This window comes from Spinacia oleracea, chromosome 4, assembly GCF_020520425.1.
Source record: "Spinacia oleracea cultivar Varoflay chromosome 4, BTI_SOV_V1, whole genome shotgun sequence".
Taxonomy (NCBI): domain Eukaryota; kingdom Viridiplantae; phylum Streptophyta; class Magnoliopsida; order Caryophyllales; family Amaranthaceae; genus Spinacia; species Spinacia oleracea.
Genome location: NC_079490.1, coordinates 169,095,675 through 169,219,482, shown reverse-complemented (window position 1 = coordinate 169,219,482; position 123,808 = coordinate 169,095,675). Strand labels below are relative to the sequence as shown.

Genomic DNA, 123,808 nt, shown 5'->3' with positions numbered 1-123,808 from the left:
AAGTGTAATAAATTGGATAGTACGTAGTAATACATATTGAAAATAATGAAGAATCAACAAATTCGTTATGAGAATATATAATAAGTAAATTGGATAATATATACTACATATTCTTTCAATCATAATATTGCATAGTAAATACATAACTTTTGGCATATTTTTTTGCGACCAATAAAAATGAAAGTATCAAATTAAAGGACCTTATTTTTTATTTGTGCTTAATTAAAAATACAAACGACCAAATAGAAACTTAAGGTGCGTTTGGAAAACAGAGCATACTACGAGCACTAAAAAATAAAAATGTACAATATTTTACATGTGAATTATATAAGGGACCTATTTATGATATAAATATCTCTATTCTATAAGGGAACTCCGGAGTCATTTTCGTAAATGGTCTTTTGGTGTCCCTTATAAATTAGCCTAAAATACCATCCGTAATTGCATCATAAAAATGAGTTGATTAAAAAGATGATTGTATTATGACATTGAATTTAAATAATTTTAAAATTAATTATTTAATTCGAATCACAAATTAAAAAAGACTAACGCAAATCATGGATTGGTTTATGAAATCTCTTAAAAGACACAAAAAAAAATTAGTTAATCAAATTTTAATAATACTTATGAATTATATTAACAATAATCGTAAAATAAAATAAAAAGATATTAAAGAAAATTAGTTAGTAAAAAAGACAAAAAGAAAAAAAGATATTAAAGAAAATCAGATTTAATCACATCATAAAAAAGACAAAAAGAAAAAAAGAAAGTCACAATAAAACACTTAATCACAACCAAATATAATCTTTATTAATCACATATTCCGTAGTTTATTTTTCCTTTCACGTATTTTATTGTGCCATATATTTATGTTGTCACAAATAAATCATATTTTAATTAAATTTTTTAAACAAAATTCAGTGAAATAAACAACTCCGTAATAAAAATACGTCCCGAATTATTTTAATATCTAATTTTTCTGTAGAGAAACTTTGCGAATAATTTTTTTCTACACAACACAATTTTGTTTTTCTATATATCTTGCACGCATCGCGTGCATATATGACTAGTAGTACATGATGAGATTTTCAAAACAATTTTTGTGGTCCCAAATAAGGATATTATGAGAAGTATTTGATGTTCAAATAAGGAAACATGACTATAATTATGGGACGCCCGATTTGGAATACAAGACTATAATTTTGGGACAGATGGAGTATAATTTACCACACATGGTTTATACGGGTTCTAATTTAAGCTTAAAACATTATTACAAATATAACAATGATGAAATTATATGAAATTTAAAATACAACATAAGTATTAACCTAGACTCGAATTATATATTCATAAGTTCTAAACTTATATCAACTTATATTACTCATGCTTCAGTTTTAAATATAATCCCTAAAAAAAGACTTCAATCTTTTTTATAAAAAAAAATGTTTCAATTTTAACTCATAAAAATTTAGATAAATCACTTAACTCTTATGTTTCTTAAATTAACTTAATTTTAAACATAATTTATATTCAATTTTCCCGAAAAAAAGTGAAAATAAATTAAAAATAACGAGGTTTAATTTGTAGTTTACGTACGTAGTATAATCCATGCTTAATTGACCACTTTGAACTAATTGTGTTTTATACAAATTCAAAATTTTACTACGTCGTAACAAAATATTACTAGATCAAAATCAAGAAGTAGTAGTTCATTAAAAATATTTCTTATTATAATATTATTTACGAGTAATTAATAATACTCCGTTAACAAATTTGATTTCATCCGTGCGTTGCACGGGTTCTAAGCTGGCTATTTATATATTTAAGTTGTTTCCCCGTATTTTACAATTTTGAAATTTTTTCGTATCTCCGATTTCCCGTATCCGTTTACGTGCAACCTAGCCTATAATTATCTTGATTATAATTCAGAACCCATGAAACATAGAAGACAACTGCGCAAAAACATCTCATTTCTTTTAAGTTTTTGTTATGATTGAGTACAAAAAAAGAGTAACAATCCAATTACCTGAATTACTATAAATTTTGCACGATTGAGATTTATGTTCGGTTACCATGTTCGGGATATCTTTCCATCATAACAGGCCGAAAAAAGTTTCCGTGAAATTCTTCTTCGATATTCAACCTGCCATAAACTACCGCAGTTCTATTTTATCTAACTAGCACCATTGTCACAGAAATCGAATGCTTCAGTAAAACATAATAATATGTACTACCTCCGTTCCTAAATGATCTTTACGGTTACTATTTGCACGGTAATTAAGGAATTTTGGTGAACATGTGATGGTGGGGTAACAAATGGAAAATGAGTGGCTATAAATTGTCCAACAATGTGAGTGGGTGAAAACTAATATTAAAGTATTGTGAGTGGGTAAGTTATGGTGGGCCAAATAAGAGTAAAAATGGAATAAAGTAGAAGTGTAAAGAACTTTCAGGAACGGACTAAAACGGAAAGCGTAAAGAACTTTTAGGAACGGAGGTAGTAGGAAGTTTGAATTTGAGTTTTATTTTTGGGGTTTTAGGTAATAATTTATATTAAGTCAAAATTTTTATACCGCAATTTAATATACTAATTTAGTTTAGTTTTGTTCTTTTTTTTTATTCAAAGGAGAGGGGAGAACCCCTGAACTAAAACAAAAAGTAACAAATTCATGTTTTTTGCTTAATTTTAGTTGTTATTTTATTTTTTAATTATTATTATTAACATTATTATTATTCCCATTATTATTATTATTATTATTATTATTTTTATTAATTCTAAAAATTGATTCGTAAGTAGTTGTGTAACACCCTAATAATTCCTTGCTTTTTATAAAACATTTTCCAACTTAAAACAAAGGAATTACCAAGATATTACCGCCACCGTGATAACGGTTAAGGCTACTTACCAGAATTACGCAGCGGAATTAACTAACTTTCAAAACACATTAAATAAATAGTTAATGGTCATTAAAACAAGTTGGAACCGTTGAGGCCCAAATTCAAAGTATTAAACCATTTGAAAATCCATTAACCGTAGATAGTATTAGTCATGACTATAAATAAAAATAGAGTTTATAAAATACCGAAGAATAAAGCTCTCAACTCGAATCCCATGATAACTTCTTCCGCAAGTTATCTCTACAAACCTGCTTTATTAAAAATCTACTCCCCAACAACGCAATTGCAATTGATGGATCATCATAGGGTCATTAAGGCAAAGGCCATGACCAGAAGACATGAAGCACGAGGTCAGCAAAAGCTGAGTACGAACAAGCTAGAATAACATTCTATCCTAACATGCTTCACTCGACAGATTAAATAATCCACATGCAAAAGCCATATAATAAACGAATAGACAAACAAACATGGAGACAAGACTCGACACTTGATACGACTCTTGACTCACATATTAATAAAAAGTAGCTTCGAACGGGTAAAGTAAAGTATCCTCAAAAGGAAAGAAAGGGTGATGGGAGCCAACCATACACCAAAATAAGTCGGGCTACTACCGACAGTCGGGCCATACCGACATGAATTCCAATGCACAACGGCATAAAAGAGAATGAAACAACGTCTTTTATCATTCTAGGAGTACAAGTTTTCCAGCAAGACTCCCCCCATTGTTCATACTCAAGGTATATACGTTCCAAGAGTTTTGAAGCTCTTTTGGGTTACGCTTTACGTTAATTAGTATATTATGTTCAAGGCGACTCAAGACTCTACACAAGACACAACATACAAACAATTCAACAATTAAACAATTCAACAATGACACTTCATTATTTTACTTCGTTAGGACTTGTGATCAAACATAGACTCAAGTGAAATTACTCCCATGGTTCCTTCTCAAAAACACTGTTTGAAATAATCCGACATTGCCTATTAACAAGCGGGGTGTGCCCTTAGCACGAATTGTCCTTAATTCAATTCACATAGACTCTCTAACATATTCTACCCCTTTGGTAGAATATATATTGCTCACTGGCAATATTCGACTGGCTCAATAATTATGCTAGACATCCTGTACTATAGCATAACAATAATAACACTTGCATGCGCACTACTCATACATGCAAACCAACTTGAACAACATGCTTGACATAATTCAACGATTATAAAAGTCCATACATGATAGTTCAATAGAATCTATAAAGCATAATTCAATTCATAACATGCTCGTTCACATAGATTCAACAATAATAATAACATGCTCGTTCTCAACAATAAACATGAATTCATAATAACATATTCATTCCCAATCATCAAACATGAATTCATAATAACATATAAGTTCACATGATTCGCATTCAATTCACTTCACAAAGTCCTCAAGGGATGGGTGGTCACCCTAGTCTTGTACGTACCTGGAATACCTAAGTACGGGGCCACTGTGCGAATCACGACTCACTAGAAATCAACTCCTATAAACAAAGTAAGAGAACTAAATTATTATCCATGTTTACTAAATTTCCAGAACTATTTAAGATTCTAAAACTCTTAGTTTAATTAAAAATCAATCGTTAATCGTTAATTTAATAGTCTCAAATAGTCAACTCAAGTCCTAACATAAAAACATTGACTTTTTAGCTTTTAAACCATTAAGAACAAACTTTTTAAAGCTTATAAACAATCTGAAAATTTAAGTTGATTCCCATAATTTAAATTGTCATTAAATTATGTGAATCAATTGCTTAATTAATTTGAAATCAAGACCCTAACAATAGTTTACTCCAAAAACATGTTTTGACTTCAAAAATCAACACTTTATAAACTCATTATATCTGAAAATTATAAACTCAATCATCAAAACCAATCTCTTTAATTAAAACACAATACTAACCCAATACGATGTTCATAACCGTTTTAATTAATTTAAACAACCCAAATATTTAAACTAATCACAACAATTAAATCAATTTAAAACTGAAAATTAATATTTTTGAAAATAAAATTTGATTGTCCTAATTAACAACACACACACACACACAACAATTAATTGTGTTCTGTGTGTGTGCGTCGAACAAACAACGCAACAACAACGACAACACACGCACGCACCGCAGGCAGTGCGCACGAGCACGCGACAAAGATAGAGAGGGACAAGGGCGCTGGGCGCGCGACACAGCAACGAGCGGGCACGAGGCTCCGCGCTGCGTGGCTGCTGGGCGGGACGAGGCACACGCGACACACAGCAGCAGCGAGGGCGCTGCGCTGCGGGGCGAGGCAAGGAGAGAGGGGCAGCAAGGGCTTGCGCGCACGGGGCTAGGCACGAGTGCGTTGGGCTGCATGCAAGGCTGGTCGGATGAGAGGAGAGGAGAGGGTGCCGCAAGGAGAGAGAGGGAGTGTTAAAATTTTTGTGAGGGTTTAATGAGAGGGTCTATTTATAGTTTTTCTCTCCCATGTGGGCTAGGTTATGGTAGTTTGAGTTGGCTTATTTTCGGGATCAATTCATTAAACTCCTTGCAAGCTTTGTTGGGTTTGATCATGGAAAATCAACTGTGCTTTAATTAAATTAAATTCGTTTTCGAAATACGACCCAACAAATTCCGATTAAATAAATTCGTTGAATCTATTTAATAAAATTGCGTTTTCGTAATAATTAATATTTAAATTAATTAAAAATAAAAAGCATTTAATTCTCATTAAATGGAATTAATTTTAAAAAATACTTTATAAATACCACGAAATGCTTTATAAATATAATAAACTATATTTATAAGTATAGAAAAATACGAGGTATTACAAGTTGTTAGTCTTCTATGACACTAATGCCCGACATAATACTGTTCATGCTAAAATAACTTTTGACGTTCACCTAAGCTAGTTTTCGAAAACCACTTTTATAGGAATCATTCCCAGTCTAGACTAAATTATGTCCAAGTAAAATTCGTAATCCTAAAAATAGATGTCTTATACATTGGACCAATTCCGCTGCTTGGTGCCGAACTAAAGGTCAAAGATTAACGCGTCTCGAGTCTTCCACCCTAATTACATAAGTAGTAACTCCCGTCTCCACTTGTCAGTCTCCTTTTTCAGGATCCCTAATCTTCCATCCCCAGCCCCCAAAGATCTCTAAGTACAACTCAAGCCAATGGCTATCACCGTGAAACGACTCTCCACAGAAAATCAATCCCTAGCAGTTGCACAAAAATACATTTGCTATAGCTCTTTATGGCCACTTTCCGTGATCAGCGCAGCCGAATCCAGACCAGAGATTTTCCATGACTATAACATGTTGAACGATGAGTACCCACACCAGCACGCCTTTAGGCTACTGTTCGGGTTCAAAAAGAAGCCAACAAAGGGAGAAGCTGCAATAATGACCCTAGTGAAGGAAATAATGCCCTTGGTCCAAGTATGCATTCTATGTTAAGTCTAATAAATGCGGTTCAGTATTAATTAACAAGTTAATAATTCAGTGAGATCAAGTGAGCTGAATGCCTAGCTAGAGGCCGCTTCAGTTCAAGTGGAATTAATGATATTAATCCACAGCTTACTCTTGACTGAACCCGTAGGGTCACACAAATAGTACGTAAACGGATCAAGTATTTAATGGCATTAGATACTTCATCTATGGATATTCGGAATCGACGGATCTTGGTTTCAGTGGGAGCTGAGATCGTCACAGGCAAGAAATGAATACTCCGGAAACGATGATATTGCCGGAAACGGAAATATGGATCGTATCGGAAATATAAATATTATCCAAGTCGTAGATGTTTCCGGAAACGGAAACATGGTACGTATCGGAAAATATTATCGGAAATGGAAATATTGCCAGAATCGGAAATATTGCCGGAAACGGAAATATTGTCAGAATCGGAAATATTATCGGAATCGGAAAATAATTCCGGAAACGGAAATATTAAATATTTGTTCGAAACGGAAATTGATTCCGGAATCGGAAATATTAAATATTGTTCGTATCGGAAATGAATTCCGGAATCGGGAATTTAATCGGAAGCGTATCGTACGAATTAGCATCGGACGAGGCCCGCTAGACGAAGGCCCAGCACGAAGCCAGGCCGTCGCCCAGCGAGCCAACGCACACCAGCGCACGCCAAGCCTCGACCAGGCCCAGCGCAAGGCCAGGCCCAGCCAAGGCCTTGGGCGCGCGCGCGCGGAGCGCAGCAATGGGCCGAGCGCTGTGCGCCTAGCGTGGGCCGCAAGGCTTGCGCGGGTGTACGGTGCTCGTGCATTGCTTGTGCGGGAATCCTGAAGCAATCAGGATTCGAAGTGTGATTAAATCCTAAAACTATTAGATAATGATTATTTAATTAGAGTCCTAGTAGGGTTATAATTAAATAAATTAGTATCCTAATAGGATTCCAAAACCCTTTCCATAACTCTATAAATACGTGCCTAGGGTCACATATTTTAACAGATTATTCAAGTATTCAAAGTGAGTTTTTGAGAGAAAATTCAGACACATTTCTTACCTAAGAGTGCCGAAAATCTTTAGTACCTTAAGGGCGATTCTAGTTGGTCAATCTTAAGGCGGATCCGGACGTGCTGTGGACTATCTACGGAGGGACGACACTTGGAGTCCTAAAGACTTGTTCTTGTTCGGTTCGGGCGCAGCTAGGGAAGACACGCAACAAAGAGTATGCATCTAAACTATGCTATATGATTATGTGTAAATAATATGTATTCCTGGCTAAATGGTTTTTCCGCATGATTTATGAATTGTCATATGTATCATAACCTAACACCTAGCTCTGCAAGACGAAGAATTTGATCCCATTAAAATAATTGCTCCATCCCTTGCACCAACAAAACAAGTTGAGTGTGGCTGGCGTTAAACCTTCAAATGGACTAACGCCCAAGGAATAAAATTCAAGGTGTCTGTTGGAGAAGGCCCAGTGTTCGACGAGTCTAAGTCCGAGTCTGAATCCGATAGTGATGAATCTGTAGACACCCTTAAGTCTAGCATAGATCCAAAAACTTCCACCCCGGAGGACCTTTAATTTTAATGTAATGCTTAATGATTCTAATGAACACAATTTCTGAGTATATGCCATCTAAAATTCTGAATAGCCAAACTAAATGCCTTGCAAATAATGAATACGAAGATGAATATGATGAATTTATCAAAGCCGTAAACGAACAAAAATATAAAATCCGGTAGTTGAGAACACTGAATCAATAAAGATTGGAACTAAGGAAGATCCAAACTCATAAGGATCGGCTTAACCTTAACTCCCACTGAAAAATCCGTTCTAATTCCACGCCCAGGGGATTCACGGGTGTCTTTGCATGGTCCTACAGAGAAATGTCCGGAATAGATCGGAAAATTGCCGAGCATAGGATACCACTGGATCCTAAAATGGTGCTGGTAAAACAAAAGCTACGACGGCTTAAGCCTGAAATAACCCTAAAAATCAAAGAGGAAGTCACAAAACAGCTGGACGCAAGATTCATTAAGGTATCCAATTATCCAGATTGGGTAGCTAATGTTGTCCAAGTGGCCAAAAAAGGCGGGCGAGTGCGAATGTGTGTAGATTTTCGAGATCTCAACAAAGCCAACCCATGGGATAACTTCCCGCTACCACATATTGACATATTGGTAGACAACACATCGGAGCATGCGCTTCTCTCCTTTATGGATGGGCACGCATGCTATAACCAAATCCTTATGGCTGAAGAGGATATGGAAAAAAAAATACTTTCATCACCCCATGGGACACATATTGTTACACCGTCATGTCGTTCGGTCTAAAGAACACATGAACCACATGCATATCAAAGGACCGCCACTACTTTATTGCAAGATATGATGCATAAGGAAATCAAAGTCTATGTGGATGACATGATAGTCAAATCTAAAGATCCGCAAGGTGTAGACACCTAATTCGTGTCTCCCCTTAGGGTCGATGATGAAACCATTAGCCTAGTTGTAACATCTAATAATTCCTTGCTTTTATAAAATCGTTTTCCAACTTAAAATAAAAGAATTACCAAAGTATTACCTCCACCGTGATAAAGACTAAGGATAGTACTAGAATTATGCAGCAGAAATAACTAACTTTTTAATACAATAAATAATAGTTAATAGCCTCCATACAAGTTGGAACCATAACGGCCCAAACCAAAATATTTTAAATCAAAATCCATTAACTAACTTGAAAACATTATAGTCTAGAATAAATAAAATAAATAGAGTTTAAAAAATGCAAATGAAAATAAACTCGCTCAACCTATCCCATTGCTAGAAAACTTCACTTGAAAGTCTATCTGTTATTAATAATCTACTCCCCAACAATGCAATTGCAAATGATGGATCATCATAGGGTCATTAAGGCAAAGGCCATGACCAAAACACAAAGCACGTAATCAGGGAAAGCTAAGTACAACAAGCTAGAATGAAATCATAAACGAGCATGCTTCATTCCAAAAATAATACGAAGTAATAATTAAAACCACATGCAAAAAGCAACTAATAAATATTTAATCATAACGAACATACTCGACTCAAGACACGACTCTTGACTCATAGATTAATTAGAATAAACATCGAACGGTCCTAGAAAATAAATGTTCATTGGACGGGTACGTGATGGGAGCCCACCAAACACCAAAAGAAATATCCATTACGGAAGAAAGTAACCATGTCAGGCCATACCGACGAAATTTCAACACATAAAAAGAATGAAACAACGTCTTCTATCACTCGTAGGAGTACTTCCCCTTGGCACGATACTCCCTCCATAGTTCATACTCAAGGTATATACATTCCAAGAGTTTTGAAGCTTATTCGGATTGCATTTGAAAGCCGACTCGAGACACAACCAAATAAGACATTTAATAAACATACAATCATGTAATGCTTCTTTTAGAATCATTAGAACTTTGATCAATTCAAGACTCGAATGAAATTACTCCAAGGTTTCCTCTCAACATAATTTTGAGTCCCCGACATGCTTGTTAATATGCGGGTTGTGCACTAGCCACGAAAGTTTCCTAATTCAATTCACCTTGACTCTTTAATGTATACCCTACATATGCGGTGGTTTGCATGAGCATACCCTCCATATGTGGTTTACTAAATATGACTCAAAAGTATACCCTACCAATGTGGTGTCTTACAAGAGCATACCCTCCATATGTGGTCAATGAAATGGTGCAACTAGGCACAATAGACTTGGCTCATAAAATGCTAGACATTACGTACAATAGCATAAATCATTCCTTGCATGCGAATAAACCAACATGCATAAAACATATTTGGACAACATGCTTATTATTTAAATTCAACAAACAAAACCAATCATAAAAAGCTTGCTCACATACTCAAACATGAATCCAATAATCCAAATAAACATGAATCACAACATATAATCATAACATGTATTCACGTGAATTAAGTTGGTCGTCCTAGACTTGTACGTACCTTGAATATCTAAGTAAATGGGCCATTGCGTGATTCAATCATATAAGTTAGAAATCTCCTCCTATCATTAAATAAATGAAACTTAATTATTATCCATGTTCATTAAATTTCCAGCAACTTTATTTAGTTTTAAATCACTTGAATTAATTAGAAAATAATCGTTAATAATAAAAATAATGATTCCAATAAATTGTTTAAAGCCCTAGCATGAAATCTAATTAATTTCATGCTTAAAACCATTAAAATCAACACTTTAAACTTAAAACGAATCTAAAAATTATTATTGATTACCATAATTAAAATTGTCATCGAATTATGCTAATCAATTAGTCATAAGAGTTTGAACAAAACCCCGATCCTAATTCAACATTTAAAACTCATAAAAATTGAAGCTTTAATTATATTTAAAATCTGAAAATTCCTACTACTTCAAAAATAATCATCATCAATAATCTAATCATCAAAATCCTCAACTTTGGTGTTCATAACCAATCCCAAGTGCAATTTAAAACATAATTCAATACTAATATTCATAAAAATCCATAACTTAAATCTTAACCTAAATAGAATAGATTAGGAAGAAGAGGAATTATATCGGGGCGACCTATAGTACGATGCAATCACGGTGGTTGATGTGACCGGGCGCAAAAAGGGAAAACAAGAGACGGAGGGTGCATAGCATCATTGTTGTGTGTACTGCTGTTGTGGTGCGCGGCTTGCGCGGGAGTGTAGGCGGGGCAGTAGTGAGCAGAGAAAGAGTCGGGTGCACGAGACGAGGCAGTAGAGTGAGCAATAAGGGCACTGTTGTGCGCAGGCGCGGGTACTGCGGGTTGTGGACCGAAGGGAGGAAAGAGTGTGGCGTGAGGGGAAAGAAAAGAGGAGAGAGAGTAAGTTTGAGGGTTTGTAAAATTAAAGAAGTGGGGATTTAATGAGTTGTACAGGTTTCGTATCCTAGGGGGGCTAGGATTAGGAGTAGTATAGTTGGGCTTGAATTAGAAAGGGTTGTTGAATTATTTGTTTGCGCTCATAATAAGAATTGGGCTAGACTTAGAATAATTCAAACTGTTTTTGATTTTCAAAACCCAATTAAATTCCCAACTAAAAATTAAATTCATTTTATCCCTAATTATTATTTTTAATTAACAAAATACATTTAAATAAATATTTAAATGCGGCTAAAATGCCTCTTTGCCTTTTTCGAGCTGCTTTTCTATTAAAACCCCATTTGTTCTGAAAAAAAGGAGGGGGAAAAAATCATAATCAAGCTTAAGGTCGTAATGCCAAAACCATTCCTCAACACATAAATCCTCTCCAAAATTCAATATTTCTATAAACTTACAATTTCTAATATTCAAGCAATTGGAAAAACACCTTGGAAGTATCAACCTAGCATATCTAGGTAATTCGAGTCCCTAAAATCTCATTATTACAAATTTTTATGCACTAATTTTCAATATTATTCTTTTTCACAGGCACTAAAGAGTTTAAAGACGACTCCATTTCCTGACTGATGAGATTGAACTCAAGGATGAGAAGTCCTAAGGTTGATCCCGAGCCCGAGGCTCTGAAAGAGTTTTCAAATAATCCAATGATGTTTAGTGAGTTCATAACTCATACAAACTAGGTTTTTTACAAAAAGGAGTAACCTTTAAGGGCTTTCATGGTTGAATCCCCCTTAAATGGTCTTCCATACTACATTTCCAAGTTCTAAGTTTCAATCTTTATGTTTTATTTTCAAAAAACATGATTAGTAAGTTGAGGCTTTCATTCTTGAAAGTGTTTCTTACAACAATCATCTTTCAAATCTTCAAAATATTTAACTTTATACAAGTTCAAGGATGTTTGGAAAAGTGCAAACCCTTTTCCAAACTAGAACACATGAACCATCAAAGTCTCATGTTCAATATTCAATGATGTTAAAGTGGGAACAATTTCCCTTAAACTAGAATCAGTTTCAAGTAATGGATCTTATTAAATATGAGACTTTTAACATAAAAGTTCTAATCTTTAAGAGTGTAGCCTCCTAATTTCAATATTCATGTTCTAAATTCAAGTTCAAGTTCAATATTCAATCTTTATTTGAATATTCAAGTACAAAATTGATGGTTTTTAATGAGCAAACTAATTTCAAAGTTAGATTCTTTCCAAGTAATTGAATCCATGAGGGGCCAAGTCATACTGAATTGAACAAGTGTCTCTCGTTTGGATTTCCAACGCCGTTCATACAAGTTTTATTATTGCAAGTTCTATTCTTTATGCTTTATTGCTTACTTGATTGCTTATTTCAATATTGCACATCTCAATTCCGCACTCATACTATTCGTTCTATTTTTCACGCCTAGTCCTTCTATGCGATTTGGTTTATACCTAGTCCTTTTTCTAGATGGTTATAATCTTTACAATTACGCACCTATATTTTCTATTGTGATGCTTGCTCTATTTGTTATTGCTTTCATCACCCACCATGCTAAATCAACAATCTACAAGTTCTAATCACACTTAACATAGATAATTTTGTACAACCGGACTAGGTTCCCTATATTGGACTTAAAGCAAAGTGATCACATACAAAGTAGCAATTTCGATGTTCTAAAAATGCATGCTCGCCGCCCTAAACTTAGTGCCATGATTAGGATTATGCACGAAAATGATCATTGTCTTGTTTGAAAAAAATTGTCAAATCAACTCAAATAAGTGTCTCGTTCCCTTATCCGAGTCTTATTGTGGTTTCAAGTCCTAGCCTTATGCCGAGTCATTTAGGTTTTTCCAAACCGGACCCGTAAACTTGTTTGGTGGCGACTCCGTCGAAATTCCAAAATTCCTAAGCCGTAGGGGTATTTTGTGCATTTTATATGTTTTGAATTTCGATTTTCAATGTTCAAATTCGATTAACGTCACTAGTGTGACCCTAGAACTTAGATCCCCTTTACGGGGTGGGATTGCAAAAATTAAGTCAAATCTAGTGGTCACACTCTTTGATAAATCGGACCAAGTTTGGGTTTTTGGTGAGTCCTAAATGGGATTCATCAAATGCTTAAAACTTACATTCGAAGTCCAACATATGAATCTTATACCCTTTTAAAAGCAAGGAGTATGAAGTTACTATTCACAGAATAGTGCAAATACGGTATTGCCCTCAGTTTTCTTCACAAATTTTTTTGGCATTATTCTTACAGACAGTGTAAAATCGATTTTGCCCTCAACATCTCTTTCCCCTCTTTGCTTCCCGTCTTTTCTTTTCTGAGTTCTTTCTTTACCTTCCATTTTAAAGAAGCCCTGGATCTCTCTCTCTCTATGGTCTCCTCTGCCCCCTTCCCAGTTTGATTTCCTTCCATCAAATCTTTGAATTTCATCAAGGCTCCGTTTGGTAAGGCGTAAAACGTTTTCATTGTAAATAATTTTCCATGGAAAACAATTTTCAAGGGAAAACACAATTCCAAACTAGTTTTCCTTTGTTTGGTAACTTAAAGGAAAATGGGGGGAAGATGGTGAAGATTGAGGGGAAGAAAGGAGAGGGAGGTAAGGAGGAAAGAAGGAAAAGTGGTTTCCTCCCTTTCAAATGGAAAATGGTTTTTCATCTTTGAAAGAGTAATGGAAAAGTGTTTTTCATCCCTTACCCAACCAAACAACGTAAAATGATTAAAAAGGGGAAAATCGTTTTCCATGAAAATGTTTTACGACCTAACAAAGGGAGCCCAAATCTCTGATCTTCTTCAAGAAATAAATTTTTGCCCTCACTTTTGATTGCGCCATCCAGTCTTCCTCAGCTCGTTCTCCTTCTATCTAGACGTTTTCGCTCTCCTTACTTTTAGGTTTCTTCGTGATTTCCTCTCCCCTTCCAGCAGCCTCTGCTCTTTAGGTAAGTTCTTCAATTCTTCATTTTTATTGTTTGTGTTTCTCCTCTATGTCTTCAACATCAATAACTCTCCCTAACTATTATATTCGTGTTGTCGATTTTTGCAGTCTTCACCTTCCTCGGGTTCGAATGAGGTGAATTTTATTATTGCCCATCTCAATCTGAACTTAGGGTTTGATTCTGATTTTTTTTGTTTTGGAAATTGTAAGGTGTCCTGGAAAGATGGGGAAGTCGAGATTTCGCATTTTCGAAGGTTCAGATTGATCCTACTGGTGCCGGGGATAGTTTGTTAGGTGGGTTTGTTGATGGTCTTTCTCTTGGATTAGTTGTTCCTGATGCTGCATTGTTGGGCAACTTTTTGGGTTTTTCACAGTTTCCCAATTAGGATTGCCTAAGTTTGATTCCAAGTTATTCCAGGTTTGTAATCTAACCCTGTATGATGATAAATTTGTCCCTCAATAATATGCAATGTTCGATTAGAATGTACAAAGTGAGACACAAGTTGAAGCCTTTTTCTCTAATGTCTAATGATTTGAAGTTTGTAGCTTTGCAATTTCGTATAAATTCACAGTAAGCTATGGCACATCTGGGCTATATCTTTATTGATTATTACAAAACCATGCACGCATATCTGTTTTTGTTGTTAATTAGCTGGAGGAAATTTATTCACAGCAGCTATGGTACATCTGTTTTTGTTGTTTATTAACTGGAGGAAATCTGGGACTTGCAGGTATCCAAGTCATGCACGCATATGGTTGGATCCTATAAAGTCTCACTTGATATATCAGAAAAGGGATTACTTTGATGGAGGTATGGAAGAAAGGCATGGTTTTGTTGATGATACTAAGAACTCCTATGGTGTAGATATGAGTATTCTCACAGAGTCCTTTACTGAGGAGCAGAAGAAATATTACCTACAGGTCAGTGGTCATTTCTTTCACTTAATTGCAATATAACAATGATAAAAATACTATGACGTTTTCCTTTTTGAGATTTGTTTCTCTTCTACTCTGTTTGGAATTATTTTTTTCTAATCATAAATCTGTTAACAATTTCGTGTATGGGTTCAGCATCTCATTTTATAGATCTGTTGGCTAATTTACACCTTTCTAAAAGTGTATGTTCAGGAAATTGAACTTCATTAAATTTATAATGAGGGTTTTCTGTATTTTACCCTGACAAGTACTTTTTTGGCATCTGTCAATGTGTGCATATCTTGTTTTTTTGTGACAGGTATATGTGCTTGTATGTTGTTTATGCCAAAATTCGTATGGAGACGACTTTCGGCTAGGATCGACACTAACTAAGCAAAGAATTAATAACACAAATAAAGGAGACACGACACCGAGAAGTGTTGACGCGGAAAACCCAGGAATAAGGTAAAAAACCGCGGATAGCTATGAGGCTATCAATCCACTAAGTATTCTATATGATTGTTTATGCTCTTCTTTTCTGAGAATTGATATTGAAAATCTAAAGTACAATGATGAACGCTAAAGACAGTTGATAGCTTAAGAGTTTAAGTGCTTGAGTGAATGTGTCTTCTTCACGCCGTTCTTTATGCTTTTATATGCCAAACGCTAACGGTTCTATTGGTTGGGAAGATCTCTGGAAGATAGGGATTCCTCCTTGGCCGTTGCTCACGTCTTCAACAAACTCCCTAATCTTCGGTCAAAGCTTGGACCTCTTCCCATCTTATGACGGCGTGGCCCATGTTGGGCTTCTGGGCTTGGAACTTGACCTATCTCCTCTTGTCGCCAGAGCCTTGTCGCTGGTCTTACGTCGCCCAGGCTTTGTCGCCTGTTGCTTCACTCGACAGGCTCACTTGACACGACGCCACCTGCGACACGATGATACCTGGATGGCACGACAATATCAGACGTCAAAGCAGTTATGTCGTTAGTCCAATAAAGTGGGATAACAGTTTGCCCCCAATTGTGAGTTTGCGGAGTGCATACAAAGCAAAAGAAACAATTCAAAATTCAAAAAGTAAACCGTCTACAACCGTCCAGTTCGTGGGACGGAACCGTTCCGATTCTCGAAGTAATAAATGCCAATTTTTCGCGACATGAAATAAAGTGTCTTAGAATTTTTCGAAGGAAGTTTCCAGATCTGAAAACAAGAGAGAGAAAAGGAAGGGAGGAATTGCTTTCGTTGCTTCGATTTAGCCATACCCAGGTAAAATTTCGATCATTTCCTTCGATTTTCTTGTAGATTTTAGTAGAGCGATGGCAAAAACTAGGCCGACCGTGGTTAAGGATAAGGAAGATGTTGGGGTTAGTCGGGCCAAGTCACTCAACCTGATCTACTCTACTGTTGAGGATCCAGCGGCTTTTATAACTCTCGCCGGTCTGCCGCCGTCGGCTGAAGTGAGGATTCCTGGTCAAGAGGATGAGGCCAAGGATTGCCCGGAGGGTTATGTGGTCATGTATGAGTACCCTTTTATTCTGGGGTTTTTGTTTCCTTTTACACCCTTGGCTAGATGTTTTGTTGAGGTGTTCAATTTAAGCCCTGGCCAATTGATGCCCCAGATCTGGCGTATTTTTACTGTAGTGCATAGGGTTACTTCGGGTTGGCGAACACCGTTTGACTTGGCTGATCTGATGCATGTTTATGATTTATCCTTGAAGGAGTGTTGTCGGTATACTTTGGTGACGAAGAAAAAGAAGAAGAATTTGTGTGTCGGGTTAGCTGTAAATGATAGGGGTTGGCAAAGTCGTTTTGTTTATGTGAATAAGGCGTCTCTGGGAGAAGTAGGAAACTTCTTAGTGGAAGGGTGGACGACGGAAGGTACTTTATGTTTCTGTACTTTTGATTTATGATGTTTTACTGAACGTTGTCTTACTTGGCTTTGTCTTGCAGTTGTTGATACGTCGTTAGCTGGTTTGAACTCTGACTCTCACGATAAGTGTTTGAGGTTTCTGGGTTGTTCTGTCGTGGAGAGATCGTTCAGCCGTGACGGAGGTCGTTTGGGAAGTCAAGAGGGGAGTCAAGTTGGTGACGTTGACGAGGAGGAGGCTGAAGACGAGACGATTTGCTTAGTTCGTCGTCGACGGAGGTTGGACTTACTCGAGGAAGTCGTTGCGAATTCGTCGTCTGCATCAGAGGAAGAGTTTGAGATGGCTAACACATCAGGTATTTTTGGTTTGGTTTCTTATATGCTTGGTTTATCTGCGGGGTGTGTTTTTGATGGTTTCTCGCTTTGTTTGTTGAAGAGAATACGCTGTCGTCTAAGCCAGTGTCGAGGATGTCACAGAGCGAGATGATGGAACGAGCTAGGAAGCGGTTGAGGTCGAACAGTAACGCTGGTGGGCAGGGTGGTCAGGCGATGCCTCTCGTGCCTCGTTATTCTAAGATAGGTGCGTCGCCTGAGACGCCCGTTGTTATAGGGGGTGAAGGTTTTCATCCTCTATCGTCGTCGTCGCCGCCGAGGCCGTTTCAGGTGTCGTCGACTGCTGTTGCTGCGACTAGGCCCCCTGCTGCGTCGGCCAAGAAGCGTCCTGCTGACAAAAGCTCCGTCGAGGATACTGTTGTCACTCTGCCCCCGAACTTCTTGGGCGACGGTGAAGATGCCGTTGTTTGGCCGCATGCAGACCGATTGATATTGCCCTCGACGTATCAGCGTTATCATGAGGTCGTACCTCTTTCTGTCGCGTCGGACGCTGCTGAACTAAGCCTGCGGGTAAGTGTATTTATGTTATTTTATTCAGTTCATAGTATTTGTAAGCGCGTCGTGTGTCGCTTTCGTGACATGTTTTTCTTTACAGGCGTCACAGGCTGCTTTGGCCGTGCGTAGGCAGTGCTCCTTATTGTGCGACGAGCTTATCTCCTCGAAGAACCAAGTGGCTATGGCGAAGAAGGCGGCGACTTCTTGGGAAGGTAAGTGGATGGCTTCTGAGAAGAAGTTGGTCGATCTTGCTGCGGCGGTTAAGTCGAAAGACGAACAATTAAAGGGCAAGGACGACCAGATTGCTGACGCGTCGAAGGAGTTGGAAAGGGTAAAGGGGGAGTTGGCGTCGACCGTGGAAGAAATGCAAGGGTTAAGGATTTTATACGACGCTTTGCAGGAGGAGTTTAAGGATTGCGAGGCTTTGGCTGTGTGGAGGACGAGGGCGCAGATGATGTTCTCGTGTTTGAAGGGGGAGGTTAGCCTCTGGCCATGCCAAAAAGAGGTGGATGACTACCTTGCTAATGGTGGTACCCTTGAAGAGTTGTCGGTGCCGGTGGTGGACGCGGATGAGTTGGCGATGGAAGCCGACACTGCTGGTACTAACGGAGCTGATGTCGATGTCGCCCCTCTGGTCGAAGACGTTTCTTCCGTTGATCGAGAGGGTGAAGCGTCCATGGAGCAAGGCGAGGGAGATGTTCCCGTTGTCGCCCCTCCCGAGGTGGATTTGGCAGACGCGACGGTCAATGTTGACATGCCCCCGATATCGGATCAAGTTGTCTCGACCCCTCTTCCAGACGAACATATGTAATGGCTAGTTGATGTTTTATGTAATAGTTAGTGGTATGGATATTTTATTTTTCGTTGTTGCATTTTGGATGTTTTTACTCGTCGTCGATGGCGGCGGCGAGGTGTTTGGATATTTTGTGTGTTTGTGTTTTCGCTTGATGATGTGAAAGTCGTGGCCTTTGGGGTCGCGCGTTGTGTGGTGTTTGTGATAAATTTGTTTTTCTTTTCCTTAGTCGTTTGTTTCTTATGGTTACCCCGTCGTGCAGTAGATGCTTTGCAACCAAGTGGAACTGTCAAGTAATAAGTATCGGATCGACTGATGTGTAAAATCATACCTGCGCTGTTTTTTCGCTGTTTCTCGCGCTCTCGTCCTGCGTCGTACGTCGTTGTTTCTGGCTATCATTCGTCGTGTGTCTTGTACTCTGCAAAAGAAAACATGGGTCGCTAGGAGGATTGGCCGTTGGGGATGCCAACGGCCCTCCGATGCTTAAGTCAGTAATGGTTTTTAAACGGAAATAAAACGATAAAGAAAAATAAAGACGACGATACGATGTCTGATAGAATTGGTTACGACGAGATTTCAAAAATGGTAAAGTTTAAGATGTGTTGCGTTCCAGCTTCGGGGGACCGATTTGCCATCTTTGGTAATGAGTCTATATGCCCCCTTTCCGGCGATTTTGTCGATCAAGTACGGTCCCTCCCAAGCTGGTGCCAATTTACCTGCGTTTAATTCTTTCGTGTTTTGGAATACTTTGCGCAGTACCCAATCTCCTTCTTTAAACATCTTCACTTTGACATTTTTGTTGAAGCATTTTGCCACGATCTGTTGTTGTGACGCCATTCTTATCAACGCTGCTTCCCTGAGATCTTCTGTGTTGTCGAGGTTTTCGCTGAGTTCTACGTCGTTTTGCTCCGGCGTCATGAGTCCATATCGTGCACTGGGCAACGTCACTTCAGGGGGAAGTACTGCTTCGCACCCGTAAACGAGTGAGAAGGGAGTCTGTCCTGTTGCCGTCCTAGGCGTCGTCCTGTTGGCCCATAGGATGGATGGTAGTTCTTCTGCCCATCGCCCCTTCTTGTCGTCCAACCGCTTCTTCAGCGACGCGATGATCGTTTTGTTGCTGGATTCCGCCTGTCCGTTTGCTTGGGGGTATCTGGGCGTCGATGTTTTTAGCTCGATGTTCCATGTTTTGCAGAAAGCTCTTGTTTTGTCGCTGATGAATTGTGATCCGTTGTCGCAGATGATTTCTGACGGTATTCCGAACCTGCATATTATGTTAGTCCATATGAACGAGCATACCTCTTTGTCCCTTACTTGTTGGAATGCACCTGCTTCTATCCACTTGGAAAAATAATCTGTTAGGGCTAACATGAAGACCTTTTGTCCTGGGGCGACGGGCAATTTGCCGACGATGTCCATCCCCCATTTCATGAAAGGCCACGGAGTTAGGGTTGGGTGCAAAAATTCGGATGGTTTATGTGTCATACCTGCGTGTCGTTGGCACTTGTCGCACTTGGATACGTACCTCATGGCGTCCTTAAGCATTGCTGGCCAATAGTATCCATTTCTTTTGATTCTGGTTGATAAGCTTCGTCCTCCTTCGTGTCCTCCGCATTCTCCTTCGTGGTATTGTTTCAATAGTATTTCCCATTCGATTTCTTCGGCACATCGCATCAACATTCCGTTCGCTGATCGCTTAAATAGTACGTCCTGCAAAATAACATATCGTGAAGCTTTGAAAAGTATCTTTCTGGCGTCTAGTTTGTCGTCGGGTAGAGTTTCGTGCTTTAGGTAGTCGAAGATGGGTTTGGTCCAGCTGTCTGTGTTTGAGGTTGATAGGACGAGGCTGGCGTCTTGTGGTATGTCTTTTTCGACGGCGGGCGACAGTAGGTGTACTAGAGGTATGGTCGAGAATGGTGATTTTCTGAGTGCGGATCCTAGGTTGGCAAGGGCGTCGGCTTGCGTGTTTAGGTCTCTTGGGACTTGTTTGATGGAAAAGGGTTTGAATTTGGAAGTTAACTCTTTTGCTTTCTCGAGGTACAAGGTCATTTTTAAGTCTTTAGCTTCGTAGTCGCCGTTAATCTGGTTGACGATTAGTTGTGAGTCGCTGAAGATGTTGAGTCCGCTTGCCCCTAATTCCATAGCTAATGTCATTCCGGCGATTAGTGCCTCGTATTCTGCTTCGTTGTTAGTTGCCTTGAAGTCGCAGCAGATTGCCTGTGCTATCATGTCCCCTTGTGGTGACTTCAGTACGACGCCTAAACCTGCACCACGAAAGTTAGATGAGCCGTCGACGAAGAGTGTCCATATTTCTTCTATGTTGTTGATGAGTTTGACTTCGTCGTCTGCTATTCTCTCTAAGTCGGGGCTGAAGTCTGCCACAAAATCTGCTAGAGCCTGCGACTTTACAGCCGTCCTTGGTTGATACTTGATGTCGAACCTTCCTAGTGCCATTGTCCACTTCTCCATTCGACCTGTCAGTTCTGGCCTACGCATCACAGACTTGATTGGATAGTTAGTCATCACCACTATTTGGTGAGTTTCAAAATAATGCCTTAGTTTTTTGGCTGCGGTAACGAGTGCTAAAACGAGTTTTTCGAGGGAGGAATACCTGGTCTCTGCTTCCAGTAGTGACTTACTGATGTAATAGATGGGTAGTTGTTGTGCTTCGTCTTCTCGAGCTAGGACCGCGCTGACGGCCGTCGAGCTAACGGCTAAATAGAGTTGTAAGACTTCTCCTTCTTTTGGCTTGGATAGGAGGGGTGGCGACATCATGTATTTTTTGAGGTTTTGCAAGGCTGCTTCGTGGTCGTCGGACCAGTTAAACCCCATGTTTTTGCGCAAGACGTCGTAAAATAATCGACACTTGTCCGACGACCGTGATATAAAACGGTTTAGTGCCGCCACTCTTCCTGTCAAGCGCTGTACCTCTTTTATGTTCCTGGGGGATTGAATGTTGATGATCGCTCGTACTTGGTCGGGGCTGGCCTCGATTCCTCGTTGGGTGACGATGTAACCTAAGAATTTTCCTGCGGACACTCCGAAAGAACATTTAGTCGGGTTAAGTTTCATACCGTACTTTTTTAGTATGTCGAAGGATTGTCGTAAGTGTTCCACGTGATCGTCAGCCTTCCTCGATTTCACCAGCATGTCGTCAATGTATACTTCCATTGTGTCTCCGAGTTGGTCTTTAAACATCTTGTTGACTAATCTTTGGTATGTCGCACCTGCATTTTTAAGACCAAAAGGCATGACTTTATAACAATAAATTCCTCTATCTGTTACAAAAGATGTTTTTTCCTGGTCGTCTGGGTGCATAAGGATTTGGTTGTATCCTGAGTAGGCGTCCATGAATGTGAGTAGCTCGTGTCCGGCTGTGGCGTCGACCAGGGCGTCGATGTGCGGCAGAGGGAATGGGTCCTTGGGGCAAGCTTTGTTGATATCTGTGAAGTCGATGCAGACTCTCCATTTTCCGTTTTTTTTACTGACGACGACGACGTTTGCTAACCAGTCTGGATATTTGACCTCTCTGATCTTCCCTGAATCTATCAAGTTTTGTACTTCTTCGTCTATGATTTTATTCCTTTCGGGAGCGAACTTACGTCGTTTCTGTTTTACCGGTCTGAAGCTGGGGTCGACGTTGAGCTTGTGGGTGATCACGTCTGGGCTGATTCCCGTCATGTCCTCGTGTGACCAAGCGAAACAGTCTGAGTTTTCTCTTAGGAACGACACTATCTGACTTTTGATGTTGTCAGGCAGTGAGGCTCCGATCCTTACGACTTGGTCTGGCTTTGTCTGGTCTAGTACTATCTCGTCGATTTGTTGGTCGTCGGGGTCGTCCGATGTCGACCCTGGCTGTAATTGCTAGATGGGTGACTTGGATGGCTTCAGTGCTGTCTCATAACATTTCTTCGCATCTCTTTGCTGCCCTTTGATTTCCATGACCCCCCACTTGGTTGGGAACTTGATTGATTGGTGATATGTTGAGGGCACTGCCTTCATTTTGTGGATCCATGGTCGTCCTAGGATGACGTTGTATGCTGATGGACAATCGACGACGTTGAACTTGGTCATCATGTTGACGCCTTCTGCGTATGTAGGCAGCGATATCTCTCCTACCGTCCGTAGTGCTTCTCCACTGAACCCTACCAGAACTGTTGATCTCCTTACAATGTTTTTCTCTTCTAATCCCATTTCTTGTAGTGCTTCCAAGAACAGTACGTTGGCTGAGCTTCCGTTGTCGACCAGTATCCTTTTGATCAATGCGTTCCCTATTGGGAGCGATATTACCAACCCGTCGTGGTGCTCCCGCTGTGTATCTACAGAATCTGAGTCGTCGAAAGTGATAGCCATTGCGGTTAGGGACCTGTGTAGTGCGACCTCGTCTTCGGTTTGTCCCTCTTCTACGGTCTCAGATTCTCCCCTGTTAATTTTTTTAGCTGCAGAAGAGGTTAGTCCACAAATATCTGAACCACCGGAAATAACATTTACCACTTTATTGAACGGTGGTGGGTCTGGTCGCTCGCTGCTTGTCGTTGGGCCGGGCAGGGTGGTTTGCTCTTTGGAAAATGTTTCTTTTCCCTTGTCGCTCAACAGTTCTTTTAGATGCCCCCGTTTCAGGAGGTACGCGACTTCCTTTTTGAGGGATATGCACTCCTCGGTTGTGTGTCCGTTGTCGCGGTGGAAGTCGCACCATTTGCTCATGTCCTTCATGGAGTCCGGTCTGTTGTCGTTCTTCCGGGGCCATCTGACTGTTCCACCTACATTTTGAAGGGCGTTCACCACACCTCCAATGTCGACGTTGAAGCCGTAGTCGGAGATGTTAGGGTGTTCGACCCGCTCGTTCCTGTAAACATTGTTAGTATCATAATACTGATTGACATTTTGTACCTGGTTTTGCCGAACATATGGTTGGTGTCGCCAATTGTTGTTCCTCGGGGTGTACGATCTTCTGTCGCTGCTGCCCCCTATCGATCGTTGAGATGCTGTTCGGATAACCTCGTCGTCTTCGATTCGCATCTGGGCGGTGGCCCTTGATCGCACCTCTTCGAAAGTTGCACAGGGGTATTTGGTTATTTCCCGGTATAGCTCCGAATTGGGGATGAGGCCTCTCTTGAATGCCTCAATAGCGGTCCTGACATCACAATTTTTTATACCAATTTTTTCACAATTAAAACGGTTAAAATAATCGCGTACCGACTCGGTTGGCCCTTGAACCAACCGATAGAGATCACTGGTTTGCTTTTCTAACTGGCGACTGCTGGCAAATTGTTGGTAGAAGGCGTTGATGAGATCGGATAGACAGGAGATGGATCTGGGGGGGACGTTCGTGAGCCATTCCAAAGCTGCTCCATCAAGGGTGCCGCCGAAAGATTTGCACATAACAGGTTCCACTAGGTCGTGCGGAATCCCGATCTGCCACATGCGCTGCTTGTAGAAGTTGACGTGCCTATAGGGGTCGGACGTCCCGTCGTACAGGGTGGTCCAGATTGGGAGCCGGAGTGTATGCGGAACTGTCACTCTAGCGATCGCTTCGCAGAACGGCGACGCTGCATACCCGTCGGTCGGCTCGGTCTCCACCGGTGTAGGTGCCCCGGGGAACCTGGTCATTAACTTCATCAGGCGGGAATAGTGTTTCGTCATGCGTGCATCCATCTTGTTCAGGCGTTGGGTCACCGGATCGGGAGCTTCTTTGTCTTCTTCCTCACGGGTCTCCTCCTCATCGTCGGTCACATCTTCAAAGTCATCGGGCATCTCGAACGTTAGCTTTTTCGGCTTCCCACCTTTGTAGCGGGACTGGTGCTTGTTGCTCTTCACAGATTCGAGCTCTTTCTGGAGGGTTTCATTGGATGCCCTCTCTTGGGCTAGCTCGGCTTGGGCTTTCTCGTAAGCCGCTTTCATCTCTGCGATCGTCATCTCTCCAGTAGCCATGGTGAAAGGGGTGCTTTTGTGTAAAACCTAGTTAATGTCCCCACAGACGGCGCCAAACTGTTTATGCCAAAATTCGTATGGAGACGACTTTCGGCTAGGATCGACACTAACTAAGCAAAGAATTAATAACACAAATAAAGGAGACACGACACCGAGAAGTGTTGACGCGGAAAACCCAGGAATAAGGTAAAAAACCGCGGATAGCTATGAGGCTATCAATCCACTAAGTATTCTATATGATTGTTTATGCTCTTCTTTTCTGAGAATTGATATTGAAAATCTAAAGTACAATGATGAACGCTAAAGACAGTTGATAGCTTAAGAGTTTAAGTGCTTGAGTGAATGTGTCTTCTTCACGCCGTTCTTTATGCTTTTATATGCCAAACGCTAACGGTTCTATTGGTTGGGAAGATCTCTGGAAGATAGGGATTCCTCCTTGGCCGTTGCTCACGTCTTCAACAAACTCCCTAATCTTCGGTCAAAGCTTGGACCTCTTCCCATCTTATGACGGCGTGGCCCATGTTGGGCTTCTGGGCTTGGAACTTGACCTATCTCCTCTTGTCGCCAGAGCCTTGTCGCTGGTCTTACGTCGCCCAGGCTTTGTCGCCTGTTGCTTCACTCGACAGGCTCACTTGACACGACGCCACCTGCGACACGATGATACCTGGATGGCACGACAATATCAGACGTCAAAGCAGTTATGTCGTTAGTCCAATAAAGTGGGATAACATATGTTTGCTTGAAAGCTTTCTCTCCTTTATTATGGATTCATGTCAAGTTTTTTGTGTTTGTTAGGACTACAAAGTTGTTTTCTGTATGGGTTTGTGTGTGTGGGCCTGTGGGGGGTGGGGGAGAGGAGGGAGGCACAATCTTGGGTTCTTTTCAATTTTTTTGCAACTTTCCAAAGAAGTATGATGTGAATAAAAGAGAACATAGGAAGTACAATACACACCGTTATGTTTTGTTTAGCTTTTATTAAATATTTTATTGAAGTCACAGTTATGATTTCAGACTTCATTGTGGAACAACCTTCGTCCTGAACAAGTCATCGGACAGTTGCCATCATCAAGGAGATGGATTGTTTAACTGCTACGGTTGATGATATTCTTGTCATTAAAACTCAATTTTTCTCATCAATCTTGGAGGAGGATACAAGGTCTCTGGGTTTGGAGACTGGTTTGATGTTCATTTCCGAGTAAGTTGAACTTTTTGATGTCCATAGCGTGCTTAATATTTTGTAAGAATTTCCTTGATTATTTATGTACTGTATATTTATTATGCTGGTACCTCAGGGAAGAAGTGAAAGTCCAGCTAAATGTGAGATTGAGCTGTCAACAGCCCCCAGTGTGGAAAATGGCACGTATTGGGGTCAGCAAGTAAGTAGAGCAACACATTAAATTACAGCATGTTGGAACTTTGTTTATACTTGTATTATTAGAACTTAGAATAGACTGGCATATTTTTTACTCAGGCAGTGGTTAATCCTTGATAATAATCTTCATCTTCATGTCCTTTATAGCAAGAAATGGCTTTGATGTGTTATTCTTGATGTCAAAGTGATGCTTATATATATGTAAGGCTACTGCGATGACCTTCAGGAAGTAGAAAACTTTAGCAGCAGTTGAATATCATTCTCGACTTCCAGATATTTTGGTTAAGTTTTTGTTTGAAATTAGGATAGATGTACTTTAAGGGGTCTTGCATTGAATTATATTGTGTGTGATCCTCCTTAATCCCCATATTCTGAAATAAATGCCAACTTGTTACTTCAAATGTTGTGATTCGCAGCGTAGTAAATCACAAATGTTAAAATAGGCAAATATTTTATGATGGGGTTAATCAGGGACCATGTGGATGAAATCCTATCATGGATTGCCTAATATAGTTGCCTCTCATGGTATGCTTGATACTGATTACTGAATGATGCCATTACCAGTTGGCTAGTATTGTGATATTTTTTTGGGTCAATCTCAGGTCTTCCTCTTAATTTCTCCTATTCGGAGCAGTAAAGGAGATAATATGAATATTTCTTTTGTGATGAACCGTTCTAAAGAGAATCATCGACTGTTAGAAGCTGAGTTTGGGTGTCAGTTCAAACTGGCGTCTGGCCAACTGATGAGTGACATTTATGTCACTCCTAGGGGTAATTTTTAGGTATTTTTCTAGCTTATTTTATTATATATTTATCTAATTTATTTTATTTTATATTTTGTAGCTTAATTAGCGTAATTAGTGATTTTTCTTTGTTTTTAGGCCTTAATTTCGTAATTTGTTTGTTTTCCTTGTCTTTATAATTTTATAGTTTAATTATTTTAGTTTTCGTTATTAATTTTCTATTTTTACTTCCATTTCCATTTTTTTTATTTTTTTATTTTTTTTTTTATTATTATTATTATTATTATTATTATTATTATTATTATTATTATTATTATTATTATTTATTTATTTATTATATTTTTCTACTTCTTGTTTCTTTCCTATTTTCCTATTTTATTTGTATAGGTACATATTGTTCGGGAATCGGAATACAAACTTAAAGGCCGGTCAAGAAAAGTCACCGGCTCAAAGAACAACAAACTACAACAAGCCTTCCACCTTATCCTACACGTACCACATCCCTTATCCTCCACCACACCATCTCAACAAGATCAGCGACCAACAACAGCAAGGCAACTCTGCCTTTTCGCCAACACCCTCACCCATGGCTGCCACCACCTCGAGCCAACCAACAACAACCATCCTCGCAACAACAACAACAACAAGCAACAACAACATCAGAAAAGCAGAGTAAAACAGAGCAAAATGGTGCGCCCGCATCAATTTCCCGCCCCCGCACCTTCACGGAAATCACCTGTAAAAAAGCTACTAATTGTTGTCAAAATTGACAATGTAGAGAGGTGCGCCCGCACAACAAAACGGTGCGCTGGCACGGGTTGGTGTACGGAATTAATGAATAGCTCGTGATTGCACGTGATGGTGGTGGTACTAAGCCGTTTGATTCGCCGCCGTACAACTGAATTAGAAGGGCCACGATTTGATCGAGTGTTGAACGATGGATGATGCGATTTTGATGAAGGTTGAGGTGCGAATCTGATCGGTGCGATTGAATTGGATGATGATGGCCGTCGACGGAGATGAATAGCTGATGATTGATGATGATGGAGGATGATGATGAACGGGATGAAAAGAAGCTGCGAAGCAAACGAAGAGGGGGTCTGAATGTCTGATTGTTTTCGTGGGCCTAAGGGAGGAAGGGCTGTTTCAATTTGGGTCTTTATTCCTCATCTTTTCTTTTTCTTTTTTTTCTTTTAATTAGTTTAATTTGTTTTTATTTCATTTTGTACTTATTTTTCCTCTTTTATTTTGCTTAGTATAAATAGAAATTTTCAAGCAACCTCATACCATGTACATACTTAGTTTTAGTTCCTCCTTTTCTAGGGTTTGAGAGAGGGTTAGCCTCAATAATTAGTTTAAGGAGAGAAAATTAGGAAAATCGATTATGAAATTGGGGATTTTGATAATCAAGGGTGACAATTTGGTTTGAAGATTCAACCAACAATCAATGAGAATTTCTTAATCTCTCTCCTCTTTTAATACTTCATTTATTGTTTCATTTATTGCTTTTGTTAGCTTAATTGTTTTGTTTAGTTTAATGATTCATGTTTAAATTAGTTGTTGTTCTTGTTTAGTACAATGTTATTAGGTGTTAAAGTCTTTAAATTTATTGTTTTTATGTTGATGGAGTAGTTTAGTGGTTAGGGTTAGGGGTGAAGCTTGGGAATGAATTAGGGATTTTCAAGAGAATTTATGTTGATGTTGTGATTAAATTTTGATTTGATGATTAAGATCTCCATGTCTAGTTAGATTAGTAGTTGCGAATGCTAACTCTCTTTAGTTGATTGGAATGCTTCATGTTAGTTTGGCAAGAAATTGTGAATTAGTATGAGCATGTGGATAAACTAGTTCTAATTGTTAGTCACTTAGTCTAGGGGTCATGCGAAAGCTCTCACTCGGATTAAGCAACTTAATGCATTCTATCTGAGAGGTGGTGAATGCAATATTTCCGGTTTTCCCCTAATTGTCATGTCCTTACAACATCTAGGTGTTTGAACCTTGGTCTTTCCCTAATAAACCCAAGTCGAACCCCAATTCCCCTAGCTCTTTCCCTATTGTTTAACTTGTTAATTAGTGTAGAATTGTTAGTTTCTATTATCAAATTCACATTCCTATTCTAAGCTAGCTTGACTTTGTTAGACTCATTCTCACCGTTTTCTTGGGACGATCCCGAACTTGCCGCTATAATTAATATAGTTGGTTAGTTAGGTGTTCTTATAAATTTTGTTTGATTAAGTGGCTTTCGTATAACGACGCGAAAATCGCTTGTCACCAACCGCTCCAGCCATTCAGGAAGAAATTCTTCATAGAGTGAGGAAGAGAGATAATGAAGCATTCTTCTCTGGAGTCTTACTGCAAGAATATTCTGGTATGGTTTTCTCAGCATTGCAGCTTTTCTTTATTCAGAAAAATTAAGCTGTATTTTGTTTTTCATAATCTTTTCTTTATTTCCCCACAGCTGCTATGACTCAGAAGACATAAAGCAGAAGTCTGGTACGCTGTTGAAACTTATCAGGATATGGTCAAGTCTATTTGGATGTTGTGACCCTTGTTTAAAGCCTGAGAGGTGTGGTTACCCTTTAAACTCTCAAGATTTTTTGCTGGTTTAATTGTCGTATATACAAATGTCTACCAATTTCTATGTTAACCTGAATGACTACAAGGATCTTACTTTGGTCGGCAAATGTTTGAGTTCATCTGTACTGACTGAAACAGAGCTCATGGCGAGGCAAATATAATTTTGACGTTGAATGATGTAATACGTAATAGTAGAAAATAGTGGTGAAATGACAAATATTTATTGATGTTCCAGTAATTTTGCATTTGTTTTCCTTCTTGGTTGATTTTTTTTTTCCTTCAGAACTTTTGCGATTCCTAGGGGCATCATTATAAACACTTGTTGTTTGGATTTCTTAGTGAAGGTGAGAGTGTAGCTTCTCGTGTCCTTTATAATTTAGGTGTCGATGAAAAAGATATTCGCAAACAGGTTACAAAGGTTAATTTATTTTAATTTTATCTATGATTGATTAATTTGTGTGAAGGGTTTCCATTAGCTTTATGTTCATATGAGTGATATTTTCCATGTTGTAAATATGTTCTAAGCATGGTGGGTGACAAAAAGGAGACCAACCATCACATTGGTGGAACATAGGAGACCGTATGCTGACATTGGAAGAATATGGCACAAATTTGACGAAGGAGGAGAAAGAGGTATGCACAACTCTTGTAGACCTTTCTCTTCTTTTCTTTGGAGGCTAAGAAAATGTTTTTGAGCACTTATTGATGTCTAATAGAAACTGGAGAATGATATTATTATGTATGTCTGTCGTATGTACATTGATCTTTTAGCTGAATGTCTTCCATATATGCCTTAACCAAGACTGGTAAGAATTATGATAATTTAGCTGCCTAAAGTCTTATTTGATACAATGTCTGGGGTGTTTTACATAAATCTATGTTTTTGTTCTCGTATGGTAGTTCTAAGATGATTTACTTGTCATGTGTTTGCCTTATATTTGCTTCTCATCCTATCTTGTTCTAGACCAGCATTTACTTTTGAGATACTGTTAGATTCTGCACGAATGTTCCCTTTTCGGGAAATTTCTTTGACTTAACTGCCAACTGGTTTGTTTTTGTTACTCTTTTAAAGAGGCACATGTATTTAGGACTTGGCTAAATTAAAGGTGTGAATGATATATTGAAAGATCAATTGATGGTTTTACTCTTCACTTTTGTGATACTTGCATATCTAGTGTCAGGTGTATTAGGTTTAAAAGACACTACACTGTTGGCATCATAGAAAATGACACTTTTTACTGTAACGCCAATCTCATTTGGTTTGTTCATTTTACTTCTTCTTCTAGAATATTGACCCCGCAACTGGTCCTTGTCTAACGGGGCTATTCCTTCTTAGGAACCTTGAACTCAGTAACGTTTCATTTCTTCAAAATCAATATTACACTTTTTTATGTTGGTTGCAAGAGCAACCTAGGTAATCTTAATGTTCTCTCACAGATTCAATAGCTTGTTTCATTAAATTGGGCCTGCTTCGAGTTGAAGAGAAACATATGTTTTTAGGAGCTCCTTTGCTCAAGTCTTAACTTTATTGCTCAAAGAGTTTTCCATTAGGCTAGGTGTTGAGAAGTTTCTTTTATTTTTTAATTTAAGGAGAGGATGGATAAGTCTGATTGATGCATTACATCTTTTTATTGTTTGATAATAGGATGTTCCTTAGTTTTGTGAAGCGACTTAGAATCATGAGGACTTCTGAGGCTAATGGACTTGGTAAGCTGATGCATTTTCAAGTTTACAGTAGAACATCTATTTTTTAATTTAGTGTCACTAAAATCATTTCTTAAAATCTCTACATTCAGCTCCGAGATCAGAAGAGAGAAGTGCAAAGCAAAGAGGCAGGCCTATAAAGTCTATTTCTTCGTCGTGTTTTATTTACAGAGAAAAAAAAGGCTAAAGCTACACGCGATAGTGAAGAAGTTGAAGGAACTCACTCTAAGAAGAAGAAGGGGTGTGTCTTGTGATCTGAAAAGAGGAACCGGAATATTATGTTGTTCAAAACTTCACATCCTCTATAGTAACTTCCAATGCTGCCACAAATTTCGGTTATATTTTGTGCTGCCCTCCCTTTTGTATGTGTTTTGGTAACTATTTCCATATGTACTAATTATGCTTGGGATTCGCATTGTATTTTGGCAATTATTTTTCTGTACCTTGGGGGACCGTGTGCGCTAGCGTACGGGCCAACAACTAGTAATACAAAATACGAGAAATACAAGAAATACAAAAAAAAAAAACCTACAATGGGGGGAGTACAAGACCATGGGGCAGTTAATTGTAATTGGCGATACAAGATGTATTGCTTCTTTTATGAGCAGGGAATTCCGTCATAGAGTTGACACAAGGTTACTATTACGAGTATTTCTTTTTGTATTTGGTGGGCTCTCAACATTCGTCCACTGGACATTTCTTTTTCAATAATATGTTCGATGCTTATTCTGATTAATCCATAATTCAGGAGTCATGTCTCGAGTCGAGTCGAGTCTTTATGATTAAATGTTTATTAGTTGGCTTTTGCATGTGATTTCAATTATCGTTTTTGGAACTAAGCATGTTAGTTGTAGGATTTGCTTTAGCTTGTAGTACTCAGCTTTTGCTGATTACGTGCTGTGTGTCTTTTGGTCATGAGTTTTGCCATAATGACCCTATGATGATCCATCAATGGCACTTGCGTTGTTAGGGAGTAGAATTTTAATAAGTAGGTTTCATAGAGGTAATTTGCAAGCCAAGTTATCTTTTAGGATGGGAATGTTGAGAGAGCTTTTTACTTGCATTGTTTTAAACTCTACTTTTTATTTAGTCTCGACTATTACTATTATTTCTATTATTGGTTAATGAATTTGTTTTAATTTGGATTTTGGTTTGGGCATATACGGTTCCATCTTGTAGTAGAGGCCATTAACTATTATTTAACTATATTTTAAAAGTTAGTTATTTTCGCTGCGTAATTCTGGTACTAGCCTTAACCGTTATCACGGTGGCAAGTAATACTTTAGTAATTCCTGTATTTAAGTTGGAAAATGATTTTATAAAAGTAAGGAATTATTAGGGTGTTACAGGTACGAGCACGAAAAAATCACAGTCCGACACGAGCACGAAGTCGTGGGACGGACCTGTCCCACATTTTTTTGGAAAAGGCACAACACGACTAAAATTAGGCTTAGATACGACAGCCCGTGGGCCTGGGCATGTTTTGAACTCTTCGGCCCGCCCGATACAGAGTGTTCCTGGGTTGTGATTGACCCGTTTAGGCCCACGACCTCTGGGCCCAACCCGACCCGGTCCACGCCAATCTTTACTTAAAACCCTAACAACAAAAGCTTGTTGTTGTAATTGTATATTGTATCCATAGTCGTAATAAATCTGCTTACCACTTCCCCTACCCTGGTGTTGCTATTCTCGGTAATTACCTACAATTGATTTTTCTGTTGATTTTATTTGTAATTTTCTAAATTTTTAAATATATTCTGATTCTGGGTTGTCTTTTTATCTTTGTTTTGGTGTTGTCAAATTCGTATTATGATATGTTATGATTTTTCTGATACGATGGTTTTCAAAATTTTGAATACATCCTGTTGGATTTGCTTTAGTGTTTTCCATGAGAAATTCTAGTTGAAATTCGTATAATTCGATTCCATTTTTCTGACAATCGCCGCTCTATCTATCCTTTTCCCGCCCTGCCTCAAGGACGGGCCTGATTATCAGTTCATAATTAGAGAAACCTTGAAATTTCTGTTTGATAATATCTATTAATTTGCATTCTTTTTGTCCATAATTTGTTTTGTCCATAATTTGTTTGATTGAGTTTGGTTGAATGAGAATTTGCCCTTTTGACAACATATTTGGTAAATTTAATCACATTGGTTTAGCTTGATATTATGGGGGCAGGTCTTAATTTTATTATTAATCAGATATGTCGGAAGTTAAATTAATAGTATCCTCCAATTACTTATTGTTCTATAGTAGGAATCGCTTTTCTTCAGGATGCATATGTATGCACTGGTAGATAGGCTCACCAGTTTACCTGATGAATTGATAATTCGGATCCTTTCTTTGCTGCCCACCAAGGATGCTGGTGTTACGTCCGTCTTGTCTAGGAAATTGAGGCGTCTTTTCCCTTGGATTACTAGCCTAAACTTTGATGTTTCACCTATATCTCTTTGTTTGAAACAACCTTATGCAATCGAAAGCTACCCCAGTTTTATCAACTTTGTCGATACTGTGTTGCAAAGATACAAGTCTAAGTATCTCACCAGATTTAAACTTCATGTTTGCAAAGTGGTCTTGTTCTGCTGCAAGAATGGGTATAATCAAGGTTGTCTCCCTGACTTGAAATTCGCGCATCTTAATGCGTGGATCACTTATCCATTAACCCTTTGTGGCGGCCTTAGAGAGCTTGACCTCTGCATTCTGGTGAGGGAACCAGGTGATGCTCAGTTACCCCCAGCTATTTTCACATGTGAAACGTTGGAGGTGTTGAAGCTTAATGTCAACCTCGGTCTTGATCAAGTTTCTACTATGCCATCTTATCGTCTTCCAAACTTAAAACTAGTCATCTTGTCTGTTTCTCTGATTTCTAATGATGGAATTCTGCCAAGGCTAATTGCAAGCTGCCCTTTACTTGAAGACCTCACATTTGACTGCTTTACGTACCATGTCTACAACATAGTTATCACGTCGACTTCCCTTCGAAGATTGTATGTAAGAATGCACAGACTTGGGGAAATTGAATCAGATGGCAGGTTTTTTGTGCAAATTCATACTCCTAACTTGGAGTACTTTAAATACCGTGATGATTTAGCAATGTGTTACTCTATCCCAATAATGCATTCTCTTGTTGAAGCTTCTGTAGCTTTTTATGGATGCTTAGAGAATGACAATGAAATTACAGTTGAATTTGCTTTTGAGCAAATGCTTGGCTTCATCAGATCCTTGTCTTATGTTCAACATTTATCATTGTTCGACACTATAATGCAGCTCATGAAGGTATGTCTCAATCTCTAATTTTGTTCAAATGTTTATATTTACTTTGTGAAATTATGAAGTTTATTGGTTAGCCTTTGGTTGAAGGACATCGCCTCTGAGGATGAAACAGTCATAAAGGATCAACTGCCCGTGTTTCCTAATCTGAAACATCTAGTGCTGGGTTGTGGTAGTTGCAATCACTTCTGGCATAACTTGCTGTTGCCCTTCCTCAACAGTTCGCCTGCCTTAGAAACACTTGTTTTTGCAGAGGTTATTGCGTGGTTTTCGTGGCATTTTACATACTCTGTACATGGAATGAATTACCTTTTTTTTATTTGTTGTTGTTTACTTTGCAGGGACTCATTGATAATTATGATGATAAATACTGTGAATTTGGAAGAAAGCAACTGGAGTTGGAACGAGAATTTTTCAGAACAGCTCGTGAAATTCCTTTATGTTGCAGGTATCATCTCAAAAGAATAGTGATAAAGCGATACTATGGGGAAGAACGTGAAAGACGACTGATCCAGTTTTTCTTGAGACATGCATTAGTTTTGGAGGAATTGGTCATATACCCAGTCAGTGAGGTTTCATTTTCAGATCGGATGTTGGTCCAGAACACATTGAATAATTTACCAAAAGCCTCAGTCACCTGTTTGATTCAAGTATTATGATCACTATTTCACCATTGCAGTCCACAAGTTATCATCTATTTATTGGCACCTACAAGAAACATTAGAGATAATTTTATGAGTTTGTCCTAATTTGTTGAATTTTGGTTTAATAATTATTGATAAATGCTTTTCGGGAAGGTGCCTTCTATGTTTTTCCCATGCATGATCTTATTTATTAGGTTTCGCGGCATCTTTCTTACCCTTCCAAAGAAAAGCTCTGAAGCTAATTAAGGTTGCTTGCAGAACTTCCTTTGGACTGTGTCTCAGGTGTGTTTTATAGAGCTTCCTCTTAAAAGTTAAAAGTACATATTATGAATTTTTCAACCAGAAAAAGATGTCTGATTGGTTGGAATATGATTTCTTGGCTATTATTTCTTGTAAGCTAGCATGTCTTACACTTGAGTTTATACTTTTGTGATTAATACACAGTTTGGTTGTCTTCTGAATATGAACATTCTTTCTAGAAGTTGAACAACTTCAACTTGTTTTAGGTTGTGGTCAATGAAGATTCTTTTGGGTATATATTGTTATGCTGCATCACCAAATATGGCTTTTACAAGTATGATTTGTATATTATGTTGCTTGTAACTTGTAAGCAGTGTGAAAATGGTTTTGAAACTTTTGACAACTAATTGACATTGCAACATCTTGAAACAGGAGAAGCTCTCTACTTTAAAACATTAAAAAATCTCCGGAGGTAGCCATGAAAATCCAGAAACAGAGAAAAGCTCTGAGAAAAGCAAATACTGCTGATAAATGTACACTTGATAAATGTAAATACTACTGTATTCAGCTCCGAGAAAAGCAAGGTCAACAAATAAACATGACTTAGTTTTTTTTGGTTAAAAATAGCTACTCTTTTTCACAATTTAATTAATTAAGCCCCTACTAATTATAAAGTTTAAATTACTACTCCATTAATTATAAAAGGCAATATAAAAGGCAAAGGTAGTGTTTAAGACTTTAAGTTGATAATTAATCTCTTATAATTACGATAAATTATTAAAAAAAAATGGTGGAGATATTAGTTAATTACGGAATTTATTATCGTTTTGTTTTTTAAGTTTTCAATTTATGCATCATTTGCGTTAGTTTTCAAACTATGATCATGGATAATTGTCTCTATAAATTTGGTAGATCTCAATCTATCGTTTCGGCTTTTAAGTTTTCAATTACGCCTTTTGTTGCTATAGATCTTTCATACCATTTTCTTAACTATTCAATTAGTTATTTTTTACGAAGTCCTTGAAATAGGTATTAAGAAATTGGTTAAGATGCTTTCAAAAGAAGAAGAAAAAAAAGAGGTGATCTTTTTAAGATAGTAAATATTAATTTCTCAATATCGACCTACATGCATTCTAAAAATTCACGCACACATCGCATGCATAAAATACTAGTAATATACAGGGTAAAATCTAATGCACTATTTTATATTTACTTTCTAATTTTATAGAAATCTCGTGCTAATGCACTGATCATGCTAGTATGCAATTATTTTTGAATATGCTACACAATAATCCAACATTTGGAAAGAAGATGAATACATCAGACCACCTCCAAGTTATGCTTCCTCTTTGCACGGTTCACACCGAAGAACTTCTCTACCGGCATTAAAATTATAGATGCACATTGCATACAAAGTTACAAACAAATAAGCATTTTGCTATGTGATTTCATGGCTTTCTTTAACTAATTTAATTTAAGATAATTTGCTTTACTCACGAGAAAGAATGGAATTGTCAGATAATAATTCACATTGGCGAATTTTCCAAATGAAAAGACTGTGCAATATCAATCACATTTTGACACAGATATTCAATTGAAATAAACAAATTTCTTATTGGCAAATATTTATAAAGATCTCTTATTTTTTGCATTTATAAGACTTAACCTATTGTGTTTGTGATCCCCATAGTTTGTTGTTATTTCTTTACTTAGAAATTTAGATTATTAATAAAATATGAGGTTGTCATAATAACTTTCCTCTTTAGTTAACTCAAAAGGCAGTTTTATGTCATTGAAAATTATAGCCGATTATAATCAAAAGAATTTGTAAAGCACTTAAACACGAGCAAGAGGAATAGAGCCGAGAGAGATCATATTGTCAAAAAAACTTCGTCACTTCATATCAATACCTAACAAAGACATGTATGGATCGAATATGTTCATTTTATCCAACAATATGTTGGATTTTCCGATATTCAACTACATAATTACACTATAAAAATTATTCATATAATTCAACTTAAATTTTTCTACCTTCAACGCGGTTAAACAACACTAGTTTACCAAACGCCTCAGTCACCTGTTCGATTCAAGTATTATGAACACCAATTCACCATTACCGTTCACAAGTTATCATTTATTTACCAGGGCCTTAAAAAAAATATACGGAGTACTGCAAAATTTATGAGTTTGTCCTAATTTGTTTGAGTTTTGGTTTAATAATTATTGATAAATGCTAGAATTAGTATTTGTGTTATCTAAGAATTATAAATTTATAATATTTCTGTTAGCTATAGAATTATAAAACTTAATTAGTTGGTTACTATTACTGGGATTCCTAGTCCTTGCAGAATTAACAAATATATTGTACTCCCCCGTCTCTTCTTATTCTTTACGTTTTTCTTTTTGGGTGTCCTAAAATGTTCTTTACATTTCCTTTTATATCCAATGATTATTTTAACCAATTAAATTAATTGAGTCATTTAATCTCTCACAATTTTCCATTGGAACACTACATTAAATAATCATTAAAACGCGTGTAAAATACTAAATGTAAATAACAAAAAGAGACGGATGGAGTAATGTATACTATATATAATATTGATATAATCAGGGCAAATAAGAATCACATCAATACAAATCTTAGACACTTTATTACTCCTCAATCCTCATAGTCGACGTCAAGAAAAACGAGAAATTCTAAGTAAAAAAAAGGATTTTTTGTCATTTAACACCTTAAAAAAAACTAGTTTTTGTAATTTAACACCTTACTTATTTTTTATTGTTTTTAAACACTTTAAAAAACAAAAAATTTTAGAAATCAACACCACTTGACAATTTTTGTTAGAAAAAACATTAGTTTTTAACTATGCTAAAGTTACCAAGGCCTGATATGGTGGTAAACAACTCCTTCTACCATCAAATTATGCTTTGGAAGTTATAGCATGATTAAAAATCAACGTTTTTTTCTTATGAAAATCGTTAAGCGGTGTTGATTTATAAATTTTTAGATTTTTAAGGTGTTTAAATATAATAAAAAATAAGTAAGGTGTTTAATTACAAAAACTAATTTTGTTAAGGTGTTAAATGACAAAAAATAATCCTAAAAAAAATCTAAACCTAATCCGGTTCTCTGAGAGTGCAAAGTTTTCTTGAACAGCATTTCTCTGTTATTAATCCCAGAGTGCTCTTCTTTCTCTCTCTTCAAATTTCGGTTCAAACACGACGAATTCCAATTTCTAGGGTTTCTAATCACATTCTGCAAACATGGTGTTAGCACAATTAGGGGGGAGCATATCCCGTGCTCTCCAGCAGATGAGCAATGCCACAATCATCGATGAGAAAGTTCTCAATGAATGCCTCAATGAGATCACTCGCGCCCTTTTGCAATCCGATGTTCAATTCAAGCTTGTCAGAGATATGACCACCAATATTAAGAAGATTGTAAATCTTGATGATCTTGCTGCGGGTCATAACAAGCGTAGGATCATTCAACAGGTACTGTTGCTTTGCGTTTCCGATTGTCGAATTTGAGATTTTTATTGTTCAATTGGTGTTTGAGGACTGTTACTGAGTTTGAGACAGTAGTGTAAATCAGAATTGTTTGGATTTTAATAGGTTTGCATGAATTGATTTTTGTTTGTGGAAATTGGCTATTGTGATAATATCTAAGATTCGTTTTATTCTTGAAAAAGGACACATCTTGCAGGTTGTTTGATTCTAAATGTTGATTTAGTTAGAAAATGAATCTATTGTGCTGACATGATTCAAGTGAGTTGTGAGCTAGTTACTCGCTGGGTTGCGATTTTTGAAGCTATATGTGTGGATATAAAGGCTTGCTGTATTAGTGAGAGTATTAGTGAGAGGCAGGAACAAAATATTGCAATATGGGGGAAACACTTTGAAACGGGGGAGAGATAGAGGGTTTTAGTACTGGAGACGAAGTTAGACTTATTTGTGAGTTGCAAGTTAGGTTTCTTGCAAATTCGCAATTTGTGAAAGAATGTATGTGGATTTGAAGGTTTGTTGTAGTAGTGAGAGATATAATCAAACAATTTTTTGATGGTGTTACGCTTTGAACTGAGTGATGGAGACAGTATTGGACAAGTTGTTATAGCACATCACACATGTTGATATAGTAAATAAGTGCATTGTCTAAAAGGATGATCAATGCTTAGTTGAAGGAACTTGTAATGTAGTTAGGTAGATTTTTCTTCTTGCTTAGACCATCGAAATAGTGTTTACTGTATGCTTTCTTAAACCAACACAATGATTTGCAACTTTGCAAGTGGTCTTTTTGTATTTCATTTTGGTTTGAAGTGAAATCATTTGGTGTTTTACTAAGTAGATACTGTGATTTAGGCTGTATTTAATGAGCTCTGCAAAATTTTGGATCCCGGGAAGCCAGCTTATGCTCCAAAGAAAGGAAAACCAAGTATCGTCATGTTTGTTGGTCTACAAGGTATGTCACATTGAGGTGTAATGCGTTCTAAACTTAATTGTTGGAGTACTGTGATTTTGTTCTTCTTTCTCAAAGGAGGTTCTTGCGCAAACTTGACCCTGGTTTTCCATGTATAATTATGCTGCATGCTTAAATATTCAGGGTCCGGGAAGACAACTACCTGTACAAAGTACGCGTATTATCATCAGAAAAAAGGTTGGAAACCAGCTCTGGTTTGTGCTGATACTTTTAGAGCTGGTGCTTTTGATCAGTTGAAGCAAAATGCTACCAAAGCTAAGATTCCCTTCTATGGAAGGTACTCTACTGTTTGGCCACGATCATTTCCTTGTACTGCTGTTTATTATTTAATTTATTTTGATGTATTTGGAGCATTTTAAATACCCCAGTTGTTTATATGCTTCTGAAGTTTACTTTAGAACATTAGTCCCTCAGTAAACTTCTCCTTAGATACCTTGAATTGGCTATTATGACGGCGAACTGGTGGAAAGAGAAGTAGATATGTAATTGACAGGTGTCACCACGCAGGGGTGGGTAGGTGAAGAATGAGGAAGAGAGATTTTTCTTCTTTGGATGAAGAGGAGAGTAAGGCTTGGTTGGTGGTGCTCATGATGGTCGTGAAGCCCGATGAGGTAAGTTTGGATGAGTATGAAATATAATGTAGGGAAGTGGGACATTGAGTTTGGTAAGTATAAATTGAACTGCAAACTCAGAGGAATTACTTGGAGTGTGGTAAAGGGTTAACATGCTTAATTTTTGATACTGAGACTAAATGCATGAAGATGGTAGGTCTCCACTGGGATTTTTGAAACTCGGTTGAAATCAACCCTGTATGTTTTCTACTTGACATGTCAAGTTCAGTAACTAACTTCATTAATTGTCCTTACTTCTAGCTGATCCACTTTGTCCTTACCGGGCATCCATCTTTGCTGCCAATCATATTTTAAAGTAGGTTCTATTTTCCTACTTTTTGCTTCATATTGGTTGGAGGATCATATATCTCTTTTTGGGAGTGGGGGCTGAATAGAGTAATGCTCAATGATGCAGTTGTGTGGCTTACCTGGAGACAAGTGGGATGAAGAAGCTAGAATAAGTTACTTATTATGAGCACACAAATCCCCTTCCCTAAAAGAACAAAAAAAGGAAAAGAAAATGAAAACCGAAGCAAGAAAAAGGGACATTTTCTTTGAAATCTGAGAATGCAAGTGATGTCTTATGTCTGGCAATCAAGTGATTTTACCCAGTGGTTAATCTATCGTTTTTTTGGTACTCCTAATCTTGATCAGCAGGAATGTAAGAAGTGAATTTGTGAATGTCATTGGTTTGAATCAATTGGCTGGTTATATATCTGCAATCTTGTTGAATTTCTATTACTGAATGAAAAACATTTGAACAAGGGTTCTGTACAATTAGCTGAGAGGTGCAGAAAGGGTTAGGGAGAGAATAGGAAGGAAGAGAGAAGGATAACTAGGGTAGTAGTACTATGGGAAAATGCTGTCTAGTGCTTAGACTTTCTTTCTCTTGAACTTGCATCTCTGTTTCTACAACATGTGTGATGATATTTTTGTAAAGTTGATCAAACATCAAATAGTACATTTTAAAGGGAGAACTTGCATCTCTGTTCCTACAACATGTGTGTTGATATTTTCATAAAGTTGATCAAACATCAAATAGTACATTTTAAAGGGAGAAAACATGAACCTATGTCTCAACATTTTTTGAAACAGACAGATGCCTTTGAGTTAAATTCCATTTGGTTCAGTCTTAGTTTTAAAAAGCACGCTTTTTTGCGCTTAAAGCTCGGAAGCTCAGAAGCTCACAACAAAACGCTTTTGCCAGCCGAACCCTAGCGACATACAAGAAGTGCGCGCTTCCTAGCGCTTCGGTGCTTTTGCGCTTCCTAGCGCTTTTGCGCTTCCTGTAGTCTGGGCACATAAGACCCTTCTTTTTTATAAAAAATAAAGTCACGTGACTCTAATCTTCTTTTTTAAAGTATCACGTTATTTCTTTTTTTTAAAAAGCGAATATTTGGGAAGTTTTTGAAAACCCTAGTGCAATTTTCTCCCGTAGCCGGATTTCTCTAGCCTTCTCACTGGATTTCTCCCCGTCGGATTCTGAATATTTCTTTCATCGTTTTGATTTCTCTTTTTTTTTCATCTTTTCTTTCCATATTTTCTCCATATTTTCTGAACTTTTGAAAATTTATTATTTCTTTCCGGGTGCACTTCGCCTACGAAAAGCGTGCGCTTTCGCTTTGCGCTTAAGCTCCAGAGCCCTTTTGCGCTTTAGTGCGCTTCGCGCTTTTTAAAACCAAGGGTTCAGTATTTGCTCATACAAGTGTACTTCTTCATGAGGGGTTGAGGACTTGGTGTGTTCATATGTTTTTTGTACCGTGATCATGGAGATTTATTTCTGAAGAAGAAGCAATTGTGTTATGTAGTTTTCTTGAAATGATAGTTAGTTTTATCAGTGGAGACTATCGACTGTATGTATGTTAATGATAGCCTGCTATATTAACAGTTACATGGAGTCAGATCCAGTGAAAATTGCTGTTGAAGGTGTGGAAAGATTCAAAAAGGAATCCTGTGATCTCATTATTGTTGATACTAGTGGACGCCACAAACAAGAGGCTGCTCTCTTTGAAGAAATGCGCCAAGTTGCTGAGGCAACGGTAAATCTTTCTAACTTCATAGATTCTTCCATTGTGTTTATCACTGTATACCCCTTCTTCTATGAGTGAAGGACATGGAGACATGCAGTTGTTGAACCTTGTTCTATTTTTTTTTTCTTTTTTGCAGAAACCAGATCTGGTCATATTTGTCATGGATAGTAGCATCGGTCAAGCTGCATTTGATCAAGCTCAAGCTTTCAAGCAAAGTGTTGCTGTTGGTGCCGTGATTATTACTAAAATGGATGGTCATGCAAAGGGAGGTGGTGCTCTTAGTGCGTAAGTATAATGGAATTTACAAGTTGATTACTTAATTTTTTAATCACTATCCCCCCCACCCCCTCCCTCCCCTCCCCTCTTCCCCCCGACAAATGGATCCACCTGTACTATAGTTTGCAAACAATCTTGGGTATCGGAGAACGTTACAGCATTTAAGTAGTGTGAATTTTAGAACTCTTTTCTTCTGTATCCTGCTGGATTATTTAGCTAGTTAAAGTTAGTTGTAAGATCATGAATGACTTCAGCTAATGCGTAAGCTTTCATTCCTCTTTGCTTCTACACGCTGTAAATAATTTCTTTGCTCGAAACAAGTGTTCCGCAAAATTCATAGCATTTTGTCATTGAGGTCATAGTGGTGCTTTAGTTTGCCTTTCTTATTTTGAAGTCCTTATGTATGGTTTTGATTTCTGATATGTTGTTGCCCAAGTGTTTTGTGAAATTTAATAAACTTCAATTGCCGTGCAGTGTGGCTGCAACCAAGAGTCCTGTGATATTCATCGGAACAGGAGAGCACATGGATGAGTTTGAGATTTTTGATGTCAAGCCGTTTGTTAGCCGCCTTTTGGGTATATACTTGCTCGTACTTCTCACCTTTTTCTTCTTCTTTTGTATATTCTTCTGCCAGTTGGGCTATACATCTCTGACATCCTGAATTATGACGTCGTCTCTCTCTTTCATTAGGTATGGGTGACTGGTCAGGGTTCATGGATAAGATTCATGAAGTGGTTCCCATGGATCAGCAGCCTGAACTATTGCAGAAGTTATCTGAGGGGAATTTTACTCTCAGAATCATGTACGAGCAGTTTCAGCATATCATGAAGATGGGTCCTATTAGTCAGGTATGGTGTCTCTCTTTAACCTGAAAAGGAAACTCCAGGATTAGCTTGATTACCCCAATAATTTTAAAATATTTGGCAAAGGAGAAAGGTTGTGTTAATTTGAACATGTTTCAAGCTGTAACTAATATGTTTTTCACGGTAGGTTTTCTCAATGCTTCCTGGGTTCGGTGCTGAGCTGATGCCCCAAGGTCAAGAAAAGGAGAGCCAGGCAAAGATCAAGCGCTATATGACCATGATGGATTCAATGACAAATGATGGTAAGTTGTGGATACCTTGGATGTTTTCTATTTGGGGTAAACACACAATGCATTTAAACTATTTACTATTAGCTGAAATGTGGTTTTTGGTGCAACAAGAGGCATAATTGGGCAATAACAGGTTTCAATTGAAATGAGTGGGAGTCCTTCTATAAAAAAGCCATGATAGAAAAACATAGACATCTATTCTTTACTGAATCTTAGGTGTCATATTTGGATGAATAGTTGGTGCATAAACATATTTTGTTGTGACTAGTGATTTGCGGCAACCATTTTCAAAATATTAAGTGAAACCCATGCTATTAACGGAAGCAATTTTATGGTTTTTTATGCCTAGTTTAGTGACGGGGAGGATGACTTCTAGTGTTGCATTTTTTATCAAACTATACACGTGTTTTCCTCTAGGTAATGTCTGCCCTATATATCTGGCCAACTTTTGGGGTACTCATTTCACGTATTAGCTAATGAATCAAATTTGAGGCTCTAAATGTCAGAAAGAAAATACTTTGTTTTGGTCTTGGTTAGTCCTTCAACTCTGTTTTGATTTGATCATTACGCTGCAGAGTTGGATAGTTCAAACCCAAAACTTATGACTGATTCCCGAATTATGCGGATTGCTCGTGGAGCGGGTCGTCAAGTTAGGGAAGTGATGGACATGTTGGAGGAATACAAACGCCTTGCAAAGATCTGGAGCAAGATGAAGGGACTTAAGATTCCAAAGAAGGGAGAAATGAGCGCCTTGTCACGTAACATGAATGCACAACATATGAGCAAGGTTCTTCCTCCACAGATGTTGAAGCAGATAGGGGGTATGGGTGGTTTGCAAACCCTAATGAAACAAATGGGAAATATGGGTAATATGGGTTCTGCTAAAGATATGATGGGTATGTTTGGTGGGGGAGACAAGTAAAACTTGTTGTTCGGGATTACGGTCTACTCTAATTACCATCTGCTGGCATAGCATGAGTTATTTTGCTATATTTCTGGAGTTAAACATGCCTTTCCAGCTATTTCTTGCCAGAATTCATCTGGATCCATATTGAAGATGCATATTGTGTGAGTTCTTGGTCTCAGAAAAGTACAGTAATAGTTTTGTATTATTGGTTTGCTTTACCAGTAAACTAACAGTTATTTTAGCTATCTCAAGCTGTTAATACACTATAAAGTTGTAAGCAGTTCATATCTTTGTGTAATTTGTGTAGTTTTACTAATTTCATTAAATTTAATGGCAATCTCAGTTCACATTTGCACCAGTTTATCATTTCAAGCTCCAATGTTTTACTACGGAGTACTTCATTAGAGCAACTTCAACGATGAGCTACAAGGTGTTGTGGCTAAGTTTGCCACATCAAATTTCTAGCTATAATGGATTTAAGCTATAAATTTTCACATTAGTGGGCTACAATACATCGTAGCTCCCTATAATATTTAATTTAAATAATTTATTTATTTGAAATACCTGTCCAAAATAGATACAAGGTTTTAACAATTGCTTATGTAACTGTTGTACCAATGGTGGGCTATCTGCTCACATGTTTATCTACTGTTTGCTAAAGAAAGCTGAAAGCTGTCATTTCTGTGTGGATTTATTATTGAACTTCCCGTACAATTAATCTAGAAGACATCTGAGAGATCACATTCTATGGAGTTTGGATTTAGAAAGAACTAGATTTCCAACACAAAGGCGCTTCAAAGCAATGAATACATACACCCTAGGCCATATGGCTCATATTGGTCAGTAAGTGACTGGAAGGAGTGGTCAATACTGGTCATTACAGATGACATGAACAAATATCCTCTCAAAAGTGTAAACAGTATAAGAGTGAGAAAATTGAGCCTATCTGTCAAATGAAAAGCTCAATCTTTTATTTTCATGGTACATATTCCCATTCAAGGGCATTAAAGATCAAATACTTAAACATAAGGTCATCATTCAAATGATGAAGTGTTGCATTCATAACATATCTGTACATTATTAACTCAGAAGTTAGAACATTCACAAGAACTTTCCCAAGACAGTTTGCTTTGAGGACACCTCTTTACTTTCATCTTGCTTATTAGACAGGTCGAGTGTCTTAAGAGCGCAACGGATCAGAGAATTTATTTGTTTCCTTCTTGTGGCATTGTCAATAAAGAGCTCTGTAACCATCTTTCGCAGCTCGTCCACTGTTGTTGTATTGTCAGACATTTCTGCTGAATATTCAACATCTTGAGCAAGCAGCTGAGCCTGTCATGTCATGTCATAATTATGATTTGTATTAAATGGAAAGCACAAGATCACACACTAGCACAGAACAAGAGATTATACAATAGCAGATTCTGTATTATTGGTCTGAGTAAGATCATGAAATAAAGTTCATTTCCAATAAATTTGATTGTTTTTATGAACCAAGTCTTTTGATCACCCAGTTAGATCTGAACTGTTGGGGCTTCAGTTTACTTAGATGGAACATTATACTCAAATAACTATAAGTGAAGTTCAGCACAAAAAGCTCCTTTTTTTGGCACATTGAAGAACCGCTGTTTCCTTGGACATTGTTCCCTAGAAATTAAAGACAAATTCATCTTTTGTCAAAAAAAAAAACCATTTGAGCAACATATCAGAAAAAGGAATGAACATGGATGACAACTTGTAAGGAGCACCATTTCCGCAATGAATTTCTTCCTAGTTCATCCATGATCAACAAAACAACAAGTCATTACTGAAAATTTCCAGCTTTGTATCACAACGAGATACTTCGTAATACATTTGCTGAATAATCCTCTATTATTTTTCTTACATCTTGCATTACTCACCCCACCAATCAAGGTTCAAGAATTGACAAAAAAAACAGAGTTTGGAATTGCCATGAAATCTCTGAAATTGCTTGTTTTAACATTTGTGCTGCCGTGTCGGTTCCTCTCCTAGTTTTAATTACCCAAAAACAGTCTAGTCCCAAATTTATTTTTTTATAAAATCTCTCTTCCCACTGCCCGAGTAATCCTATATTCAGTAAATCCAAAGAACAGCATCCTGCCCTGTACATCAGCAACGGTTCCCTGGAGGAGGGGTGTTACTGATCACACGGAAATAAATCAAACAAGAAAAAGCAATATACAAGAAAGTACCTCAGCTAGAAGAAGTCCAATTCGATTATCAGACATAGTAAGTTGATCGATAGCATCTGATGGTGAAGTATCCAGCACTAATTTATCTTCCTCTTCAACCAGGAAGTTCACACTGGATTCTTCAAGCCGTTTTTGAAGAATTGAACATTCATGCAACAACTTCTCATTAACAGAATTAGCATATTCCCTTCTTTGTTTCTCATTTTGGAGATCTCTCTGGTATCAGTTGGTACGAGAAGTAAGTTAGAACAGAGACCACACACAAAAATAATTACATATTTATACCAAAAAATGAATAGTTTGCATGACTTGCTTGCACATGTTAGTTAATAGATTCCTGATGAAGAACTAGGAGTCATGGTTGTATTTAGTGGCGGAGCCAGGAAATCGTCATTGGGGGGGCTAACCAATTAAAATAAAAATTTCTATACAATGGTTTTGGCACGTTATATAAATAAGCAAGGACTAAGCATAGTGCTTTGATGTTTTCATAGTAACAATATACTTTTTTACTCGAATGATGTCAAATACGGTTATCAGCAAAATATTTTTAAAATTTTAAAGAGAAAAGAAACAAAAACAAAGAAGTATGGAAGGAATACAAGAAGAAAAACAATGCTTAAGTAAAATAAGGGAGTTGCAGTAGCTGAGATTCGAACCCGGGAGGATATGCGCTACATTTCGCCTCCCCCCCTAGCTCCGCCTGTGGTTGTATTTTTTCAGTTCACATATTATGTCTTTAGCTCGTCTAAGAAAGAAAATGGATGAAAAATCTGGAGATCATAAAAGTAAAAAAGTTGGGCAAACAATTCAAATTGAAGATGATCTGATTCATATCTTTTCACAGCTAGAGTAAGAAGTCACCAAGTTAGCAATGTCGCCAAAGTACTTAGTTGTCTAAAATAAAAAAGAATATTAGGCTCTTTTGGGATGAAAATTTACCTCCAGATCTAGCTTTTCTTTCATTGAGTTGCTAAGTTCCTGCTTCAAATTTGATTGTGAACTTCGAAGAGACTTAACCTCTTTGACAAGAACTTTCAAATCTGTTTTTGATTTTGTTTCAGACTCTTCATGATGTTTCTGTGAGCTCTCAAGTTGACCCCTAGACACATCTAATTCCTGTCTCAGCATTTCGTTCTCCTGGATAACAGCTAAATTTTCGGAAGCCACCCACATCTTTTCATCCTGAAACATCACTGTGGGGTATAATTAAAAGAACCTAAAACCAGTTATTCTAGGTTGCACACAGAATTTATTAAAATAGGTGCACGACTTTAAACCTGTTCAGCCTTTAATTTCATTTCCATTTCTAGACACTTCTTCCGAAGTTCCTCCATATCCCATTGCACTTGAGTATACCTCTCCTTTTCAGTGGAAAAAGCTTGTTGAAGGTTGTCTTTTGTATTCTCTTTAGTAGTTTCCAGATCCACTTCCAAATCGGTGAGCTGAGAAGAAAATACCAGAAGAAAGTTATAGTAAGACTCATATTTTTTTATTTATAAAAACAGTGCTTAGCATAAAATGGCAGGTCCAAGGGATTAAGTAATGAAACTAAAATAAAGGAAGAACTGACTGCAATTTAAACAGGCATAATACAATTTTTTTTAGGTAACTAAAACATGAAACTTAGACAAAGCAATCATTCAATCCTAAAGGCAAGCTACTTAGCAGGATGTCCATTCTATACCAGAGTGTAAAACTAAACCCTCTAATATTCTCCTCTCTCAGTGTGCTTTGCACATGACCACATGGAGAGGAGAATGATAAAACATATAAAATCAAGGGCGAAAAAACTGGATACGGAGGGGGCCCAATTGTATACACATATTAAACCAAAAGATTATGAAAGTACTGCTCTACGCTCATTCATCATGTCACTATGTCATCTATAACAAAATCCACACAATTTATAAAAAAACAGAAATGTAGACAGAAATGTTTATAAATAATTATAACAACAAATAAATAAGGAAGAGAATGAGAGATGAAATTTGCGTTACGTACTTAAAATCTAAGCTGTGGAGCAATAGATTGGGGAAAGAAAATAGATTTTAGTTTAAGCAAAAGATAAAACCAAGAAAGGGGAAAATATTTACTGTAAAAAAAATGAACTCATAGAAACTAGGCTTGTATCGGACGCTAAATATTGTATACCCCGTATCACTTTTCCCATGAATCTGATGTTCCGTAGCAATGAAGTAAACTAAAATCTGCAACAACTACTGTTTGTACAGTCGTTCTTTTGGGTTACTTTTTCCACACCAAGAGGGAAAGAGGGATCACACTAAATACCAAACATTAAAAATCAGACTTCTATAACCAGTTTTAGAGGTTCAGTTGGGCCTTTGAGGGGGCCATGGACTACTTACTACTTACGGCCCAACTAAGCCTCACAGCCTCACCCCTGTTTAAAGTACTTAAACTACACTAGGGTATAGGATCACAAATTGTCATGAACTTGGGGTCTAACACCATCAACTCTAAAGAAGAATCCACCAAGTTGAATGATGAAAGTCCAATTATACAAGGCACACACATAACAAAAGATGGGACTACCCAGTGAACAAGGAAACAAGAGGGGGAAATGTAAAAGATAAAAAAATGGTCATACATTCATAGCCACTCCACCTTAAAGGTTGGACTGATTGAAAGATTTTGAAACGAGATAAAAATCTACTGTCAACAACCCTTAAAGACAAGCCACTGAGTTTAAGATAAAAGATCACCTTATCACTAATATCATCAAAAGGAACTAAGAAGTTATAATAGAGCACCTCTTACTCTCCTAGAAAAGAGAAACCGAATCACCATCTCCAACAAAGACCCATGTACTAACCAAAAAGGGAATTTTCCAAAGAATAACATAAAAAACGAAAAGAAATACTCTCTTCTTTTTCATTTTTGAAAAATAGGAACTTCATTTTTGTTCAAAAACCTATCTTCCTCTTGCAAGTTTCCATCCTAATAAGGAGGAGTCTATTATGGACCACAGTACTAGCTAGCTGAACACTCTACAATATTAAAGTATCATAAATCTTTTATAATAAACTGCAATCAGACTAATACGAGAGTGTCTTTTTTTTTTGGTAGCTAAGCAAGCATTATATTCCAACCATATATATAACTCAATACAACTTAAGAGCCACTTTGCAGGAAGGTACCGGTCCAAAATAAAAGCTCATACACTGATAGAGTATTTCTTTTTTTATAGCAGTTCAGTGATAGAGTGTCTTTAGATAAGCAAAACAAGTTCTAAGAGTATCATATAATCCACCGGTTTCTAAGAGCTCTAATGAGTCCCTAGAGAAATTGTTAACAGAAGACAGAACACAGACAGGGCCTATCAATAATGTTCATCCTTTGAATCCTATACAAAGAAGCAAAGGGTGGTCCCATCGGATATCAAACCATCCTATTTAAAACATTCTTATGTCCAAAATAATGACGATATCCCTTCAGAGAACCAAAAGAAAGAAGAGAAACACCTTTAAAAAAAATAAACCCAAAATCAACTCATAAATAAACAAATAGCCAGCGTTCTAAGTACAGATGCATTTACACTACTCAGAGGAAACAGTTAGTTTCGCTGATCGTGAAACATAGTGCCATTTTGGTACATTAACCAGAAATTGTCTCTTTGAAGGCACTAACAGTCCGATTTCATCTTGAACAGCATGCCAGCTTCGTAATCACACATAAGACATTTTCCAAACAACATCTTGAGTACATGGGTGAAAACAATGAGGCATAGTTATTATTAAAAAAAAAAGGTAACATAAATAAACGGCTCAGTTGTATCAGGTAGAAGAAAAGATGAAAAGAATTATCCTGCCAATTGGAGATAGGGAAACTCAAACATAAACAAGGAGATAGTCAGGAAATCAACAGTAAAGTAGTAAACCATGTAGGACTCAAGCCAAAGGTAGAACATGGAAAGGAAGGCAAAGAGTAGAATATGAAACCCAGCCCTTTCTTCTAGTACAAACTAATGTAGGAAGCTAAATTTCAATGTAATTGGGACAACAGCCACCATAATCAAAATTATCAAAAAAAAAAAAGGGATGCGGATGTGGACAACTACTACCAAGTACCACCATCAAGTAAGCTCTAGGTGAAGTTGGGCTTTGTATGCAGCAGTGTTAAGATAATAAACCAGAAAAGTATGGATTCAGAAAGATACCTTTGTTGTAAGGTATTGTCTTACTGCGAGCTCTTGATTTAGTCTAGCAACAAGGTCCTCCATATCTGCTTTTGCGGTTGCCAGCCTTCTCTGCATGGTAAGTAGAACCCTACTGAATTTATGGCGTTGATCTGATGGAAGAGCCACCAATAAACTGCTAGTAGACTGTAGATCCTCATCTGTCGGACTTTCAGCTTCCACAGAAAAGTTGAGTCCACCTTTGTCATGAACTCTAAATTTTCCCCAGTTTAAAATTTCACTGGGTTTTGAAGAGCTTACTTCACTTCCAGTAATATTCATAAAATTGCCCATCAACTTGTTATCTTCTCCATCTGATAGAATCTTCTTTCCATCCTCATCATGAGATGTAAAGGCACCTTCATAAGATTTATCCTTCTTCCTACCACTATTGGCCTTATAATACTTAATGCCTTCACCAATGGTTTCTGTTCCACCGGTAAATTCGATATCTGATGCAGAACTTACCCCACTAGCCCCAGATACAGCACGACCTCCATGCTCAGGTGTTCCAATGTCCGATTTTTCACACCCAGCGCTATCACCATAATCTGATGCGACAGATGAAACATCACCAATCACAGGGATCTTAGAACTTGACTGACACTCAGCAAATGAAGAGACTCCATTCCCAGATGAATCATTGAATGCTGATTTTAAAAAAAACGTATAAATCAAATCACCTCATTCAATTCAAAAGGTTCTCAGATAGAAAAGTTTAGATAGTCTCAACTCCTGAGCTTCCAAAAAATTTCACTAATAAATAATTCAAGATGAAACAGCCAAAGAAACTAAGATTTATTAGGAAAACACCTACAAGACCTGGCAGCAGCTTCTAACTCCAGAAAGATTGCCACAGGTGCACTTCTTGACACAACAATGCTTGATAATAAGGTATCCATCCAAACTTCCAAAGAAGTTCTTCTCTGTGTGAAAGAGAAAGTTGCAAATTAGTACTGCATCGTCTATACTATTGCCATGGAAGTTTGAAGAAATTACAAAAAAGTCTGAAATCCCACAATAAGTATATCATTGGAAGAGAGAAGACCATATAGGTCTAGGAATTAAGAGTAACCACTGAAACAGAACTTGACAACATTTTAGTTAGCCACCACCACCACCATAGAGAGAGATTCCATCAAGTTTCAAAAAAAAAATTATACCAACCTGAAACCTAAGTAAGTAAGGAAGGGAGGGAGGGAGGGAGGGAGGGAGGGAGGGAGAGGTAGTACAAGTTGGCTGGTGGAAACTAAGGTTGTGGTTCTTCCAAAAAGAAAATGAGACTACTCTAACCAAACAAAATTCTTTTTCTTGATTTCTTTCCTCCCAGAACCTTTTGTTGACTCCTAATCGTTTCTGTGAGCCCAACCAAGCAGCCCCGAAAAGTTAATTTACCGTTTTAACTGGTTTTTTGGATTCAGAATTACAACATTGGGTTTGTCAGTACAAAAGCACTAGTGGCAGTACTGGAGTATGTTAAGACTTTGCAACTTGTAGAATGCAATGCACCACGTAGCACTCTACCAAGCCATATTGCCCTCTTCCCTCTTAATACTTTTGAAATGGATAAACAGGCTCAACCAACTGCTAAAGGTGTTCATCATACGAGACAACTCGGGCCAGCTGCTCGAGCATGAGTTTGTCAAAACACAGCTCTGAGTGAGCTTGACTTGAGTTCGAGCACAGCTTAATATATTTCCTAATCGAGCTTAGAAAATCGCAACTCTACTGAATAAGCTCGCCGGAACTCGGTTGCATTATAAAAACCGTCTTATACATAACTTCTACCTGCCCTGTAACCTATGAATATACACAGCATGCTAACTCTTTGTGAATAATACTATTCAGAACATGTTCCCTCACAGGTCAATGCTACAACAACTGAAGCACGAATAAATCTACACATATCCTCAAGCATACTCTTCATTCCTTTTCCATTTCATATATCATTTTTTAATTGATGACTACCGTCTTCAATGATCGGAGCATCTGATATGTGCTATCCACAAAAACAAAGGTAGCCGATACGTGCTTGTATACTTTGATTGTGTACTTATCAGATTAGAAGTTTCAGTAAAAAGGACAACATATTCAAACGCCGTCAAGAAATGTCATTCTAAGTTCAGACTCCAAAAGAACCCAATTTCAAGATCAACCATATGAAGAAGTGAGACAAAGGAAAACTTGTTTAGTTCGCCCTATGAAACAGCGAAGCCAGACAGCAATCTGCATTAGACTATTAAATCCTGATGCTTGCACTGTAACTCCTTGGGCACAAAATGACAAATACAACTAAACATCTGACATCAAGACTTCCAGCCTTACTAAACGTCTACACCATAGAGAGTTAAGACAATGGTTTCCAGATAAGGATGTAGACTAGCAGAGTGGATAAAGTCCAAAGTTTAGTAAAATCCAGTTCAAAGTAAATAGACTGGACTAGACTCAGAATAATTCAGACTAGATTTGGAGTTGATATTTTGGACTGACTTTGAACACAACCTCAGGAGTCAAAATTCCATAATAAAAATTTCTAACACAAAATTTAGACTTCATGGATAATTTGAAAAGATTTTTACCGCAAAACTTTAGGGATGTGCAAGCTTTGAATTTCCAATAATAAGATTTAGCACTCTCCAGCTCTCCTGTCTTCTCTATTGTCAAAATAAAAGCCCGATGAAAGTGACAATGAATCAACTCAAATCCTAAACTTAAATCCCTAAATATGTGGGCCCTTTGTCTTTATTCAGTATGTCTCCCTCACAAGTCTCAATTATCTATCTTCTCTATCCATGTTTCACCCTCCCTCAAATCTTATATTTCTTTCTCTTTCTCGATAAAGAGGTTCTCTCCCCCCCCCCCCCCCAAGTTCTGTCTTCGTTTGCCACTAGCGCATGCACTAATATTTGCACTTCTTTTTACGTTTGAGAATATTTTCTAATGTCTATGATATAATGTAATTTTGTACATTTGTTAGAAATTCTGCAATAGATTCTCGAAAATTTAATTTTTAAAATGGGTTTTGTTCTCAAAAAGACAAAATAACAAAGTGGACTTGAAATTCAGATAGGACCATAACGGGTTTGGACCAATGCACAATTGTAGTATTATACAGACAAAGTGGACTAGATGTGTGAATTTCAACTCAGATATTGTACTTCAAATTTTTCTGGATTGGATTTGGACTTGGCAAAGCCCAATCCAATCCATTTAATTCACACACCTAGTCCACAAAGTCCAAATCCAATCCATCTAATTCACACACCTAGTCCACAATTGGAAACAGACATAAGGGATAGGTCTATAATGAAGGTCATTCCTCTACTAGAAGAAGAAAGCAGTCAGTAACATAACTATTCTTTTAAGAACCATCAGTTAACAAACGACTTTATATAAATTCCGGTCAATATTGAGAGTCCAGACTCCAGAGGCAGGGTTTACATAGAGAATCAGATCTCAATTATGCATATTTGTCTTTTACTCTCTTCCTCTTTTACTAGGTGTACCTTGGGTGACACAAACAGGGGCATGACATCAATCTCTGTCATCAGGAATCGGGGGGAAAGAAAAGTAACTTGTCAAAGATCCAAGATATTGTGTATTGTGTTGGATCACCAGAAACCTAGATTACTGTTAAAGACAATCAGAACCAGATACAGGCACTACTGGCAGAGACAATTAAACACGATGCAGACAGAGTCTAACCCAGTACAATACAAAAGTAAGACTTTTCATGTTAGATCTTCCAACAAGATTCGTCTGGAATTGAAAAATTAGTTTGGCCAGCGTATTTGATGGTGAACAACTTTATTTTACATAGATGATAGATACAGCAAAAGCATTTCAAAATCCAACAGAAGTTACTCTTTACCTCCTCAATCAAACTCCTGTTTTGTGCACCCATAAGCCTCCTCGGAGGAGGAGGAGGCAGAATTTTCTTGGGAAATAGCTTTTGGACCTGCAAAAATAGGAGCAATATTGATTAGTGCAAGCAGCCAAACAGTAGCAATAAATTTCCTGTAACAGGAAATGACAAAAATTTCTGTATAAACTCCGTCGAAGAAAACAGCTAGACCAATCCAGTTACAGGGTATACAGGAAAAAGACGAAAAGGCACCCTAATAAAATTATGTGGGCTAACCTCTGAAAACAGCTTCAAGAAATCACTAAATCTGCGTAATATTCCACGGGTGGTTGTGATTGCTTCTGGTGTCTGTATGCCAACTTGGACCCTGTAATACTGCCGCTTATGATAGTTAGACAGAAGCCACAAAGGCCAAAGTACCACCACACGCACCATATAAGGACTATGCAAGTAACTCAAAAAAAGTAGTGGGGGTTGGCTGCATAAGCTGGAAACACCAAATTAAAATTGTGGTTATTTTATTCACTACAGTCAGAAACTGAACAATGCACAAGGAGTCAAGGAAAGTACATGTATGAAATATATGATTAAGTTAAATCATGAAGAAAAGGAGACATGATGTCACTTCAATTAGTCCAACCTTCCTATGAAGATATTTATGAGTAGAATAAGAAGTAAACAACCAAGACTTTATGACAAAAACATGTACTGCAAGTGTACAACACATCTGATGATTTCAGCTTATCCCAGCGCAAACCAAAAGATTGCAAATGCAACCCTCTTCTCAAATGAAGAAAACAATGAAATAGACACACTGTATTGGAAGATGAAACAAAGATTTAATAGTAAACTTTTTCATAGACCTAGCTATGTTTTAAAGCTATCATCTTGACCAGGATGGATTTCATGCGACTATAACATGAAATAGAGATCACATACAAATGCGATAGTACGAATACTGCCTGTTTATTTCTCATTAGGTTCTAAGTAACAAATAAAGTTTAAACATATGCAATATATACCACAACGGGACCAGAGCCTCTTGAATTGGATAGGGTAGTCCAAGAAGGAATAGTGACACAGTATCTCCATCCAGTATGTGGATCATGAGGCCAAACAGTGTGACGCCCATCCTGCAGACAAATCGATTATTGTGAATCTCGTTAAGCCAATAATCTATAGAATATTTTCCGCATGAGACTAGCCATACATAAATTATTCAATGATTATTGTATAAGATCATGGCTCATGTATCATATGAATCAGGCAAGGGGACCACACCTATGTGCTATGTGTTACATAACAAGGTAGATGGTAACATACCTTGAAAGAAAAGGGTCTAAAAGAACTATTTTGTTCGATTAACTTTCCTTCTCCTTTAACAAGAAACAGGAGTTCTTCTATCGTTTACTAGATATCAAAATAGTCAATTGAGTCAAAAGACGGTCCATTTCATGATATCTTCAATTTTTTGTTTTCTCCAGTCAAGACAGTTTGCTTGAGTTCTCATTATTAATGAAAATAACTGCCCATAGAGAGAAGCCGCCTTAACTCAAGATTGCTAATCAAATATTTCGTTAGTTCCTTGAACATTCTATGGGGATTAATTCCTTTATTTTTCTGTTTCGTAGCTGCTCTTTACATTCTCATTCAAACTACAAGCTACTGCAAAGTGTTTTTTTAATTTATTATGTAGCTTCATCAATACCAAAATATTGTAGATCAATTCATCGTATTCCTTCATCTATTAGCTGCAACAAATCAGTCTCCCCTCCCCTCTTTCGTGCCCTTCTAGCACATTCCTATCATCTACGAAACAATCGGTACTGCAAAACAAGTGCCACCCTTTAGTTCATCAAGTCCTCTACCTCGCCCGACAAACATCATACAATCTGACCACATAGAAATCTCATAAAACCAAATTCATCCAAGTCATCCCCACATTTTGCCTCATACTTGAATTTTTTTTAGTGAAATTCCATAGTCCTCCCCTCACTCAGAATTCATGATCTTAACATAGCCATTATAAATTTATAATTGTACTATTGCGGAGTATAAATAAAATTCACAGGAAACTATATTACCGACATCAAATTGACTAAAATTTAGCAATCATCAAACAATAATAATAATAAATAATAAATAATCAAACACCCAAAACCCAGAAATCAGAAACCCACCAAATTGCAGTAACAAACTTACAAAACCCCAATTAATCGATCATACATTCCAATCAAAAAATACGAAAAATAAAATAAAAATTGGGGACACAAAAAGGAAGATAAATTATACCCATTTTTGAGGAGGTGGACTCCAATCCATGCCCAAAGGCAAAGGGGAAGTACCATCATGACGAAAGGTGGATTGAACTTGGACAATTGGTGAAGAAGCTTCATAATCACGGGTGAATCTTTCATAAGTAAGATTATCATTGATTCCGAAATCCAAGAGTGTAAAATCCATTCCATAAGCGTTCATAATCTATGCAACTATTTCTCTTTTTTCTCCCTCCTAAATTTTAAGAAGTGAAGGGTGGCTGCCATTTCTGATTTGCATAGCATTTGTTTCCGGCAGCTCGAGCTTCTAACAATCCCGTCCCTATTTGTTTGTTCCTCGTTTTAAACGTTGCCTTATCTCCGTTCTAAATCATCGACATCGCGTGACTTTTGCACTATTTATATATGGCAATTTTTTTTAAAAAATAAATAAATTATAGGCCAGATATGCGAGAAACTTATATAAATTTTATTGTAAAATCACCTCTTTATTTTATTATATTTTATGAAAGACAACCAAAGGAAGTTTTCCGGCATTGACTAATATTTTTCCGTCATTGACTCAAGTGAGTAACCCGTGTGGCTTCATTTTACATGTTAACTTGTAAAAACGAGGATGTTTAGTAGAAACGAAACAACTTTGCTTAAACACAACACAATATATCAAAATCGAGCACTACTAATAAACATCACTTTAACAATGTGTTTTGCGGGAAAGGTAGCAAAATGAAGCCACGCGTGCGCTCACGTGCAAGTCAATGGCCGAAAAAACTCAGTCAATGCCGGAAACTTCTCTTAGGTTGTCTTTTGCAAAAAAAATTACATTAAAGTGTGATTTCACAAAAAATTATATAAGGTCCTTTCTCGCAAAATTTGGGTTATCAAAGGTCATTTTTGATAAATTTGCCTTTGTATATTTACTTCTTACATCAAACAAAAATTTACGAATTTACCTAAATATTTTAAAGGCAAATTTGCAAAAAATGACCTTTTCTAACTCAAATTTTGCGAGAAAGGACCTTATATAATTATTTTTGTGAAATTACACCTTAATGTAATTTTTTTTGCGAAAAAGGACCTAAGGGAAGACTGAGCTTTTCCAGCCATTGATTGAGCTTTTCCGACCATTGAATTGCTCGTGAGCAACACGTGTGACTTAACTTGGCTAAAGACACTGATTTCCCCGAGTCTTGAATTTTTAAACTTGATTTTATTTCGATTTTTTTTTCAACTTTAGATTTTAAAGCTTAGAATTTTGGAGGAAAATTTGGTGTGGTTAGCAAAATAAAGCCACACGTGCTTCTCACATGCAAGTCAATGGCCGGAAAAGCTCAGTCAATGCGGGAATTTTGCTTTTGGTTGTCTTTCGCAAAAAAAATTACATTAAGGAGTGATTTCACCAAAAAAAAAATTATATAAGGTCCTTTCTCGCAAAAAAAATTACATTAAGGTGTGATTTCACAAAATAAATTATATAAGGTTAATTCTCGCAAAATTTGGGTTATAAAAGGTCCTTTTTAGTTAATTTGCCTATTTTAAATTTCCATAATAATTGAAAGTTGTCATATATCGAGCTACGTAAGTTCTCCTAACACTTTATAAAATATTTAATGCACGGGTCAAATTGCTAGTTTTTTTTTAAAAAAACAAATGAATAATAAATGTGAAAGTCTTTGTGGAACGAAGGAAGAACATAATTTTCAACAATCAACTCTTCATTTATTTTGAGGCAAAAGGCCAACGAAAATAAGCAAGATTCACAAAAACACTAGCAAAAGTTAAGTAAGATTAGTTCAGCTAAAATAAGTTCAATTCAATCTTATTTTTTCTATATCTCCATTAATTCCACCCAGTTTTTCTAATTTGTACACTTTAGTTTTACTCCCTTCGTCTCTTTTTGTTCTTTACGTTTGGTATTGTGCACGCGTTTTAACGACTAATTAATGTGCATTTAGATTACTCTATATTTTTTTATTTAAACAAGACAAATTACATTTATTTATAATGTTTTCACTTCTATCAAAATTCTGATATTGGAAAAATGAGAAGAAAAAATTAAATGACTCAATGAATTTAATTGGTTAAAATAATTATTTAATATAAATTTTGATCAAATATTAAAGCATTTGTGTGATACTATAAAAGGAAATGTAAAAAACATGGATACCCAAAAGAAAAATATAAAGAACAAAAAGAGACAGAGGGAGTATGTGATAGGGATGTCAATGGGGCAAGGCGGATGCGGATGTTTGTCCCTTCGTCCCTATCCCCATCCCCGCGGGTATGAACTGAAATCCATCCCCGCCCCAACGGGTATGAACTGAAATCCATCCCCGCCCCACCACCCAACTGGGTATCCATCCCCATCTTACCCAGGCCCCATACCCGCCTATTTTTTTTTATTTAGCAAACATTTTCCATATATACGGAGTAATGAAAGTTAACTTTAGAAAAAAAATTCCTTAGGACTAAAGTAACATATATAATCGGAAAAAATACCCGGCATAACAAAAAAAATCCAAACAAAAAACATAAAAGTCTCACATAAATTCATATTATCGCCTAAACATGCAAATAAATCCAAACTCACCCCATCACCCATGGTGGGTATGAAGTGGGGCGAGTGGGGATGGGGCGGGGCGGGGCGGGGCTGGGCTGGCGGGAATGGGGCGGGTTCAACACAAAATCCACACCCGCTCCATTACCCATGGCGGGTACGATCTTTATACCCATCCCCGCCCCATCACCCGCCAAGAAAAAGGTGGGTCCCAATCTCGAAACATAGTGAGACTGTGAGAGTCTGAGATCTTTGAAATATCAACGGTGAAGATGCAGCCAATAAGGTGGGCTAATATCAAACTCTACAACACTATAAATATACACTATAAAATAAATTGGACCCCCAAATTGTCAAAAGCAAAAGCCCTGAAAAAGCTCTGGTTTTGTTTGCCGTTCGGTCCAATTTAGGGTTTATCGACGCTCAAGCCCATTAACTTCTCCTCCCTCCAAACCCCTGCTTCTCTACTCTGCAATTTTCCCTTAAACCCTAATAAAACTCGGAACAATCCTTTGATTTACACTGTAAGTTTCTCTTAATTTTTCATCTTTATCAATGTTTATTTATGTTCAATCGTTGATTTCATGTTATAGTGTTGTTGTTTTTTGAATTTTATTGCGAATTTGAATGATAATTTTCTGGGTTATTTTAAGTTGATGATGAAGTTTTCTGGGTTTTTGTGTTTGTACTATGATGATTTTGTTTGTTTCTTTAATTTAAAGTTTTCAGTTTTCAACTGGGTATTGTAATTCTTGTTGGAGTGATTGTTGCCCTTTCGTTATTGTTGAATTTGTGGATAAGTTGGGTTTGAAAGTTGGGAACTTCAGTGATAATGTTAGTTGAATTGGATTGAGTTTTAGTTATTTTCCATCGTTTGGATATCAAATTCAATTGAACTTGATCGTAATTCTCTCCATTGTATATCTGGATGGAACAGTTTAAATAGGGCATATTTGGTTTTTGTTTGTTTTTAGTGGCAGATTTTTCCTCTGTTCCAATTGAACTTTGTACAAGGATTGCACTTTGTATAAGGATTGAACTTTATCTGTATTATCGTGTTGTATTATCGTGTTGTGTCGTGTCAAGCTTGTGAACCTTTACCAGTCCTAATATGAAATTATGTTTTGGGTTTTTAAAGGATTGTCTGAAATCTTCATGCAACTTATTTTTTTCATGTCCTGGATAATAGATGACTTCTATTCATTGAATCGAGAGTCAAGACTTAATCTGCAGTGAGATATTTTTTACTGATTTATATGGCTCAGCACATCCGTGTGTATTGAAATTAGAGGTTTTGGCTTCTTGCAGCAAAATAATTAGCTTTGATGGGAATCATGTGGAAACTCTCATGTCTCTGAGAGACTTAAAGTGTTTATTTTATGTGTCTGATTGGGAGAACTTTTTTATGTGCAGATGAATGATATAATTGAAAATGGCATCATCGATGTCAATTGTAATGGTAATGTTTATGGTAATGGTAATGTTTATGGAAATGGTAATGGCATCATGAATGGTGGTATCATCGTTGCAGAAAATGATAATGATGTAGTAATTCCTGAAGTGCCGCCTAATAAGCGTAGGAGAAAGAAGTCTATAGTTTGGGAATACTTCACTACTGAAAATGTTAGCCCTGATTGTACTAAGGCTTGCTGTAAACAGTGCAACAGGTCATTTGCTTACATTACTGGTAAAAAGCAAGCAGGTACCAGCCACCTCAAGAGACACATATTAGGTATATGTCCTGTAAACCGTCCCAAACAGGAGAAGAATCAACAACTTACTCCCTACACACCTCGCTCCCAAAATGGCACGCTTACTGCTCCTCCAAGAAAGCGCTGCAGAGCATCCCCTGGATCAGTAACCATTGCCTTAGACCAAGAACGCTGCATTCACGAGATAGCTAGAATGATTATACTTCACGATTACCCAACAAATATGGTGGAACATCCTGGTTTCATTGACTTTACCCGGATTCTTCAACCTCACTTCTCTATGGTTAGTTTCGACTCAGTTCATAGTGAGATAGTGTCTATCTATACTAGAGAGAAGAAGTTACTTGCAGATATTCTTGCTGAAATTCCTGGGCGTGTCAGTCTGACTATGGATTTCTGGACATCAGACCAAACAGTGGGTTATGCTATTCTGACAGGGCAGTTCATTGATGCGGATTGGAGGTTGAATAGTCGCGTCCTTAAATTTGTTCTAGTTCCATTCCCAGACTCTCAGGTTGCTTTCAATCACGCTGTTGTTTCATGCCTGTCTGAATGGGGGTTGGGAAGTAAGTTATTTGCGCTTGCTGTTGATCAGTCTTTTGCAAATGAAGCTGTTATCGGGAATCTTAGGGGCCTGCTTTCTTTAAAGAATTCTGATATGTTAAATGGTCAACTTTTAGTTGCGAATTGCTATGCCCGTGCCGTGAGCCGTATGGCACTAGCAGCACTAGAGGCAACAAGAGAAGCTGTTGCCAAGGTTCGTGACAGTGTGAAGTATGTGAAAGTTTCGGCATCTCGCGAAGAGAACTTCAATAAGCTCAGACTACAACTTCAAAACCCCTGCACAGAGAGTTTAGTCATTGATAATCGACGGATGTGGAATTCAACCTACCAGATGCTGTCAATAGCATTAGAGTTGAAGGAAGTTTTTTCTTGTCTAGATGCTTGTGATCCCAATTATGAGCAAGCTCTCTCAATGGATGATTGGAAGTGTATAGAGGTCCTTTGTGTTTACTTGAAACTTTTCTCTGATGCCGTTGACATTCTTACAACTGAAAACTATCCTACAGCCAATGTGTTTTTTCATGATGCTTTTAAACTTCAGATGGAGCTGACTCATGGAGCATTGAGTGAGGATAATTATATTAGCAACTTTGTCAGACCTTTGTATGAAAAGTTTGACAGATATTGGAGGGATTGTTGTGTGGTTTTAGCTATGGCTGTAGCTATGGACCCGAGATTTAAGTTGAAGCTGGTAGAGTTCAGCTTTGCCAAAGTTTTCGGGGAAGAAGCTGAAATGTGGTTAAGAACTGTTGATGATGGTATACATGAATTATACTTTGAATATGTTGCACAGACCTTGCCTTTGCCATCAATTTATGTAGAACAACGGTATGAAGGAGGATTCATTAAAGCAGAGGCACATCAAGATGAAGAAGAAACCCTAATTCCTACTGATGGGTTGACAGATTTTGATGTGTATATTTCAGAGATTTCAAGCAATCATCAGACAAAATCAGAACTAGATCAATACCTTGATGAGTCACTGTTACCAAGAGGAGGGTCTCAGGAGTTTGATGTTCTTGAATGGTGGAAGTTGAACAGAATAAAATACCCAACTCTCTCTAAAATGGCTGCTGATATACTGTCACTACCGTTTGCTACAGTTTCTGGGGATTCTGTGTTTGATACTGTAAGCAAGAAGTTGGATAGTAACAGGGGTTCTCTGAAACCAGGTACATTAGAGGCTCTTGTTTGTGCAAATAACTGGTTGCAGTTTGGAATGCAGCAGAGTGCTGCACCCGTATTAGATGTGTCTAATATGTGTATAAAGATGGAAAACCAAATAAGTTGATCAATGGTGCTCTAAATTTAGGGATTTCAGGGTGGCTTGCAACTGGTTGTGGGGCTTTGCTGTTGATCCACTAATTTTGTTTCCCCCAATTTTGAAGATAGTAGGAGTTTAACATACTTTTTAGAGCAAGTAGGTCTGTGTATCCTTGCATAATTCTTTCGTTTGATTAGCATTATTACTTTTTTGGTTGACAGAGTTCTGTAAAGTTGCATTATTTAGAAATCTAAATAATAAAATTTCGGAGAAGACATAAACTTCAATAACATTGTTCAGTACTCCGTATTTTATTTTATTAACAAAGAGATCAAATACATGTTTAGACCTTACAACATCGCCAATTCAATTGGCGATTTTACCTTATTGCATCGCCAATTCAATTAGCGATTTTACCTTGTAACATTGCCAATTCAATTAGTGATTTTGCGTTGAACCAGAAAAAAACAAAATTTTCTTTATACCAGTGCTAACGTGGACGGTAGAGTGGGAATTTATTGACAGATTGTGTGTATTTTGGGAATTTTGATATCTTTAAGCATTATTGCCGGAAATCACTCGTAATGAACGATTTCCGATAATAATGTTTAAAGATATCATTCCTCTTTTTACTATTAAAAGGAAAATGAAGGGAAATAGAAAAGTAAAGAGATAGAAAAAAGTTCAAGGTTGGAAAATTAGATAAAAGTTGAATTCCCGTGAGTGATACCTGTTAATCATGATAATCATATAAACTGTGGATAAAGCTTAAAAAGGTGGCATACCGAAAAAAAAGAAAAGAAAGGCGATTAGTCTCTCCCTTTTGACACGAAATTCTGTATAACAAATTTTATTTACTACCTCCGTTCCTTAATGTTCTTTACGCTCTGGAATATGTGTCCAAAGTATGAAAACTTTGACCACGGATTCTCACTGTTATATACATCAAAATGGTATCATGTAAGATCTTGTTAGATTCGTCTTGTTATGTATTTTCAAAATATCAAATTTTTATAATTTTTTCAAATACAGAATTGGATATATTAGTGGTTAAATATTGCATTGGAATCCGTGCAAATAGTAACCGTAAAGAAAATTAAGGAATAGAGGTAGTATAAGGTAATTTCTTACAAAAGTCCATTGCATAAGATAATTTTCCATTCCGGAAAGATGCAAGTCACGCAATCCCGGGTTTTAAATAACGAAAAAAGAAAAAGACATTGATTTCCATGCATGGACAACTGAGTAGCTGAATATGCAATTTAGAACAGTAATATATGAATACATTAGACATCAAAGATCCTATGCATTCAAGAATTCAACAGGTTACAGGTACTATACAATTATACATTTCAAATTGTTCAAAAAGTACAATATGAATATACAAATAATTGTCCTCCAAAAACTGGACCTTCAGAGTATTTCATGTAATTCCTGCAATTGCAACCTTAAAACAATCATGGGTTCTTTCAACTTGTTGTACGATTTGCAGATTTCATCTGTACACAATCACAAGTTCACAACTGTGAACTGGATCTGTTTTCCAGAAAACGATCACCAACAATAGGTATATTGCCAATTAGGCTATGAATGCCTGATTCGCGACTTCAACCTTGCTTTAGTTCCTTGCTCCTCAGCATCAAAAATTCGAAATTGCAGAAGAACATCTTTGTAAGACACTAAGACTCACAAAATCCACATCAAAAGCTTTCACTGATACATTATCTCCAGTACGTTTATTCGTTTAGTACTGTTAAGAGGAGGGGGGGTAACATATACATGATACATCTAGCAGAAAAGCAAACAGAAATTTAATCCCAGTGGTAAAAGTAGCCAATTTGACTATGAGATTTCGAAATCAACACACCTGTGGCAAGTATTCAGTAAAAAGACAACACTGGTAACAAGAAATTTCACCAGAAATGCAAGATTAAAGAGAGAATTTGTCTAGATAACTAGATTTACAGCATAACGCATTAATTTAACAGTAAGCTTTGCTGTATCACTAAAGACAGAGTTTGAGACAAGATAAACAAGTAAAACATGGTTATTGCAGTCAAACTGTGTTCTGACCACTTCAAATGCCTTTCTCATATCAAATATTGCCTATTACACCTGAACACATTGTACACAATCCTATATTTCATAATCTATTCACATTTTTTGCCCTAATCATTATATTTTATTTAGATACTTTATAAGCTGCAAAATATTCAAGTAAACTAGTAGGAAGACTGACCAGTTGTAAAAAATTTCAAACCTTCCTATTCATCTACGATTAAGAAATAAAGCATAATCCACATCAACATGAAAAACTCTGACAGGACCGAAGAGGAGGAGGATGAAACGATTATTCTAATCTACCAAATAGATATTAAAATTACCATTTAAATAAACATACTGTCAGTCAGTCATCATTATCTTCACTTACCTTAACACATTTCCAGCAGATCTCAAGCTTGCTTCCTGCAGCAAAGTAGAAAAGATGCATTTGATTGGAATAAAGATATATTGAAGGGAAAAAGAATACAATTATATACAAGAACCCTAACAATTATAAACAAATTTTTCAATAGCTACATTTTTATGCTACTCATGTCTCATGTTTCTCCTCTACATTATGGACTCTGTTCAATGACTCCTCAAAGGCTTGTGAAGCGCTACTATAATGGTCTAAAGAGATAACCCCTTCCTCCACAACTCGTAATGCACTTCGATACAACTGACCAGACCATTGAATCCGATCATTAATATCTATATTACTGTTAGCATGATCTAGGACACACAAGCGTTTGTAGTCCTTTTTCCATCTTGATAATATATATTTTACAGGGATCTCCTCTACCCCATTAAAGTTAAGCACACATAATGCATGTCGACAGAGGTAGCCATTAAAGTTGAAACAGCTGCAGATACAGCGAACTTCTGCTGATCCTCTATTGTAGTACACTTCATAATCTCGAATCTCTCTCCTGTTGCCTTCACCAAGAAAACGCTCCTTCACCAAGAATATAATGTATGGCCCATCAACATGGAGCTGCGTCGTGCTAAAACAGGAATACATCTCCTCCACCTCGAGCTGGAATTTTAGGAATATTTCTTTTGTGTAGATCTTGGACAGTTGCTGTTCGAAAGAGCACCTTGTTTTCAGCAGAGAGCTTGAATTTCTTGACTCGATGTCAGATAGGGTTTCTTCCTTGTGCTTCTTATGTAATGCTAACTCATACTTGTCGAGAAATTCTTTTAAGGGTGTTTGTTTATGTACATATTTCTCAAAAAATGGATGCAGAATATCAGCAGGCTGTGCTGTTGACATACCAGCAAAGAAGGTATCTTTCAAGTAGACAGGTGCCCATCGAGCTCGATCTTCATACAAAGATCGAAGCCATTCATGATTAGAGATTCCAAATTGCTGAACCATAAGTCCCCAAGCAGCCTCAAATTCACCCACCTTTAAGGTTTCATAGACTGCTTTAGTAAATGTTTTCCTAATTGCATCATAGTTGCGCAATCCTCCCAAATTTTCAGGGACCTTTCTCATAATAAGTGAAATACCATAACGGTGAAGCGATCTAGGGAATACCTCAGTAATTGCATTTCGCAAAGTCTGAGACCTATCTGTAATTATGGTTTGTGGGGAGTGACCTGACATACATTTGAGCCATGTTTTTAGTAACCATGTGTACGACTCTGTTGTCTCTCCAGCAAGCAGACCACAACCCAATAACACAGTTTGCCCATGGTGATTCGCTCCAACAAACACCACTAAGGGGATTTCATATTTGTTAGCTAAGTAACAGTTATCCAAGAAAATGACATCACCAAAGTAACCACATGCAGCCCTAGACCTTGCATCAATCCAGAAGACATGTTTAATACACCCTTCATCGTTGAAATCCATCAAGTAAAAGAAGTTTGGATTAGTCAATTGCATACGACATAGATAATTATAAATGGCCTGTGCATCACCTTTCTTGAGGTGCAGCTGATTAGGATGATTAGAGAAACTGTGGGTTTCTTTTGAACCAGTATTTAGGTATCCAGTATCACTACTATCTATGAAAACTGCCTTGTATAACTTAATTGTATGTCCCTCAGCATTAGAACTGACGAGAGACTTCCTCTTTGTATCAGCCTCAACCGTCTTGATCGTCTTGTACATTTTTTGTCCCAACAAATGGTTGTGTTCAAGTGTGACTTCGAGAATCCTCCATCTTCTTGAGTCCACCAGTCTCATTCTGACCATCGCTGGACACCCAGTACGGGTCTCCTTCCTCAAACGATTCACATCTTTGATTCTTTTAAAGCCCTGGCTACTGCAACAAAGTACAGCACCATACTTCTCCTTACTATTCCGCTTAAACCATGAATTTTTCACTCTGACACGAAAGCCCACTTCCTTGGCATAACAATTATAATAGTTGTATGCATCATCATATGACTCAAACTCCATTCCAACAGCAGGAGCAACAAATTCTTTCCTTCCATCAGTTTCTTCTATGTTTTGGGTAACTAGTTCTCCCCTGTCACTCTCACTCTCCAGAGTTATACTGACATCAACATCTCGCACTAGCCCAATATTACCCGACTCTTCTTCCATCTTGTGTAAGAAAGGGAGTCAAAGTCAAAAAGAAAAAGGAGAGATCAAGAACCTGGGGATAAATATCATTAGTTAAGGAGATATTCCTTTGGTAATCATTGTATGATCAATTACATATGCTAAGAATATAAGAAAACTAACACAATAGAGTGAGAAATGAAAATGAAAAGCCTCAAGCCCTAAACAATATAAGCTAACGCAATAAAGCACATAAACCATTCGGTCAAGAAGAAAAGAAACTTGGATAATTCATTGTTTTTCTCTTGAAAATATGAAAACACGTCGCAAAAGTAGATACAATCATACAACTAAAGAGTTCACATCTTCGTTTATCTATATGCAACACTAGCAAAAATAGTTCAATCTAGTTCAAGCAAATGCAGACAGCAAGAACTGAAGTATCCCAAATGCTTAATAGGAAAATACATTAGCTTTCACTGATCTAGGCTATGTCAAAGCTTTCACTGATTACCATCTTTTTTTTTTTTTTTTTTTGCAAGATTCACTGATTACCATCTAGGAGCTTGATATCCATAGAGGAGACACCCACAAGCTTACCAAGAGTAATTTTTTTCTTAAAAGTACTACATCTCCATTCCATCAGCACCCCTTATACAAATCATCGGACTTATGCCAAAGACCAAATTCCTATAAGCTCCCACCTCAGCATAACTTCGGCTTGTCAAGCCCCCTTGGCTCACTCCTCAATCCTCACTACGGGGATTCAAACCTTTACTGCTTATTTTATCTCGGTTAAGCTTCACCCAAAACCACACTTAGTAGAAACCCATACGATAACATGATTCTTTTACAGTTAAATTTTAAAAATCAGCTAAACCACACAAAACTCACTTTCAGTCCCAAACTAAAGAAAAACACTTCAACCATATTCGATTTCCCATTTCCAAGAGCATATACACAAATACACAATCATTGCAACTCCTCCACAAGGAAGCTTAAGATATAAACATAAGGGAGTTTTGTGGACCGTGGCATTCGGGTTGGCATCATGTATAAATACCCAAATTCCAATTTACCAAAACGCTAATTAAACTAAAAGCCAGCAAGACCTTTGAACAGCGAATAAATTGCACAAATTTGTTCCATTTTCAACATTGTTGGGATCATACAAATGCGGAAGTTAGTAATAATTCATCAACACACACTGGAACAATAAGCACCCAACAATCTACAGTTTATCATCATTCAAAACAGTGAATGTTAGGGAAAATTCAGAACCAACAATCAAAATTCCACGTATAAAATCAACGAAAAAATCTTCTTATTTTAAATTAAAAAAGCACAGACAATCAGTAATCAACTACAAGAACAATTACCAAACATCGCACCCAAAAAAAAATGAAGATTAAAAACCAACTTCACTGATTTTTTTCTCTCGAATTCCCAGAATAAATACATAACAATTTCCAGCAAATTGAATCACAAAAGGTTAAATAAAAAATCAATTGAAGCATTGTAATTGAAGAATCAGATAAACTTACGAATTTACTGGGAAGCTATTTGATCCTCGGAAGTGGGGGCCATCAATTCAATTGGGATTTTGAGGAGTTCCTTCTTTTTTCCTTGGGGTTTTGGGTGCAGAAAATTAAAATGGGGAACTCTCTGTCCCTGTGTTTTGTTTTAATTTTTTAATTTTATGTTTGTCTGATTTTCCCTTTATTCGTACTTACTTGTAAACGATTTCCCACAGAAATTTTTAAATTGAAATTTATCCAAGTTGTAATTTTCAAACTACTATCCACATAATATTGATTTTTTAATTTTTTTATTCAACTTAAAACTACTATGGAGTAACATTGTTAGGTGGCATTAAAACGGCTACTTAGAGCAACTCCAATGGTGGGCTACAAGGTGATGTAGCTAAGTTTGCCACATCATATTTCTAACCACAATTACAAACTTTCACATTGGTGGGCTACAATCCCTTGTAGCTCCCTATAATATTTAATTCATATTTTTTCCCTTTTATTTTTTGAGCTACCTGCCCAAAATAGCTACAATGTTTTAGTAGCCGCTGATGTCATTATTGCAACAATGGTGGGCTACCTAGGAGCAACTCCAATGGTGAGCTACAAGGTGTTGTGGCTAATTTTGCCACATTAGGTTTTTAGCTACAATTAATTTAAGCTACATTTATTATACACCTTGTGCATGCAAGACCTTTTATAAGGCAAATATATAATGATGAATAAGGTCATCAAATTGTAAAATAATATTAAACGAGTCATCTCATAATTCATACGAACATGTTAGATTGACATGTGTAGCCTTGTTTTGAATAAAGTAATTAATGGCGCGGATGAAAAAATGATAATTCGAATGTCATACATATTATTGTTTTACACATGTATATATAGAAGCTTTGGTTTATTTGTGTTTATCTTTTTTAGCAACGATTTCCCTTATCGTTATCACCCATCGTTGTCTTTTTTAGCAACGATTTCCCCTATCGTTATCACCCATCAAATGTATTTGAATCGTAGAATCGTAAGATTCTATGATTTGAATCGCGATTTTAATAACCATGTGTACAATACATGGTTATCAACGATTTCCCCTATCGTTATCACCCATCAAATGTATTGTACACATGGTTATTAAAATCGCGATTCAAATCATAGAATCTAACGATTCTACGATTCAAATATGTCTTACAATTCGATTTACGATTCTACACCTTTTTCTCGACTAGCGAAAACCTCGTAAATTTGAATCAGGTAGAAAAAGTAATTAATAGAAAAATATTGTTAATTATTACATATATAACTATTAAACAACTATATATTTCAATTATTAAGTTTTTTCCTATAATATAAGCACTTTAAATGAAATTTAAAAATAAAATCTTGATTATATTTGTTTATAGAATCTTACGATTCTACGATTCGATTTTACGATTTGATTCTAAGAGTTTCTTCCTATTCAAAGTAGAATCACTATTTTGATAACCTTGATTGTACATTTGTACTCTTGGTGAACTTTAACAATGTCATAAAAGTAAAAGAAAATTCTGTATTAATTAGTATAACCAAACCGTCATCAAAGGAACTTAAACATATATTAGTGAATTAAGAAAGCATAATTAACAAATTGGTTAAGAACTTAAGATGATTTAACATCCAATTTAGTTTGGGATGGTCTCAAGTTCAAACCTTGGTAAAAACATTTTTTAAATGCACGCCACAAGCTACACTATAACACCAAGACAAGAAGTACAAGTTGCCCATGGGATGAACATATTGGCAAGAACTTTACATCTAAAATAATTCACATATCATTTCTTTTGGTGTTACCATCTGGTTCACCTTTAGGGCTAATCCGGATTCGAGGCGAGTTATGGGTGGATATGACATATCATCATATATGCTTCTCTTCCGTAAGGCGGACTTTGTTCAAGGACTCAATAAAAGATTGCCAAGCCACCATGTAATGATCTCGTGATACCATACCTGCTTCAACTACCTGCATTGCTCGTTTATGCAAATGTTCATACCATTGAGTTGGATTGGTAACATCAATAATATCAATAGAACTAACATCTGGTACATAAAAGTGCTTGCAATCCTTCCTCCATCTTTGAAGAATATAAGAGAACGGTATCTCCTCCACACCATTGTGGCTGAGGATGCTCAACGAATGCCTGCAAAGATAACCATTTAGGTAAAATCCAGCACAAACACACCGTACTTCAACTGCTGTTTTATCATACATCACCTCAAAACTTCCCTCGTGTTCTTTCACCACATATGTTGTGACCGGCCCAGAGGTATGAACTTGGTTGATGGTCACACAACAAGACATCATCTCAACTTCGACTTGGAATTTTTCAAATATTCTTTTAGTATAAAATTTGGATAGTTGTAGCTCATAGTAGCATCTTGTTCTTAACAAGAGGTTGGATTCGCTGGACTCAAGATCATCGAGTGTTTCCTTTAGTCGTATCTTTTGTGTCATAACATCATACAAGTCAAAAAATTCTTGTACGGAGGTTTTTTCATGGATATGAGCAGCAAAAAAGGGATTGAAGGACTCACCTGTTTGAACAGCAAATAGTCCTGCAAGAAATGTGTCTTTCTGGTAAGCTGGGGCCCACTTTTCTCGATCTTCATACCAGACACGAAGCCATTCATGATCCCTAATGCCAAATCTATCTATCATGTTATCCCATGAAGTCTCAAATTCGTCGATTTTCAGAGAATTGTAGACTGTTCTACTCAAGATTGACTGAAATGCTTCAAATTCTTGTAGTTGGCCCAAGTTGAGAATAATACTTTGCATCACAAGTGGCAACCAAAATCGATGGTGGGCCCGAGGAAATACTTCAGATATCGCAATTTGGATGGCCTTGAATCGGTCTGTGACAATAGTTTGAGGAGGGTGCCCTAACATACATGTAAGCCATGTTCTAAACAGCCATACATAAGTTTCCACAGTGTCTTCTGCAATGAAAGCACAACCAAGCAAGATAGACTGCCCATGGTGATTTATCCCGGTGAAAGCCACAAGTGGAATTTCATATTTATTTGACAAACATGTTGTGTCAACAACCACAACATCTCCAAAGTAACTGTATCCAGCCCTTGCCGGGGAATCTATCCAAAATACATTCCTCAATTGACCTTCATCATTCAAATCCATAATGTAAAAGAAATTTGGACTTGTAAGCTGTTTCTGACAAAAATAATTGTGCATGGCTTGTGAATCTCCAGATTTAAGCTTTAAGAAGCGGGGCTGAATGTGGTTATCCTTATCGCCCCCCCTAGAGGTTAAATTCCAAGAACTTGCTGCATCAACTACAGAAGTACGGTACAACTTAATGGTTCGCACTTCTACATCAACAGTTGGCTCTAAGTCTCTTTTTAAGCTTACTTCCATTTTCTTGTGTGACTTGGAGTTCTGCACCCTCTCAGGATCAAATAAATGGTTGTGTTCAAGTTTAGCTTCATCGATTCTCCACCTATTTGTTTCCACCAACCTCAACCTCATCATTGCTAGACAACCTGTCCTTGTTTCCTTCCTCCGGCAGGATGCCTCTTTGAATGTTTTGAAACCCTCGCAATTGCAGCAGAGTACTGCACCACGCTTTTCTTTGCTGTTGCGTTTTGTCCATGACGATTTCACTCTGATAGCAAAGCCCAATTCCTTAGCATAGCAGTTATAGTAGTTATAAGCATCATCATAGGACTCGAATTCCATTCCCACGGTGGGCGGATGGTAATATCTCTCTTTAGATAAGCCATCTTCATCATCTACGCCCATTGTATTATTTCCTAGGTTATGCACCTCGTCATTGGCATGAAGATCAAGCATATGAAAGGTCTCATTTTCTGCATTATGAACCCTCACCTCAAGGAACTGCTGACTATCACTGCAGTGGTCTTCACCTTCAAGCTCAAGCCCCTGCTCACTTTCTTCGTGTATATTGGCATCAATCAAGAATTGTTCACCGTCATTCTCATGATCATCGCTCTCAATTCCAAATCCATGGTGGCCTTCACTCTCATGGTCATGACCTTCATTTTCAAACAGCTCATCGCCGTTATCTTCTTGGTCTTCCATTTCTTCAATGAGATCCTCACTATTTGGGGAATGTTCGTTCATCTGGGAGGGCAACAAATTGAACTAAATCATCAAGGCAAAGTCAGTGAGAAGTTGCATGGATGCATAAATGATCTTGTCGATAAAACAAAATGCTAGCTTGCCAGTTCACAACAGCAGCAAGAAAAAAAGTAATTTGTGTCTAAATCATCCTGCAGATTTTCCATGATCTTCCTTGATGATATAGAGTTGGTAAAAGTTAGAAAGTCACAGAGTCTAAACTACACTTCTTTGTGATTCGGCAAAGAGCATGTTTAGTAAACTAAAGTTTTTTACATAGAAATTAGCTACTCTGTTTTCAAGCTGTTAGTGGTTCAGTGAGTTGTTACAGGTTGGTTAGCAGGATGTTGATGATAGTGGTCCACTGAACCATCTACAAGATTGACAAGGTGTTTGTCAAAACTAGTGGTTGAGGTAGCTATTACGTTTTAACATAATAATTTACTGAAAATAAAGGATGTAAAGATGGATAAAGGGTATAACGAAAAAAAATATGAAACTTCACTTTTAGCTACAGATCCTAATATTTAGAGGAACCAGTACAGGACAACAAGCGAAATCATCAGCCAAAATGACCATATGCGGACAGGTAAATAAGGCATATGACAACAAAAATAGTGCGGACAGGTAAATAAGGCATATGACAACAAAAATATTCCGCCAACCAGAAAACGTACTGGTCCTGCAATCCCACAACATAATGCTGGATAGCTTTTCATGCAGAATTTGAGGATGGGGGTGCGTAAGATAAAAGTAAATCAATCACATAGCACAAAGTCCAATGCCCAAATTAAAGAAACTATTCGAACTAAAAACCAATTTGAGGGGAGAGATTGCATAATATTCAGAATAATTTTACATTTTCAATTAATGAGAGTCCATACTTTAGAAGGAGTTTATTACATTATCATCACTGACTTAAAATAGGTCTTTTTCAACAAATATAACAAACCTATAATTCATTAGATGGTCAACCAGACTCTGCCATAACTTGTTCTTCACACAATTTACTGTGAAAAACACTATATCCAAGATATTGCCAGTGGGAGGATCGATACTAGCTCTGTAAGCAAACCAACTAGCATATATTAATGTATCAGTATTACCATTTGAAATACATCTATAAAAGTAATAAATGTTCTGCCAATCGATCCATTAGAATTTTTCTTGTTTGTTTTGTTTTATTTGTAATGCGACTTTACTGTAAACTAGACCGGAAATGTTGCCGACCAACTGTTTGTTAAATTCTCATCTTATATAAGCTAAACTGCAGATTAAGGACTGAAATCATTAGCATCAGCCATATCCATTCAGAGGAAGGGGGATGTTAAAAACTTAGTCCTTAATGAGTCGAAAGAATCATAACTTCATACGCAAACCAGAAAATTTAACGAAACACCCAACATAAACACAAACAAAAAAAAAGGCTCAAGAATTCAAGATTATAGGACCGGAAGTAACCCCACAAGTTCCAAAGACCCTAACCTAATAAAATATTGCTTGACATTTCAGATTTTGAAAATAAAAATAAAAATTTAACACTAACCCTGGAAGAGGAAGAAGAAGAATCTAGTTGTAGATTGCTGCCACCACCCACTGGAATGAGATTAGCGTTGCCCGCTGGTTCAAACCCCTAACAAATTGAGGTCCGTACGAAGAGGGAGGCCAGGAGGAGAAACTGCGGAAGACCGGAAGTTGCGTTGTCTCTCTGTTTGTCAGTTTGTTTCTGTTGAACAACCTTGTTTAATGCAATTGTAAAAAAATTCAGGGGCACAGAAGTGTTTTTATTTAGAGCATACTTTACTACTGCTTTGTGTTCGGAATTACATGTAAACAATTACAACGTGTACATGAAACCTTTGAAGTTTTTAACACAATATCACCGCTAGTGTTTACTCCTCCAATGTGGAGATCACCCATCAGAAAATAAAATACTTATTGCATACTTCACCACAACACTAATACCAATTGAAAGTGGTTGGCTCCCTTTCTAGTCATGAAAAGACACAGAAGGAACCTTTGCAGGTCTAACATTTTGCTAACTTTCAAGATATAGAATGAATAACGCGAATGACTTACCGGAAAATATTAGCACCCGACCAAAAACCAAAGCACCAAGAAAAATCCCCCTCTTCCACCCCTGCCATTGCGACCACTGCAGCACTGCCGATGACAACTGCTGCCTATCATCGTCCATGCTATAAATTACACTGAAAAGAGACGTAAGTCGCTGCCAGTTGTTATTCCTTCAATAAGTGGGCCTAATTTAGCACATATACAAGAAATCAAGATTAACGTAAAAACAAGAAGCAGCCCAAGTTCAGTGAACTTATAGAATAGCAAATATAGATTCCCCCTATCTAATACGGCCACACAAGCTGAAGTGCTGAACTGTCATCATTTTGACACCAAAAACCCACCTGAAACCATCACCAGCAAGCAGCAGGCGAATTGAAAATAATAGCATAGAGAGGAAAGTGGAGTGTAAAGAGCATAGGGCGATGGTTTATCCTATAGTAAGCATTTTCAGATTCTTAGTAGCAAGCACTGTTAATCTTTTGGGCCTTTTGGCTCCCAATTTATTCTATAATTGATTTTCTCTAGTGTTCAAAATTATAAATCTCTCAGACTGGGTCTGGTGATCCTTAAAAGGTCATTCCTATCATGGTGTCCATATAAAATTGAACAACGACGGCCTAACCCTTTATTAAATTATGGGGTGCAGTCGCCAAAAAGTAGTGGATGTCATAGTTGCCACCAATTGTAGTGACTAAAATAATCACTTTAATTTTAGCAAGCAAGGTTGAATTCTAAACCTTAAAATTAAAAGGTTGCAGTTGTCAGCGAGGGTTCAATTTTTTGTTCCAAATCTGGATATGAAACTTCGTGTGACTCGTGTTCTTTACTTCTTACACATGCCATAAACCAGGGCCAGCTACTATTATTCTCTTTTTCAACTATGGAACAACCAAATGAGCAAAACTAATTGTTAGCATCAACATTATCATTGTCACACAATGGGAAACATCAATAGTAATGTGAGGGCGAAAAAGAACTTAAATTTATGGTATCAGGAGAAACAATACAAGTAACTGTATAGCCTGTATGTGGGGCCTTTATACGTTATAATTATGAAAGCATCAAAGCCTAGATTCTTTAGACTTGCTCCAAGTTTCGAACTACTACTGGTATCCTTTCACACTCAAAAATGACATCGTATGAGTTTGCCTATAAATATCTCAAAGACACACACACACGCACAAAAAAAAAACTCACAGCACTAAGTCAACAATCATTAGGGATTAGATTATTTCTGATGAATTGATACATGACCACAGGAGAACCATCCCGAAAAGCTAGCTCAAGGGGAGGAGAGCCCATGATCCTATATAAACCCCACATCAGCCACCCATATAACGACCGATGTGGGACTTAAGTCCCATAACCTTACAATGGACCGTAACATGAATGCAATACTCGTCACCTGGTCAATATGAATCAAGGCTCAGCCATACAAACTATATTTTCACCGAAGAACAAGAATTCTACTAAGCCTGACAAGCTATGGCTTTGAAAATAAGACCAACATTATTTTTCTCATCATAGCTCCCAGTATTTAAGTCAGTAATGGTTCCTTCACATTCTTAACCATCTCATTTTCATCAATCTATTTGATATCAACAGTCAGTAAAAGAAACACCAAGAAGCTTCATGTTCAAGTCTGACCTCCTCCAAAAGTTCATAACCTACCAGGGTTGGATGAGAACCCAAAGTTCGTCTAAAAATGAATAATGAGGAACAAGAGGAGATTGAGAAGGAAATCTCTTCTGATCAGAAGTGTACTGACATTCGTGAGCAACCTCGTAAAAGAACTACTCAACAGGCTGAAGGGATAGTACTGGTTGCCTTAACTCGAAAGTAAAACCAAGCTGGTTACAAGTTCATTAATATTTTCTTTGACCATGCAGGCTTTCCCCAAAAAGCACTTCATGAGAAATCATCAAAAACTGGTAAAATTTAGAAAAATCGCAAAGTTATACGAAGTACTTCAGTGTTCACCTTTAATTTCAACATCAAACTTATCTGGATCATGTCATAACTTTTTATACCTCACCAAGCAATTCACTTAAGTTTATCCTAATAACGGTGATGTCTGCCTCCCTACATAAATAATCCTAATTTCTAATCAACAAACTTAAACAATAACCCCACGTATATATAGATATCCAGAATACTCGATTTTCTATAGAGATAATACAACTGGAAAGACACAACACCATATTTTTAATTGAGAGAATAAAATTGGAATGACTGATCAAAGTCATAACTGTAGTTAGGCTTTTGATAAATACATTATATTGAAATTGACTGATTACAAGAATTAATAACCAAATTATTCTTGCTTCATTGCTTCATCCAATTCGCTTCCTAAAAGCATGATTGATTTACTTTGAATATCACATACCCCTATTTGTAACTTACAAAAAAGTACTCCATAATCCATAGTATTAGATAATAAAACCAATTTTTTACTCCGTAATTCAGAGACCTAGCAACACCCACCAGCCACGGACATCCTATGTACTTCACTCTTTCAACGGAATGGGCAATAATCAAACTAGTATGAGATTCAACTTACATTGTAATTCTTCAAGCAATAACAGGTAACCCATCATTTAAACATGTAAATGTATAATGAACACTCTAATAACACGTTTTAACAAAAATGAACCCTGGAGAAGGCTCCCGACTAAATTCAGGCATCCAAGTTGAAATTCAACCATTCAAGCAACCAAGTTCGGAATTCAATCAAAAAACCCTTAATTCAAGGGGATGCTTCAATACCAAACATTAAACATACTTCTCTCTCATCTTCCACAACATTCAATTAGATTCGAAACGAAAGCAGGTTAGCTTCGCCATTTGAATATTGGAAATTACAATAAATTCTAAGCAGGAATACTATGTAATACGAAATGAGCAATTAGAGATTACAATGACACGAACGAAACCTCAATTAGAAGATTGGAATTTACATGAATAAAATCTAAGATAGCAACATCAGCATACATATATCAGAATTCAAGGTGGAGAGGAGAGAGAAACCTGCGGGAGAGGGGAAAGAAGAGGAGAAGATTGCTGGTGCTGGTGCTGGTGCTGGTGCTGGTGCCGCCGCCACTTTCGGTAGCTTAGGACGGTGTCGAAGGCGTGGGCTGAGAGGGGGGTGGTGAATGTAAGGTACGGGTGAACTTGGGGAGTTCGGGGTGTTCCACGACTGAAAAGTGAAAACAGTGACAGTGGAGATTGGGGAAAATAGGAAATATCTCTACCACTCTACCCGTAATTGTTTGAGGAAGTCCAAATACATGCATGTACAAAAGGTCTTCCGCGCACAAGGTGTACAATAAATTTATTGTACACCAAGATAACTTTTGTGCAGTTTTTTTGTAACTTTAACCTATTTTTTTTGTAACTTTTATATTATAAAAATAAAAAGTTGATAGATAAACATTTTAAAGGGTTAAATGATTAATTTATACATTATTAGGGATTTGGAAGAAATAATTTTGATTCAAATGAAAAAAATTATCATTAAAAAATAGATAACTTTTACACATATAAATGTAACTTTTAATCATTTTGAGTCAACTTTTATTTCGGTGTACAATATTTATTGTACACCCATTATAAATAAGAATTTGTGCATGCATGTATTGGCAAATACATGCCAATCCCAAAAAAAAGGGTAAATGTAATTGTGAAATAATTTTGGGGGGAAATGGAAAACGGAATAGTGAAATTGTAAAACGGGGATGGTGATTTGGCATTGTTGAGTTGGCAATCATTAAACCCTTATCCCTTAGTTCTTCTTTCTTATTGAGTGTTGGGTTCCAAATCTTCGAACACCATTTTCGAACACCACCAAAACTTCGAATTCCATTTTCGAACACCACCATATTCATCCAAAAAAAAAAAAATCAAACCCATTTTTATCTTCTTGTTCTCCTCTTCTTCTTCATCCACGTTTGTTGAGATATTATTTGGGGGTTAGTTTAGTTGCTCCATAATGTTAATTTTGGAAATGGAGGGCATTGGTGACGAAATTGGTGACGAAAATGGTGAAGGTAGTCGCGAGGTTGAAGGAGAAGAGGAAGAAGAAGACTTCATATGGAGGTATGAACCACAATCCTCCTCCGACGAAGAGGTATGAATCTAGATCTGTTCTATAAATTATCCAATTGATTTTTCATGGAAATGACACTCATATGTTTTTGGAAATGGCATTCAATGGCACTTCACTCCAATTTTTGATGTTTTATGGATTTTGTAGCAATCATGTTTTAGGGATTGGTAAAATCTGATTGTTTTTCGTTATTTGAAATCTCGATTGATTGAGACTGGTTAATGTGTTGATTGGTATTAATCTATTGGTTTGTTGGTATGAATTTATTGATTTACTAAATTTGTTGATTGTTGAATTAATCATTAAAATGAATGATTGAATGCATTAATTAATCATTAAAATTAATACTGAACTTGGAAATGATGCTAATTAATGATGTAAGATTATAAATTTGATGGTAATTAATAATAATGTAAGATTATGAAAAAGATTATAAAGGATGATTTTTTTGAGCATGATATTGGTTTGTGTTCTGGTTTGGAATTGTTTGGAATTGGTTGGTTGAGATTGGTAATTGTGATGGGGGTTGGCTTTGAATGTAATTGTAGGAGGGTGGTGAGGATTGTTTCACAACCCCAAAAAAGTGAATGGTAGTAACTGCCTACCGGGAAGAGGAGGAAGTTCTTGAATTGAAGGTTGGTATGGTGTTTCCTTGTTGGGAGGAGATTGAAGAACAGTTTAGGGGGTATGCCAAACAAAAGGGTTTTGGTATTGCCCGTCGTTGTGGTACGGTGAAATCTGTGGTTGGTTCTGATAAAGAGAAAGGAATCGGGAAAGAGAAGCGTAATTGTTTGTGGACTTGTGAGTGCTATGGTGTGCCGGAAAGAAGGCGCAAGGCATCCGATTCACTCCATGAAGTAATTGGGAGTGGGGTACGCAAGTCTAAGAAATGTCAATGTCCCGTACATGTATTTGCAAGTGTAAATAAGTTAGGAGAGTGGGTGATACGTAGAGCAGTAATGGTTCATGAAAATCATCATCCCACCCCTAGTAAGTCTAGGATTATTGCTTATAACCGTAAGAAGTTTTTAAGGGAAAATCCTCATGTGTTGAGACAAGCGAATGTATGTTCGCAATCTGGTATGTCTGTGGCTCAAACTTATAACTTAATGGCGGTGCAACGGAATGGTAGAGGTAGAATGCCTTTCCTACGGAAGGATCTTAATGAAGTGGTTGCGAAGGAGAGGAAGGCTAGGACAAGTGGTGGTGATGCGAGGGCAATGTTTGACTATTTTAAGAAGATGAAAGCAGATAATTCTGATTTTTTTCACGTGTACCGGCAAGGTGCAAAAGGGATGTTGCAGGATGTTTTATGGGTTGATGCTCATAGTAGAGCTGCTTATGAGGAGTTTGGTGATGTTGTCTGCTTTGATAGTACGTACTTGACCAATAAATATAAAATGCCGTTTGCGAACTTTGTTGGTGTAAATCATCATGGTCAGAGCATATTACTTGGATGTGCGCTTGTTTCGCATGAAAATAGTGACACATTCGAGTGGATTTTCGGCAATTGGTTAGAATGTATGGGTGGTAAAGCCCCAATTGGGATATTGACTGATCAAGATCCCGCGATGAGGAGGGCTTTGAGAACAACCATGAGCAATACATGTCATAGGTGGTGCATATGGCACATTCTTCAGAAGTTTAGTAGGAAGCTTGGAACGCATGCAGAGTACCCCGATTTAAAGGTAGACTTGGAGCGGGCAATATATGATAGTCTAACATGTGATGAGTTCGAATTAAATTGGGCAACAGTTATGGAGAGGTACCAGGTTGTTGATGATTGGCTTGAAGGTATATATTTATTTTGTAGATGAATTATATATTGAAATTGGAGATGATATGTAAATGTGAAAAAATAATCTAAACTGATGCGAAAAAAATGAGGAAAGATGAGGAAAAATAACATACCACATTTGTGATTTTTGATATGTGCACACCACCTGATCACACCACCTGATCTGTGCACCTGATCAGTGCACCTGATCAGTGCACCTGATCTGTGCACCTGATCAGTGCACCTGATCAGTGTACCTGATCAGTCAGTGCACCTGATCAGTGCACCTGATCAGTGTACCTGATCAGTGCCACCTGATCAGTGCACCTGATCAGTGTACCTGGTCAGTATACCTGATCAGTGCACCTGATCAGTGTACCTGATCAGTGTACCTGATCAGTCAGTGCACCTAATCAGTGTACCAGTTCAGTGTTCCTGATCAGTGTTCCTGATCAGTGTTTCTGATCAGTGCTCTGATCTGAACTGGTGAAATGTGTTTATGATCAGTTAGTGCACCTGATCTGTGCAACTGATATGTGTTTATGATCTGTGCAACTGATCAGTTAACCTGAGCTGTTGCTGAAATTCATCTGATCTGGGTTGTATGCGGAGAGGAACATGTGGGTTCCTGCGTATGTGAAGCATTTATTTTGGGCTGGCATGAAGACGACCCAGCGAGTTGAAAGTATAAACAACTTTTTTGATCAATTTGTACACAAGCATACTCATTTGTATGAGTTTGTTGAGGCTTACTGTGAAGCAATGGAGGCAAGGGCAAATGAAGAAAGTATGGGCCGATACGAGCACTGCGAGAAATCTAAGGCAAATTGTCACATGTTTCCCAGTCGAGGAAGTTTTCCAGAAATTATACACGGACGCCAAATTTCATGAGGTCCAAAGAGAGTGTAGTAGGGTACTGTATGTGCGGTGTTTGAGCAAGAAAATGTTGGATGAGTCTGTTGAAGAGTACGAGCTTGAGGATAGGGTTTGGATAAAGCCTAAACACGCAAGGAAGGAGATTGTTACGAAGCATAAGACGAAGTTTGTTGCAACGTATAATTACCTTACCAAGGAAGCATCTTGTGATTGTAAGCACTTTGAATGTCACGATATAATGTGTAGGCATATGATATTGGTTTATGACTTGAATAACCAGACTGAAATTCCTGGCAAGTACATACTTCGTCGTTGGCGGAAAGATGTTGAAAGGAAGCATACCACTACTAGAAAAAGGACATTTAACGACGAACAATTACGTTGTTAAAAGCCTTAATTTTCGTCGTTAAAACCTTTAACGACTAAAAAAATGTTCGTTGTAACAGGTTCCGTCGTTATTGACTTTAACGATGATGTTCGTCGTTAATAATTAACGTTTATTAACGACGAATTATGATTTCGTTGTTAAGCATTAACGACAGATTACCGTTTCGTCGTTAACAATTAACGACGAAATCATAATTCGTTGTTAATTATTAACGATGAAGTTACAATTTCATCGTTAAAAGTTAACGACGAAACGGTAATCCGTCGTTAGATGCTTATTCACGATGATCATTTTAGGAATAACGACCAAAAAATATGTTGTAAAATGTTATTCCCATCGGTTAAATTTTTTGAATTGTAGTAACAACGACCAACAATTCTGTCGTTAATATTGCAATCATAATAATTTTACTTGTGAAACAATATAGATAACTATAAATCAATCAATTAACACAAATGAAAATTTCATTACTCAAAAGATTTTTGACAATATAATTTCAAGTTATGTGAAACCATAAATCACATCCCCTTGTCTTTAAATTCTATAAACTAAAATACAAGTAATTCTTGTTCAATCTAAAATAACAAAATAAAATCTAACTAGTTGAGGTGTTCTCTCTTGGAGTGCCATCTCTTGAAAAGCGTTGTAAGAGAACTTCTTTAAATGCTTTAAGCCTCAGTAAGCTCATCTTCAACTGAACTCATGCGACTCTTAAGTGCATTGTTTTCTTCTTGTACCGTATCCATGCGATTGGTAAGGACATGATTTTGATTGAAGTTCCACCCTACTTGGTTGTAGTCCTGATATTTCTTAAAGTGTTGTTCCTTCTCTAACACCCAAAACCCGATCACGAGACTTCGACTTAAACACCTTTTGTCCTCCTTATATAAAGAAGAAATGAAGTTAAAAATCATGGCATGGGAAAGTAAAAATAATACCAAAAAAAGATATAAATGAAGAAAAAGTACATGTACATGGGTAAGTGTTGGTTCTTCTTCCATTATTTTCTGAATGTCTTCCTACAACATATATAACAAACTCATTTAGCATCATACACGTGTGACTCAAATCAAGGTCAATTGTCAAAGTTATAATCTCCTACTTAAGTTTCAAGATACAACAATATTATGTTTTGACAGACTTTGTTTTGATAATCTGTAAGAACGGAATCTAAACCCATGGACATTTCCCTTTCTATGGAAAACTGAATTTACTCAGGATGCATTGATTAGGGTGAAGAGAAGTTGGAGATTCCTATAGATTCGCCCTGGTTCTTGTTAGGTATTATGTTGTTGAACAAGAGGTATATAATTTGATTCAACTCTTAAACCTATAACATTTAAAAATTAATGAGAAGTCTGTTCTATATGCAGGAAGCACAATCTGCTCAAATAGCAGAGAGAGACTAAAAATCCTATAGTTTCTTCAAGAATTTAATAAACTTTATTCATACCGAAATAGCCTTGAAAACAAGTATCAGTCACAGAACATCTAAGCAATGCCTAAGCAGCTAAACTAACAAAGGAACAACAAAGCCTAAATAGTTAGCAACGAACTAACACCAACTATCAACCAATCAACACTAAGAAACAGGAGCTGTAACATTTGAGCAAAGCACTTACATGCTAAATGCAGTATGAAAATAATGTAGAAGGTTGATTACTAGAAACACAAGCAACAGTAAACACCTTATTCCCTTGAAGCCACATGCCATAAACACCTTTATCTTACAACTTAATGTAACCACGCCAGTCCACTCTAAAAATAGATTCTGATTCCTCACTAATTAACCATCAACTTAACCACATTTTATTTCCAGCTTAATTAAAATGCAAATCTTATTTTATCCCTAGAAGGAAAAAGAAGAAGAAAAGTTACCTAGACATGGAAAGTGTTGATTCTTCCTGTTCAAAAAAAATTGGATACTTATTCTAACATAAGATTTGACCAGTCCGGTATAACAGAGGTAGCACAATCGGGTGTTTAATTAGAAATTAAAATGACCACAATTTACCCCACCTTCTTGTTTATCCTCTATCGTTGGTGTAGAGTGTGGGAGCAGGATTACAAAAGATAGCTATTGTTCCTGCTGCTAAGAAAATGGAGTAACTAGCCTTATGAAGAAAACTATATAAAAGTTGCTTTTCTAAAATAGTGTTACCTAAAGGAGGCACCTTATTCTTTTGTTCCTTTCATTTGAGGATGTGAGTAGTGAATCCTCTGACCTTCCCCCTGAAGCCTTTTAGCAAAGGACCTTGATTAATCATGCTAAACACGCTAAGCTTGCATACATATTACCAAGAGTCTACTGCTCTTGATTTACAAACCGAACTTTGACCATACTTTTACTCTAGATTATAAGAAATAAAACTTTTAATTAAGTAGGATATTTTCAGATTCATCTTAATGTGAATAATTTAAGATATTTATTACTATGTAATAAGTAAACGAAACTATGAAATTTTATTCTGGTCCAAATTACATTGTTATGTTCTAAATTTACTTTTATCTAAACAAGAATAAGACGTAAGCATATGGATTACACAATTGTATAAATTATTTCAATACTTATAAAATGAAAGAAATTAAAGCATTTGTATCTAGAAAGACCACAAACAGCGCTAAAAATTACTCTATATGATGGATGTGTTCCACTTTAGTGGGGTATAAAATTAATTAGTATAGATTTATGCAAGATTACCTTTGTAAATTTCATGTGCACACATTAATGATAAGTGATAGTAGTGAGCAGCCATTGTTGAAGGATATTGGAACCAAAAAAAGTTGGTTGCATTGACTCTGTGATCTTACTCCAGTCTTACACGCAAGTACAACCCACCTTGAATTCAAAACTAGCAGCCTATACAAAATTAAAAAAAAGTTTTAAAAGGCCTGACTACACATATCTCGATTTCTATCAAACATTTTGGATAATTTTAATAAAGAGAAAAAAAACTCAAGAGATGGTGTTGCTAAACGAAAGTAGGATAAACAAGCTTAAAACAAGACCAATCTACAATTATGATAATAGGAAATTCTGCCAACTTAATAGTCAAGCTAGCTAGGAGAATTACAATACATCAATCAGTTAAAGAAAATATAAATGAAACTAATAAGTAATAACTAAGAAGATAGAGAATACGAGATACTTATTGTAGAAGGATAAATTACAAATTGACTAAATTCTATTGGGAATTTTTTTTTGCAAACTTTCTGTTCATGTTAACAATAATTCACCACACTAGATTTATTAAAACTAATTAATCTCTTCAAAAGAATTATGAACTAATAATTGACTGATCGATTACACAGTAAATGAAACAAATTTGGTCTGGGAATTTTATAATTGTAAATTTAAGAGAGGGAGATTCAAATAGAAATTCACCTTAGTCACGCTAGACGGCCACACTGCTATGACCAACACTTGTCGCCGCCGAATCACTCACTAACATACAAAGACGTCAAAGATGGACTGAGAGAAACCTACACCTGCCGCCAATTCCACCCACCACCAATTTTCCTACATTTTCTGATTCCATCGCCATGACCGCATCTTATGAAAATTAAATCGCCGAAACCATGCCCCATAGTTTAAGGCTTTGCTGATTGAGATGAGAAAGGAGGTGGATCCATTAGAGCAACTACGAAAATTTTGCAAGAATATGGTTTTCCTAAAAATGTGAGTACGGCCGCCATAACTGGAATTGTAGAAGAAAGAAAGAAAGGGTTTTAGTTATCTTCACTTAGGGTTTGGTGAGTTTGAGAAAGTTATTTTAAAGCTGCATCAACAATAACGACGACTAAAACTTAAAAGAAAATCGTTTTATTTTTTTAAAAGAACAATTCAGAAGCCCCGCGCCTCTTTTGTCAAAAAAAAACTATTTTCATTGTTTTAACGATAACATTTTTGCTTCCGTCGTTAATTATTTTTCGTTGAAGGTGTTATTTCTAGTAGTGTACGAAGGTCAAGGTGATGTACCACGACCCATTGAAGACAGAAGTTGTGTGTAGGTAAGAATTATTAATTTATTAAAACTGATATACCTCATAATGTGTAAATGTTGTCAATGTGTATATGTTTGTTCACATATAATGTTGAATATTGACAGGTACGATAAGCTAATGGTGTTGTTTGAGCCTTTACTTTCAAGGGCAGCTACCTACAAAGAGTCGATGGATGTTGTTGTTGAAATATCTCACTTGTTGGCAATGCGTTTGGATGAGAAGATTGCAATGCTTGACAGGCAAAGGCAAAATGAGGATGTTGGAGTTGGCACCCCGTCATCTGTGTGTTTGGAGAAAGGTGGTACGGAATTGACCCCCTCGTCCATTGGCCAGTTACAACCTATTGGGGTACGACGTACGATGGTGTTTGATTCCCCACAAACGAATGAACATGAAGGAAGTTGTGCCGAAGGTGGAGGTGGTGGTGGTGTATCGGGAAGCGTTGGGGGTTTATCTGGCAGCTTTTCTCGGGGTTTATCAGGAAGCTTCAGTGATAGAATAAATGCAATGGATGCAATTGTAGCTGGATTAACAGGTGATGATGATGTTGGTGGCAGTCCTAGCCTTGAAAGCATAGATGTGGACCTAGATGGTGGCCTAGATGGGGTCCAAGAAAATGAGGTTATTCCTTTGTTAGATCCTGCAATACCTCCAAGACCGGCCCACAGGACTACTAGTTACCGGTATAGGTCATGTACTGAGCGTCTGAAGCGGCCAATTACCCAAGAACAACTAATGAATAGAGAGACTCTCACTCCTAGCTCAACCAATGATGCTGGTCCTTCTTCTCCTTGTCCTCCATGTCCTCCTCCTTGTCCTCCTCCATGTCCTCCTCCTTGTCCTGAGGCTGCACCGCGGAAGGCAGCGGCACCGAGGAAGACAGCGGCGCCAAGGAAGCCTGCGGAACCGAGGAAGCCAGCGGCACCGAGAAAGCCACGGAAGAGAAAGAAGGTTGATGAGCAACAATTTATAGTGCATCCGCAGCAACAACAACCGCAACAAAACTTCGTGCATCCCCAGCCACCGCAACAGGTAATTTACAAAGCTTTCATTATACAAGTTTATCTTTCGTCTATCTTTTTGCACTATATGTGACTGAGATAGAGTTTAAGGGGAAGAAGAAGAATAAGAACCAGAAGAATTAAACAAGTAAGCGTGTGATTCATTAGTCTATTAGTCTGATTCATTTCATCAGTTGCAAAATAAGTAAGAGTTTAAGGGGAAGATAAGTAAAATAGAACAAGTAGCAAAATATTTCATTTCATCAACACCATTAGTCTATTAGTCTGATTCATTTCATTGGAAAATAAGCTTTCTTTCTGATTTGGTTATGGCAGTTGGATTATAATTGAATAAGTGGACAAGTTGGATCCTTATTTTCACTGTTGTTTTCAGGAATTTGTACAAAGTGTTGGTGGTATACAAATGTTGGATGGTTCCTTTAGGTACTATGCCCGGCCTGTTTCAGCTCCCGGATGTGTATATCAACAACAACGAGCATATGTTGGTGATGGATATATTGATGGCTACATAGACCCGTCTGGGGGCCATGTCAGTTTTGCATCTCCTCAAACGGGGCATTCTCAAATGGGGCATCCTCAAATTGGGCATCCTCAAATGGCAAAATGGCCTATGCTCCTCAAATGGCCCATCCTCAAATGGGGCATCCTTGTCAAACGGGCCATCCTACTCAAATAGGTCATCCTTCTCAAATTGTCCATCCTTCTGAAATGGGTCATCCTTCTCAAATGGGCCATCAGATCCCTGTTATGAACTCGTACCATCCTGGGTCGTCATCTTGTCATCAAGGGTATTCTTCTGTAGGTCAGTTTCGTCCACTAAACAACATCAACAACAACACTGCTATTGTTTATAATAACAATTTTCCTTCGTTTACGCAAAATGGTAGTGTTTCTATGCAACCTGTTTCAGGCAACGATGGTGGTTCCTAGATTTATACAAAATATCTTGTTGGGAGGAAATGGCGAAAGTTAAAGACTTGTAAATAATTCAATTGGAATAGTTGTTGTGTTTGTGATTTATTTTTCCTTTGGTTTGTTTGTGAAAATAGTACTATTTTGTTTGTGGGACTTTAAACATATGATTTTTACATTATCCTAGTGCAGCCCATAATCAAAATAGGCCCATATTCATAATTGGCATATTATCCTAGTGGCTAGTGCATATTCAAAATTGCCTCTCATTTATCTAAAGGGGACTGTAAATTTACCTTGATTTACCTTGATTTTTATGGTTTGGCTTAATTTACCTTGATTTTTATGTACTCATTTATCCAAAATGGCACTCATGTACATGTACATGAAAATGGTAGTCATTCATTTAGCCAAAATTACACTATTAAGCCAAAAATGGGGGGACTTAAGAACGATTAAGCCAAAAATGGTACTCTTTTAGCCAAAATGACACTGTTAAGCCAAAAATGGTACTCTTTTAGCCAAAATGGCACTCATCTAAAGGTATTCATGGACTTAAGAATCATCACAAGGATGATTATAATCATTAGAATGATTATTAAACCGAAGATTCATAAGGCGAATCATAAATCGAATAACCAATCATCCTTATTCGAATAATCAATCATCCTTATTCAAATGATTAAGCATGAAACTTATGTGAACCATAATAATCCAGTGAGAATCGTAAATCGAATCGTTAAATCGTTAATTCGAACCATTTACCTTATGTCACTCTTAATTCATCGTAGAATCGAATCATGAATTGTAATTCATACTTTCATGTACTTTGAATACCTTTATTTAAACTCATAATTATAATTATTAACTATAAATTCAAAATTAACCATTATTTAAACCCTTTATTATTACTCTAACTTCAAATTCTAACTTCACTTCAAAATACATTATAACTTCAAAATACATGAAAATGGTATTCAAAGTACATGAACATGGTATCCAAAGTACATGAAAATGGTAATAAAATAGATAAAAATGGTATTAATTTATATAAACTGGTGTTAAGTTGAACATATGTGGTGGTTACTTTAATAATAATGGTATTATATTACCTTTAGTGATATTAATTTCACAAAATGTGGTGTTCCGTTTTCCAATATGGCATTCTTTAATAGTCTTTGAAAAGTTATTAAATCATGTCCAATTATTGATTATTAAATCATGTATTTTTTTGATTAAACTATGATTCTAATTAATTCCTATTATTCCAAACATAACTTTTCATTAAATTATTCTAATTAAGTCCAATTATTCCATTAAATCGAGTCACTAACCATGTTTGATTGACTAACCATGATTCTTAAGTCGATTCATAATCAAATGGAATCATATGCCGAATCATAAATCGAATCACCCTTATTCAAATGATTTAAAGGGAACCATGTTCGCTCATGAGTCTTATCATAATCAAATCATTATTCGAATCATAATCGAATAATTAATTCATCGAAACATAATCAAATCATTATTCGAATCATAATCAAATCATTATTTAACTCTTAATTATAAGTATCGAATCGTATATCGAATCATCATAAGAAATCATTAGAATGATTTTTAAGAGGAAGATTCATAGGCCGAATTAGAAACCGAATAATCTATCGTCCTTATTCAAATGATTAACCATTTACCTTATGTCACTCTTAAGTATAATTAGTAACTATAAATTAAAAATCTAAAATCTAAAATCTAAAATCTTAACTCTAACTTCAAAATTAACAATATTACCAATTCCTAAAATGGTATTTAATTTGTTAAAAATGACATTGATTTCTGAAAAATGGTTTAAAAATACATTTAGAATGGAATTATATTGTCAAAAATGGTATCCAATAATATAAAAGGCACATAGTCATCCCAAAAATGGCATTCAAAAACAAAATAAAATTTTACACCATGTAACCCAAAACCCTAAACCCTAAACCCTAAACCCCAAACCCTAAACCCCATTAAGTAAAACTATGTCACTACATCACTACATAAATCGAATTAATCAATCAAAACATTAAACCATGAATCCAATCATCCTTATTCACATAATTACCGATTATCCTAGTTCAATATGGAATGGAATTGAATCATCAATCATTCACCTTATTAAACTCTACATTTGAATCATTAATTTGAATCATCAACCGTAGAATCGAATCGTGAATCATAATTCATCATTTTATACGAATCATTATCCATGATTTAACTCTCACCTATAATTACACACCCTAAATTTAAAATTAACCATATATCACTCTTAACCATTTTCCAAATTTAATTCAAAATACATAAAAATGGTATTCAAATAGGTAAAAGTGGTATTCATTTATAAAAAGAGTGGCACTGTGTTGTCATAAATGGTGTTATGTTTAAAGAAAGTGGTAGTTACTTTAATAAGGTTGGTATTAAGATATCTATAATGGTATATGTTTTATAATTAAAATCATAATATAGCAATTGTAATTGGATTGATTATTAAGTCATTAACCATATTTTATTGATTAAACTATGATTCCCAATTATTCCATTAAATCGAGTCATTAACCATCAAATTGAGTAACCATCATTCTATTCTTAAGTCGATTCTTCAAATGGAATCATACGCCGTATCATAAATCGATTCACCCTTATTCAAATGATTTAGAGGGAACCATGTTCGCTTGAGTAACCATGAGTCTTATGTGAATCGTAAATTTGAATCATTCGTGAAATTGAATCATAATCGAATCATTATGCGAAATCGTTATGTGAAATCGAATCATAATCAAATCATTATTTAACTCTCTTAATTATAATTATTAACCCATCCAAAATTCATAAATCGAATCATCCAAAAATTACTTATTCAAATAAATAACCATGAATCTTATATGAATCATAAATCGAATCGTTAAATCATATCCTTAATTTCAAACAATATTTACACTCTTTATTATAGAAATTAATCCTAATTTCAAAATTAAACCATACTTTACTTCACTCTAACCATTTTCTAAAATTAAACCATACTTCACTCTAACCATTTATATATGGTATTGTTTTATGAAAAAATGGTATTACTTTATAAATAGTGTGCCACTATTTTCTCCAATATGGTACATAGTCATCAAAAATGGTTTTATTAATAGAACAATGGTGTTCTTTGTGACAAAAATGATACTCAATTTTATGGAAATGCAATTCATTTACATTGAATGGTACTCATTATTTAAAAATGGTATTCGTGTTATATAAATTGGTATTTAAGTGTATGATTATGGTGTTAAGGGTACAAAATTGGTACTGTTTTTTTAAAAAAATGGTGCGAATATGGTCATACTTTGCATATAATTTGGGCCATATTTTGCATAGACTTTGGGCCATATTTTGCATATAACTTGGAAATATGCATCCTGCAAAAAAATACATCCTGGAAATATTCAACATGCCAAGCCTGGAAATATTCATCCTGCAATATTATCCATGATCACAAAGTCTTGTCCATGATCACAAAGTCTTCCAAAATTAAATATCCATGATCACAAAGTCTCCCAACAACATACATCCTAAATATTCAACAAAGTCTTCCAACTACCAAATTTACAAATTAATAACAATTTATCCAACAACTATGAAATTATCCAACACCCACATTATCCTGCAAATTATAAGTACTATGAATCATCCAAGAACCAGTTTAGGGCAAACCACTACTACCCCCCCTTGTCCTAGCTCGAGGCAGCATTGCTTCAAGCATGGCGTAACTGACGTCATTGTATTCCGACAGCAAGTCGTCAAGCATTAACGTCGTTCTTAATTTCACCAAATCATGCTATATAAATCAGGAAAAATGTAAGTCCTACTACTATGTTGGACCACACAAAATCTTGAAGTTGAAGTTGAGAAAATTATACTTACCACTTCATACTGTGCCACGAACCGAGGCGCACATGCCTTCATGCAGCTTAACATTATAACCCCGCACGACTTACTACAACACATTTACACATTTTTAAGTCAAACAAATAATAAACTTTACAGGCACGATTAAGAATACAAATAAACCACATATATACTTACTTGTCCACATTTCCTGCTATGTTAATGACCTCAGTACGCCAATTGCTCATTGTCCCTGCCTGGTATCCAGGTACATTCACCTCGAACATGGTGTCCATTGCATTAACCTGGTACGAGTATACCAATATTCACTACATTTAACAAACTCCTCAACAAACTCCTACAAATTTATGAAAATCACTACAAGTCAAGTCCTGAACATTTACCAGATCATTAAGGTTATCAGCATGTTTCTCCGCTAGGTTTTTGAAGATCGAATCAATCAATCTTATTGCCTTCCCCTTAATGTCAAAACAAACACCCCACCAATGTTCTTTGACCAGTACGGGGACAAAAACCTGTACCACAGGTGTCCCGTTATAACTGCTTCACTTAAAAATTAAGCACACATATATTAAACCAAAATACATACCGTCGCTAGAGAAGTAAACGGGATGTTTTTCAGAACCTTGCCGTACTTGGTGCCTATGATGTAGTTGGAGTCTCTGGGTTCCAATACCCTTAACTTTGAACCAAGAAAAACAACAGTCAGATAATACAAACCAACATAGATGGGAAAGAAAAATAAAGTTAACCCGATAATACTTACGGCAAAATCAGGAGTCAGCAATATCCTTTCACTCTTTCCAACGAACTCCTTCACTCTCCACACCTTAGTGTACAGAAAGGAAGCCATCCGAACATACCCGGTACTCACACATTGGCTCGCCATCAATGTGTGGTAACAATCCCTTTGATCAGCCACCCCACCATCACAACTAATCATCTCTGGTCCCGGGCTATATACAATTCATTTACAATTAGAGCCACATTCAATAAGTATAAATACACGTAAACGATTTATTTAAATATTCATACCAGGTGGGGATGTTCCTTGATGACTGCCAAGATCGGATGAATACAAGGACACGGTTTGCAAAGGCTGTAATTCTCTGTGGATTCGTAGACAATTCATACACGGCAGAAGACAACGCATGCTTAGTCACTCTCTTGGGCCCAGTCCCGGGAGTATTTGTTGGCTCGTTCTCTTTTTCTTTCTCTTTTCCCTTATCTACAATTGTCACTTGCTCAACTTTCTGGTGGAACGGCTGCGGTAGAACGGCTGCGGCGTCTGATTTCTTTGAAGATCCAGTTGTTGAGTCTAGCATCTCCTCAGAAAGTTGATTAGCTAGCTTCACACACGAAGCTTCCACCATTCCAACCATCCCAACAAGACCTTCCTCGACCTGTCTCTCAGAAACATGTGCCGCAGCAGTCGAGAGACCGTTCGAAACAGCAGCTGAAACACCGCCACCCCCACCACCAATGTTATAGTGGAACGAACCAGAATCGCCTGCTGAGTAACCCCCACCAGCATTGTTCTTTCCACCTGATCCTCCTGAACCTCCTGATCCTCCTGAATTCTTTCCACTTGCAAATGCATCAAAGCCGATCGGTGCTCGAGCAGCAGCATCGTAGCCTTGACGAGGAGCGTTCTCAAACCCAGGAGGACCTAGACCTAGACCTACACTTACATCATCACCACCCCCTCTTCCCATACCCCCAGTAAAACCAAAAGGCCCTCTTCCAATTCCCATACCACCAGGCCCTCTTCCCATTCCCATACTCATACCAACACCGTAATCACCTCTGCCAACAAACCGCCTAGTGCCAAACCCACTAGTGCCAACCAACCCACCAATGCCAACCAACCCACCACGAGGCCCAACCCAACCACTGCCAGCACTGCCAACAAACCCCCCAGTGCCAACCAAACTACCACCCCACCCACTGCCATCACCACCAACACCCATACCACTACCGCTCGCTAACCATTCCCTCTCGGACACAACATTCACAATCATACGCTCCAACTCGGGTTTGAACAACTCAAGTACCTGCACAAACCAAACATGGTGCACCAAAACAACTCAACATTGCACACATCCAAAACAATCATACGCTCCAAAACAACTCGGGTTTGCACATAAATTACACTAACCCTAACCAACAATAACACAAAAATTCAAGATAAAGTAGAAATACCTGATGCGCCAGTTCTTGTACAGCGGCACTATCTATACTTAAATTTCCTAAGAGGTAAACACCAACGTTTCCCCCTGCGTTGCCAACATCTGCCCTACTTCGCAAGAGGTTAGGATCAGTTTTCGTGCCCTTGCCGTTCAACGTAGGAATGGCAATGGATCGGATTCGGGTCGGATGTAGTAAGATCCGAATCCGATCCATTTACTAATCGGACCCCAGATTTGGCTCCGAATCCAAGTCCGACTCCGAAACTCCTAAATCCGAGTTCGATCCGACTACTCTTGTAGGAGGTCCGAATCCGACCCGATCCAACGGACCTCCGACAAGATCCGAAAGCATCCTAGTAAACCTCCAACAATCTCAAATACTACTGAAAAGAAATGAAAAGTATCATAGTTACTTTGTTTTCATTAATTATTTCTACAGGCTGCTTGTAAATCGGCTAAATATTAATGCAATGTCTAATATGCTTATATGTTTACATCCCTTTAAACTAGAATTCGTAATAAAATTGAGACAAAACATAATCACCATGCCTACAAACTATTCGTAATAAATGGAGTGTTGATTAATCATCTAGTTATATCTTTCAATTGAAGAGAAGATCTAGTTGTTTTCCTTGAATAACTTGAAGAAGAAAAAAGATCTACATGTTTTCCTTAATAACTTGAAGAAAAATAGATCTTACATGTTTTTCATACGAAATACTGCTATCATTCATATATATTTCCAGAGTACTTCATGTTTGGGTAGAATTGCATTAGTAGAGGAGAGAGGGAGGAGCTGTAAACTTGTAATACAGTAGAAAGAAAGAGGAGATAGAAAGTAGAGGAGAGAGAAAGAGGAGGAATGAAGAAGAGATGTTCCGTATGTACAATGTAGGCGGCGTGAATGAGTAAACAAAATAGGGTTAGGTACTTTGTATCACAGACATATGCACGGCCCATTTATAAAATAGTAGTTTTCTAATGGTGGATTCGGACTCGGGTAAACCCGATAGATCCAAACCAGGATCCATATCCGATCCGACTCCTATTCGGATTCGGGTTTTTTTATCGGACTCGGATTCGGATTTTTTTAATTCGGATTTGGATCGGACTTTTTTCTTCGGATCGGATCGGACTCGGATCGGACTCGGATTGAATTGCCATCCCTAGTTCAACGGCTCATCTACAATATCAATCCGCCGGTCAACTTCCTTGTTTGTCAGCCCACTGACACTGTTTCTCACTTCACCATCATACACCACCTTCTTTGACTGCAAATACATAAGTACCTCGTTAATTACAACGTAACTAAATATTTTTCAATCAAACATCCACCAATTTTGTATTACCTTGGATCTACCATAGTCGTATCCTTTTCTCTTGTCTCTCTTGATTGCTTTTTTCACTTCCAGGTTCCCCCCAAACCTTCAATCTAGGTAAAGGTTCTACATCAACGGGGGTTCCCGCCAAGCGATCAAGGTAAAAAATCTGCAAATTTAGTCAAATACGTATTAGAACTAGATTTGCAGTTATATAAAATCAAATAAATAAATTAAAACGTGACACAAATCTTACCATTAAGGCCACAACACAGCCACCGCATCCACCAGCATAACCATCATCGTAAAAACTCTTCAAAAAAACTTCCACACGTTCCATCAGCCTATTATAAGTCCACGTGCACCAATCGTACTCCTCTGCCGCACCACCCAACGAAACAACAGCCATCAATTTGTGTGACAGGTTGGTGCACATGGCTGTAGGGCAAAGTAAGTGGCCCACTACCACAGCCAAGAACGCATTCCTAAATGCTAGCTTCTCACCAGGGGTACTTAGAGGTATAACCTCCCCTGCTGAATCTTTCTCCCCCTCCACAACTTTGGCTACCTTCGCCAACAACACCATATCCTTCGAAGGATCAGCAACTCCAGTACCGTACATCTTAAATAGCTCAATGGCAGGGGCGTACCATTTGCTGATCCTTCCAATCAATTGCCACAGGTGCAGGAACATCCTTCGTTCCCATTGGCAGCCCAAAAATCCTTTGAACATGTTGCGGGGTAAACCGAAACACATTCCCATCCCCAAACTCTACATGCCCCTCAGCATCTACCCTGGTCATCAACCAGTAATTGTGAGGGGGTCGAAAAAGCACGAGGCTAATACGTGACCTCGTCCCTCGTGGGTGTGACGCTTCTTTTTGTCAAATCAAGTGTAATTGGATTTCCTGTGAGTTTACACCCAATTGACTAGTAATATAGGAGTCGCCATTCAGTTTTTAACGACAATGAGAAAAACTGACAAAACCCGGTTATCGTGACATAAAGGGAGTGCAATTATGTTTGACCACGACGGCCGTAGGTTCCCTTGTGATCCCTGGTGGTGGGGATCGCTCAAGGTACACCCGCAGGGTAGAGATTGAGGGTTCGGGGGACTGTAACTACCGAGAGGAGTACTCGCTCTTCGATAACTCCAGAGGCAGGATATCCTTACTAGCTCAGCATAAATAATTGAAGGGACATGCGTTAACTATTAAACTAATCTGAGTTGATTTTATCAATATGCAACATATAGTACTAGATCGAACGCGATTATCTGATTTAGATTGTTTTAAGGGACCTAGCATGATAATCCAATTTCCCAAAAATATCATATTTATTAAGCGTGATCGAACAATTAGATTTTAGTTAGTTTAACAGTTCATAAAAGGGCGAGGAAAGCAATTAAACCATGGAAAAGGGACACATTACGACGCACCCTTGAGAGGTGCGTCACGGTTCTCAGAAAACTAACCACTTTGACTTTGCTATTTCTCCTTTTATTTAACGAATCTCAAATTATGGGACATGATACGTTCTGTTCGATTTATGGATCGATTGCGACAGAATGCGTGATCAGTTTTGCAGCGTGAGGCTTAGGCTTTGGGGTTTAGAGTCAATACTCAGAATATAATTGTGTGTTGTTGTGTTCTTTTCACGTCGAACTTAAGGGTCTATTTATAGGAAAGAGTTCGTGGAAAGATAGAATTGCAGAACTCTAATCCACGAGGAATTAGGAAAAAACACGTACCAGGTATTTTCAGCGCCCAGGCCTGGGCGCCGAAGATTTCGGCGCCCAGAGCCAGGCGTTGAAAATAGGGTCTGGGCTGTTTTCCTTAGTCAGATTTGGATTCTTAGAATCCGGAGTATTTGAGATTTAATTGAGTCCTTTAGTGCGTATTAACCTTGTGACGGGATGCGTCTGGGCCCGTTACGAACTCTAGGCTCGTTAGGATTTTAATTAATACGTGACTCTTACTTTCGAATCATATTAGGAATAGGATTCTCTCGCAATTTCTATCTCATTTAGGATTTATGTTGGAGTGCAACACCTAATTCTGACAGGTTTCTATCTTTTATGACTTGCCACTTTTAACAACTACCTATTACGGCAGTTACTATTTTTAGCAGGTTTCCATAAATAGCAGGTTTCGGGTGAAATGAAAAGGGGATTTGAGATTCATTATTTTATAGGAGATGCGTTGTCAAGTGGAGATTTATGTTTTCATCATCGAACCTTTCCCTTTCGGGAATGGGGACAAAAGTAGGTGTCTACAGTTAGCCCCCACTTTGACTGAGTCTCAGGATGAGACGATGGTCAAAGTACTGGACGGAGTGCGCCACACAAGCCATGGTGTATGTGACCTGTTTTGCGAGGGTCTCACGAGCCCCCGAGTGATAACATTTGACTTAAGGGTCATCACTTAAAATGTCGACATATCCCTCACGTGTCATTGGGATTTGTCAATGGATAGTATAGAATACTCTCTCACTTTGTCATTGGAAGTATCTAAAGAGGCGTAGAAACTCCCTCACTTTGTCATTGGGAGTAGCTACAGATGTTTTCGAAATCAAAGCTATAAAGTGTAATTGGGCCTGGCCAAGCCCAACCACGAGGTAAAAATGTTTTTTAAATATTCTCATTTTCAAGGCTAGTTAAACGAGAAAACCCCCTTGTTTTTATGGGACGTAAAACGAAGGAAAATCCAGCACATCGTTCTTTTTTGGAAAAACAGAAAACCAATCCTTTAATTTTTGGAAAAAAGGTAAAACCAATTTCATCGTTCTTTTTTGGAAAAACGGAAAACCAATCCTTTAATTTTTGGAAAAAGGGAAAATCGATCCTTTAATTTTTGGAAAAAGGGAAAACCGATCCTTTAATTTTCGGAAAAAGGGAAAACCGATCCTTTAATTTTTGGAAAAAGGGAAAACCGATCCTTTAATTTTTGGAAAAAGGGAAAACCGATAAAGGTTATCGCTGCAGCGACTAAGGACCTGCGCGGTTAGTGACGCAGACCCCGCCGACTAAAGATGGCGAGCCTGTCCGCTAAGGGTGGACACCCCGTCCGATAGAAGTGGACGAATCTATTTTTGAAATTTGAAGATAAGGACCCACGCGGTTTGTGACGTAGACCCCGCCGGCTAAAGATGGCGAGCCTATTTTAAAGACTTTATTTTTCGAAAACTGAGGACCTGCGCGGCTAGTGACGCAGACCCCGCCCGTTGAAGGTGGGCGAGCCCATTTTGAATTTCTTTCTTTTCATTTCGCCTATGTAGAAGGGCTTTTGTGATTACAACCTGTTGGTGGGTCGCAATATTTCCTGATTAGGTGTGTCCTATAAGTGGGCCCACACTGAGTATATTTCTGTTAGCGATATTTTTAAAATACCCTTTTTTTTTTCTTTTCTTTTTGAGATTATCCACACACGGGATTTGTGTATAGCGCAGCCCGGGAATGCGATTTTGATCGCGCGCTCTCTGTTGGAGTATACTTTTCGCGAGCCCCCAAGCACTCGGGCTTTGGTGGTCATTTTTCGCATACTTCACAACATTTTTGAATCATGTTTGGGGTCGAGCTCGTATGTGCGAGCGACCTTTCATAGTGATGTGCTACTTTGGCGAAGTCATGGGGTGCGACTTCAGTCTTCGGGCGACGAAGTTTAATATTATTCGGTTTAGCTTGGCCCGATTTAATCCTTTGACAGACAAACATTTTTTTTTGAGAAACCAACGACTTAACAACAATTTTTGGTGTTTCGAAGAATGACCCTGATATTTTTTTTTTTTTTTTTTTTTTTTGAAAAGTGTACATATATGTTTCTTGAGACAAGTCTAAGTTTCGACCAAGTTTTACCATTCATTTTTGCTATTTGGGAACTTAAAGATGCTTTTGGGCTTGATCTTAATTGTACATAGGGCCTTGTGTCTAGCAACACGGTTTTAAGTCTGTTCCTGTTCCGCGTTTTGTGAAATCTGGGCCTTGGGCTGCATTTTCGGCGCCCAAGGCTGGGCGTTAAATATTTCGGCGCCCAGCTTCGGGCGCTGAAAGTCTTTTCCTGGCGAATTTTGACTTCCGAATTTCTTAACGCGTTTCCGAATGGGATCAGGATGTCACTTGATGCGTTCAGCTATATATAGGGGATAGATACGTCCCTTATTTTCCATCACTCTCAATTTCCTTCTCTCTTTGCTATGTTTTAATTACTCCCTGCTTTTGTCATGTCAATTCCCACTTTCTCACTCCACCGGGCTGTTAGGCGTTGGCTACGGGCCCTTAATCCTACAGAAAAGGCTTTATTAAAAGAATACCACTTAGAGGCACTTTTAGGCTTACAACAAATTAACATTGACTATAATTTTCTGCACGCAGCCCTAAGCTTTTGGGATTCTGATCATCATGTTTTTGTCTTTCGGGGCAACGAAATATGTCCTTTGCCAGATGAATTTGCTGCGATCCTTGGTTATCCTACTAATGCTACCCCTGCCACTCCTGGCACTATTGAAGAGAGTAAAATAACCATAGGGGCTTTCCTAGGACTAGATGCTAACATGATTGCTGAAGTTGTTGTAGGTGATGAAGTTAATTTGGCAAAACTTGTAAAACACCACTTTAGGCCTAGTAAGAATATGACCGAACAAAAATTGAATATTCGAGCCCTTGTATTTTGCTTGTTGAATCATTATTTGCTGTCGAATAACAATGGCAAGCTCGGTGACATAAGGTTGATCCCCTTGATTAGCCAGATGGAAAGTTGCTATTCTATTATGCCGTTGGTTGTTGCAGAGACTTTGCTGAGTGCGGATGAGCTGAAGAAGGATGCCAAATCTGAACATTTTTAGGGAAGCCCCCTATTACTGCAGGTAATCGATTTTTTCTTGCGCACGTATACACGTTTTTTTTTGCGTACACTTTTTTATTCGTCCTGCCTTGGGGCTGAGTTTCAGCGCCCAGGGCTGGGCGCTGGAATTTTCGGCGCCTCGTCCTGGGCGTTGAAACTGCGCCCCAGGAACCGTTTTCTTTTATTATTATTTGTTTTGATCGTACCCGTTTTTTTGCAGATTTGGCTCGTGGAACGGCTTAGACTCTTGGAAGCTCCTGCTGATCCTAAACATTATCGCCCTATAGCCTTGGGTAACCGAAAATACTTGCACCAAGGCCAGGACGAGGCCGAATGGACCTCCTTTTTTACTTATGGCATCTGTTCTATTAAGTGGGTGGTACCATGGTGGGGTTTGACTACTATGATGGGGGGTTCTGATGTGTCGGTTTATGTTTCTTTGTTGGGGCTATCTCGTCCCATTTATATTTTCCCTTACCGAGTCATGCGCCAATATGGTTTAAGGCAGACTATCCCCTTTTTTGATACGGTACCACCTAAGGCAGCGGCCTTTTCACAAGCACGGGTTCTAGCGTGGGCTAAGTATTATGATGGTCTCCCGCGTTGGGCCGTAGCTACAAATGGATTTGTGGGTCTTTCTGAAAACTACAATTTGTGGATGAGCTCCGATGATAAAGCTGTGAGGACCGAGGCTCGAAATGGGGAGCCGGCTGAGCTTTTGATACCTCGTATTCGTGTTAAGTATGAGGGTCCTGATTCTGCCAAACCTCGTACCTATAGTATTAAGACTGTGAAAGCTCGTCCTGATCGAAAGCGAAAGGAAGTTCCTCCCCGTTCCAGTTTCAGGCCTAAAAAGATGCCTAACATGAAGGGGCCTGCTGTTGTTAAAAGAAATGCAACTCTCGCGGAGATCGTCGCCGGAACAATGTATGGGTTAGGAAGGCTCAGCCGCCTGTAGAAACAGTGGCTAGTCTAGTCGATGATAATAATCCTTCTCCCACCATCGTCTGTGCCCTTGAGGCTGAGCGGGATATAACTGAGAATGTTTCTGAAGCCTTGGCATCTTTGGAAGTTAGTGTCCAGGAGCCGGTTCTTATGGTGATTGATATTGGGGCAACGCAGAAGACTGTGGGGGTGGATCCTGCGAACATTGCCCTCTACAAGACTTTATTTGATGATCCGGAAGAACTAGAGTAGTGTAGTTCTTGCTAGGGTGTAGGTGCCCTTTATTTATTTCAGTTGTGTTTGTTTTTTTTCATTCCTTAGCACTTTGTTTTCCTTCTTATTGTTTTTCAATAAAGGTGTATTTTGTTTTTTTCATTTTCATTTTTTGTTTCTCCTTCTTTTTATATTTTTGCATGTCTAACACTTTTTGCACAATTTATGTATGTTTGTTTTTTGATTGGACCGAATCCTTGGTAAGGATTGCCTACGTATCTTGTCAGAATCAGGTCGCGCGTAGTTCTGGCTAGAATAAGTTCTAGGATGCCAGATTTCAATAGATATGCCCTGAGGTGGTAGCATATAACTTAATCGGTCAAATGAGTGAAGTATTATCATTATTTTCGTCTGCCGTTTTTTGTTTGCCGTAAGTCGCGTAAAAAATGAAATTCGACTACTTTTTGTATGGCTATATTTTTTGGTGGGCCTATTTGGATACGTGCTGTACCCCCCAAGTGTTCGTTATTTTTCCGTTATGTGCGGATAAAATGACGAGCACTTCTAAAAAAAAAAAAATTAGGCAGGCAGAGAGTTTCAACGCCCAGGCTGGGGCGTCAAAGATTTCGGCGCCCAGCCCTGGGCGCTGAAAATGACTTGGGCGGTCAATTTTGACGCTTTGCTTCACGTGTTCTTGCATTTATTTCTTTTTTTCCTTTTCTAGTGCTTTGATTTTGCTCGTATTTAAAATCAATTTTGAGGCTAATTCGGGGGTTTTTTTGACTGTTAGCGTGAGATGCATTTTTGTCCGGATCAATTTTTTCTATCCGTGACTCGAGACGGCTTTGAAAATGGAGTTAAGGTGTGGAAGATATGAAAATTTTTGTGTAGGCTTTTTGGGTGGATTGAGGTGCACGTTGTTAGTGAAGGGTATGATGGAATTATGTTTTATGAATCTGTTTTTTGGTAACATTTGCATTGTTTTGGATTTTGATTTCCTTTGATTTTTTTTTGGGTTTCATGGATTGACTCTTGTGATAACACTGGTTGACTTTTTAGGTTTTTTTGGGGATGGGATGGTGCGGTTTATTTTGTGGGTTTCGGGAATTGGTTCCCATAGCACTATTTCAAGACCGAGTGGGCCTCGTTTGTTGGACCTAGAGTGGGCCGCCTCTTTATTTTTGTATTTTGCAAGTACATTTGGTGTTCACTTAGTGTTAGAATAAAATTTTAGGAGAAATATTACGCCTTTATTAATTTGGAAAGTAAGGAAAACACACTGAAACAAACTTGACCTATATTCTAAGGGGTCTTAGGACCATCTAAAGTCTTTATTATTTTTCTACCAATCTAAAGAACTACTAGGCGCTTTTTACTATGGTGCTCTATGTGGCTCAAGCCTTGGGTTTGGTCTCGTAAAACTCTATTCCTTTTGCATTGACCCACTGATATGTCTTCACCCATCCGTTCTTGATCTCTTCTAGTGTTGATGCAGGAGCGATTAACCGGGTTGGATCGAAACCTTCATCTTGTAAAGCAAGGGTAGTCGTCATAGTCCCGTCCTCCATAGGCCTCGATTCGTTAAACAATGTCCATAGAGCCTGGTCGTCCAATATTTCAGTTGTTTTAGTCTTGGTGAGGTGGGGTGTCTCATCCAAGGTGTGGCAGTCATGGAAGATTTCAAATCCTGGTTTTAGCAAGCCATCTTGAACGAAGGGTTCAGGGAAATCACAACATGGGTGTCCTCCTCCTTCCCGAACGAACATCCCGTTAAGGGTTCTTTGATATGGGGAAAGGAGGGTGGTTTGTTTGGCCTTGTTAAGGCGTAACCTAGAAAGGCGGTCAGCAATATCTTCCTCCGTTGGTTCATAGCCTAAGCCAAAGGGAGTAGATTTGTTGGGTAAAGGATGGAATGTGCATTCCTTCTTTCTTATGCCCAATGGGGTTCCAGGGAAATAACCTTGAGCTAACAGCATTCTAGGGATGATTCGGGATGCATGCGGGTCTAGGAATGCTGGATCATAATCTTCGACGAACTGGATTGTTTCTTCCATTTGAAACCCATAAAGGTCGTCTGCAGTTTCGGCCGTTCCAACCATAGTACAACTGACGTCGAGAGGAGGGGCGCAGATTTCTAGTATTACCCCGTTATGGTTAAGTTTAACCATTTGGTGCAAGGTAGAAGCCACACCTCCTAAGTCATGGAGCCAAAGGTCGCCCCAAGAGGAGGTTGAAAGTGGGCTTGATGTCGATTATTTGAAACTCCGTGGTGCGTGCCACAGGCCCGGTTTGTATGGTGAGGTTGATTTTTCCCAACACAGGCCTTCAGGAGTTATCATAAGCTCGTACCCCTTGCGTGGAGGTTTGGAAGTCATCATTTCCTAGTCCCAAGCAATGGGCGGTTCGCAATGGGCAAACATTGACTGCCGAACCGTTATCTACGAGCGCTAGGGGGATGTTTTATCTTTTGCATCCAACCACTAGATAAAGGGCTTTGTTGTGAGCACCCCCCTCTTTGGGCAAGTCTTTGTCAGTGAAAACTATGGCCTTTTCTCCGGCATCTCTCGTGACATGGCTAACCAGTGAGTCAGGTGTGATATCTGTAGGTACTGAGATGAGGTCGAGTGAGCGAATAAGCTTTTTGCGATGTTCCTTTGAAGTACACATGAGATCCCAGATGGTAATTTCGGCTTTGGTTCTTTTTAGTTGTTTCAAGAGAGGATTTTCAATGACTTCCGCGACGGTGGTGTGCCGTCCATTCTCAGGAGTTTGCCTAACTGGGATATCGCCCGTAGGAGGTGGGTGAATATCTGGTTGGTATATCCTTCCGGATCGGGTGAGGTTGTCGACCTCGGGCTCCTGAGGGGTGGTGTCAATGAGAGCATACCCGGGCCAAGTTTCAGTAAAGAGGTCCTGGCCCGACACTTGAGATAGGTAAATATCTTCAGCATCATCATTCCACACACCACATACTTCTCTCTCGATTCGATCCATAGGGACCACAACGGGTGGTGCACCTTGGGGTGTAATGTACACCGTTGGGTCGAAGTTCTCGTTTTCTGGTTGGTCGAGAGAGATGTGACAAGAGCCGAGTGGGCTCTTGTTGTTGTTGGGTTTGCCAACGTTAGGGAGAGGTATCACTTCATCCTCTATCATGTCCTGGATCGTATGTTTTAGATTCCAGCAGTTTTCGGTGTCATGCCCATTTCCTTGATGGAATTTACAGTAAGTACCTTCGACCCAATATTTGTTCTTGACAGGAGGGTCACGGGTGGGGCCTATAGGTCTCAACTTTCCTTGATTGGTTAGTCTTTCAAAGGCTTGTACCAAAGTTGACCCGAGTGGGGCAAACTTTCGGTCTCGGACCCATCTTCCAGGGCTTCTTCGGGCGGGAGTCTCCTCTACGGCATGGACTTCTTGGGCTTGGGATGTGTTGCCCCTGTTGTAGGTATTGCTTTTATATGCGGGTTTACTTTGTATTGTTTTTGCGAGATCATCCTCGATCTTTATTCCCACATCATAAACTCTTTTGAAAGTGTCAAGTCCCAGGTACCTAAGGTGCTGTCTGTAGGCCAGGTCCAGGTTGTCAATGAATTTTTGGACCAATTCTGTTTCGGGAGGCCTATTGATTAGCTGGGCCGCCTGATCCCTCCATCTAGCAAAGTAGGTTGTGAAACCCTCATTTTTCTTTTGGAAGAGAACTTCCAGCTCGCGCATGGTGACTTGAAAATCCATGTTCGACGAGTATTGCTTGATGAAGACATTGACAAAGTCTTCCCAAGTGGGGAAGAGCTTAGGGTCCTGGTGATAGTACCATTTGAGCGGCACAGGTTCCAAGGACAAAGGAAAGGCAGGTAAATACATGGACTTGTCCACGCCTTTCAAGTTCATGGCATTCACAAAGCTCAATAGATGATCACGGGGATTATCCGTGGCTTTAAACTTTGGTAAGTCCGATGAACTAAACTTTTCCGGTAGTTTGCCAGGAAAAGGTTCAGGATCGAGGGAGAAGTACTTGCTCCCCATGGTTTGCTGTAGGACCATTTTTTCAATCCTCTTCTCGTTATCGAGGTCGTTTTTGGCTTGCGCAGCCGCTAAGGCTTCATTTTCCATTTTCAGTTGGCCCATGAGTTGGGTCATTTGAGCCATCTGCTCTTGCAATTCTTCAATGGACATGTTTGAGGGTGCGAATCGAGGTTGGGGAAGCGGAGATCCTTGAAATGGGGGATGACGGACGGAGCTTGGAGTCACTAAACCTGGTGCTGGTGATGTATCTTCGAGGCGCACTAACCGTTGATTTCCTGATCGGCACCAAGTGGCAGGACCAGTCCTATGCATAAGATAAGCTAAAGTTTAGGTCCCAAAGTTTCAAGTATTACTTAGTCTAGACTTCGACTCTCTCTATTGGTTTTTCACTCTTCCTTTTGTTGGTACACTTTTCAGTTTTTTTTTCTTTTGGTCATTCTTTGGATTTTTCGAAACACTTGCCCGTGTGACATTCATAATTATTAGCATGTTCGGTTTTTAGTGCCGAGCATTGTCGTCGTAGGAGGCCTAACAACGACGCAAAGAGTTATTAATTTTTTACGAGTCGCTTTTGAAATTGAGTGCTTTTCTTACGCCTTCGTAGCAATTTTTTTACGAACATTTTTTTTGTGCTACGTATTTTCCTTTTGCGCGGGCACCGAGGCTGCTGCGCCTGACCAGAAGGCCAAGCAGCAACTTCAGCGCCCAGCGTAGGGCGTTAGAAATTCTGGCGCCCAGCCAGGGGCGTTGAAAATGCGTCCCTGGCTGGTTCTCGTTTTCTGTTTGCGTCTACTTTTGTTTATGCGACTTCGATTTTGCGTGCTTGCCTAATAACGTCCTTTACGCGCTGTGCAGCGTTTGTGGGATTCGTTATAGGCCATCCCGAGCGTCGCTTATTTTTGTGGCGATCGTTCGGGTTTGCGGAACACGTGTTTCGGTATAACTCTTTGGCAAATTGGTTCATGAATGTTTGGGCAATTTTTTTAAGGTCGTCGGTTTTTCTAGGACAGTTTGTCACACACAATCATATATTTCGCTACACATAACTAACATTTCATCATGAGGCAATAATAATATGTCATGTAGTTTATGGGTAGTTATTTGCGCCTGGCTTGGTACCGCTTCTATCGTAGATCCAACACATGCCCCAGTCGAGGTAGTGTCTTCAGCAGACGAATTTCACTCAAGAGGCCAACCCGCAAGTGCAAGCCAAGGGGGCATGCAGGCGAGAGGGACCTAATGGGCGAGCGATTGGGTTCGGGATAGGTGTACTACCTGCACAAGTACCGAGTGGGCAACATGCGTGGCGTGTGCACCCCCCTATTGGCGAAAAAAGGTATCCTTAGTCCCAACTCCCGAGGGAGCCGAGATTCGTAATGCGGTTTTGCCCGTTCACATTAATATGCTGATTTTCAGGTCGTTCCTAACTTGATTGGGAAATAAACGCGGGGTAGGATCGTTTCACCCTTCGGCTATTTTGATTACCTACAAGCACGAGTATTTCCTTCACTATCCCCAGTGGAGTCGCCACTGTGAGGGGGTCGAAAAAGCACGAGGCTAATACGTGACCTCGTCCCTCGTGGGTGTGACGCTTCTTTTTGTCAAATCAAGTGTAATTGGATTTCCTGTGAGTTTACACCCAATTGACTAGTAATATAGGAGTCGCCATTCAGTTTTTAACGACAATGAGAAAAACTGACAAAACCCGGTTATCGTGACATAAAGGGAGTGCAATTATGTTTGACCACGACGGCCGTAGGTTCCCTTGTGATCCCTGGTGGTGGGGATCGCTCAACGTACACCCGCAGGGTAGAGATTGAGGGTTTCGGGGGACTATAACTACCGAGAGGAGTACTCGCTCTTCGATAACTCCAGAGGCAGGATATCCTTACTAGCTCAGCATAAATAATTGAAGGGACATGCGTTAACTATTAAACTAATCTGAGTTGATTTTATCAATATGCAACATATAGTACTAGATCGAACGCGATTATCTGATTTAGATTGTTTTAAGGGACCTAGCATGATAATCCAATTTCCCAAAAATATCATATTTATTAAGCGTGATCGAACAATCAGATTTTAGTTAGTTTAACAGTTCATAAAAGGGCGAGGAAAGCAATTAAACCCTGGAAAAGGGACACATTACGACGCACCCTTGAGAGGTGCGTCACGGTTCTCAGAAAACTAACCACTTTGACTTTGCTATTTCTCCTTTTATTTAACGAATCTCAAATTATGGGACAGGATACGTTCTGTTCGATTTATGGATCGATTGCGACAGAACGCGTGATCAGTTTTGCAGCGTGAGGCTTAAGCTTAGGGGTTTAGAGTCAATACTCAGAATATAATTGTGTGTTGTTGTGTTCTTTTCACGTCGAACTTAAGGGTCTATTTATAGGAAAGAGTTCGTGGAAAGATAGAATTGCAGAACTCTAATCCACGAGGAATTAGGAAAAAACACGTACCAGGTATTTTCAGCGCCCAGGCCTGGGCGCCGAAGATTTCGGCGCCCAGAGCCAGGAGTTGAAAATAGGGTCTGGGCTGTTTTCCTTAGTCAGATTCGGATTCCTAGAATCCGGAGTATTTGAGATTTAATTGAGTCCTTTAGTGCGTATTAACCTTGTGACGGGATGCGTCTGGGCCCGTTACGAACTCTAGGCTCGTTAGGATTTTAATTAATACGTGACTCTTACTTTCGAATCATATTAGGAATAGGATTCTCTCGCAATTTCTATCTCATTTAGGATTTTTCTTGGAGTGCAACACCTAATTCTGACAGGTTTCTATCTTTTATGACTTGCCACTTTTAACAACTACCTATTACGGCAGTTACTATTTTTAGAAGGTTTCCACAAATAGCAGGTTTCGGGTGAAATGAAAAGGGGATTTGAGATTCATTATTTTATAGGAGATGCGTTGTCAAGTGGAGATTTATGTTTTCATCATCGAACCTTTCCCTTTCGGGAATGGGGACAAAAGTAGGTGTCTACAGTAACAGAATCTCCTGTCCAACTTCCCCAACTTCATTTCCAACAACCCCGAGAAACCCATTTTCTCTACTTCTTCCCGTCTTGAATCATCCAGTTTCTTGATTAACTTGACGAACGACTCGACCCGGCAAATAATTTTAGGGGCATGATTAAGAAATATTTATAAAAAAGTACATATAACTTTTATAACTTTTATAACTTTTATAATACATTACTAAAGAAATTCTAATACTCAAATGTTAAATCTAACATAAATAACACAATTTACCTTTTCACAAGTTCGTAAATGCGGCAAGACAACACGATTACGTGCCTTGACAATCTCCCCGGCACTCTTGCTCTTTTTCTTCGAAACCTGAGAATATATTACGCAAACCTGTTAAAGCTTATTTAACATAATAATAAATTGATTTAAATTTAAATTTTATTGCAAATAATACTTCTTTAATTTAAAACAAAAATTTAGTATTATGTATCTTAAATACTTAAAATACTAAAATTTACCTTCTTCGAGGCCTTCTTCGAGGACTTCTTCGAGGACTTCTTCCTCTTTCTCTTTCTTGGCTCTTCCTCCTCCTCCTCCGAAGATGAAGACGAGGAATCACCTTCTGACCCTTCCGTGGATGACGCAGAAGATGAAGCAGAGCACTCCTCAGAGGAGGACTCCTCTTCACTACTTTCCTCCTCACTGCATTGTACGCCATCTAGATCTTCACTTGCCTCCTGGTACACCAGCTTCTGCCTCTTCTTCTTCCTACTACCACTTGCACTAGGTTTCACAACATGCTTCTTCGGAGGGGTTCTCCCAGCTTTCTTTGAACCACCCCCTTTCTTCGTCATCTTTAAATTCCCCATACTAACTTCTACACAAAATTAAACCAGGAATGTCAAACTACACAACTAATACCAGGACACTCAAACTACACAAACTCGATTAACATCGATTAACATTCAACTAACAACAAACAACTGACAAACAAGAAGCGGGGGTAGGGGTTCCCTAACACTTTCACAACAACGGCAACAACCCTTACAAGCTTGTTGCAAATACCATACATTCAATCAAATCAACATACTCCTCTTTTTATAGAACCGGTTTCCGACTACCCAAACACCAATCAAAATACAAGATAAAAAGGCATGAATTGCAAATACCATACATCGATACCATACATCACAACTAGCAGACCCATCCACCACCACCACCTCCACCTCCACCTCCACCATCACTGAAGGAAATAATGCCCTTGGTCCAAGTATGCATTCTATGTTAAAGTCTAATAAATGCGGTTCAGTATTAATTAACAAGTTAATAATTCAGTGAGATCAAGTGAGCTGAATGCCTAGCTAGAGGCCGCTTCAGTTCAAGTGGAATTAATGATATTAATCCACAGCTTACTCTTGACTGAACCCGTAGGGTCACACAAATAGTACGTAAACGGATCAAGTATTTAATGGCATTAAATACTCCATCTATGGATATTCGGAATCGACGGATCTTGGTTTCAGTGGGAGCTGAGATCGTCACAGGCGAGAAATGAATGCTCCGAAAACGATGATATTGCCGGAAACGGAAATATGGATCGTATCGGAAATATAAATATTATCCAAGTCGTAGATGTTGCCGGAAACGGAAACATGGTACGTATCGGAAAATATTATCGGAAATGGAAATATTGCCGGAATCGGAAATATTGCCGGAAACGGAAATATTGTCAGAATCGGAAATATTATCGGAATCGGAAAATAAATTCCGGAAACGGAAATATTAAATATTTGTTCGAAACGGAAATTAATTCCGGAATCGGAAATATTAAATATTGTTCGTATCGGATATAAATTCCGGAATCGGGAATTTAATCGGAAGCGCGTCGTACGAATTAGCATCAGACGAGACTTGCTAGACGAAGGCCCAGCACGAAGCCAGGCCTACGCTCAGCAAGCCCAAGCGCCCAAAAACACGCTGCCAAGCCACGCCCGGTCCAGCGCAAGGCCAGGCCCAGCAATGGCCTTGGAGCGCGCGCGGGGCTGCGACGAGTGGGCTGGCGCTGTGCGTGGGCCGCAAGGCCTGCGTGCGGTGCTAGCGTATCACTCGAAGTGTGTTACTCGAATCCTAAGGCTACCGGGATTTGTCATATGATTAAATCTAATCCTAAAAGATTTAGTTTATTTAATTAGAGTCCTAGTAGGATCATAATTAAATAAATTAGTATCCTAATAGGATTCCAAATCTTTTTCCATAACTCTATAAATAGGTGCCTAGGGTCACATATTTACATCGAGTATTCAAGTATTCAAAGTGATTTTTGAGAGCAAAAATTCAGTCACACAATTGCCTATAAGTGCCGAAAATTCTAAGTACCTTAAGGGCGATCCTAGTTGGTCAAGCTTAAGGCGGATCCGGACGTGCTGTGGACTATCTACGGAGGGACAACACTTGGAGTCCTAAAGACTTGTTCTTGTTCGGTTCGGGCGCAGCTAGGGAAGGCACGCAACAAAGAGTATGCATCTAAACTATGCTAAATGATTATGTGTAAATAATATGCTTTCCTGGCTTTATGGTTTTTCCGCATGATTTATGAATTGTCATATGTATCATAACCTAACAGTGGTATCACGAGCCTCTTATTATTTTCATAATCTAAATTGCATGAACATGGTTACATATTACAAATTTGCAAGAATTAAAAGGGGTGATTAATTTTCGTAATTGTTAATTAATTGCAAACTGCGTTTATTTAATTATACGTACGCAGTTTTTCGGCAGTTTCTTCGTTACTCATCCAAATCGAGTGATTTTTGTGTCAATTCCGCATGTAAAAGGCATTCTAAAATTTTGACAAAAACATTATTTTTCGGCCGAACCCAGAATTCTCAAATTCGAAGCCTAACTATGAGTTTTCGGAGGTTTTAGTTTTTCGAATGCAAAATTTCGTAAATTTAAGATGTTAAATTAAATATTTGCGATTCTTGTTGATAAATCTTGAATTTTTGATTGACCTACTGTATATGTTTAACAAGTTTGAATGCCTAGCCTTGTTAATTATGCAATCTAATTTGTAATTATGATTAATTTGTTGAAAATTGGAATAATTTAGAATTAATTTGATTTTCATAATTAGTTATAATTTAATTAGATACCTATGATTAAAAACCACCATAAAATTTGTAAACTTATGTTAAATTTTAAATTTTTATGACCTAGACTTGAATCCATGATAATCGAAAATCAATTGAATAATAAATTTTCGATTTTTCAACCTAAAATTATGAAATTAATATTATTTATTAATTTGTCATTAATTTTGAATATAAATTTTAAATTTTTATGCGATTCGCTCATATAACTTGCACGCACAAAGCAATGGACGCTACGTGTTACCCTTAAGGGGTGTTGTATAGTGCGGGCATGTGACGACGAGCAAGGGAGCTCGTCGCCCATGCGGTACGAATGCAATGAGCAAGGCCATGGTGCACGAGCACAAGGCAGCAGCCCTGCCTTGTGTCGTGGGCTGTGTGCAATGGGCGAATGGGCGAGGGCGAGAGCAAGGCACGAGCAGTCGCGTGTGGGCAGCAAGCGAGCTGCGCCACAACGCGCACTGCCTCGCGCGCAGCGAGCGTAAGCTCGCGTGCCACGAGTGCTGCGCCAAGCATCGATCGCTCGCGCGCAGCGAGCGCTATTGTGCGTGCGACGAGCGCTGCGCCCAGCGATGGCGTGCGAGTGCTTGTTGTGCGTGCGACGAGCGCTGCGCCCAGCGATGGCGTGCGAGTGCTTGTTGTGCGTGCGACGAGCGCTGCGCCCAGCGATGGCGTGCGGGTGCGTGTTGCGACGTGCAACGAGCGCTGCGCCCAGCGATGGGCTGCGACAGCATGCTCGTGCGTCGAGCGCTGGCGCGCGCAGCGAGCACCATGCGTGATGCCTTGCGATGGTGAGCAGCAGCGATGCGAGGCAGCGCATGGGCTGCGCGCACATGGCCAGCGATGGCTGTGTGCGTGTGGCCCATGGGCGTGCGATGCGTGGGATTGTTGCGTTGCGATTAGATCGTTTTGAAATTTTTAATTTGAAATATTCAGTTTACGTAATTTTAATTAATTTTAAAATTAATAATTTAAATTATTTTCTTGGATTTTAATTTTGAATATTGTAATTATAATAAATTTTATTCATTCTAATTATTTTACTAAAATTAAAATCATGAATTAATTTAAATACGACTGAAATTAAATTAAACTTTTTGGATTCAATTATAAATTTATATGAGCTTTAAATTTTAATTAAATTTGTATGTTTCCGGTTAGACTAGAAATACATTTTTATGTTTAAAATTAGTAAAGCATATGAATTTATTGGTTTAAGTGGGAGCCCCTTTTAGTCATAAACTCTTGATTAGGTCTACAAATCCTTAAGGTTAAAACAACTTGATTAGAATTAATAAGGACTGAATAATTTGTAGATTATTGGTGCCCTTGATTAATTGCTGCAAATGTTTATGTGATGCATAATGTGTTTTATTAACCAGCTATGTGGGCCATTCATGATAATGAATGGGTGAATGGTATATATTGTATATGTATTGTTTTGCAGGTTATGAAGTGACTAGTATGGCCCAAATAGGATAGAAAATATGGTCTGCGTACCATTAATTTGAATGTAATTGGTCTAAAGTACCAAAGTTGTTTTTCAATTCAAATATGGTCTGCGTACCATCAAATAGTTGTAATTAGTTTTAATTATAGCTTATTCTATTTGAAGAAAATGGTGCCTCCCACGGAGATTTTCAAGACAGACTTTGAAGTTAAAGCTTCAAGATGAAATCGGGCCATACTAGATCACATTTATCTTATGCATGTTTTAAGTTATTTATTGCTTTTAAATATGTCTGAAAATGCATGAGATCAAAAGCTTGATTATGTTGCATGATTAAGGATTTTAGTTCACTTAAAATCTAACCAACATAGTAAGAGCCTTAAGTTCCAAACTTAAAAATTGAGTTAAAAGGTGCCATGCCAAAATATACACTTGCTTGGATATCCTTTACATCAATCTAGTAATAGTTTTCGCTCAGCGAGGTGTTACTTATTGGTCCTAAAGGGGCAAGGTACACAAATAATTGTGAGTACATGTTAGTTTTGGTGAAACTCAACGATATAAGTAAGGAGTCCTTTTATGTCGTGGCAAAATCGATAGGTTTACCTAATAAGTTCTTAGACGTACCTATCAACGAAGAATAGTTTCTAGACTATTAGCAAAAGGCTTTTGCTTACCTAAGATGTTTTAGGATTAAGTCGACAAACTGTGCTTAATTCTTCAATGATTTTAGGGTCTTGGAATCATTTTATTCACACCTGCCGGAACACATAATTCGAATAAAATGCTAATAACTTGTTGAAATTGCATGATTGCTTTAATTTTCAAGTTATTACTCATGATAAATGTTTAGACTTTGCATGCTTCAATGTATGTTTTAATTATTGTTTATAATTAAATATCTTCCACTGCAGTAAATCCTTTTAGAAAGGTAACAGTAAATTTCCTCGATTGGTAGTGAATCCAAGAACGATTCACGGAAATGAGAGAAAATGAGCAATTTAAATTGTACGTTTCTTTTAGCGACTTTTATGGTTGTTTTCGAATATCAAAATCGAATGGCAAACCAATTGGTGCTTGTGAATTCAAAATACAATGTAGTTTTGAGATCATAAAGCATTGAGTTTAAACGCTCAGCTTTACCAATGGTTAACAACCTAAAATATTTTTTCCATTTAATTCTCGAATGAGTCTAGTCCCTAGACATTCGAGTAGATTGATGCTTAGAGAACTTTAGAAGCTTCTAGTAAGATCATCTAGTTGAAACAAAATATTCAACATAAATTAAAATGGTAAAGAACCTTGTTGGTGACATTGGACATGTCTAAAAAAAGTATAAAAGTCAACACTAAAGAATTCAATTCTTAAGACTATAAGAAAGGGTACAAGAAATAGGAAAACAAGGAACAATTGAAAGGAATTTACGATTTCGTTTCTACCTATAAGTTTATGTTTAAAGAGAAGTGACCTAGCAATCAAACTTCCTTGGTACCATATACCGCTTGAGGTTCTTACTTCGGTAATAACTCAAACAATGGAAGCTAGGATACACTAATGACCTACAAGTGGGAAATGAAGCATGGCAATGCTACATTAGTTGTAGGGTCATCTAGTTTGTTTTAAGTCCTTTCAAAGGCTGGAACTTAATGGCTATTTTGTTCCATAATCAGCATACCTAAATTTCTGCTTCAAACACAGAAAGACTCACTTTCAAGAAAAACAAAAACAATGTTTGTTTGTTTATTTGAATGAAATGGTCAATTACGGGTTGAGTCAATATGCTTGATTAAAACAAACAACTCTTTAACAATAAAAACTTTACTAGGTTCAAATCAACCCCTTGATTTGAGTTCCACTAATCTTTGGCATTGTTGCTTAGACCATATCAACAAGTTAACATTCAAAAGCTCTATTTTGATGGACTTTTGAAAGTTGATTGATTTCTAGATCAATTTAAGACAATTAGTCTTACTTGTTGAAAGTAACAATAGATTTGAACTATTGTTAGAACGCCTAGACAATAGAGTTCAAAGCTAAAGAAAGATTTTATGACTTTATTATTTCACATGGATTTGAGTAAATATAGGTTTATTTACTCAAATGTGATATAAGTTGAATCTGTTTGGCTAGTTCAAAGATTCAGAAGTATAAAATCCACTTGGCAAGAAATCATAAAGATCTAGGTTAGATCATGTTGATGATTACTTGAGACCAAATATGATCATCAATGATTGTGTGTTGTAATTTCACAATCTAGGTCCATAAGATATGGCATATCTTAGTTGGAATAATCGAAGTCAATTAGTACTTGATTCGATTAATGATGAATCATAAAGACTTTTCCTATAATTTCTAAACAAAATGCTCAACTACCACCAAACTAAACCAAATTCGTCAAAGCTATTGAAAAGTAACTTCAGAATAACTTTTCATAAAATATATCTAGAGAGTTGCAAAACTCAGTGGGAGCTTAGTGTTTGTCATTCGACAAACTAAGACCCAAGTATAGATATATGTTTCATTGTGATTTTTCAAATGAGACACAAGGGTATTGTTTCTACCACGAATTTTTGAGAACATAATGTTTGTTTTCTCGAAATGATGTCCTTTTGGAGATTCGTTTCCAAAATGACAAGTGGGAGAAAATAGACCTCGAAAGTCTTCGAGGCGAACAACAAACATAGACGGACATTCCGGAGGATTTTCGAAGTTCTTTAGAAAATCCGAACACGTATTCTTTAAGGACTTTAGAAGTGGCTTTAAAGAATAAACATCTCTTAGAAGACTTTACAAGTGCTTCAAGGAGAACAGAATATTCAAAGGACTCTCAAAAGTGCCTATTGATATTCTATTGTTTGATGTTCTATACCCAAGTAGGCATAGAGTTCAGGTCAATGAAACTATGAGATTCTTCTATTAATAGTGAAGAAACCTACAACTTGCAGTCAAACTATTAATGAGTTTGTGACCTGTAAGAAAGCTATGACGAAACCCAGATTCCCTAAAATGGTTAGAGGCCATATATAGACTCAAATGTTTTAGATGGTTAAAGGCCATAAAACATAACCAATATTTTGATGACAAAATTGAAATTTTGTTGATTGATTTGCAAGAATAGTTTCACACCTATTGGTTGCAAGTTTGTTTTATGGATAAAAACCATCAAACATGGAATTGTGTTCACACACAAAGCTAGATTAGTTGCTAAAGGTTACAAGCAAATTCATGGCATGGATTGTGTTGAAACCTCATGCATAATCGTAATGCTCAAGTCTATAATTCAAGCAATGATTGCATATTGGTACATATGACAATTGGATGACAAAACGTATTCCTCAATCAAATGTTGGAAGAAAACTATGTACATGGCATGTCATAGGATTTGTGGATCCAAATAAATGCTTAAAAAGGAATGCTAACTTATGAAATCTAAGTACAGATTTAAGCAAGCAATTGCGAATCGGAACTGTATTTTAGTGAAGCTAATAAGCATTTTAGTTTCATAAAATGTACATGATTCTTATAGATATATAAGAAGTTTAGTGGGAGTACGTAAAACTTAATTGGTCCTATGTGTATCACACATATCTCTCTATTGTGAAATAACATTCAAATGCTAATGACTTAGATTTGAAATTATTTATCAATGACGGACCAAGGCGAAACTTAGTACATAATGGGTATTAAGATCTATTTTCAAAGATCTTATAATATTGTTTTAGATTAGTAATGGCATTTACTAAATCAAACACGAAAGACTCCATTGGAGATATTCGACCCATGTGAATAAATCTAAGTAATGAATGTTTGAACTATGTATAAGCATTTACTAAGTTAAACATCAAAGAATCTAAGTAAGATTCTTAAACCTATATTATATATCAAAGAATTTAGCTGGATTCAGTATCTACTGAAATTGAATGAGCTAAAGTTACATGAATAGAATTCAATTAGGAATTATTCTGCAAAAGAATTTATCATGTATGATATAATATGAGGATCGCCAAAAACGTATCGTATGACTTTAGGCACGACGAACATATACCAATCTCTATTGATCTAAGTGAAGATCAACTAGATTGAGATCAAGAATACTTATGGTACTTGAAAAGGTACATAGGAATAGTTCTTGATTCAAGGAAATAAAGATATGCTAAATATTGATGCTACACGCATAAACACTGGCAAAGGATCAAGCAAGACCCTTTGGAGTTAACCATTGATAAGGACGAGCTATAGAGCATCGTGTTTTGAAATGGCAACATGAATTGGAGACCATGAGTTGTTGCGTGGGATATTAAAATATTAATGTTCTAAGATACAGCTGGAAAAGTATTCCACATATCTTTGAACTGCTTGGATAAGTAAATCCAAACAAAGCATCACTAGCAACCTAAACAGTTGAAGTAAAAGTACTTATTGCCTAAGAAGCAATAAAACAGGGTTGTTTGTTTATGTTAAAGAGTTCTTCACTGAACTTGGGTAGATCATATGTCTTTTGACTTGATGGTTCTTCATTGCAAGATGCGTAGAACTACTCTTGTAGCTAGAAGGAATAGATCACAAAATAAACACACTCAAAAGATCTTATCATCATATCTCGAAGAACATTCGATGAAAAGATATTAAGATTGGCAAAGCATGATAACTAAACCTATGCAACAAGTGAGAAACAACACTCACATTGTGGCACTGGAAATCAAGCATAGCTTTGAATTCCATGAACTGTTTTAAGGATGGGTTCGAGGCCCATGGCTGTAGAACATTAGGGTTGAACATTTATCATATATGAAATGTATTTTCATATTCCATTTAATCTTGGTTTAGTATTAAATGATGAGTCCCTTCAAATTTGACGATATATATTCAAGATAGACTGTCAGGACCAGTCCTGTGACTAAGAAATGTCTATCAAGTGAACTTGAATGTCAAAGGTTGAAAATGGTCCCTAGTCGGAGTTTTCTATAAAATTGGATGCATAGAAAACGTTAGACGATTAGAATGCAAGATGACTAGTAGTTCTGTTTCTTGAACTATGTGGACATGGCAATGTCATAATCATTTGCATAGATACTTACTTTGGGAAGACTAGTATCGGACAAGACCTATGAAACTTTACTGTAAGAGATGAAAATCTGTCATAAGTAAATTTCATTAAAATTATTAGACACTAAATCCTCAATACCTGAGTGATTTGAGATTACTTGTTTGAGAACTGGTTGCTTTGACGTTGACCAACCGTCGCACCGTAAAAGGAGGCTATAAAGGCAACGCTCAGGTAATCACCTATCAAACGAAGTCTAATCTCAAGATTGCAAGATTGGGATTGTTGTAACGCCCCGACTTCTAAACACCATTAATTAGGTTAATTATCTTTAATTAGCAGCGGAAACCCTAATTTAGTCGGAGCGTCACTTGACGTATCTCCCTCGTGGGAAATACAAGGTGTCATAACCTTTTTACGTTTACTGACTACTATTGAGTAACAGTAATTATGCTTCACTTCCATTAATTCTTTAAAATTTACATTGAAATCTAAGTAAACCTTAATAAATATTTCTAACAAGTTTAGACATTAATTTAAAAATCTAACTCAAATCGTGAAATCAAACTTAGAGTTTAATTAATACATCCCTTTATTACTAATGACATAGTTATCTTTATTAAACATCGATCGTGAATTTGATGGTTGCATCCTCACTCTAAGGCATCCCATGATCTTCTTCGTACCTAAAACAAAAGCAACATCGTGAGCCGAGGCCCAGTAACATACTACCCTAACAGCGTAAACTCATTTCAATTCATTTTATTTACTTTGCAATCAGGGAGAATAGAACATAGTAAAACATTTTCATAAATGCAATAAAACATCATTTATAACTTGAAACTTTGATAGTTCCCATTATCTTTCATAAAACCTTCTTTTTACTTGGTAACTGACAAGTTAGCCTTGCGGGACGTCTCCCACCTTGCGATAGTCCTCAAGGAGCACTCTCCCTTGTTGGACATACGCCCGTACCTAAATAGTTTCTCTTTTAGCTTGCGGTAACCCTCAAGGAGCACTCTCCCTTGTTGGGTGTCCCGCGGTACGGCGGTACGTGCACGACCTAGAAATAGTAACCCCACTAACTGCCAGAACCGGTTACACTTGTATTTATCATGTTTCGTATCTTATTATTAACTCATAGACATCGTTCTTATAAAATCATACATAAACATGCTTGAATATAATCATTATAAAACATACTTTATAAACACATTTCATATCCCACAATCCAATAAAAACATATCATATTTCATAATCTCATCGAAACACATTTCATAAGGGGATTGTTGGTGTTAGCAATAGATGTTACCTCAACCGTAGTTTATACTTCCTGTTCGATGGATCGTTCTTCCTGAGCTCCAAAATTGAATATTCGTCTATTTATAAATGACCGAATTAGTAAATTATACAAAAATAATTATAATTAAACCTTTTATTAATAGCCTTTATTTTATTAATAATACTAGATTTTAGTAAAACCTTACTTTTTAACAAAAAAAAAAAAAAAAACATTTCAAAAAGTCTTTTATTTAGTTCCATGGCATAAATAAGTACGGAGTACTCCGTATCACTTACCCAACTTGGCTTTCTTGATTGTTATTGGATTTGACCCTTTTGACTTAGAATATAGGCCCAGTAGTTCCAAAAATTTAGGAAGTTGAAAGACCAAGTTTGGTCTTCACGAACAGAACACGAACCAAGAGAAGAGGAAGGAGGAAGGAAGGCAGCAACTGGGTATGACTCGTATGACCCACGAATGACGGTGAGCAGAGGAAGCACAAGGCGGCAACAGGGAGGTGGTTATGTGGTCGGATAAGTTTTTCGCCGGTGGTTTGGGCGGTGGTGGTCTGTGTCAATGTAGAGAGAGAAAAGAGGTTGTGCGTGAGTTAATGTTCGGTTTCGGCAACGGAATGCTACAATTCGAGCTTGATATTGGTGAGTAGTGAATGAGCATATACCAGGGGTGGAGAACGGAAAATTTTGAGGGTGGTTGTATCAGGTTGGCTGGCGGCAGAGCTGCGGTGGTGACGGTGGTGCGTGCAAAAACAGGGGATGTTTTTGAGGATTTTCATTGCTAATTTCATGTGTATTCTTTGCTGTGAGTTCTTGCTTGCTATGGAGAATTATGACAGCATACTTGGGGTATTTATAGAGGATGAAAAAAAGGATAAAACGTAAGCAATGAGCTCACCTCTAATGGTTTTCCAAAACAATCAAATTTAATACCATGGGAGCTTTAGAGAGGAAAAATAAAACCATGAAATTTGTACTTGCTGAGTAAGGTTGAGAGGGTGAGTAAGCTCATTTGGGACTGACATTTGGGAGAGAGCTTTCGTGGCTCATGGAGCTGCTTCCACGACAGAGAATTGAAGAAGAAGAAGTGGACTTTGGCTTTCTTTGGTTGACTTAGGGGCAAAATCATAATTTCATTAACTTGGACAATTTCTGATTTTGGGTATAAGTAATTGGGCTAATTGGGCTTAAACTTTGAACTTGACATACTACATTACTACTATTGTCCCAATATTAGTTTTTGAAATCATAAATTGATCAATATATCTTTTTTTTTCATAAAATATTAAATTATTCTACATATAATACTTTCTAAAATAAAATTTGACGGTTTTAAGCTAATAATAATAATTTAGTATTAATAAAATATGTTATGAAAATGTGGGGTGTTACATCCTTACCCCCTTAGAAAAAGTTTCGTCCTCGAAACTTGAAAATAAAACGAGTAACCAAATAATAGTTGAAAATTGTAATTGTATATTTAAAACCAATATCTCACAATTCTTTTTATTTCCGACAATGTCCAGCCTACATTCCGCCGTCATCTTTTATGACTTCGCTACTACTCAATTCCTATAATTGAGGAGTAGAGAATACAAAAGGGGCAAAATAGTACATTGAACCTTAATCGTCATTAAGGCAACTACATTTCGGCGTCGTATTTTGCATCTCCACTTTATCTCACCAACTAGGATCAAGGAGCAAAGAACATGAAAAAGGACAAACTTGTTGGCATTGGACCAGGCTCCAACTTTACTTTGTGAAATCTTGTTTGAAAATATTTTCCACCAAAAATAGTAATTTTTAATGCAAAATTATAATTTTGAAGATATATAATGAAAATAAATATTTATCTAACAATTTTAATAGCCAAGTAATTTGTAAAAATTATTTATTATAACAATCTCGTACTCTGAGCTCAGGAGAACTTCCATCGAAAACGGCTTCCTTGTATAACGATTAGATTACCAATACAATCATATCAACATAAACATATTCCACAAAGCATATCATAAAGACATAATTCATAAATTGAAAATTTCACATTAAACATAAGCATAACATTCATATCATAATCATTTGATCTAACACATGAGCATGGTTGATAACACGTTTACATAAAACATCGCGATTCGTACATTATATCATTCTTAGGCGACTATTTGGAGATATTACGTTTTTGTTTGTTCTTGAGCTTCTTTGCTGCAGGAATCATTTCGTTGACTTTCTTTATTCGATTCGTTTTGATTTCGATCTCCGCTCTTTTCTTCTACGTTGAATAACTTCGTTGACTACGTTCGTTGCAGGGGTTCGAGTCAATCACGTGACAGAAAATACATCGTTTGACATACGACTTCGATCGTTACTTATTCTTAGTATTTCAGGTAGACAACCCTCGTATTTCGCGGATAATGCTAAGTCATCAAATGTGCCTTTCTCAGAAACAATCTATCTTCCAGAAAACTTAGTTCAGACTACCTGGTTTTATAGACATGTCATTTTGTCGATTTCTTATTCTCAATTTCATTGCATTCCTCAATCATTCATAACTCATTTCGAATTTCATAACATTCATTGATATCATCAACCCGATACACAGACTTATTCTTGATAACTCATTTTGGTAGAATCCTCAAAGCTTTATATGCAAAACTCAATTTCGTCTTTTCGATCACCACAAAACATATTTTCCCATAACATTTTGCAAAACCTTAAATTATCTCACTTAGCTTTCTTTATGGAGATTATCAAACATCCTTTCAGATAAATACATAAAAATAATCCTTATAAATTATGCGGAATGGTAATCTAAGAATCGATTTCAATCGTAACTTCAATGCTTTAAACCTCGATTTAATTGTTGATTCACCACTTACGAAATACAAACTCATGCTCTTTCGATACTCTATCATTCAATCTTTTGATATACTAATTCCTGATAACTCCTTTTGATAAAATCCTCAAAATCTTATTCATATGTCAACTAAAACGGGTCTTCTACCATAACTCATGTGGTTCATAACACTTATGTATAACTTCTTAGCTTCCTTAATAGAGGCATATCAATCATCTTTTAGATACTAGACTTTTGTACTTATACACCAAAATATTTATCATGGATAACACGGGAAGGTAACCCTAGAATCAATTTCATTCATAATTTAAACACTATAAACCTATAATAACCTTAACTTAATTAGTGATCCACCACTCGTGAAATACAACCTTATGCTTGTTTGATACTTAAACATTTATACTATCCTTAAAGATTCCATAACCATAAAAATTCCTCAAAACAATTCATATCCACAAAATCTTTGTGTTCGCACCGTGCTATAACTTAACTTCTTTCAAGAAAACAGTAATGCTTAAACTTTGCCTAGTCTGTCTAGGGTAGGAAACTCATAACATGATAAACATGAAAACATGGGAAGTTCGGATCCAAAGCGAGAGAGATAAAATAAAATAATACCAATGTTGGCGCCATCGTGAATGTTGCGCTTGTTGTGAGCTTCGTTCATGGCATCGTTAATGCCCTCGACAATCGGTATTTCGCATAATATATTCAATCAGGAAAACATAAATAACAGGAGAATAAATCCCTTTAATCCCGTTCCTACACTCACACTCATTCCATTTTAACTTGAATTGATTTTAAAATATTCTTTTTAACTTATTCCTTAAAATTCTTGCTTAAAGCCTAATGAATTTTTATTTCGTGCAAAACCCGTAAGGTTTAGCACTTATGGTCGCAGAACCTTGGCTCTGAATACCAAACTGTAACGCCCCGACTTCTAAACACCATTAATTA

The 123,808-nt window shown here is 37.5% G+C and overlaps 8 protein-coding genes and 1 long non-coding RNA gene across 24 annotated transcripts; 4 read left to right on the top strand and 5 right to left on the bottom strand.

The window, feature by feature from the left end:
- The first annotated feature begins 14,059 nt into the window (after positions 1 to 14,059).
- On the top strand, positions 14,060 to 31,766 carry LOC110787657 (uncharacterized). 6 transcript variants are annotated; one of them, XM_056842733.1, is made up of 11 exons: positions 16,435 to 17,036; positions 17,109 to 17,381; positions 17,462 to 17,928; positions 18,014 to 24,820; positions 25,646 to 25,829; positions 25,927 to 26,010; positions 28,946 to 29,117; positions 29,208 to 29,315; positions 29,852 to 29,959; positions 30,972 to 31,033; positions 31,123 to 31,766. In XM_056842733.1, the coding sequence occupies exons 1-4, from the start codon at positions 16,475 to 16,477 to the stop codon at positions 18,722 to 18,724; spliced, it is 2,013 nt and encodes a 670-aa protein (XP_056698711.1). In that variant the 5' UTR covers positions 16,435 to 16,474; the 3' UTR covers positions 18,725 to 24,820; positions 25,646 to 25,829; positions 25,927 to 26,010; positions 28,946 to 29,117; positions 29,208 to 29,315; positions 29,852 to 29,959; positions 30,972 to 31,033; positions 31,123 to 31,766. The 6 variants fall into 6 exon arrangements, 5 of the variants coding, with proteins under 5 accessions (XP_056698711.1, XP_056698710.1, XP_056698709.1 ...); XM_056842732.1 differs by having other exon boundaries at positions 28,986 to 29,117; positions 29,208 to 29,959; XM_056842731.1 differs by having other exon boundaries at positions 29,208 to 29,959.
- Positions 22,568 to 24,634, bottom strand: LOC130472151 (uncharacterized). Its single transcript, XM_056842618.1, has 2 exons — positions 23,925 to 24,634; positions 22,568 to 23,837 (listed from the first exon to the last, which is right to left on the bottom strand). The coding sequence occupies exons 1-2, from the start codon at positions 24,632 to 24,634 to the stop codon at positions 22,568 to 22,570; spliced, it is 1,980 nt and encodes a 659-aa protein (XP_056698596.1).
- Positions 31,767 to 32,646: 880 nt separating the features above from the next.
- Positions 32,647 to 35,096, top strand: LOC110784272 (F-box/LRR-repeat protein At4g14103). Of its 2 annotated transcripts, XM_056842729.1 has the most exons (4): positions 32,650 to 32,722; positions 33,284 to 34,306; positions 34,391 to 34,555; positions 34,642 to 35,096. In XM_056842729.1, exons 2-4 carry the CDS (start codon positions 33,305 to 33,307, stop codon positions 34,957 to 34,959), a joined length of 1,485 nt encoding a protein of 494 aa, XP_056698707.1. In that variant the 5' UTR covers positions 32,650 to 32,722; positions 33,284 to 33,304; the 3' UTR covers positions 34,960 to 35,096. The 2 variants fall into 2 exon arrangements, with proteins under 2 accessions (XP_021844409.2, XP_056698707.1); XM_021988717.2 differs by having other exon boundaries at positions 32,647 to 34,306.
- A 3,225-nt stretch (positions 35,097 to 38,321) lies between these two features.
- LOC110784271 (signal recognition particle subunit SRP54 2) lies at positions 38,322 to 44,939 on the top strand. The gene is made up of 9 exons (XM_056842728.1): positions 38,322 to 38,682; positions 39,547 to 39,646; positions 39,788 to 39,941; positions 42,164 to 42,314; positions 42,442 to 42,590; positions 43,056 to 43,156; positions 43,272 to 43,429; positions 43,572 to 43,686; positions 44,250 to 44,939. The coding sequence occupies exons 1-9, from the start codon at positions 38,452 to 38,454 to the stop codon at positions 44,594 to 44,596; spliced, it is 1,506 nt and encodes a 501-aa protein (XP_056698706.1). The 5' UTR covers positions 38,322 to 38,451; the 3' UTR covers positions 44,597 to 44,939.
- A 490-nt stretch (positions 44,940 to 45,429) lies between these two features.
- Positions 45,430 to 57,500, bottom strand: LOC110784270 (PX domain-containing protein EREX). Of its 3 annotated transcripts, none has more exons than XM_021988712.2 (10): positions 57,150 to 57,500; positions 55,880 to 55,990; positions 55,134 to 55,232; positions 54,864 to 54,950; positions 51,810 to 51,918; positions 50,975 to 51,642; positions 48,075 to 48,239; positions 47,737 to 47,979; positions 46,795 to 47,010; positions 45,430 to 45,913 (listed from the first exon to the last, which is right to left on the bottom strand). In XM_021988712.2, exons 1-10 carry the CDS (start codon positions 57,333 to 57,335, stop codon positions 45,683 to 45,685), a joined length of 2,115 nt encoding a protein of 704 aa, XP_021844404.2. In that variant the 5' UTR covers positions 57,336 to 57,500; the 3' UTR covers positions 45,430 to 45,682. The 3 variants fall into 3 exon arrangements, with proteins under 3 accessions (XP_021844404.2, XP_021844406.2, XP_021844405.2); XM_021988714.2 differs by having other exon boundaries at positions 50,975 to 51,543; positions 57,150 to 57,493; XM_021988713.2 differs by having other exon boundaries at positions 55,134 to 55,224; positions 57,150 to 57,491.
- A 2,548-nt stretch (positions 57,501 to 60,048) lies between these two features.
- LOC110784269 (zinc finger BED domain-containing protein DAYSLEEPER) lies at positions 60,049 to 63,503 on the top strand. Its single transcript, XM_021988710.2, has 2 exons — positions 60,049 to 60,214; positions 61,104 to 63,503. Exon 2 carries the CDS (start codon positions 61,104 to 61,106, stop codon positions 63,255 to 63,257), a length of 2,154 nt encoding a protein of 717 aa, XP_021844402.2. The 5' UTR covers positions 60,049 to 60,214; the 3' UTR covers positions 63,258 to 63,503.
- A 2,238-nt stretch (positions 63,504 to 65,741) lies between these two features.
- Positions 65,742 to 69,490, bottom strand: LOC110784268 (protein FAR1-RELATED SEQUENCE 6). Its single transcript, XM_021988709.2, has 2 exons — positions 69,333 to 69,490; positions 65,742 to 67,882 (listed from the first exon to the last, which is right to left on the bottom strand). Exon 2 carries the CDS (start codon positions 67,828 to 67,830, stop codon positions 65,824 to 65,826), a length of 2,007 nt encoding a protein of 668 aa, XP_021844401.2. The 5' UTR covers positions 67,831 to 67,882; positions 69,333 to 69,490; the 3' UTR covers positions 65,742 to 65,823.
- Positions 69,491 to 70,843: 1,353 nt separating this feature from the next.
- LOC110784267 (protein FAR1-RELATED SEQUENCE 8) lies at positions 70,844 to 78,775 on the bottom strand. Of its 8 annotated transcripts, none has more exons than XM_021988707.2 (5): positions 78,556 to 78,774; positions 75,529 to 75,659; positions 74,996 to 75,175; positions 71,566 to 73,452; positions 70,844 to 71,491 (listed from the first exon to the last, which is right to left on the bottom strand). In XM_021988707.2, exons 4-5 carry the CDS (start codon positions 73,450 to 73,452, stop codon positions 71,384 to 71,386), a joined length of 1,995 nt encoding a protein of 664 aa, XP_021844399.2. In that variant the 5' UTR covers positions 74,996 to 75,175; positions 75,529 to 75,659; positions 78,556 to 78,774; the 3' UTR covers positions 70,844 to 71,383. The 8 variants fall into 8 exon arrangements, with proteins under 8 accessions (XP_021844399.2, XP_021844395.2, XP_056698698.1 ...); XM_021988708.2 differs by having other exon boundaries at positions 71,353 to 71,491; positions 71,886 to 73,452; XM_021988703.2 differs by having other exon boundaries at positions 70,844 to 73,452; positions 78,556 to 78,775.
- Positions 78,776 to 119,156: 40,381 nt separating this feature from the next.
- Positions 119,157 to 120,793, bottom strand: LOC130459693 (uncharacterized). Its single transcript, XR_008919277.1, has 3 exons — positions 120,280 to 120,793; positions 120,014 to 120,080; positions 119,157 to 119,387 (listed from the first exon to the last, which is right to left on the bottom strand). It is a non-coding gene; the product is annotated as an uncharacterized lncRNA (long non-coding RNA).
- Between the last annotated feature and the right edge of the window lie 3,015 nt (positions 120,794 to 123,808).

Coding starts and splice junctions, on each gene's coding strand:
- LOC110784270 (XM_021988712.2), bottom strand. CDS start 57,335: ATGAACGCTTATGGAATGGATTTTACACTCTTGGATTTCGGAATCAAT. Junction 55,233..55,879: donor GAGGCTCTGGTCCCGTTGTG/GTATATATTGCA, acceptor CATAAGCGGCAG/TATTACAGGGTCCAAGTTGG. Junction 47,980..48,074: donor TGAAATTAAAGGCTGAACAG/GTTTAAAGTCGT, acceptor GTGATGTTTCAG/GATGAAAAGATGTGGGTGGC.
- LOC110784272 (XM_021988717.2), top strand. CDS start 33,305: ATGCATATGTATGCACTGGTAGATAGGCTCACCAGTTTACCTGATGAA. Junction 34,307..34,390: donor CTATAATGCAGCTCATGAAG/GTATGTCTCAAT, acceptor CTTTGGTTGAAG/GACATCGCCTCTGAGGATGA. Junction 34,556..34,641: donor AAACACTTGTTTTTGCAGAG/GTTATTGCGTGG, acceptor TTTACTTTGCAG/GGACTCATTGATAATTATGA.
- LOC110784267 (XM_021988703.2), bottom strand. CDS start 73,452: ATGAACGAACATTCCCCAAATAGTGAGGATCTCATTGAAGAAATGGAA.
- LOC110784271 (XM_056842728.1), top strand. CDS start 38,452: ATGGTGTTAGCACAATTAGGGGGGAGCATATCCCGTGCTCTCCAGCAG. Junction 43,430..43,571: donor AGATGGGTCCTATTAGTCAG/GTATGGTGTCTC, acceptor TTTTCACGGTAG/GTTTTCTCAATGCTTCCTGG. Junction 43,687..44,249: donor GGATTCAATGACAAATGATG/GTAAGTTGTGGA, acceptor ATTACGCTGCAG/AGTTGGATAGTTCAAACCCA.
- LOC110784268 (XM_021988709.2), bottom strand. CDS start 67,830: ATGGAAGAAGAGTCGGGTAATATTGGGCTAGTGCGAGATGTTGATGTC.
- LOC110784269 (XM_021988710.2), top strand. CDS start 61,104: ATGAATGATATAATTGAAAATGGCATCATCGATGTCAATTGTAATGGT.
- LOC110787657 (XM_056842732.1), top strand. CDS start 16,475: ATGGCAAAAACTAGGCCGACCGTGGTTAAGGATAAGGAAGATGTTGGG. Junction 17,037..17,108: donor GGAAGGGTGGACGACGGAAG/GTACTTTATGTT, acceptor TTTGTCTTGCAG/TTGTTGATACGTCGTTAGCT. Junction 17,929..18,013: donor CTGCTGAACTAAGCCTGCGG/GTAAGTGTATTT, acceptor TTTTCTTTACAG/GCGTCACAGGCTGCTTTGGC.
- LOC130472151 (XM_056842618.1), bottom strand. CDS start 24,634: ATGGCTACTGGAGAGATGACGATCGCAGAGATGAAAGCGGCTTACGAG. Junction 23,838..23,924: donor CAAACCAGTGATCTCTATCG/GTTGGTTCAAGG, acceptor TTGTGATGTCAG/GACCGCTATTGAGGCATTCA.